Source organism: Juglans regia, chromosome 12, assembly GCF_001411555.2.
Source record: "Juglans regia cultivar Chandler chromosome 12, Walnut 2.0, whole genome shotgun sequence".
In the NCBI taxonomy this organism is placed as follows: domain Eukaryota; kingdom Viridiplantae; phylum Streptophyta; class Magnoliopsida; order Fagales; family Juglandaceae; genus Juglans; species Juglans regia.
In genome coordinates, this window is record NC_049912.1 from 2,033,919 (window position 1) to 2,178,097 (window position 144,179).

The window sequence follows — 144,179 nt, forward strand, 5'->3', positions numbered from 1 at the left end:
GTAAATCGGAAGGCTATTTCTGTCGATTTCTTGAACATTTCCGACAGACTAAAATTGCCGGAAATTGTCAGTTTTCTGACGATTTTTTCCAATCGCTGCAATTGATCAAAAATGGTTTTAGGATTGTGGCGAACCTGCAGCGATTTATAAATCGCTACAAATGATCAAATGTCGCGATTCTGAAGGGTATTTGTGGCGATTTTGAGCGCTGGAAAAGACCATTTTTCTTGTAGTGAAAATAAGGCCTGAATCATACATATATTGTTTAATTATAGATGAGGTTTACAAGTACTATGCACCATTATTGTGGATACGAAAAAAAAAAAAAAAAAAAGCAGAAAAGATTACAAAACCATTACATCCCAATGCATATTATATTAAATATTTCATCCCACCTTAACTCAAACACAACATAGCCCCATCCCACCATTTAGAATTGACCACATATATCCTAACAACATGATCTAAGACAACAAGAAAGAAGCATAAGCTAATTATAATATACTCATAGTATCAATTGGAACCTGCGCATAATAATATAAAATGACCAAGAAGGAATGTTTTCATTATGGACAAGTAAGCAGTTCCATAAGTACTGCATATAGAGTTCCATAAATTTAATAGAATATCCAATGCTTTAGACTACAAACCAGGGAGAATAAAGAAAAACTTTTGGACTGTAGAGGCAATTGTTCAAAATCTTACATTATTCATGCACGTCACTACAAGAAAAATGATATTTTACAGTACTTATTTTTGTCGCAGTTGTCCATAACACTTGGCTGCGTACATATAACCTCTCATTCAACACCACATGATTACAAAAGTTATTATATCGTAACCATGCTCATTTTTGATATCCTATGTGACCAAATTTATATATTAACGAAGTTTCCAGATCTATGAGTCATATACTAAGTTTATAGATTTTTGAGACTCTAATTGTTGCGATAAGTTGGGTGAGGTATGATTTTTGGAGATATACTATAGGTCAATAATTACTATGCACATGAGTTATGCTTATTTGTTACTGGAAACTAGGGATATCCCTCCCGGGTGAAAGTAGCATTTTTGTTAATTAAATATGGCTCAATGAGATGATCAACAAGCAGGGTGCAGAGAAGTATCAGTGCTAGCTGCTGTTAATTAATTTGTGGAGGTTGCATGCATGCATGCATTGTGATGATCATAATATGCAGTACTGATAATTACGTACGTACGTTACGATAATATGACAGTAGTGCTGCTGTAGATAGAGACGTACGTACAATTACTAGATAAAACAATAATGGGAAAATTAAGGAGATAGATCAAAATATCTGGATCTGAGATTTGATCTGTGACCTGATCTGTCAGTATTACTAGATCAGTTCCCTTAATTTTATTTTATTTTTTTCTGAAAAAAAACACAAACACAATATATTATATGACAATTAAGTACGTACTACAACAATCGGGTCGGGGTCAGTACTGATCATGCTCAATGAATAATAATGGTGGGTAGTTGCTACAGATGCATGCATGGGATCTAGCTGTGGTGTCAGTGATATATAATATATATATATATATATATATATATATATATATATCAGAGCAGAATTAAATCCTTAAGCTATGAGCTATTTTTGAATAAGGTCTTATTTCTTTTGTCAACGAATAAGTTTTGGAAATATCCTCCTATTGCTCCATTTAAACAAAAATAAAAATAATCTACTAAAATTTTCAAGCCTCACGATTAAAAAAAAAAAAAAAAGAGAAGAAATTGTGATATTTTTACAAAAAATCTTTTAATAGAAAACCTTTTTATAAGAAACATTATTTATTTGTTTTACATTAAATATTTTTTCGAAAAAAACATTCCAACTAAAGTTCGATCTATTCAAATGAATAGTAGACTTTATAATTTTATAAAAATGAAATCCATGATTTGCTTGCTAAGAAAATTATTAGGCAAAGTAAATCTCTCTGGTCTTGTGCTGCTTTTTGTGTCTAGGAAAATGCTGAGATTGAGAGAGGACCACCCATCCTAGTGATTAACTACAAGCCTTTGAATAAGGTCTTAGCAAGAGTGGTACCAGGATATTTCCAAAACTTATTTCTTTATCAAAGCTTTGATTATTTTACCGGACGATAGACCAAAACTTGATTTAAAAAACAATCAGACCAATACTCTTGATAAAATCAATCAAATGCTTGCAAATATTAAGAAAGAACAACTCTCTATTAGTGCTTTAAATAGTAAGGGCAAAGAAGTTGTTATTTTTTATCTCTTTATTGAAGAATCATCTGCCAGTGAATCTTCCACTCTTAAAGATCTTGATTTGCTAAAAAAAATTTTCAAAATATTAATTTAAAACCTGAGATCTCCAGATTTTATTCAAAAGGACCCAAGGCAATGAGTTTGACGAAGAATTGGTATCTCAGACCTATATCTCCTAATTTACTACCTTTTATTCAATAGATCTAATTGTTGTCCAATAACATGGAAAGTTTGGTTAACAAAATTATTTTGTTCAATAATCTTTTTTGTCTCCATTGTAGTAGCAACATTTATATCAGTATTGGGCATCTTAATGGGAGAGGCTTTTACCTCAGTTCCACTATGAGAAATAATAATTATCTCAAAATGAGGGTGACTAGATTTAACCACACTGTCTTGCCTTCTTCCTTGACAAAACTAGTTTTTACAACATTCAAATTATGTTTAGAAACATAATGGTTCTCAAGAAAATCAAAGAAAAGTATATGTTTTTGGAGGGCATACATTTTTTCTTTCCATTTTCTTTTAACATGTAATTTTTCAGAATTAGAAAAAGAAGCATGATAAGTTTTTCTCTTATCACGGTTTTCAGTAAAACTATATTATTTAAATAAAGAAACTAAATCAATTTCAAAAACTCAATTTATCACAGTAAGCTACCTGAGATGAATAGGCGCAACCATATCTGAAGTTGTAGGAGATAAAAAATGAAGCATCTCCTTCTTCTTTATCAGGCGTTTCTTCCTTTACGGTTTTACCTTTGAATGTTTCGGCATTCTTAGTAGTATAATAAGCAGAAGTAACCTAAGAGGAGGTAGAGACTCATTTCAATATATATATATATATATATATATATATGATAAATTATTATCATCAGCCGCTATTTACTATCCCATATATACTCTATACCTTATGAAAAAAAAAAAGTATAGGTGTTGGGTGTGAAAGTGAATAATGGTTGATTCATAAAATTTCTCATATATATATAACCTATCGATGTGTACGTAAGTACTCGTGCGTATGTGTTAAATCACATGATCATGAATTAATTGTTGATGCATGGAAGGAATGGTTTGATCCATCTTCTTAATTTACCTCATATATATATATGGCACCTAACTCATCATGTAATTAATATATATGATAATTACGTACTATATCTTAAAAAAATATTTATTAGTGATGTACAAATTAATAGTTAAAAATATAAATAAATTTCCGTGATGTTAATTTAAAAATATTTCTTATTATAAAATAAATCCTTTAGTTTGTTTTTTACCTTAAAGACATGTTAATTATAAACCATCTCATCTCATCTCATTTCATTTTATTTTATATAATCATTATAATATCTTTTAAACTTTCACATAAATTAGAATAAACAATTCAATTTTTTAAAATTTTAAATTAAAAATTATTTTCTAATAATATCTTATTTAAATTTTAAATTTTAATTTATTTTATCTCATCTTATCTGTATAATTAATTGAAATCTTAATATTAGAAAAAATTTCCATGCATAATGTTAGCCTGAATATGCAGCATGCAGAACGGCAGGCTGTTGATGTCGGTACGTAGTACCCTGAACTGGCTATATCTATAGAGCTTTGCTACACAATCTCTTCACACTCCACATTCTATATTTTTTAAAATTTTAATATTTTTTTTAATTTTTTTTTTTGAGTTTATTCTTTTTAAATTATTTTAAATTTTCTATTCATTATTTATATAATAAATATTTGATAAAAGAAAAAAAATAATAAAAATTAAAAATAATATAAAATGTGAAGTGTTAAGAGGTTGTGAAAATTTTTTGATATCTATAATATCGCCTGATCTAATTTCTTCTACTTCTCCCTGGCCCATTGACATTAATGCAAAATTAAGAAACGTACATGTATAGTTTCAGGCATGTGTGTCATGTGCATGCATGCTGGCCAACCTCTGATCTACATGAGTGGTCTACGTCTTAATTAATATTATTAGCTGATCAAGTTCAGTCAAAACTTATCAATATTCAAAGACAGCAAAATTAGTACTATATATATATATATATATATATATATATAAAATATATATTCAATCTGCCACCGAATTATTTCTTACAAAAATTAATTTAAAATATTCCCTAGCTAGATAGCTCATTAATTAATTTACAACGACTAAAATTATATATATATATATATATATGTATTATAACTTCTTTTTTGGCTTGATCGATCGATCGACTGAGAAATTTCAACTCGATCGATCGAGTTAATTGCTTGATGATTCTTTAGCTTAATTCGATGGTGAAGATCACCATTTAGCTAGCTATATAGGCTCATTAATATTACAAGTACTGATTATAAAGTTGCTTTATAAATAAATAAAAAAAATATGCCTACCTACCGCTCGATCTGTTTAATGTTCTGCTGGAAGCTGCCATTATCGATCGAGTTGAAGATCAAAGCATGAAATAAAATATTGTTACTAACAAAACTTTAAATTCGTCTTTTTGTTTTGTTTTTTTGGTTTTGCTACTCCAACATGATTAATGTTAGCTAGGACAGTGCATGAATCATTAATTGCCAAGTACAAGGAGCAGCTTGGACAAACTTTATAGCCACAAGACACAAACAAAACATCTTATTTATTTGTATGTTTTGGGCAGACGAGAGAATTTAATTCAGTCTGATCATTTAGTGCATGCAGGAACGCCATGTATACGGACAGACAGCAAGTCATCAATGTTTTTAACCTCTAATTTCATAAATTTCTGTGTTGGCCAGAAGACCGCGCCATGCATGCATCGTAAATATTATATTATATTATATTTATATGTCATTGTAATTAATTATGCTGAAAGGACCATGCAGTAGTACTAGTAATTTCTCATTTGAATTTATTTCATTTCCACCAACTTTTCCATTGTATATATGGTCTTGATCATGACTCTCCACGAATATTTATAATTTTATCAAAATTTTAGGCACTAGTATTTGTCCTGATCAATCAGGCCGTAATTGACATCTTTTTCAATTTAATCGAATTAATTAGATGTATAGTTTAGTACTGTAGAAAGCGATTATATATAGATCACACCAAATTATAATATGCTCATATATATATATATATATATATATATATATATATACGGAGTCCATACTATCCGGATAAAATACTATTAAAAATGTTTTAGCTACAAGTTAAGGGATTTCACGAAAGTAATTAATCTACAAACATATGAAATGATTTGATGTGGTGCGTTAGATTATAAAATTAGTTTTATTATAAATTAAGTAGATCTAATGTAACATATGTAATTATATCAATTTATAAATTTATTTTTGTGATTGCAACATTTCTTGCAAATGGTGTAAGACAGCTTACTAGCTACATACTAAGTCTATATTTTTTTTAAAAATATTGGATCATCTAATTCAATAAAACAACTAGCTAGAGAGAATCTCTGCTCATCTCTATTGAATATATATATATATATATATATATATATATATATTGCAACATCTGAAAAAATGCATGATATATATATATTTATAAGAATTGGAAAAAAGTTAATGGCAGGAGATCATGATGAGCATATATATATATAATTCAAAACTTGGACCATGTGCTTTTAATTCATGGGGAGCTTTAAATGAAGGGGAAGCCTTTATAAAAAGTTTATTATTAATCATGCATGGCTGGTCTTTAATGAACAATCACGTTAGAAAAGTAAGACAATCTTACCATATATATATATCAACATCAAGATCATATAATATAATATATATATATATATATATATATTGGCTTGAAAAGTCTGAAATTCCTTAAAACTTTATCTTATACATAATACATATAATTAAATTGCATAAGAAATTTGTACTTTGACGGGTAAAAACGAGAAACGATCAATAATTAGGGGGGGAAAAAAAAGAAAGTAAGAAGCTGAAAGATCCACATGAAGGGGAGGGGGAAAAGAAAAGAGTGGGTAAAAGTGAGTGATCCAACCGGAAAATTGATGTACGTACGAGGAGGCGTCAACGCCAATTTCTAACTGTCTCTTTTGCCAAATAGAGAGGTCATTGAAAAGGAAATTAATGATTTAAAGCGAAAGGTCGAGACGTCAGACAAAAAAAATGGTAGACTGAGCATCTCTCCGGCCATCACTCTGCCAGCCCCTACCACCTGCCTCTGATCACAGCCCTGATCTCTCTCTCTCTCTCTGATCTCATAAAACTGCGAGCTATTACACATGCATGCATGGTGATCGACATGACAGTAGTCCATTGAAAAACGATGGTCCCTGATCCCTCTGCTTTGTCCTTTACTATCACTCAAATTATTCTTTTCCTTTTCGGGATGCCCTCTCCCTTTTTTCTTCTCATCACTTTTGAACACGTACAGCACTACTTAATTAACATGATTGATTTACAAGGCATGATTGTTCTTGGGGTGACCACAACTTCATGATCACTACTTGATGCTTATAAATACATGATAACCTTTTCAGAATATTTTGACTGCTACTAATTTCAAACCATGAGTGATATGCCTGCATGCCGTTTAGACATTTTAAAATATGTCATATCAATATTCGGTATAATTAATTGAAAATTAATAAGAAATCTAAGACGAAAAATTAATCGATTCTCAGCTGATCTCACATGCACTACATATATACCTGCAAGCTGCTAGCCAATATATCTGATCTCTCATTTGTTGGTAAATTTTCTGGTTGTCAAACTAAGTAATTATTAATTAGATTTTATTATTTATTTTTTGTCTTATTTAATTCATGAGTGACAAATTAAGTCATGCACATGAATCAGAGCAGCAAATTAAAGCATGCATTTTTTTTCCATTACATGATCACTAGATATATATATACATGATATATATATATATATATATGAGTAATGCTACTCATTATTCTAATTTTTATCATCATCTCATCATCTTATGATGTAATATTAGATCATTAGAAATTATTTATTACATTTTACTTGTAAATTTATTATCTAATATCACATCATGAAATAATTAGAAGATGATAAAAATTAAAAATAAATAAATTTTTTCATATATATATATATATACACACACATAGCGTGCCATATAATGTCACATGGCACGCTATGTATGTATATGGCACGCTATGTGTGTGTATATATATATATATATATATATATATATATATATATATATATATATATATGTGTGTGTGTGTGTGTGTCACGTGTGTGAATCACATGACTGATGAGTACTTAATTTGAAGACAGGAACGTACCTATAGCTAGCTAGCTAAGAAGTCCAAAAACCTGGGCAGCTCTTGCATGCTGAGATGAAAAGGGCCTTAGCCTTACCCGTACGTATGTTTCATTGACTCAGAACTTCCGTGTATTATATATAGAAAGCTAAGAAGCATTATATCATTTATATATATATATATATATATATATATATATCCAAAAAAATATTAAAGGAGAGTTTTCAAATTAAATGTAAATATCAGAACTTTCATTTTGATTATTAATAATTAGTTATGTTTAAAGATCTATCAAACTTTATTATAAGCTTCTTTTTTTTATTCTTTACCCAGAGATCAATATTATTTGTATTGGTATCTTATCATAAATCTTCAACTAATGAACTTCAACTCCTTTAATTTTCTTGTATTTTGTAACGGATCATGTCAATATATTAGAATGTTCCACAAAATAAAAATTAATTTAGTACTAAATTAATTAAGTTGATTATATAGTGATTTTCAAATCTCATCTAATTAATTGGCTGGTCTTAACTTTTTGCATGCATATATATATATATATATATATATATATTAAAATGTATAATCATATTAATTTTGCGTTTAAAACTTTTGCGTTTCCAACCTAGCTAATTTAATTAAAATGTATAATCATATTAATTTGAAATTAATTGTAGCCTAAGTACTATATATATATCGAAATTATCCAAGTATCTCTATAATGCAGCAAAAATATCTACTAATTCACTCAACAAATTGACTAGTCGTTAAGCATGCTATCAATTTATTAATTAAGCAATAACATAAGATAAACGAAGTGAGTAACATCAAGATTGATATCGAAGAAAAACTCTTTAAAGAACTCTTTAAAGATAAAATCCTACGAGGCAACCAAACCCAGAAAGTCAATTTTATTATTTGAAAATCAATTACAACTAAAGTTCAATTACAAAACCTTTGTCAATTGATACTCTTATTTGACCAGAAAAATGACACATTTGTCTTCTACCACAGTAGTAGCCAGAACCTCTGAAGATCTTCAAACATTGACTTTTCTCCTAGAACTCCAGTGATTGAAACTCGACCAATCAATTCTCCAGCATAAAGTATGCACGCACTCAAAAAGAGAGATAAAACACAAAATAATTTTCTCACACTCAAGTACCACTCTCTGAGAGAAACAATATGAAAATCTTTTAAGGAATTTTCTCACCAAAATCTGCATTGGAAAATGCTCTAGAAAACATGCAGATCTTAATCAATAGGATCCCTTAAATAAACAATCTAAAAATCAATTCCAATTGCAGTAGGATTCTGCTGACGAAAAAAATCTGATTAGAGTTTGATCTGCAGTATGACTCTGCTGACGAAATGAGTCTGGTAGGAATTTAATTTGCAGTAGGACTCTGCTGACGGTCGCGAAGTCGTCACCTGACGAAATGCTGACATTTCGCGATAATTGTTCACTACAATAACAGATTTCAGATCAACCTCTTCTTTGGATAAGTGCAAATTCATTGGGACTCGATTTTTCCACTTTGATTTATCTAAACAACCTCCAATACATTCTAGATAAACTTAATATTGTTATAGATAAAGTCAATAAATAATTTACATTCATCCAAAATTACCAACTTAATGATAGGATAAATTTTATCATTTTAGTCACCTAATCCTATCAAAACTTATCAACTTAGTCACCTAGTCATAACCAATTAGCTTTTACATCTACAATCTCCCACATTGACGGATTGGTGACAAAGTCAACTTGAACAATGTCTTGCATCTACATAAATATATATATATATATATACACACACACACACACACCCTTGGTCACATATAAAATCAGCAAATAATAAATTATTAGGTAAGCCTTACCTAACGATGTTAAGCCCTAACTAACCATGATTTTGATCTCTTGATTAATCATGAGCTGGTTTATATCTTGATTGTCTCTAGCTAGATGCATGCTGTGTATATATATATGAGATCGATGCTTATAATAATTAGGAATCAAGAAAACATTGCAGCCTATTTTTTTGCTTAAAAATGAAGCCTCGTGACTCTCTCGTACCACCAAACCCTAGTATTTTAGTTGATTAAGTTTCTTAATTCTTTCATAATTGGTCCAAAAAGTTGAAATCTGTCCAGCAGGCTGATCAGCCTTCTATATATAATATTTTGACAAAATCATTAGAATAGCGTACATCATCAAATATATATATATATATATATAGTTTCATATTAAAATGTCATGCACGTCCCCACATGATGAAGATCCGTACTACGCATTCAAGATTTTGTGTTTGTTTTATATCAGGAAATTAAAATCAAACAATTAGTACTATATATATTAGGGAAATTACAAGCAAACAACATAGAAAATGCTCTTATAATATTCAACGTGGGGCCAAGTGTAAATTAAACATATTCGTCACCTTTTATAGCCCAAGAAGTTTTCTGATCATGTATAGCAAAATATAACACATCTAATTACTTTATTTTTTTAATCTTTAATCATTAATTGTGATATAACCCAATAGAATTGAAGAAGTGGGGCAGGATTTAGCTAGCTTGAACATCAATATATATATATATATATATATATATATATATATAAAGAATGATCTAGTGCAAAAGGCCAAAAAGCACTCCTGATCTTGATTGTTGACAATAATATCTTACAATTTACAAACTAGCTAGGATTAGATAAATTAATCCGAAAATTAGAGCCATAATGGCCGAATCTCAATCCAAGGCAGCTGGGTTGCTCTTCTTGGGACTTGAGAAGGAAACAGCCATGTCCTTCTCAAGTGGGTCACTTTCCTCTGAGATGATTACATTAAGTAAGGGACCAACATTCTCATGGTATGGCTCCACCCTTTTCGAGAGGCATTTACTTTCTCCTTCATATAATTTTACTTTACCCTTTTTTTTTTTTTTTCCAATTTCTCCTTTAAGAAAAGATTAAAAAAAAAAAACAAAAATGAAATAACATATGCCAGAACAAAAAGAAAAACAAAAAATTAATAGCAAAGGAAGAGCATTAAAAATTATGGGTGCAACAGTCTCGGGTTGGGAGCCCTTTTCGGTCTGGCCCCATGGAGAAAACGACCAGAAATTATTGAAAGCCATAGCACTTCTGAAACAAAATTTGGGGTGTGTGTCCTGTCACATAAGGTGGTCCTGATCTATTCCTTATATAAGGGGTTCCACGTGGCATTGCCGGCAAGGGGTGGCCATGGCCACGTGGGAGAAGTGGTCCAAAGTGGATCGAATGGTGTTGGGCATTTGAGCTTGTGTCAACAAAAGAGAGGTGCCAGGCTGTTGAGCAAGAGCTATATAGCATGGGTGAGAGAGAGAGAGAGAGTAGTGATCAGGGTTTCTGATGTGTGTAAAAGTGGGTTGGCTGAGGCTCTTACTTATTTACAGCCATGCGAGGTGGGTCTTGTTTTGGGTCGTCAAAGAACAAAGAGAATACAAAACCACTTTTTGAGTTTTTGGATGGACCATTTGGGGTTGGGTTTGTTGTCCTACTTGATGAAAGCTTGAAAGGCTCCATTATCAAAGCAGCTCTTTTCTTTTTCTTTTTCTTTTTTTCTTTTTTCCAACAGTCAATTCGTGGGCATTTCTCAATCACTGAAAATTGTCTCAAGTTTAATTGGTTGTGGATATTTTCAAAACTTAAGTCAGAAATCTTTACTCCCAAAAAGTTTTTTTGGTGTGCCAAAAGTGTTGCGCTTTGTATGATTTCGGTCTTGCTGTGAAGGCGCTCTTTCAAGCGTGAAAATTGACAAGACAAGATCAGCTTGCACTTATGATAATTACATTCGACAATATCATGATGATCATGTTCTCATATTCATACTCCAGAGTGAAAAAACTAAGAAACAGAGAAAACTACAGTGCCAAGTACGTACGTACGTACGTAGCTGCTATTCCAACCATTTTGATTGATGTCTTTGTAAAGTTTGAAATCACAATCTCTGCAAACAGAAGGCTGCATTTGATGTCAATAAGATCATATTGGTGATTTCAACTGAGTTTGGAGCTGAAAATAAATATCAAATGATATCATATTAATATTTCATGCATGTCTATTATTCTGACTTGCAGACACTAACTAGATTGAAGTTTTGGGTCCAGCTTTAGGGATCAGATCATTTCACCTTTCAGTAAACTTACAACAAAGCACCTCGTACGAAGTCTTTGATTTGAAAATCATATATATAACTGGAAACTGCTCAGGCTTTTCTTTATATATATATATATATATTTAAATTCTCTTTGATCGTAAGCTTCTGATGCTTGCTTTTCTTCTCCTCCCTCGTGCATGTGTTTCTTCTTTCTTTAGTGAGAAGTTTGTCATTATTAGTTAGGCCCATCTCAAATTTATATAATCACACAGGAAACATCTGCAGAGGTGGGTCAAAACCATATCAATATCAATATTGGAGTTCAACATGATGACTGAAGGCCCAGCCTTACTCAGTCCAAATTAAAGTCATCTTGATTCTTGACTATGCGTAGAAAAAGGATATCTTGACTGCACATTCACATACCCATATTAATAATTACAGGCCTGAGCTGGGGTTCATCTTTCTACGAGCCCAATAGGGATAATGGAAGTTCCTATGCTATATATTACAATCTCATTCCAATCAGTCTAACACGGTGACCACATTATCTACCAATTTTTGAGTTTATTTACGAGAGAATGAGTGTTATATCCACAAAATAATTTTAAAAAGATAAACTCATAAATTTGCTTGACAAGATATGTTAGATTTATTTTATAAAAAAATTAATTTTTATAATATCTAACGTACTAAATTATACTATATCAATTTGTGAGTTTATTTTTATGATATTTATTTATAAATGAAACCTCGGACGAAGCAAGCCCCCCCTCCCAAAAAAGTTCCAAAAAAAAAAATTATTGGATTGGCAGAACTTAAAAACTTGATAAAAGTTGGCCCCTCCAAATTTGAGTGTTAGTGAGAAGGCAATTACTAAAAAAAAACTTGATAAAGTTAGGGGGCAGTGACCTTCTTTGTACCAAAAAAAAGAAAAAAAAAACTAGAAATAACAAAAGTTGCCACTAGAAAATTCTATTATATATATATATATATACCATATATATCTTTCTGGACTATGTGTGAGAACAATGCTCCATGACAGTACCGCGCGCACAAAATCTTTAAAATGGTAAATTATCTCGAAAATTTCTTATTTATTGTTAACTATTTCATATGAAAATGATTATTTTTTATTAAAATAAGTATATTCTCATCATAAATAGTCATTTTCATCGTAAATAACTCGTCATAAATATTTATTTTTCTTGTAATGTTATTTTAAAATTACAGATAACATTATATTCTCAATATATCATAATGTACCATGCAATTAAAATTATTTATATAAACTCAATTATAATTAACATGATATATAGGATAAGATAGGAGTAGTACTCCTATGTATTGCTATTCCTAAAGTACCGAATATATATAATATTACTCTCTCATCTTTTTTCAGACATAATAATATCTGCTACACTTACAGATCAGAATCCTCACCGAAAGGCAAAAGTTTTTTTTTTGGCTTTTTTTCAATCATTTTTTTAAACAATTTAATATTTTTAAAAAAATATAAAAAAAATTATAAATTCATTTAAAAACACTTTCTTAATTATTAAGTAAAAAAAATAAAATATAATTTCGATAAAAATTTTTAGTAAAAACTTTACGTGGAATTAGTATTTTCCTAATAATATTGGGTCAAAACTTCAAGAAAGAGCTTTAAATTAAGCCTTGGTAATCAGAAGAGGCCATGCAGTAGGCCGAGTACCATCAAACGAGGTCCTAATAATTAATATTACAATCAATGACCAAACTACGTACCAATTATATATCAAAGCTAGCGAAAGCAAATTCGTGAGGTTTTACTAGCTATAGGAATTAAGCAATTATCTGCCCCTTCTTCTTACTGATTATGATCATCACAGGCCAACGTCTAACGTCGCCACACAGAAAAGCAAGACATTAAAGACGCCTCCAAGAAAAGAATTACAGGATCGCCATTAATGCTACCATGAGATAATTTGTTCTTAGACTTGGTGCTCTTTACCAGTACGGCCTTCTGCTTCTCCTTCAACCATCTCTTTGTTTTCTCCGTCAATGTCTCTTTCTTGCTGAAAGTATAGCTTCTGAGATACCTCTGCCTCGAAGCAAAGCTCTCATGGTAGACATATGCTCCAGTGTTGAAAGGAGAATGACGACGAAGACCCGTCGTCTCTGATGATGTCTTCTCGTACTTCATGCTTAAGTTTCTTAAGAACTCTGCGTCTGCTTCAGGCCATTTGTAAAGTCTCACAAAGCTCACTTTTACTGGGTCTTGGGCGTCTAAACAACCCCCAACGCAGCTTGAGTTCATCATCATCATCTTTGCACCTTATCTCTATGCCTTGATCACAGTAGTACTACTACTCCACATTGAAAACCAATAAATGGTACGAACTAAGAATCCAAGAAGTTATAAGTAACTAGCCAGCGCATGCCTGCCATGAAGTTTAAATATTGTTTGTTTTTTCATGGAGGTCAAACTTGTGAACTAGAAAAGGAGATGCTCTTTTTTTTTTTCGGACTGCAGAAATTCAAGAATTTTATATGGAGTTAGACCAATTGGTTTTTCAAAGTCTTTTTAGAGCCAAAGAGATTCTTTTACTAAAATTTGTTTGAAATAAGTTGATTTTTATATTTGTTTTTTGGGACTTGGGAGACATATAGATGCCCTAGCATCCATGCATGTGGCTCCGCGTGCCACGGACAGACATTCCGACGAAACACGAAATATATATGGCTTTTCTCTTTGGATTCTTGCAAATTATATATTTCTTTAGTTATTTGTCTAGCTAGCTTCTTGATTGTCTTGTCCAATTCCTTGGTTTGGTATTTCCTCAATCTTTGTGTGGAGTGTATTTTTTCAACTGGTTCTTAGCTTTGTCTTTACATAACATCGAGATATATAATAAACCAAGCTAAAACATACACAGCCATCAATGCGAGCATTCTTCTCTCCCGTGTATTATATATGCACCAAACTTTTAACTCTTATGTTCAAATTCAAGATCCCGATCTTGCATGTATATCATGAACTGAAAGAATTTGATAGAAAATGGTTTGGTTTTTCCACACCAAGCTAGTATATGCTTCAATTTAGTTTATACAACAATGCAACATACACTTGGTATGGAAATATACAAATGATCAAAGTAAAGAAAATTGCAGCATATATATCATGTACAACTAAACACAATTACATAGTCTCATTGCAAGAAATTATGCTTTTTACTCCGATTTTAAGGTCCACACAACGCCGCAAAAGGTTGTTACCGTTCATTCCTCATTGACGCTAGGTGGACGGTATGTACCACTGCGTCTCAAACAGTTTTTCACGTCGAATTTAAATACCATCATAAATATGCAAATGATTTCGAGCATCATCTGTCGCTGCTAAAGTTGGATAGGATAGACGCAAATGACGTTGAATATGATAGGAAAAACTCAATAATTACGATGAGGTGATGGTGTCGTAAAAACTAAATATTGCCTCAAAAGAATTCTCACTTTTTCCAACACATGTATGTCATCACAAAAGAAATTTGTTGCCACAATGGGGCAATCTTTTGCGACACTCTAGGACCCTAAGTTCTCACAATTATAAGGAAATTCACATAAAAATATGTATTTATTTGCGTCGATAGCTTTTACGTCAGAAATGCTTTAGACGATAGTTAAACGGTCCATGCTATGCCTTTCCAGCAATCACCAAAATTGACGTAAATAGTAAGGACTTGCCTCAAATTTCAAGTTTATATATATTATATGAAAATGTTAATTTCTTTTGATGGATTCATGAGAAGAATATCTTAATTAGAAAAATTCTTTTAGCATAACTAATATCTTGATTTTTATATATTATATTATATGTCAGTTCATATATGGATTGTTTTGAAAGTGACACTCATACAAATTTAAGAGATAATGAGACTGCTACTCATTTGGAAAACTGATCACAAATAGCTTTAAATACTAACTTATCTAGTGACACAAAGGAGGGCAAATAAGGACCTCTCAGCAGTGTAAGACCATTTCACTAAAATAGATGAATGTCCTTTAAATGACCCAAAAGTGAAGTATAATTATTGTCACAAGATTTATTATTGTTATCTCAAAAGACATGGTAAATTAAGTATGCTGCAACATCTTAGCACTTGTAAGCAACATCCTCATAGAATCAGACTTACAAATTAACATACTATGAGTCGTGAGGGGGCTCTTGAGGGAATTAGAGATAGTGATGTCAATAACTCAGCAAATGCACATAAGTTGGATTAAGAAAATGCACGAATGTCAATTGTTGAAATGATAATTTGTGATGAGCTTCTATTTAAGATAGTAGAAGCCCATGGATTTAGGAAGGTATGTAGATCACTTGAACCAAGGTTTCAAGTGCCATCTCAAACTACTACAACAAGAGGTTGTATTAAACTATTTAAAATGGAGATGGAGAAGGAGAAGGAGAAGTTAAGGAAAATATTTAAGACGATTAGGCGGGTTAGTTTAATCATTGACACGTGGGTGTTGATTCAAAACTTAAATTATATGTGTCTTACTGTACACTGTATCGACATTAAATGGAAACTACACAAAAGAATTCTAAACTTTTGTATGATCCCTAATTACAAAAGAGAAACTATTAGAAAGTATATAGATTCATGTCTACAAGATTGAGGTATTGACAATATCTTTATTGTTACAGTTGAAAATGCTTCTTCAAATGATGTTGCCATTGAGTATTTGAGGAAGTTCGTAAGAGGTCATTTGTTAGAAGAGAAATATATTCACATCAGGTGTTGTGTCCATATTATAAATCTCATTATGAATGATGGGCTAAAAGATTGTGATGATTCAATTACAAGGATGCACAATGCATTTAGGTGTGTTAGATAATCTCTTGCAAGAATGGATAAATTCAAAAAGTGTATAGAGAATGAGAAAATTGGTTATACAAAATTGGTATGCCTTGATGTTTTCACAAGATGAAATTCAACTTATCTAATGCTAGAAGTTGCAAAAATATTTAAAAAACTATTTCTGCGATTGGAGAAGGATGATGATTCTTTTCTTCGTTATTGTCGTAGTGTAAACTTGAGCCCCCCAAACTCTAGTGATTGGAAGAGAGTTCGAATATTGATAAAGTTTTTAAAAAAAAATTATGATGTTATTGTGAGACTGTTTGGCTCTTTGTAGGTCACATCTAATGTATATTTTCAAGAGTTTTGTGGCATCTAATCACATTTGTTAAAAATGAGTCAAAATAATGATGCAGTGTTGAAATGTATGGCGATGAATATGAAGATTAAGTACGACAAATATTGCGATCAATCGAAAAGACTAACTTGATATTTTTTGCTGTTGTTCTTTATCCAAGATGCAAATTTAGTTTTTGCATTTTTTGTTAAAAAAATATATATGGTGGTAATTTAGTCGAATAAATGATTACAAAAGTGAAACAATTGATGATTGATATTTATGGAGAGTATAGTGTTGTGTATGGGATTTTAAGTGGAGTTTCCTATTCTGAGCCTCCTTCCTCAGTTGATCCTAATATGATTAATTCTGATTCTTAACAGAGTTTTAAGGTTGAGTATGAGCAACAAATTATTGAATCTAATTTGATGAACAAATCGGAGATCGATCAGTACTTGGAACATGGTTGTGAGGCACGATTTTCAAGTTTTGATATCTTAGATTGGTGGAATATCAATGAAGTAAAGTATCATATTTTGGCAAGAGTTGCACGTGATGTGGTAATGAAGTAAAGTATCATATTTTGGCAAGAGTTGGATAATATTGAAAGTTTTGAGGTGAAATTGAGTAATGAACTTATTTCTTATTTACATATTTATTAAATTTTTTCGTAATGCTTATTTTTATATCATTTAATAATCATGTGTTTTTTTAGAATTTGATCCAAAAGCAAGCTTTTTATGTTGATGAGGAGTAACTCAAGTCTTATGGTCTACATGATGGTATGCTTTTCATTTTCACTCATTTGTTAGAGAAATTAAACCACTTTGTGTTGACTTGAATTATTTGATGTGCTATTATTGATTTGGTATTGACTTTTTCACAATAGCAGATATGAAGGAAGAGATGGAAAACTGCTATAATTTGGTCATTGGATGCTCCTTAGACCTCTATCAGTTGATATTTATATTTTGTAATTTAAATAATTTTTGTAATAGATGGCTTTTGTATAATTTTTTTTATTTCTTTTTGTACAAATTTAAACTGTATTATTTTGAAAAAAAGACCAATAGCAATTATTTCCCCCACTATGGCATGTAGCAGGCAAAAAAAAAAAAAAAAAAGGGACCCGACCCATACTGGTCGGGCTGGGTTGGCGCCCAAATAGGGTCGGACCAGGTCTTCTTTCCCATCGGATTGCAGGCCTAAATATAAGTATTCCGAAGATTGATGGTGCGTGAGACACACCCCACCCTTTGTAATAACGAGCCGTTTATTGGAATGAGCAGCACTACACTTCCCGAATAGTTATCTCGAATGGTTGTCCCGAACAACACATTTCATTTTTTTTTAATTTTTCTTTTACTTTTTTCATGTATTTTTTTAATCATTATAAACATTTTTTAAAAAATAAAAAAATTCACAACATCATTAAAAAATACTTCCTTAATCACTAAGTTAAAAAAAAAAAAAAGGGGATTCGGTACACATTTTCGGGACACCAATTCAGGACATTTAACATTTCTCTATTGGAATTTATAGATTGGTGTCCTAGGATTTTGCTGGTACGGTGTGTGTAACCTAGAGATGACCAGAAGGTGGTAGATCGGTCATTGTTCATCATAGAAAATGAAAACTACAAAAGAAATACCACTAAAATGGATATGGATATGGATATGGATATGGATATGGACAGAAGGAAATGAGGGTGTGGAGGATACAGAAATGGGATTTAGGTATTTGGGTGTGTGGAGATAGCTAAGAGATAGAGAGAGATTCTCTTATTAGCATTTTGGGTTCAGAAAGAAAGATTTCATTGGGAGTTCCATCTCTGTTCGATCAATGATTCAATCACCAGGAATAAACCAAGTGAAAAAAAGATGCATTCTGAGATCGGTCATAGGCTTTGATCTGGAGCAGTGAAATTGATCAGCATGGGGCTAAAACCTCTTGGTATATATAGTAATAGAAACTGGCCTAGCATTTGAGCCCATGACGTTCATGTCTTGGAATCCAATGGCCGGGCCTTACATGGAAAACAGGCAGTTCCCAAACTTGTACCGGTTAGCTTCGACTACTACATGAACCTCTTAACCATACATCAATAGATTAGATTATCGGCCCATGGAAACAAAGACGTTCGACCTTGACTTGGGATGAAATGCTAGCGTTATTGCTTAACACACGTGACATCATGTAAGCCAGACGCTCCCAATGTGGAAGGAGTACTTTCAAGCTGGATGCATGGGAGGGGTAATTAAACCTAACCCAATGCAATTAAAGCTTTAGCCATCTTTTACCCTTACTCTCTCCATGATTCTCACCCCCTCGTCCAAAAAGGCATGCATGCATCTAGCTAGCTCTAAATTAGGGCCTAGAATTCCCATTTTACGTCGACTGATGTGGGGTGGACCAAAACCCAAAACTCATAATGAACCGAAAAACTCGGTTTAATAGCTTGGTCCTGCTAGTTTAAACCTAGCTCAAAGAAAGCATGCATGAGTTTAATTTGAAAATGCATTGTCATTTTACAAGTTAAACTTAATTAAACAGTACCCAAACAAACCAATAAATAAAAGAAACAGAAGGACCGAGCGATCGAGCAGTACCACAACAAACAAAAAGACATGAGAAGTGCATGGGTTGAATGTACACTACTTCGATCTATTTTTGTTTTAATTTGTCTAATATTTTATATTAATACTAAATTAATGGAACTACTTTTACATACAAAACAGGAGCTAGTGATCTAATTATGATCAGGATGATCAGCATCATTAATTATGATTGTTTGATCTAATTAAGACGACAACAGCTTGTTTGTTTTGTTTGTAGTTTTGTAGAGAATTATAAGGAGCGCCTGATGACAGAGCGTTAGGTGAATGGTTAATTATATAAATGATTTCTGTAGACCCTACCACTACAAGAAAAATGGACTTTTACGATCAATTTATTGCGACTAAAAGACTTTTCGCAACTAATTTTAGTTACAAATAATCATTTCGTTGGAATTAACTAGTCGTAAATAAGTAATTTTCTTGTAGTGCACGTAGCTGCAAGCATTAATTTGTTAATTAATTGTATTCATAAAATTGCTTATTTTTTATCAATTATTTTTTTATAAAAATAATTATTTTTAGTTAAAATAAATCTATTTTCATAATAAATAGTTATTCCCGTCACAAATAATCCATTACAAATTTTTGTTTTCCTTATAGTGATTTATGGTAGCAAGTACCCTTACTTTATGTGGTTAATTAAACCGCAAGGGATTGAAAGAAGACATATATAATCGTTGGGGAGTACTGATTATTTATAATGCCATGGGAGTTTTGAGTGAGTAAACTTCAACTTTTGAGTAAAATGACACCACCAACGAGTTAGATATACTTTTTTCAAAAAAGTTTCATATTTTTTGGCCTTAAAAATATATTATCTTAAATTTTATGGAAAATTGATGTAGAAATTAATACTATATATGCATTGTTACAAAGGAAAACTTTGAGATCACACAACAAATCTGAAAAACTCATGATTATGGGAAACTAATTATATATATATATATATATATATTTTTTTTTTTTGAGGATCTAATTAATTAAATTCTCTTTTCTACTTTTCATGTATAATGATTTCCATAGCCCAATTATAAGCCTTTGATAATGAATTGCTGATCATGAATGGTACTACGCACTTTGTTACGTATTAATAAGGGAATTAAAACTTATCATCATGACTGGCTTTGAATTATTTGATTAATGGTGTATATATATATATATATATATATATATATATATATATGAGATAAGCTTGAATATAATTTCGGACACCATTTTAGTTTGAATATAATTTTTTTTTTATTTTTTTTAATAAATCATGTGGCACTACATAATTTTTAAAAAAAAACCCACATAATTTTTTAAAAAAAAGACCATCTGAACGGTAAATTTTTTATGACCTAGTAGCTGTACTAGTCTTTAAATTGTATCATGTATATTCATTTGCTAATTTATATGTATGTATCTACAGTACTCTGATTGGAATTCATTCACCTTAACGATGATCGATCTGTGTCTTAACTCCGAAGGTAAAGCTTTATTATAAAGTGGAGTACTTACAAAGTTTAGAAACAGTTCTATATATGCAATTATAATAAACTTTGAAAAATGATGAACGAACCAGCTGAAAGCAGGCGCCACTGGCCGGCCGTAATGTGACTGCTGCAGATTATATTCCTCCAAGACATTATTATTATTATTATTATTATTTTTTTTTTTACAGGTCTCCAAGACATTAACTAGCGAGGGGTTTCCTTTAATTTGAAAGCTTTTCAAGAAAAAGAAATTTATGAAAAGCAAGACGACGAAGAGAGATGTATATAGACTCGAACCCAACCATTTGATCTTCGTTGCGCCAACCACAATAGTAGACATCGCCATCAGATATATACACATTCGGCCTTTTGTGTTTTGAATAACATGGAGAGGAAGAGAGAAGAGAGGTGGGACAGTGACATACGATGCAAGGGAAGGATAATGGCGGCTTTTAAGGAAAAAAAAAAAAAAAAAAAAACAAAATGGTCGGCAGAGAGTGGTTTGCTTTCTAATGGAAAAGTGATTCCATCGCATCGATCTGAAGGGATAGCTGGCTAGCAAGCTATACATCATCATCTACCCACATCCACGGCTAATCAAATCACTTAACTTACATCGCACATTTTTCTAGTTAATTTGTCCTCAACTTGCATCATTGCATACGTAGTAATCTGTTCCAAATGCACATTGCAAGGTGACCAAGTCATATATATATATATATATATATATATATATGTACCCTACTAGAGTTATGTGCTAGAGCAGCACATATATATGCTACATTAATGGTATTTTTATACTTACACTTATATGACATACTTATATATTAGGATTCTGAATAGTACTTTTACTCAAAACACTTTCTATAATTTAAAAAAAACATGCATAATTTGTCGAGAAAATAAACATAACTTGTAGACTCCAATCCATTAAAGTCCCGTTTAAATATAGAAATTATTTCTTCTCATCTCATGGTTACAATTTTTTTAAATTCTCTTACAAAATATAATAAACAATTCATTTTTTTTAAATCTCAAAATAATAATAATATTAAAAAAATAATATTTTATTTAACTTTTAACTTTTATCTAAAACCATCTCATCTCATCTCAGTATCTAAATGAAGCCAAAATGTAAGGTAAAAAAATTGTAAGGAATCTTGACATGATATTTGTTTAATTATTTACAATGACTCATTTTACAATAAACTAATGTGATTGCAACAACACTTGATAAAAATACCCTTTTTTTTTTTTTTGCAGTTTTAAGTTTTGCATAAATTTGATACCCTTTATCTAAAATACTCAATAATTAATTATGGTAAGTATACCAATTTCTCACAATCGAGATGTCATTGCGTGGATATATGCCGATTGAGTAAAGGGACAGATTAACTTTTAAGAGAGAAATTATATTAGAATTGAAACAAGGGTTGGTTTGGTTTGGTTATACAAAATCAAAATATCGTATTTCATCTCATCTTATAAGTATTATAATTTTTTTTAAATTCTCACATAAAATATAATAAATAATTTAATTTTCTTAAATTCTAAAATAAAAATTATATTATAATAATATTTTATTTAAATTTCAACAAAACATCTCATTTCATCTCATCTGAACTGCGTAACCAAACGAAACTTATTTACAACTTCCAAAACTTAAACCATTAAAGATAGGATAACATAAGTGCATCACTTGGACTAGGACACGGAGGAAGTTCATAAATGTGCTATCTTTAGGTAATATTTTACCGAAATTATATATAATTAATCATAGATCATGGATGAGGGAGAGAGATCATGACGTTGGATGGAAGTAACATAGTGGTTAGGACGCATGTGATGGGGTTTTAAAGTTGTCTCTTGACACATCAGATCTAACTGCTTTGAATTAAAAATAGGGTGATGCTACGGCCCCGCTGGGGGTTGTAGAATTATTTTATATATTTTTTATTTAAATAATTTTTATATAAATTTTTTAACATTTTTTAATATTTTAAAAAATAATAAATTTAAAATATTATTAAGAAAATATTTTTTTAATCAGAAAGTAAAAAAAAATATATTTTCTTAATTACGAAGTAAAATAAAAAATATTTTTTTATAATTTTTTATTTTACTTCATGATTAAGAAAGTATTTTTAATAATATTATGATTTTTTTAAATATTTAAAATAGACATGCTACAGTTTCGCTAGGGTTCTTGTTGGGCTTAATATGTACTCTTTTATGTGTATTTTTTTAATTTATTTTTTATATAAATTTTTTTTACACTTTTAAAAAATAAAATAAATTTAAAATATCATTAAAAAACACTTTCTTAATCAGAAAGTAAAAAAAAATTATTAAAAAATACTTTCTTAATCACGAAGTAAAATAAATATTATTTTTTATTCTATTTCTTGATTAAAAAAATATTTTTTAATAATATTATAATTTTTATTTTATTTTTTAAAATATTTAAAATTATTAATAATATTTATATTAAAAAAACTAAAATAAATAGATAAAAAAATGTTACATGCCCAGCTGGAGCTCCCAGCGGGAGCCCCCAGCGGGGCATGTAGCATTTTCCTTAAAAATATATTGGGACTATTACCGCATTGCATCACCAGCCAATTTTATAACCATATATTATTGGACATGATTTGTTTGCATGCTGCATGCATGAATCATTTATACGTGAAAAAAAAAACAGTATTATTAATAAAAAGAGAAATACAATATTGTTTGTAAAAAAAAAAAAAAAATTGTAGGCCGTTAATTTGGCCACGTGGCAAAATCATGTTGTGGTGTTAACATTGGGTCCCTCTGGAACTGAACAACACCACTTGGAGATGGAGCTACTGGTAACGCAAAGGAAAACAGAGTCGCGGTTCACTGTTGAAGTAAACAACTGAATGGAAGATCCCAAAAAATCAACCCTTTTTTCTCTTGGTGATGACGCTTTTGTCAACCAGAAAGAGAGAGATTCAATGGGGTATTTGACATTTAGTGGAAGTGTGGTGGAGAAAGGGGTAGAGGATAGAGGACCCACAAGCGAGAAAAGACGGTAGTGTTAGAATCAACACAACTCTCCCCACAGCATCTAGATTCAGCAGTCGTGTTGGCTTTTCGTTTTTACCGTTTATTTTTCTCCTTTTATGCGTAGGATCCAAGTCGTCTTCCACTCCCATCTACTCTTTGGTCGCACCCTTTTATTTTTATATTTATTTCCTCGGTTTCTCTTTCTAAGGTGTTTGGAAGGGTCACTGCTTCGCAAGGCCAAAGGCAAATAATGTTATGAAAGATAACATCTTTTGGTGTCTCTAATTCTTCTTTGGTGACTTTGCATTCATGGGTGTTCAGGATTTTATCTGATCGAGATTCATCAGATTCTATTGTCTCTGCAGATTCTTAATTTATCTGGAGTGAGTTTCTGGAACTTGGTATTTATCTTTTGACTTCATTTCATTTTTACCTGTTATATTATTCATTATATGAACAGTATCAATCTGGGAGATTATACTTGCTTCATAATCAATAATTGGTTGGGGTTGTATAAATAGAGGGTCTTCGATGCTATTTGGCTGATTTCTCAGTTTTTTTTTATTTAGGCCGTTGTTTCCGTATCATATTTGAAAATTGAGGAATCGAAGCGTTGTCGGCAAATTTGAATCTGTGGTGGGTGATTCAGTGTGTTCTTTGATTACCTTTTTTCCCCAATATGTATAGTGATCTTCCTCAACTTCTTCCCCAAATAATTAGAGTTCTTTTATTACTTGCTCTGAATTTTTTTTATTGGTGAGGGATAGAGTCATTTTGTTTAGATTGGATAAATATATATAGCTGGGTGGACATGAGAAGAATTCTAGTTCAGAAGGATTAGTCTCTTTGATATTTTCCAAATCTTTTGTAGACCTTAGCTATGGTTGCTGTTTCAGGCCAGTGAACTCTGAGAGAATGACGATTTTGGTATTTCCCGCTAATATCCCTTTTTCGTTATAGTTTCTTTAAATTTCAACTTAACTCCTTTTAATTCCTCAGTTGCTCAATAGAACTACTGCCTCAATTTCTAGACTGTGTCCCATATTAAGACAAATCATATTATTATGCATAGTTTTGGTTTATGTTCCTCAATCTCACTGCGAATTTGGTTACTCGTTCTTAGATTGCTATTACGACCTTCCACTTTATTTTTTATTTTTTTTTCACCTTTATATTGGAGATGCCTGTTCAAGAGTATGCTTTACGATAGAACTTCAATTGAACGCAGAAACCTCTTCCGTATATTAAACTTTACCAAACAGTAACAGTAATTCTAGATTTTCATCCTCTTTGTTGGCATCTATATGAACTTCTCAAACAATTGTATACATAAATCTAGGGTTTTACAAGTCATCTGCAATGGTCAGAGAGGTTCTATGTACCTATCAAATTTCTTTTCAGTGGTCAAAGTATGCTGCTCTAAATCAAATGAACAACTTTGGTGCAGGGAAAAGCTTGCCAAGCTACTGGCAAATAACATTTGATGTTATGGGTTGGCTGACCAAGATTCTTAAAGGTTCTAGCTATAAAGGGCAATATCATGGGAAATATCATGAAGAAAGAAATTGGGATGAAGCTCGTAATTCAGTGGTAATCATGGATTCTGCTTCTTATGGATACCTCAATGGTCCTGCACATCCATAATATTTTTAAGCGAGCCTATTCTTTAACAGTTGGTGATTTGTTGTATAAAATTCACATATTACAAGTTCAAATTTATGCTGGTTCTCAATTTTTTTATCGATTAAAAAAAAAACAACATTTGTAAACCTGCATAAATTTGAAGTGTTTACATTAAATTATATGGAGCCTGTTTATCTTATTGTGGAAGACTTGAATGCAGGATGAACTGACAGATATCGAGAAAGAAGAAATTGATTGTGCTATTGCACTTTCCCTTGCAGAAGAAGACCATAAAGGAAAAAAAGTGATTGGTAAGTTGCACGGTTTGTCTGTGTTGACCTCTTGCATGTTTCAAATTGTCTGGGTAGGTTTGTTCATGACTTCTATTAAATAAGAGTGGTAACTCAGCGATATAATTACCTTACAATATCACATTGAAAGATGTTTGCTATGAAGTGCAATGTAATACCTCAATTTCTTGCATCGTGAATTGTTTATATATGCCCATATGTTGGATCTTTATTTTCTATCAGATGGTTATATTCATTCTTGTTAAATCATATGTTATTTCTGTATTTTGTTTTTCTGACAAAACTGGTCATAAATTTTTTTATCATTAATCTGCATGAATGGAATAAGAGAGTACCTTTTATGATGTATTTGATAAAATTTGCACTCTTTTGCTCGCCACTGCCTCATGCTTCCTCCTCTACAGGTCAGGTTTCCCTCTCAATTGCTTAACATATGTTGCTTGCCAGATTGCTCCAAGTGTGAAAATGCTGTTGATAGTCATTCCATGGGAATAAATGAATGTTTAAATGGATGCACACAAGCCATAATGAATAGTGACAGTCTTCTTAAACAGTATTACATAATTCTTCCAGGAGTTATCTTCTGATGCAGAACTTACATATATGGAAATAAATGGTATCCTTGACTCCCATCTTTTACATTCTTTTCTTAGATGATGACTCCCAATCGGAGGAAGATGAACATCTTGCTAGAGCTCAACCCGAGGAAGATGAACATCTTGCTCAACCCGAGGAAGATGAACATGTCGCTAAAGTTCAATTGGAGGAAGATGAACAACTTGCGAAAGCTCTTCAGGAAAGTATGAATGTGGAGTCCCCTCCTCGATATGATAGCAGAAATATATTTCAACCTTATCCATTCTTCTCGTCAGGTGGATACAGGTATATGCTGTCATTATGCCATCTCTGGTACACTATTATCTATATGCTAGTTGCTCTAATCCTTAGTTTGCTACGATTTCAACAAGTTCAATTTAGCAGCTTCAAAATGAAGAGAAAGCTAGCAAGAAAGTAGTATTGTTTGGACTGATAACTGCCCAGTAAATGTCGATGGCTGAGAATTTGGGACAAGGTTGAGAAATTATTGGGAAAAGATGTTGCATGTGTAAGAATTGTGTTAAGAGGATTTTTAGGTTGCAATATGTACAGAGAATCATGGTCATTGGAGTTAAACTTTACTTGGATTGCAGTGATGGGACTGTGATAGATTTCTTTTTTTTTTTTTGCATATTGGAAAGGGAAACTTGTCATAAGAAATGTGGTTATGCTTGGGGCAATGAAAAGGCCAGTGCCTCTTCACATTATGTGTAACATTTGGTGAGAGAGAAATGTTTGTACTTTTAACGAGATAGAGCTGTATAGGAACTCCCTTAAAAGCACTCTTTTACCTTAGTTTTTTTGACGGACTGGCTGTGTGGCGATTATTTTTGGATTTTGTTACTCTTGAATTTTAGATTCTATTTGCTAAACGAGTTCATAGAAATGATCATATATATTTAATCTTGTAAAATTTTCATAAAATCTTTATTAATTATCGTTAAAGACCAACAAAAAGAAAAAAACAGAGAAGATAATAAAATACTCAGGATTGCATTTCCTGGCAGTGAGCTAGGCTAACTTACCTAGGGAATCATGGTTAAGAAGACGAACTCAAGGCTTATAAGCATCATTCTCTAAAATGTTTTCACTTTTTCCTTCATCTCATGTTCCAGCCATTTTATCAATTATCGCATTGCTCAGTAGCCATTTCTTTACAAATACTGTCGATATTAGCTGGTGACTTAATTATTTAATTGAAAAACATATGATTTCCAGTTTTCTGAATGTTTGACATTGTACAAGGATTCTAAAGAACATACAACTGTTGGAGTATCAGAAACACATGAGCATATGAAGATGTGCAAATTTATCATATTGGAAAAACTTAGCTAAGAAACAGAAGCTTTGTTATTTTATCTTGTAAAATTTGGGAATACCCCTGTAGTAACAGGAGATCACCTTCATTGAAAATACCTTAGGAGTTGTTTCACTGTGACCCTGAAAAGTTGGGTTTGGAACGTGTCATATAACTTCATGAATTTGCATGTGAAGATGTACTTATAGCAACACCTCTTGAAACTTGTTTGTTGGACAGAGAAAGGAAGCCTGACCTGTTTGTTGGACAAAACTATTTGCAGGATCTGTGCTGGCTGCAACACTGAGATTGGCCATGGACGGTTTTTGAGTTGCATGGGTGCTGTTTGGCATCCAGAATGTTTTCGGTGTCGTGCTTGCAATCAACCTATTACTGATTATGAGGTGCTACTAATTCAAGTGAATTGAAAATCTAGCTTGGAACTAGATAACAAAATGCTTGTATTCTTGTCGGATTTCCTTTCCATTTTGGTGGTTCAATGATTATTACTGAGTGGGAAATCTCCATAATGACAGTATTCTATGTCTGGCAATCACCCTTATCACAAATCGTGCTTTAAGGAGCAGAATCACCCAAGATGTGATGTTTGCAAGAACTTTGTAAGTCTTTTTAATGTTCTGTTATTCCATCAAGTATATTTTGTTTAAAATCCAAAATACCCAGATTTATTGTTCTCATTCCATCTTGTTTACTTGTGATCAAACATTATGTAAATCGAATCTGGACTATGATAATCTCAACAAATTAACATCTGAAAAATAACTTAGAAGGTTGGGATTGGTAATAAATTTTTCTCTAATAAAATGCCTGTGCAAATTTTTTAGGCTTCAATTATTCAGAAGACATGCAGAGTCATTCATTAAAATTATTTCATAAATATATAAAAAGATAAAATCTCTGAATGGTGCCTTATTAGTTTTAGTGTGAACTTTTGGAAGAAATTGGGATGTTTCTTTCTAAGAGTTTGGTCAAGCGTGTTTAAATATGAGATTAGCAGACCTACTTCTGGATATGCTAAATTGTCTAAAGGTTCTTAGCTTTCACGGGATAAATAATTCTTTATGGCCAACATCACACCAAGTATTTGCTGCCCTTGATTGACGTGGCATGGGTGATTTTCTCTCTCGACCTTGAGGTGATCTAGGGTTATCGTGCATGGCACTAGGCGCCGGCCCTGTGCCTCCGCTGGCTGGAAAAGAGATTGAAGAGGAGGGTTTGATTCGCAATTCAAAGAAGAGGGTGTCTACTAGTGAGGGTAACGATTTGAAGGATATATCAGGGAGGCGTTTTGCAGATGTGGTGGGATCCAATCCTTAGTTGTTGCCAAACGTAAATATACCTCATCGTGATCCAAAATTTCAAGATGGTGAAATGTTCTTTGTTTTCTCAAAGGCCAAAGTGCAGTTATCTGCTGAACCGTTTCGTTTCTTGGTAGTTTTGAAATTCCTACGTCGACGACCTTCACTTGATCATGTTCGGAGATTTATCAATATTCGTGGGGTTTGAAGACAATACCAGTTATTGGTCAATTGAAGAATCCACATAATGTGTTGGTTCGAATGGCTAAGGAAGAGGATTTTATCTTGGTGATGGCGAGAGGGAATTCTGAAATCCTTGGAGTTGCTTTTTGAGTTTTTCACTGGACTCTGGATTATGTGGAAGATGAGGATTCACCATGGCTTCTTGTGTGGATGACTTTGCCAGGTCTACCTTCGAATTATTTTCTGGAGTCAATGTTGCGTAGTATTGGAGATGGTTTTGGTAAATATTTGAAGAGAGATAACGCCGCGGCTTGTGTTACTCAGCCTAAGGCGGCTCAGATTTGTGTTGAGTTAGATATCTCTTCGCCTTTGAGGCATTCATTCTGGCTGGGTCCTCCTCATGGGGCTTCTAGTCATTTTCAGGAAATTTTCTATGAAGCGGTGCCGAGTTATTGTGGATCTTGTCGCAAACAGGGACATATGGAATTCAATTGTAAACGAGGTCGTTTGAATGCCGAGATCAAACAGAAAAATGTTGAAGTGGCAGGAGATGTTAATAAGAAGCTGGTAAATCAAGTTTGGAAGGAGGTGGATAATAAGGAGGAGTAGGAGCATAGGCCAATTGTGCAGGTAGTGATTGGTGAAGCTTCGAAGTCTAGGCATGATGAAATTCTGGAGATCATACAGTCTCGTAGAAATTCAAAACCTGGTAGATCGGAACAAATTTTATTTGTTTCAAAGTTGGGAGTGGTGCATGAGAATTGTGAGGATGTCATTAGCTAAGTGGAACTGGATTTGTCGAAGAAGGATCTTCCTGAGTTGCGAAAATCTGATGAGTGCAGTTCTAGCACTCCTATGATTCACCTGCATCAACAGATTGTGCAGGCTGGATTGCTGGAAAATTTCCCATCTACCCAGGCACATGTAGAAAATTCAGGAAAGTGGTGTGATATGGCTGATGAGGTTTCGGATGAAGAGGTACAGCAGATTGAGGTTCAGTTTGGTCCCAGGAGTTCGCTGAGGGTGGTTGATGAGGCACTGAGTTAGGTGGGTTGGGAGAAAAAGAATTTTTTGCAGTCAAGGATTTGATTGAGGAGGATGTTCTTTGCCGGACAGTATCTAATGGGGAACAAGAGGGTGCGTTGAATGAATTGACTGCAAAATTTTTTGATTCTGATCCAGAAATGCATGTTTTTTTGAAAAAGGTAAAGGTGGTTAGAAAAGAGAAATCTATCGTTGTTCTGGAGTGTCGTACGCATTCTAAAAAATTCATTTGATTTTTTTATGAATATACTGATCTGGAAAATTAGGGGAATTCTTTCGTTGAAAAATAGGCTTCGACGTATTTTAAATAAAAGTCGACTGTTGGTGGTGGCTATTTTAGAACCTTTTCTAAATGCTAATAAATGTAGTAGATGGGCTAGATGGTTGCATTTACGGTCTTTTATGAATAATGTGGAAGTGGGTGGTAAAATTTGGTTGTTTTGGGCGGAAGAATTTGAGTTTGAGTTGATTTCGGTTTCAGACCAAGCTATTTCGGGATGGTTTTCTTATGGTAATTGTCGTGTTAACATCTTTTTTGTATGCCTGTTGCTTCCATGATAAAAGATTGGAATTATGGGAATATCTTAGATTGCAAGACTCTCAGGGTTGCCATGGCTCATTGGGTGGGATTTTAATATTATTCGGAATGAGAGCGAAAAAGTTGGGGGTTTGTTACAGGCATCTTGGGCTAAAGCTGATTTTAATGGGTGCATTCATGATTGTGCTTTACTTGATCTTCCTTTCAAAGGTAATCGTTTATCTTGGTGCAATGGTAGACTTGGAGGAAGGCGAATTTGGGCTCGATCGGATAGAGTTTTGGTTAATATGCAATTCTTGAATTTATTTGGGGATGCGAATATTAGTTATCTCCCTAAAACTTCGTCAGACCACTCTCCGATGTTGATGCAGTTATTCAGCTATAGAGAGGTTTGTGCTTGGCCTTTCAGATTTCTACTTATGTGGGGTTCTCATGATGGATTTCTTCCGTTGGTGAGGCAGGTTTGGGAGGCTAATGTTGAAGGTTGTGCCATGGTTCAGATCAGTAAAAAATTAAAGAGGTTAAAAGGTGTTTTGTTGGAATGGAATAGAGAAGTATTTGGCCGCGTTGAAGTTGAAATCAAAAGGTTGGAAGATAGGATTATTTGGCTGGAAGAAGAAGTGAGCAGGAATTTTTCTGTTCAGTCCGAAAATGAGTTAATGCATTGTAAACAAGAACACTTGAAGTGGGTTCACAGGGAGGAAATCTTGGCTTGTCAGAAGTCCAGGATTAAATCGCTTACGGAAGGGGATTCTAATACAAGTATTTTTCATGATGTTATGAGAGTGAAGAAAAAAATAAAAAAATAGAAAAAATGTCTCTTGATGATGGAAGAGTCTTGGAATCAGCTGATGTAGTGCATGATGAAGCTGTGGGTTTTTTTCAGCATTTGTTTTTAACAACAAATGTTAATTTAGGTGTGCCGGAACTTGAGTTGCTGGTTTCTTCAGTGACAATGAAAGAAAATGTCTCTTTGTGTAAGACGCCGTCGATTGAAGAGGTAAAAAATGCTCTTTGGTCTATCCCTCTTGATAGCAGCCCAGGTCTTGATGGGTTTTCAGCTTGATTCTTTATTATGGCTTGGGATATTGTTAAAGATGACCTTGTTGAGATGGCTAAGGATGTTTTTGCTGGACAACCTATTTCTACTTTTTTTGGGGCTACAAATCTGGTCTTGATTCCTAAGGTGGAGGAACCTATTGGATTTGGACAATTTTGGCCTATTAGCCTTTGCTCGGTTGTGTATAAAATTATGACGAAGATTATGGTTGCTAGATTGGCACCTATACTTGAAAGAATTATTGAGCCGGAGCAAGCAACGTTTATTCCAGGTAGGAGCATTTTTTATAATGTCTTTGGGTCAGGAATTGTCTCAAAGCATTAATCGAAAGGTGCGAGGTCGTAATGTGATGTTGAAAATTGATATGGCAAAGACGTATGACCGTGTTAATTGGAGGTTCCTTTTGGAAGTTTTACATAGATTTGGTTTCTCTGATAATTGGAGAAATCTAGTTTACAATGCTATTTCTTCCCCTTATTACTCGGTGATATTGAATGGCTACACTAAGGGTTTTTTTTAGGCGTCACGTGGACTTCGGCAAGGTGATCCATTATTGCCTTACCTATTTATTCTATCTTAGGAAATTCTATCTCGTATGCTGCATCAACAATTTAGTTTGGGTCGTATAAAACCTTTTCATCCTAGTGGGGGTACCCGTATTTCTCATTTGCTGTATGCGGATGATATTCTAATTTTTGCAAATGGTGGAAAGGCGTCCATTATGAATCTCATGACAACATTGCATCGGTATGAAGATATGTCTGGTCAGTTGATTAGTCCGAGTAAGTCTACTATTTTTTTCTCCTCTTCCATTTCTATGGAACAAAAAAGTAGTCTCAAATTGATATCCGGTTTTGAAGATGGTACATGGCCTTGTATGTATTTGGGAATTCCTCTTTATGTGGGGCGGTTGAAGGTTAGCATATTTGATTTTTTCTGGCTAGAATTGAGAAAACATTAGCGGGGTGGAAGAGCAAGATTTTATCCTTTGGGGGGAAGATCATTCTCATGAACAGTATGCCAATCCATATGTTATCAGTTTTGAAAATGCCGAAAACAGTGTTTGCAGAAAAGGATTTTTTCTAATTTCCTTTGGGGTTCTTTGATGGAGATTAGAAAGCGCAAGTGGATTTCATGGAAGATTATTTGTAAACCAGGGGATGAGGGTGGTCTTGGCATTAAAAATTTGATAAAGGTGCAAGTCTTTGCTTATGAAATTTGGTTGGAAATTGATAAAGGGGGAATCTATGTGGGTGGATTTTTTCAGAAAGAAGTATCTTGGCCGTGATCATACTTATAATGTGATGCAAGTGAACAAAGGCTCCTGGTTTTGGAAGGGTGTAATATCTTTAATGCCTAGAGTGATTTTGAACTCTAAGTGGATTGTTCGGAATGGTCAGTTAAATTTTTGGATGGATAGTTCGGTGGGATGTGGTCCTTTGAAGGATCTCATTCCAGTGGTCGGAAGTAGTCAGTTGTCTGTTGCTGAGGTAATTGATGAAAGAGGTCCGAAAGTTGAAATTATTCGGGACATGGTCACACTTGATTTGTTGAAACAAAGTTGTGAGTCAGGTGTTCGGCTTCGGCAGGGGCGGGATACTTTTGTGTGGAAACATTCTTTGGATGGAGAATTCACCACTAAATCTGCTTGGGATATTTCTAGGCAACGTGGACAAATATGTGAATGGAGGAAGTGGCTTTGGCATGCGTCTATTCCCAAGAAAATGTCTTTTTTTTTTCTGTTGGAGGGCTAAGAAAGGAGCAGTGCCGACTGATGATATTATTAAACACCTGGGCATTCCGTTGGCCTCTAAATGCCATTGTTGTGCCATGCCTCAAGTGGAAACTTTGCATCATATTTTATGTGAGGGGACAAGTGCTCAAAAGGTGTGGAATTTTTTTGCAAACCTTTGCCAGATAAGGTTGCCACTAATCCGAAATTGGGAGTTTATGGTGTCTTTTTGGTGGCAGCGAGCGATGTTCCACTCTCAAGTAGGTTGGATACGTGGTGCTCTTCCTATTATTATTTCTTGGGTTTTATGGAAATCTCGATGTGCGTTTAGAATGAAAGGTATGTCTGTTAAGATAGAAGATATTATTCGAAATGTGAAGTTTTTAATTAAAGATGTTTCTTGCAATCTGAAAATATTCTAGCATATGGGAAATAATGATAGTTTGGTGATGGAAAGTTTAAATATTCTGATTGTTCCTTTTCATAAGAAAGGATCGGTTTTTATTAAATGGATATTGCCGGATATAGGAAGGATGAAATTGAATGTTGATGGTGGTGCTTGTGATAATCTGGGAGAGTAGGGGGTGGAGGTATTATTCGAGATTCCAATGGTGGTGTTATAGCAAGTTTTGCGCACTCCTATGACTATGCAACTAATGCTATTGCAGAATGTAGAGCATTGCTTGATGGCCTTCGGTTATGCAGAAGATTGAGATTGCGGGATGTTTTAGTGGAATCGGATTCATCGGTTGTCATGAATTGGCTTGCATCAAGAATTTGTCGACTTTGGTTTCTTTTGAATTTTTGGGTGGAGATCAAAGATGCTCATGAGATCAATGCTTGTTTTAGGCACATTTTTCGTGAAGCAAATATGGTAGCGGATTTTTTGGCGAAAGAAAGTTCTCATGGAATTAATTCAGAGTTTGATGGTTTGGAAGTTTTACAAAACCGTTTGCGAGGTTTGATTCGTATGGATAGTTTGGGTATGCCTTATATTAGAGAGAAATGAGCTTTATTTGTTTAGAGGTCTTTTTGAGATTTTTTCTGGAGGGCTTGGTCTGACTATTTATTTTAGCATCGTTTTCTCTTTGGTTGTATAACACCTTGGTTTTGGGTGTTATTGTTTTATTTAGTAAACTTAGGTGCTTAAGATTTGTTATCACGGTTTTCCTCTGTCGTAAGTGAGGACTTTTTAATAAACTTGGGATAGGGGGCCACTCTTGGACATGGGGCCCTCACTCTTTAAAAAAAATAAAAAAAATTGCTGCCCTTGATTGCCTTTAGTTTACTTGATTCTTTTTTTATACAGATCCCAACAAATTCAGCAGGTCTTATTGAGTATAGGGCACATCCTTTCTGGCTACAAAAGTACTGCCCCTCACATGAACGCGATAGGACTCCTCGTTGTTGTAGCTGTGAAAGAATGGAGGTCAGTTCTGCAAAACATAACAACCTTCTCCCCCCCCCTTTCTTTTCTTTCCTCCTCCTCTGGAAATTACTAAACCTTCAAAAAAGCAGAAAGATGTAAGGACCTCTTCCACTACCTGGAAAACATCTTTCAGAAACACCTACGAGTATCTGTTTCAATCATTGCCATTCATAATGCTAACCTTCCAATCCATGCAGCCAAGGGACACAAGATATCTGTTGCTTGATGATGGTCGGAAGCTATGTCTGGAGTGTCTAGACTCAGCCATTATGGATACTCATGAATGTCAACCTCTTTACCTTGAAATACAAGAATTTTATGAAGGTTTAAATATGAAAGTGGAGCAGCAAGTCCCAATGCTCTTGGTTGAGAGACAAGCACTAAATGAGGCAATGGAGGGAGAAAAGAATGTAAAGGCTGATGCATTTAGTTTTTCATAGATCAAATCTGCATTTTAATTTCTTTTGAGGGTGTTAATCTTGATTTTTATGTTATTTAATTATCTTATATTTTTTACCTTGCTAGGGTCATCATCACTTACCTGAGACCAGAGGACTTTGTTTGTCGGAAGAACAGACCGTTACGACTGTAAGAGCCTCTTTCTGAGTGTTGAATACAAGCTTTCTTTCCTTGTAATGGATCAGACTCCATAATTAGTTTCATTAAATTACCAGATCCTAAGGCGGCCAAGGATTGGGGCAGGCTACCGGATCATAGACATGATAACTGAGCCTTATAGGCTGAGTCGTCGATGCGAAGTGACAGCAATTCTTGTTTTATATGGCCTCCCAAGGTACTTTTTCTCTTATTTGCACCTAGACACATTTACTGTTGCAAACGATGATAATTGCTTAAGATTTTTGCACATGACCAACGACTTCAACACATTCAGGTTATTGACGGGTTCAATCCTGGCTCACGAGATGATGCATGCGTGGCTCAGGCTTAAAGGTGTTTGCCTGTCCTCTCATCATTTTTCCCATGGACAATAATTTGTGTTTCAGATGTGTTTAGCATTGAACTTACCAATAGAAATCTTTGACAGGTTACCCCAATCTGAGTCCAGAGGTTGAAGAAGGTATCTGCCAGGTCTTAGCTCATATGTGGTTGGACTCTGAGATATATTCAGTATCTGGAAGTGATGTTGCCTCTTCATCATCTTCATCACCATCTTCCTCATCCTCATCATCCTCTAATACATCATCAAAAAAGGGTAAAAGATCCGACTTTGAGAAGAAACTAGGTGAGTTTTTTAAACACCAGATCGAGTCCGATACATCATCAGCTTATGGAGATGGATTCAGGTTAGGTAACCAGGCGGTGCTCAAATACGGTCTGAAGAGAACTCTTGACCATATTCGAATGACAGGAAGCTTTCCATAGATTATACAGTGATATTATCCTAGTTTTTTTTCCTCCCACATGAATCAATGTATTGTCTTAGCTGTCCTATGTCATGTAGTTCAATAGGACCCAAACCCATATGAATTCAGGAATAAACGAGACAACTCTCCTATATATGTGCAATTCTTGTAATCTCCTCCTGGCCCCATAATGAGGCTACCTTGTACTCCTATATATATATAGGAACACTGAATTCAACGAATATATACACGTTCTTCTTTACTTATCAAAATATATATATATATACACACACTCACACACACGTTTCTTCTCTTGTCTAGTCAAAACTTACTCAACTAAAGATTCATCTCATCAGACTAGAATGTGGGTGATTGCATTGTACTCAAATACTAACAGGACTTATTCTACTGGATCGATCTATTTAATTTTTAATTATAGTACTTTTTAAGGTGATCTATCGGCTGGATATGGCTAAATCTCAATCATGTATTTCAAAATAAATGGAATGACTTCCGTCACATTAGCATTTTATCACTTTGAAACTCTAATTCAATATGTTAAATTGTAACACACTCTAATTCAATATGTTAAATTGTAACACACTCTAATTCAATATGTTAAATTGTAACACACACCTGATAGTAGGTGTTTGGTTGACTAGAAAATATAAGAGAAATACAAGGAAATTGGTCACATTTAAGATTGACCTAGCCTCCAAGAGAGGAGAGAGAAAATAGAATAGGAAAATATTTTCATTAAGGTTCTAGATGATTCTTCAAAGCCAAGTTACTCATTACATATAACTCACGTATTGGGCCTGGGCTAAAGTAAACACAAGACAATAAGACTAAAATCTGCATGCAACTAGTTAATGCTAAAGGCCTAAGCCCACTACCTATTACAATCCAAAGGCTCATAAAATAATCTAAAGCCAAAACACAAGTAGAAAGAAGTAGAGTAAAAAGTAAGGGTAGCCAATGGGCTTGAGCCGAGTCCAAGTTAGTTAGGCTTGTTACAATGTTGTCCCTTCAAAGAACTTTGTCCTTAAGGTTGAGAACACCCCAGCAACATTGTTTTCATGTACATCCATTTCATAGCTACCAGCTCCAACCTAAAAAACATGGTAAAAATTCGTTAAGATTATCTCACTTTGTGAGTCAGCCCAAGCTTGCCTAAGAATTAGTTGTTGACCCTTGTTGTTTAGGAAAACACAAATGCTCTTGGCCCAAGAAAACACAAATGCAACAGTGAGGTACATCACCGATAGTAGCTTCCCCATAGAAATCACTGCCTGCAAAAAGCCATTATTTGGTTCCAGCCTTTGATGAAAGTAACTCACTGCATGTGACCTAGTGTCTGGGTTCATCTTGTTATTATGCATCATCACAGTCATTATAACTAACTTTTCAAGACATGTTTATGCAATTTCAACATTTGGTAGATTGACAAGCATGGGTTCAAAACTACTGCTAAGTATAGCATCTCTCATTTTTTCAGTAATTCCCACTGCCTTCATCTTTGGATGGACATTGAATGTAATCCTGAAATCCTTGTTTGTTAACGATGTTAGAAAAACCTCAACAGGCAATAAGCACAATATCAAACCAGAGTCTATTGTAGATAGCAACATCTAACCACATCCCTTTCTCCACTATATAACCCAAATAATTTCTCTCTTGCACTACAGTATGTGCCATTGAAAATTCGTTGGGCTCTTCCAGTAGCTCAATGGTGTCCTGGCCATTACAATTCATTTCCAAATGATTTCTTTCTTTTCCTCTATCAAAAGGTTTGAAAACAACTTTAAGTGACAAAAAATCAAGCAGTTGATGGGCAATTTTTGTATCTCCTAAAACTTGCAAACACAAGAGTATTTTTCCTCCACCATAGCTTACAATGCCCCCCATCGGCAATACATCAAACAAAAAAAAAAAAGAGCAAAAAACTTCTTACCTCATGATGGATCTTGATGCAAATTGCAACCAACTTTATCAAGAAAGGAGCTATTAGTGAAAGGAAATTAAAAAAGACTGGCAACAAACTTCACTATAATAATTCGTTCAACTGCATCATCCATCCCGGTAATCGGTATATTGCCTGATTCAACCAAAATTATCAAGTCTTCCATGAACCGTTTGTATCTTAAAGGTACCTTCACCAAACTTATTCCTTCTAACATTTCTGTAAGGAGAAAACGACGACCCTGACGCTTGTGCCCATTCTAGCTAGAAAGGGTGCCATCACCGTGGAAACTCCCTGAGAAATACAGTCCAGATAAGGTGCCATATGGATCCTCTTGGGGTTGTGGTTGGTGAGATGGTCGTGGAGGACAAGGACAAGAGACCTCCATCGGGTGCAGTCATCTTCAACTGTTGTGAATCCATCCCATAAACACCTGATAGTAGGTGTTTGGGTGACTAGAAAATATATAGAAATTGGTCACATTCGAAGTTGACCTAGCCTCCAAGATAGGAGAGAGAAAGCAGAATAAGAAAATATTTTCATTAAGATTTTGGATGATTCTTCAGAGCCAAGTTGCTCATTACATATAACCCACATATTGGGCCTGGGCTAAAGTAAACACAAGACAATAAGAAGAAAATCTACATGCAACTAGTTTGGCCATAAACTAAGCCCACTACCTACTACAATCCAAAGACCCATAAAATAATCTAAAGCCAAAACACGGGTAGAAAGTAGTAGAGTAAAAAGTAAGGGTGGTCCATGGGCTTGAGCTGAGTCCAAGTTAGTTAGGCTTGTTACATAGATGTTGTACACATTAAAATGACAAATACTTCAATTTGAAGTCGAAAACAATTGAATACCAAAGCAATAGTTGGGAATTAAAGAAATCAATCATGATGTAGCTTACTATAGGATAACTTATAAGGGTTTTTATCTATTTTAAAATCAAATTATCGAGATTTCATAATAGTCATCATTTATTACTTTTATACTAAAAATGGTCAATGCCAACGTCAATAAATGTGTGGTACTATTTAGTAGATCAAATAGTTGCGATTTATAAAATCATTATCATTTAATTTGAAAAATGGTTAGAATTTAAAAATCTATACATAAAATACTCTAAGGATGTGCTTGGTTTGTGAAATAAATCTAATATTTTTTTTCTGTTTATTAAATGATATTTTATATTTTCCTTTTTTATACGTTGCATCCAATTATCGGTATTGACATAATATTTTAACAATATACTAATACAATGATAAAAAAAAAAAAATACTAGAACAGTCCTAGGTTAGTAAGTATCGTGCAGTCTCTTTGAAAAAAAAATTGAGTCCAACATCAAAAGTTGAGTTTTTTCATCTGGATCTTAATAGGCTCCATTTTTAAAGGGATTATGTGGAACTTGCTTACTCTAAAACTTTACAAATTATTTTCTTTGGATAATGACCATTATATCAAGGTCAACAAAAATTTTTTATGGAAAAAAAGGTGAATGAAATATTGAAGCTAAGCGTAAGGAGGATGATGCCAAAGTACACATACTGCTGAAAAAATTTGATATTTATATTTGAACAGAGATCGTAGTTCTTGATAGAAAAATGCTAGTGTTATACTCTCAAATTTGTGATGTAATTTAACAGAGTTCTTTCCTGATGGATGTCTGTAATAGTGATCTCCTTAGGGAGTACCTCCAGAAAGTATAAAGAGAGAAGAGAGAAAGGATAACAACTTTCATTAAAATTTCAACATAAACCTTGTGCACATGACGTCCCCCCTCTAGAAAAGTGCTATAGTGTTATAGTCTCAAATTCTAGAACATTCATCCTCTAACAGAATTACTGAAATTAAAAAACATGACTGAAATAAGAACACTAGGCCCTCAGCCCATTGGGCTCTCTAACAATACTGGATGCCTACTTATTATACCAACTAAGGCCCGTGACAGCCCACAAGCTATACCTACACACCAAATACAAAAACCCAGCCCAGCCCACGGCCCGTCAACCTTTATCCCTTCAGTCCTTCGAATCCTTTCGTTCACCCCCATTTCGAACCCTAATTCCATCGGGAGTGTGATAGAGCCTCTCCATTCACAATACCTTGCCCATAAGGTGCGAGAAGGTGGCCTTCAATTGTTCCCATGCTTCCAACGTAGCATCGTCGACAGGTTATCCTTACCATTGAACTAAGAGCTCAGTGAGAGGTTGATTTTTGAACTTTTGAACACAGGAGCTAAGACTTGCTCCGGTTCTGGTTTGAGGACCCCAACGGCGTCTGTGAGAGGTAGTGTGGGTAAGTATACGTTTCGATGGCCAAGCCTCTTCTTCAACTGGGATACATGGAACATTGGATGGATGGTGGCCGTCGATGGTAGTTGGAGCTTGTAAGCCACCATGCCAACCCTCTAGATGATAGGAAATTGTCCATAGAATCGAGGAGCCAGCTTTGCATTTCTTCGATGGCCCACTATAAGTTGTCGATATGGCTAGAGACGAAGGTAAACTTGATCCCTAACCTGTAAAGTTTGCTATTTTCTCTTTAAGAGCCGGTTTGGATTGAGAGATGAGTTGATATCATCTCACTACTATTCACAAATTTTAACTCACAAATCTTATTACTATTCACAAACTATCTCAACTCATCTCACCTCAGAATCTAAACGGGGCAAATCTGCAAAACGTTTCATTCTGTTCTGTGCTTTATGGAGATTGTGTTTGAGTATTTCAAGCATGTGATCCCTTGTCTGCAATATTTCTTGCACGACCTCTACTCATGAAAGGTCTAGTACATAACTCATCAGTTTGTGGGGCGGGGGGAGGGTAGCCATACAAAGCTTGGAAGGGGGTAAATCGTGTAGATGAGTGCTGAGTAGTGTTGTACCACCACTCAGCCAGAGGTACCCACTGTGACCAATCCCTAGGTCTGTCCCCAGCAAAACACCTCAAGAAATTCTCCGCACACTTGTTCATAGCCTCTTATTGTCCATCAGACTGTGGGTGATAGGCTGTACTAAAGGCCAGGTGCACTCCCTGAGTCTTAAACAACTCCTGCCAAAAAATACTAGTAAAGGTTTTGTCCCTGTCAAATACTATTGAATTAGGCAGTCCATGCAACTTCCAGATATGTTGAGTAAACAGTTGGGCTATAGTCTCGGCAGTGTAGGGGTGAGATATAGGAATGAAGTGCATGTACTTTGTTAACCTATCCATAAACCACAAACTGTTATAACCATAGGAAGGGGTAGGCCTTCAATAAAGTTCATAGAGATTTCAGTCCAAGGCAAGGATGGAATATGAAGTGGTTGTAGTAGTCCACTAGGCCTTGTTTGGTCAGCTTTAACACCTTGACACACCTCACAATCCCAAATGAACTATTTCACCTCAACCTTGATTCCTTGCCAATAAAAGTCCTTTCTAAGCCTTTGGAGGGTTTTGTCATACCCTAAGTATCCCCCTATAGCACTTGTGTGTAGTAAGTGCAGCATTTTCTGCCTAAACTCACTGCCATTAGCCACCAATAACCTTTGCTTGTAGAACATAAGCCCATCCCTTATACTATAAGTTGGGGGTAACTCCCCCTTTCTTGAATTCTCAAATTGCTCCTGCACCTTAGGATTCTGGCTATATCCTTCCTTTATTTCTTCCATCCACTCTAAGGTGGGTAGTGAAATACTGCTAACATAGCCTTACTTTTCTGATCTTCCACTTCACTCTTTATAGACAAGGCATCTGCAACCTTGTTCTCAGGCCCCCTTTTGTATTCCACCAGCATATCATAACCAAGTAGCTTTGAAGTCCACTTCTATTGCATAGGAGTTCCTGCCTTTTGTTCCAATAGGTATTCCGCACTTTAATGGTCAGTTTTGACCACAAAGGGGTGGCCCAGTAGGTAGGGCCTCCATTTTTGCACTGCCATCACCAAGGCATGCAGCTCCTTCTCATAGGTAGATAAGTTTAAAATTTTGTCCTTCAATGCCTGGCTGTAATATGCTATTGGCTTATTCCTTTACATCAGCACAGCTCCAATTGCCCCTCCCAAAGCATCACACTCTATCACAAAAGAAAGGGTAAAATCTGGTAAGACTAGAACAGGGGGTTTAGTCGCTGCATCTTTTAGTTTTTGAAAGGCCTCTTTGGCTTCCTCACCCCAATGGAACTAGGTCTTCTTTAACAGTTGAGTGAAGGGTACTGCAATACTCACATACCCCTTAATGAAACATCTATAATAGCCTGTTAAGCCCAGAAAACCCCTCAAATATCTCAAGGTAGTTGGTAAAGGCCACTCTCTCATTGCTGCCAACTTTTCTGGATCAACCTTCACACCCTCACTAGTGATCAAATGGCCTAGATAAGCTACTTCCTGAGCTGCAAACCTGCAATTAGACAATTTAGCCAATAGATTGTGTTGCTTCAATAACTCTAAGGTTACCTTCAAGTGCTTCTGGTGATCCTCCAAACTGGTGTTGTAGACCAGTATATTAAAAAAAAAAAAAACCAGCATGAACTTCCTAAGATAAGGCCTAAAGATTTCATTTATCAAATTTTGAAAAGTAAATGGTACATTAGTAAGCCCAAAGGGCATCACTAGGAACTCACAGTGCTCGTCATGAGTCCTAAAAGCTGTTTTATGCACATCCTCAAGCTTCATTCTTATTTGGTGGTATCCTGGACGTAGATCAAACTTAGAGAAAAATCTGGACCCACTTAATTCATCCAGCAACTCTTCCACCACTGGAATGGGAAACTTGTCATTCATAGTCACATTATTTAAGGCCCTATAATCCACACAAACCCTCCATGTCCCATCTGGCTTCCTTATTAACAATATGGGAGAGGAATAAGGGTTGTTGCTAGGTCTGATTACTCTTAAACTCAACAACTCATTTACTATTTTTTCAGTCTCTTCTCTTTGGAAGTAGGGATAGCGGTATGGTCTTACTGAAGTTTGTTGAGTGTTTGGTTGTAAGGTGATGACATGGTGACCTTTCAGGGGTAGCCTTTTGGGATCTCCAAAAATCGAGGAGTACTAGTCAAGAATTTTTTTTATGGTAAGGGGTATTTCTGTGGGGGTAGAGTCTTTCTTTACTTCCACCATTTGTAACAATAGGCCCATTTTTTCCAGCTTATTGTTCTTATTGACATTCCATTCTTCAATCTACCTAGCTGGACACAACTCTCTCAGTTCCACAAACTGATTATTATACTGGAATTGCAAGAATAGCTACCTGAAATTCCATACAATTGATCCCAGTTCATGTAACTATTGCACCCCCAACAACATATCACAACCTGCCAACACCAAAACAAATGCATCCATGGTAAAAACAGTCCCCTGTAACTTCACTCTCAAACCTGCACAATTTCCTTCACTTTCCACTTGGTCACGATTTGCTACTCTCACCCTCAACTTTTCCTCTTCAATCACTGGGAATTCTCCATTTTTGACCACTAAAGGGTCCAAAAAATTATGAATGCTTCCCGATCTATTAATACAATGACCTCCTAACCTCCTACCCTTCCTTTCACCCTTATTGTTTTGGGGCTCAAGGACCCAATGGGTGCATGCAAAGATATCTCGGGTTGGTCAGCACTAGTGACAAAATCCAAAACTTCTCCACCCTCAACCACTTCCTCTAATTTTACAGATTCAGTGGGTTCTTCTTCTATCTCCTCAATCAGAAATAACTTGGGTTGTTGGCACCTATGGCCAAGATTCCACTTGGAATCACAGTAGTAATAGAGACCCTTGTCCCTCATATCCTTCATTTGTTATGGTTTTATCTTTTGGACTAGAATAATAGCCTTGGCATGGTGGTGTGAATTGTTGGTGAAGTTTACTGGAGGGTGCTTTAGAGTTCTAGGTTCATGAGGCTGGTACTAACCCCTCGTATTCTTCCTACAGACTCCCACATTCTCTTCTTGGATCTTTGCCAAACTGTAGGTTGCCAATAAATTCTTGGGATTAAACATGTGCACAGATAGTCTTATCTCATCTCTCAACCCACTTAAAAAGTAGCTGAGTTTATACCCTTCTGAGAGGCTTCTCAACCTATTAGACAACCCCTCAAAACTGGACCTATACTTTTCTATTGAACCAGTTTGTTTCATCCTGGTTAGAGATTCCATTGGATCATCATAAGATGATGGCCCAAATCTGACTAGTAAGGCTTGGCTAAATCCCTCCCAATCAAGGATGGTTCCAGATTCCTCCAAATCTTGGAACCACGCTAAGGCCAGACCCTCCATGTGAAATGATGCCAACCTCAGCTTATGTTGGGCCAAAGTGTTGTGACATGCAAAGTAGTGATTGGTCTTATACAACCAACCACTTGGGTCCTCACCATGAAAAGTAGGGAAATCAATGGGGCTCCAACCCTTGCTCTCCATGTGCAAACCGATGGCCTTGATTGTTAGAGGAAGATTCCCCATGTGAGCTGCTGTTGTTGTTCTTTTTCTGTAACTCAATCGTGATAGTAGCCAGTTGTTGCATTACTGAATCTGATTGCCTTTTTAAAGCTAACATTTCTATTTCCAGGTTCTTGAGCTGTGAGTCAGTGGACTTCTTCAAGGAAGATAGCCCATCCTGAAGTTGATTGAGACATGTACCCCCTGCCATTATACTAAGCTGAAGGTTGAAGAAGACGATTGACAAAGAGATGGTCACTATGGATCACTCTCTGATACCAACGGTTACACTCTCAAATTCGTGATGTAAGTTAACAAATTTCTTTCCTGATGGATGACTGTAATAGTGAGCTCCTTAGAGGGGAGTACCTCCAGAAAGTATAGAGAGAGAAGAGGGAATGGATAACAACTTTCATTAAAAATTTAGTATAAACCTTGTGCACAGGACGTCCCCCTTCTAGTAGGGTTTGACACCATCGAATAACAAACTAGATTTTCTTCTAGAACATTCATCCTGTAACAGAATTACTAAAATAAGAAAATATGATTGAAATAAGAACACTAGGCCCTCAGCCCATTGGACTCTCTAACAATACTGGATGCCAACTTATTATACCAACTAAGGCCTGTGATAGCCCATAAGCCATACCCACACACCAAATACAAAAACCCAGCCCAGCCAACGGCCCATCAACACTTTATCCCCTTCAATCCTTCGAATCCTTTCGTTCACCCTTATTTCAATCCCTAATTCCATCGGGCGTGTGACATACAGTCACAAAGAGATTATACAAAAATAAATTCATAAATTGATATAACTTCATATGAAACGTTAGATCTAGTTTACAATAAAAGTAATTTTATAGTCTAACATACTGCATCATAATGTGTCAATTTGTAAGTTTACTTTTATAGAATTTGTTTGTGACTAGACCTAGTTTGGATGTTGAAAGCCTCTCATCTCATCTCATCTTATTTCAATATCCAAACGACAATTCAATTTTTTCAAATCTCAAAACAAAAATAATATTAAAAATTTATATTCTAATAATATTTTAACGTTATAATATTTTTACTCAACTTTTTATTTCTCCTTTTCCAAAATCTCATAAAACATCTCAACTCAAATTATTTCAATACTAGTCACAAACTATTTTACTACTATTCACAGATCATCTCATCTCATCTCATCTCACTATCTAAAATCTTAATAATTTTCAAAATCTTAACTTCATACGGGAAAGATCAATACTTGAATCATGCTTATGTCACATTGAATAAAAAAGACCAAAATATCTTTAGGGTGCTAAAATATTGTAATGCTACATACAGTTATGGGTTGTGCAAACATTGCATTCCTTTTGAAAATGAGTGGGGTCCATCATTAAAAAATTAATATTTTTATGTGGATTCTATATATACTCACTTTTTTTTCAAAAGGATGCTCAACGATTGCACACTCCATAACAGTAAATATAATTTCTTGCTTAAATATTGCTGCAATTAGTACTTAGGGTGTTCAGTTTAATTTGTCTACATTTATGGACTTAACCAAGGGAGATATTCGATTTGCTAATGTTGCTCCTCACTCTGGTGTTGCTCACGGCCTGAATAGAAAACTAAAGAATATTCAGTAAGAATCCAAGACCTGCAATGATAAGTATCTCCAACAAGCCAAATCCCGGGCAGATCAACTTGTAGCATCCATCTTCGAACATAAAAAATGTTTCAACAACAATCCTCGACCTTTGCAAAACACTCTTCTGAACTCTGCAAACAGTTTTACCACACTAGAGCATGATGTCAAATCCATGGAAAATTGAATCATAAGACATTGGATTGTTATCATTGCATGTACTACTAATACTAGGGGTGGGCACCATGCACCCGCTCAATTTGCAACCATGCCCGAGTGTAAGTGGTGTTCTAGAAAGGGAAGTCTGGGTTGGTTTTATGAAGAAAGAGAACAGTAACAGTATTAATAGAAGGGTGAAACGTTAAGTTACGGCTTTAGAAAAGCAGTGTGTTTTGCAAAGGAATGAAGGATAATAGCAGTGGTGCAAAACGGTGCGATGTAGCTTTGGTTATGTGGTGCATTTTGTTAAGGTTGAAGAGCAGTAGTTGGGCTTAAATGAAATGATGCGTATTGATTAGTTTTGTAATAAAACATTACATTCTACTTAGTAGTAGTTTGAGAAGAGTATAAATTTTAGAATCATGTGAATGGAGATTAATTCTGATGTATGTTGAAACTAAGTGGAGTTTGGAGGTTACTCAAAAATCTCTTCCAAAAAATGACAATTACGTTCTTGGATTTTCTTCTTGAGTTCTTATTTTCTTGCATTTTCTTGTTCTAGTCCTGTTTGGTTAGTGAAAGGAAGTAAGCCCGTGACAAATGGTATCAGAGAGGCCGATCCTCTCATGCAGAAGGCACGTGTGCAGTAGCTTTGAAGTTACACCAAGAAGGCTCACAGTGGCAATAAGAAGTAATTCAGAAGAAGTTGGATGATCATCATCATGCCACCTATTAAATTACCAACATGTTAGACCAACTCACTGATATGATTAGAATATTAGTTAAAATTCACTAAGTAAATCCTTTTGAGGAGGGGTCTCATGGGCCCAAAGTGATGAATAATGATGAGAGAGGATTCTTCCCAAGGGGAGTTAGGCTTGAATTTCCCCATGTTGATGGAAATAATCATGCTGGGTGGATTTTCAAAGTCACCCAATACTTTAAATTCCATCAAACATCAAAGAGTCAAAAGCTTTTGATGGCTCCTTACCATATGGAGGGTGAGGCTTTGGTGTGGTATCAAGATGCTGTCAATTGTGAAATTTTCATAGGGTGGGACTCATTTGTGAAGGCCTTGCATATGAGGTTTGGGCCCATAGCTTATGATGATCCTATGGAGGCTTTAACTCGCTTAAAGCAAATCTCTCTGAGACTTCCTACAAGGCCCAATTTGAAGGATTATCCAGCAAACTAAAGGGTCTGTCAGAAAGGCATAAACTAAGTTGTTTCTTGAGTGGATTGAATGATGTGATTCGTTTGCATGTACAAATGCTCAATCCATTCAATTTAATGCAGAATTTGGTTTAGCAAAAAGTCAAGAGGAATATTTGATGACTTCAAGGAAGTCTTGGAGGAATGTTGGAATGAATATTGATAAAGGGCAATCTAAGACAGCGGGGGAAAGAAGTGAAGTGTAGAGAAGTAGTGTTCTAGTTAGAAAGATTTTTTCTTCACAGATGGATGAGGAGAAGAAAGTAGCTTTGTTATCACTGTGAAGAAAAATGGAATGCAACACATGTATGAAAAAATCCAAAGCTGTATCTTTTACGAGTGGAGGATTCTGTAATAGAAAATGCAGAAAGTATAAATGACAGTGAAGGAGTGATCAACTCAGAGGAGGGATAAAGGGGTGAGGAAGAAAACTTGAAAATATCTATCCATGCCATCTCAGGTGTTCTATTAATAATGCCATGATATTTTTTGGGAGGATTAAGGCATGTTCAGTGGAGATTCTAGTGGATTCAGAAAGCACTCATAATTTCTTGGATCCACTAGTGGCTCAAGAAGCTAAATTGAGAATTCAAAAGGATTCAAACTTACAAGTTATAAAGTGTCTAATGGCGATAAAGGGTTGAGCAAAGGAAGTGTGAAGAGTTTATTAAAATACAAGGCTAAAAGTTTTCAGTTCCTTTTTATGTGCTAATCTTGGGGGGCAATTGTACTTGGGGTGCAGTGGCTGAAAACCTAGGGGCCCATCAATTGAGACTTTACCAGAATGTCTATGAGTTTCACTACAGAAAAGACAAATGTGGTTTTGCAAGGGATTAGCTCTAGCAATTTGGAGGTGCAAGCTGAGGGTAAGTGTCTGAAAGTCATCTTTTGTGAGAAGACAAGGTTGGTTTTTGTAGTTAATAGTTGTGGATCAGAAGGAACAGTCTGAGAGCTCTCATAAAGAAGTAGCTAAGACTATTGATGAGTTTAAAAATGTCTTTGCAAAACCAGTGGGGTTACCACCTGTAAGAACTTTTGACCATCCCATTATCTTGAAAGAGGGAACTTCTCCTGTGTCAATTAGGCCATATAGATACCCTCACTACCATAAAACAAAAATTGAAAAAAATAGTTCAGGACTCATTGAAGTCTAGGGTGGTGAGACCTAGCCAAAATCCTTTCTTTTCACCTATTTTATTGGTGAAAAAGGCAAATGGAAGCTGGAGGATGTGTGTAGATTATCGTACATTGAATCAAGAAACCATCAAGGACAAGTTTCCCATACCTGTCATTGATGAATTACTTGATAAATTATTTGGAGCAAGCGTATTTTTTGACTTGGACTTGAGGTCAGGCTATCGCCAAATCAGAGTTAAGGAAGAGGATATCTAAAAGATAATATTTCGAACTCATGAGGGTCACTATGAGTTCTTGGTCATGCATTTTGGCCTTACAAATGCCCCAGCTACATTCCAAGGGGTTGATGAATAATGTCTTCATACCCTTCCTAAGGAGACCTTTTTCAATGACATATTGGTTTGTATCAGGACTGTTTCTGACCATTTGATGCATCTCAAGTCTGTTTTGGAAGTGTTGAGGCAGCATAGCTTGTATGCCAAAATGCAAGTTTAGGGTGGTTGAGATTGAGTATTTGGGCCATATCATTTCATGCAGTGGAGTTAAGGCTGACCTTTCAAGACAACTTCAATGGTGGAATGGGCTATACCATCATATTTAAATTCATTGAGGGGATTCTTGAGCCTCACAGGTTACTGTAGAAAATTCATAAACAATTTTTTATCTATAGCAGCCCCATTAACTGTTTTACTGAAGAAAAAAAAAACTCATTTATTTGGACTGATGAAGCTACCATAGCATTTCTCTTGTTTAAACAAGTTGACAACCAGTCTCTTGCTTTGATGTTACCAGAATTTTCAAAGAAATTTATTATTGAGTGTGATGCTTCTGGGTTAGTTTAGGTGTTGTGCTTATGCAAGAAGGCCAGCCTATTGCATTTTATAGCAAGACTTTGAATGGTAAAGCTTTATTACTTTCTACTTATGAGAATAAGTTGTTAGCTATAGTGTTTGCAGTTAGCAAATAGGGACCATACTTATTGGGGCAAACCTTTAAGGTCAAAACTAATCAACATGCTTTGGAAAACTTGTTGGAACAAAAAGTGGGAATCGAGGCTCAATAAAAATGAATATCAAAATTGATGGGGGTATGATTTCACAATTGACTCTAAAGGAGGCAAGGAAAATCATGTGGTTGTTGAACTTTCTAGAAGAGTTGAGGAGGAGACAACCACTATGACCTTAATTTCTTTTCCAACTCCACTTTGGATAGAGGAACTTAAGCAAAACTATTTTTTATGTCCAAGACTGAGTGAGATTCATTCTAAGTTGCAGCAAGGGCTAGAAGGCCCAAAGTATTACTCAGTGCAACATGGCTTATTGCTAAGGAAAGGGAAGTTAGTGGTGGTTCCTTCTTCACCATTTAAGGCCAGGATATTGCAACATATATACCATAGCCCACTAGTAGGACATGTGGGTTACCATAAGACACTACATAAGTCAAGAATGGATTTCTATTCGGAGGGCATGCACAAGGATATTAAAAAAACGGTTAGGGGATGTGATGTGTGCCAAGCTAACAAGTATGAAACACTCCATCCACCTGGGTTATTGCACCCACTATCGGCGCCTAACTCTCCATAGTTGGGACTTCCATGGACTTCATTGAAGGCCTTCCTCTCTCAAATGAATCAAGTGTGGTATTCACTGTGGTAGACAGACTCACAAAATTTGCCCATTTTTTCCTCTTTCACACCTCTATACAACAAGTAAAGTGGCTTAGGTGTTCTTTTCTAATGTTTTCAAACTCCATGGATTACTAAGTCCCATGTCTTGGATAGGGACCCAGTCTTTACCAACTACTTTTCGAATGAGCTATTTCACTTACAAGGAACATCATTGAATTTTAGTTCAGCATATCACCCTCAATCTGATGGCCAAACTAGAGCATTGAACAAGTGTTTAGAGGGTTAATTGGGATGCTACAATAGTGACAAACTAAAGGAGTGGAACATGTGGATTCCTATGCAAGAATGATGTTACAACAACACATGTCGCACTTTCATTGGAATCACACTTTATGGGTACCCTCCACCCAAGCTGCTAGCTTACATTCTAGGGACAACTCCTAATGCTGTAGTGGATTAGCTATTGAGGTCAAGGGGGCAACTCCTGTCACTATTAACAAAGAACGTGCATAAGACTCAGCAGAGAATGAAAATGTTTGCTAATAGAAAGAGGAGATTAAGAAGTTTTTAGGTGGGAAAGTGGGTCTTTTTTAGGCTCCAACCTTACAGGCAAAAGACAGTTTCCATATGCCATAACATGAAGTTAGCTCCAAGATTCTATGGTGTCTTTCAAGTAATGGCAAGAATAGAGATAGTGGCCTATAAATTGAATTTACATCCACCTCCAAAATACACCCAATTTTTCATGTGTCTTGTTTGAAGAAAAAGTTAGGACAGAACATCACTCCATTACCTACATTTCCTCCACTTGATCCATAGGGATAGATTCAACTTAAGCCAAAGTTGATTTTAGAAAGAAGGATGAGAAAATTTGGAAATCTACGTCTACTGAGGAGCTTGTCAAATGGGTGGGGGCAATAGTTGGGAGTCTTTGTGGAAGCTGAAAAATCCTTACCCACAACTTGTGGGCAATGTCCTTTAGTGGGGGGGAGTTGTAAAGGCCTTGAGGCCAAGGGCCTTAAAGGGGAAAGGAATATAAGATGTGTTCTGGAAAGAAGTCTGGGTTGGTTTTATGAAGAGAGGGAAGGGTAACGGTATAAACAAAACGAAGGGTGAAAATGGTGCATTGTGGATTTAGTGAAGCAGTGCGTTCTGTTAAGGTTGAACAACATTAGTTGGGCTTAACTGAAATGATGCATATTGAGTAGTTTTGTAATAAAGCGTTGCAATTTACTTAGCAGTAGTTTGAGAAGAGTATAAAGCTTAGAATCATGTGAATGGAGATTCATTCTAATGTATGTTGAAACTAAGTGAAGTTTAGAGATTACTCGAAAATCTCTTCCAAGAAATGGCACTTATGTTCTTGGATTTTCTTTCTTGAGTTCTTGTTTTCTTGCATTTTCTTGCTCCAGTCTTGTTTGGTTACTGAAAGAAAGTAAGCTCGTGACATTGAAGATGGCAAACCAACGTAACACTGCAAACTTGGAGAACGTGCAAATTTAACAACCCTACTTTAATGGAGATGAAGGTGGTGATGTGGGATTGGCTTTGCTCTGCAGATTTCAAAAGGCTTGCTGGGGGGGCTGGGCGGGGTAGTTGGCAAACTACCCATTTGTTTTTATATGCAGGAGTGGGGACCGGGTTAGTACTCCACCCGCGTACCTAGTTCATTTTATAAAATAAAAATGCCCTAAGTTTCAAAACAACAACCGTCATTCAACACAAATTCTTTCTCTCCTTCATGCTCGTCGCCCAATACCAATTCTGCTTCTTCTCCTCCTCCTCTTCTTCTCCTCACAAACCCCATATCCACGACAGTCTGTAGCCGGCACACCTTCGTCTTCCTCATATTTATCCTCATATTTATCTTCTTTCTCTTCTCCTCTCCTTCTTCCTCTTCTCTTATTCTCTGTGCAAACCCTTGGCTAGTCATGGACGTGGTTTTTTGTGTAAATCCATGGGCCATGGCGTGGTTGTGGTTCATAGCCCAGACCTATGGAGCGACCATGGTTCTTTGTGCATCTCTTTGGCTTAATATGTTTTTTGGTTCAATCAATGAATTTGGGATTTAACTTATAGATTTGGAGGTTGGATCTATCGATTTGTTGGTTGAAAACATGTTTGGTTCTTTCCGCAGTCCATGGGCCTTGGCGTGGTCATGGTTCATAGCCCAGACCTATGGAGCGACCATGGTTCTTTGTGCATCTCTTTGACTTAATATAATTTTTTGTTGGATCAGTGAATTTGGGGTTTAATTTATAGATTTGAAGGTTGGATCTATTGATTTGGTGGTTGAAAATAGGCTTAGTTATTGTTTAGCAAATTTTGAATAGTTTGAGAGGTCATCTGCCCTCCCGTTGATCAGATGGGAGTACTCGTATATGAGGGATGTTGCTAGTTAGCAAGTGTCTTCCTGCCCATGCAGGTGAGAGAGCAAGATTAGGCAGCATAGGGCGAGCGACTGCCCTAGATTGCAATATGGCCTATACAACTATATAGCTCAATAACATGCCTATATTTTCTGTAAGCTAGCTAGGACATTTTACAATAAAAACTAGCTTAAAAGAAAGCATAGGCATGTTGTCGAGACTAGCTTGGCTCTACTCTGTACAACATTACCCAAATAATGTTCTATATGAAATGTCACGTGTCACATTTAGTATCCATAAAAAATATGCATGTGAAATGTAAGAATCATGAATTAATCATGAGATTAAGGGATGGTTTGGAAAGTGAGATGATATAATAATTCTGTAAATAGTTGTGAAATAATTTACGAATAATAGTGAAATGATTTGAGTTAAGATATTTTATTTTTATTTTTGAAAGAAAATATAATTTCATTACTTCAAATCAAGCAAGTACATGGCTTCTCAAGCAAAGTGACTGACAAAACTTCCAGGGGACCCTCCTCTATCCACACTGATTCACTATCTAAATACATGCCTAACTTTGCTGCAATATGAGCAGCTTTATTTCCAGTTCTCTTAGTAAAAATCAGGTTCCAATCTGCATGTCCCTTTATTAAGAATTGTATGTCATCAATCAAAAGCCCTTGCCAGGAATGGCTGTTGTTATAACCATTAACACTATCCACTATTGCCTTAGCATCTCCCTCGAACACCACCTGGTATAAGCACAGCTCTTGGCACAACTTGATGCTTCTTAGAAGTGCATAGCATTTTGCAGAAAATGCAGAACAAATATGACTTTTGGGAGCAGAAACCACAACTAGCACTTCACCTCTGCTATTCCTTACCACTATGCCAATACCCATCAGCCTCTTCTCAGAGTCAAAGGCAGCATCAAAATTTAACTTATAGAAGGGATCTGTTGGAGGCCTCCATTCCACTTCAGTGATCTGTTGAGGTAGGCTAGCTGCATCATAAGTTAATCTCAAATGAGATTCATGAAAAACTTCTACATCATTCAATGCTGATTTAACTAAAACAAGTGGACTATTAAAAATGTTTTTAAAGACAAAACAATTCCTTCTTGTCCAGATCTTGTAAAGAATAACAGCCATTTGATCTAACTGCACAACATCCTACCTGTTAACCATGTCCAACCATAACAATCTGAAATCCTTATAATTAGAAATCCATTTGTTGAGAGGGCTATCTCTCTCTCCCCAAACATCCATAGTAGCAAAACAATTCCAAAGAACATGAATAACGTTCTCCTCATTTCCTTGATAGATAGGACACAAGCCATCTTCCACAATTCATTTTTTCAGTAACACCTGTTTTGTAGGTAGAATGTCAATAAGTGCCTTCCATAGAAAGTGTTTGATCTTCCCTGGAACATGTAACTGCCATAGATTCCTCCATAGCTCTTCTACAACCACTCCATTCGAAGCTTCACCAACAGACTGTTTTGTCATAAGGCAATCCAGGAAATAAGCACTCTTCACAAAGAAAACACCATTTGCATTTCTGACCTATATCATTTTGTCACTGTCATGCCTCAAACTGATTGGAATACTACAGATTAGTTGTGCCTCATCTGAATTAAACATTGCTTCTACTAAATCAGCCTTCCATTGTCGAGTATCAGCATCAATCAGCTCAGCAATTGTCGAGTTTGTAGATAGTCTATTGATGGGAGTTTGAATTTTATATGTAATAGGCTGTGGTAGCCATCTGTCATGCCATACTCGAATGCTATGTCCATTCCCTACCCGCCACACTGCCCCTTCTTTGACCAATTTAATAGAAGACCAAATGCTTCTCCATATGTAAAAAGGAGAATAACCTGGTTTAGAATCCAAAATATTACAATTTTGAAAATATTTCCCTTTGTAGACTTGTGCCACCAAGGAATTTGGTTCTTGAAGTAATCTCCAAACTTGTTTAGCCAATAGGGCACTATTAAAACTGGTTAAATTCCTGAATCCAATGCCTCCTTTGTTTTTAACTTCCCCAAGTCTTTTCCAACTCTTCCAATGAATACCCTTACCTGTTTTCTTGTGACTCCACCATAATCGAGAAAACATAACTTCTATTTCTTTTAACAAGGCAGATATTTTATTGAGTTTTGGAAGAATAGAGAGAAAAAGTTATAATAAAAATATTATAAAGTTAAAATATTGTTAAATGATATTTTTTAATATTATTTTTTTAAAATATTTTGGAAAAGTAATATATATTTTTTTCTATATTTTATTTAGAAGTTTGAGAAATTTGTATTAATTAGGTAATGATTAGATAAAAAAATTTGAAAATTTGAAATTAAAAAATGTTTGTATTTGAATAAATGTTTGAGAAAGAAATTATAAAAAATCTTGAGATGAGATGAGAGGATCACTTCACTTCTTAGACAAGTCTAAAGTGTCACATTTAATATCCATTATAAAATAAAAAATAATTATTCTAATAATTCGACCCAAAACATTTGAACACGCCACCACCCGTAAAGCAGGCTTCGTATTTCACGAGTAGAATAAGATATTCATGACAATGTGGTTGCCGTGAAGTCTTTAATTATTGGTTTAATTAGACTTACATCATATCTTGTTAAAAGTTAAGTGGACACATGAAGATCTCAATAATGGAGAGATAAATTAATATTTTCGCTGGAATCAACCTTAACCATTCGTTTTCAACACAGCTTTTCGTTTATTTTTTAACATGATGCATGCAAGACAAATTAATCCTTAATTATTAAGTTTAGAGGAAAAACTAACAAGTTTCGTAGGGACATTTCTATCTAGCTAGCTATAATTTTATGAGAACTCCCGATTCCTCTTGTACTCAAAAGAAGACGAAAAGATATCGAACTAACTTCGGGATAGTTATTATTAGATATGTTGATAGAAATTTACTATATATATACATTCATCATCCTTTTAATTATAAATTTGTATAATCTTTTTGTATGATATTTGTTGATATTTTTTAATAAATAATATTTAATAGAAGAGGTTTGGATAATCAGTAGAGATAAAAGTTAAAAATTAAATAATAAAATATTATTTAAATATTATTTTTTAATATTATTATTATTTTAAAATTTGAAAAAGTTGAAATGAGTTCAGATGAATTGGAGGGACTTTTGCATCCAAACCGGCCTAAATAACGTACTTTTTTAATATCATTACCTTTGCTTATACATTTTTTTTTTCCCTCTCTTGTTTTAATCCCTTAAATTTTTACGGGCTCATCTCTACATTTTATCCCTTAATTTGCTTATACATGCATGTGTTAATTGTTCAAGCTCTCGGAAGCATTAATTTATTTTAATTTGATTGCTTTTATTATGTTTATTGCCCATTGATCGTTTTGTAAAAAAAAAAAAGAAAACGCATGCGGGCCGGAGAAAGAGGAAGCCCCAACCTCTCAAGCTATCTCGGTTTGATTTTAGGAAAAATTTTCTTCCAAGTTAGTTTGCGCACTAAACTGTGTATTGATATAAACATATATATAACACATCTGTTTAATAAAATGGTACAAATTAAAGATAGAAATAATTTTTGTAAGATATGACATTCATCTTCTTTCAAAATTCATTTTATTTTATTAATAAAAAAAATTATATCAATTTCAGTACGCGATTGATATGTAATTTAATACGCCAAATCGCTTGTACCATTTTATAGTGCAATTATTTTGAATTTCATGGGATATAACCGTAGAAAAGAAATCTCGAATGTTCTGTTTTTAAAAAAGTTCTGTATGAGCGTTATACCGTAGGGAAGCTCTAGCCTCTATGTTCAGTTAGAAAAAATAAATAGCCTTGATGACTGAACTATAGTTTCTAACTTTGCCGAATTTTCTTACATACAAGAAGAGATATTTTATAAAAGATTAAAACAAAAAAAGTGTCATGTAGATATTTTTTAGAAATTTTCAGACAAGAGATATGTGTTTTTATTAGTAGAGCTTTGAGCTTAACTATTTATGTAAAATTGATTCAAGTTATACGATGATCAGTTGGATAGTTATATCCTAAAACAGAATATAAGTTAAGAGGAGGTATGTTGCTCCAGTTCTTTTGAAACTTTATACACCGCAAATAGCTTAAATCTCCTTAAAGAGATCAAGATTTTCGTGCCTTAATCCAAACGGATTTTGTTTGAATGTTAATTTCATTGTGATTTTTATTATATTATTATGTATTTCACTAACAATATCATTTATAATTAAAAAGTTATTGTACCACGTAAAGGGATAATAGTAATTAGAAAGATCTTTTTATTATTATTAATATTATTATTTTACAAAAAGACTATCTTTATTGATTCTCATTAAGGCAAAGAATTAATACAATGAGGATAATCTTATAATTAAATGTTTAGGTTGTTTTGGGTAGTGAGATGATCTCAAATATTTTGTTAAAAAAAAGTCTTCTTGCAAGTGATTTCGCGCACCAAACCGCGTATCGATATTAAATGTAAGGCATCCATTTAATAAAACAATATGAATTGGAGACGAAAATAATTCTCATGAGACAAAGAGCTTTTTTCTATGAAAAAAAAATATTTTCAATAAAAAAAACTATGTGAGTGTTGGTATGCGATTTGGTGCTCCAAATCACTTATACCTAGCAAGCCCCTTCTGTTAATAGTAGTGAAAAAATAATAATAAAATATTAAATATTAGTAGAATTTCCTCATAATACTCTAATGTATGAGCCACAATATTAACATTTCTAGGAACATGCCCTACTCACCAATGATTCACTCTTCTTAAAATTTTCTTGGCATCTCTGATAATCAACCCCATTGAGCTCCATCTCTCCTCAGATCCATTAAAAGCATTTACCATTGCTAATGCCTTCCCTTCCAAAATGACTTTATGTAATCTCATTTCAGTGCATAAAATAGTAGCTTTGAGCATTGCAATGGCTTCACCTAGAAGGGGATTAGGATATAACTGCCGAGAGGATCTTTATCAGGATATAACTACTGAGAGGATCCCCACCTTCCAGTTGCTCATTTGACTTTTAATCTTTCCCAGAATTGAGTTGAAAGCTTTAAAATTTTGTCTACCTACATAGGAAGGTAGACCCAAATATTTCTCATAGGAAGTAGATGCTTTAATACCTGCAGTAGCCAAAATTATATTTTGAACCTCTTTACTGGTATTGCAGTTGAAGTATATTGATGTTTTCTCCAGGTTTAATATTTGGCCTAATGCTTGGTCATATGCTTCAAGAAGTCTGAAAAGTCTAAAACGTAGGGGTGCTACCCGCCCCCTACGGGGTGAGGGAACCCCTTCCCCGCACCTCACCTTGCATGGGACGGGAGATGAGGTTTTCACCCCCTTTCCCTGCCCCCGGGATGCGAGGCAGATTCCCAATCCGCCCCACCTCCTTTTACTTAAAAAAAAATAATATATTTTATTTTATTTAAAAATTATTTCTAAGTGCAAAAGTAATTAAAAATATATTTTTAGACCCAAATTATAAATTTACATTTTGTAAATATGACTATAATTTAAAAACTATATAATTTTTAAATTTGCTAGTACATATTTTGTGTAAATTATAGTGAATTAGTTTTTAAATTTTGTAGTTTTTAAATTTGCCAATACATATTTTGTGAACAAGTCTAACAAATTGTAATATATATTTATATATACACAATTTATAAAATATAAATATAAGCGGGGGCGGGGTTAGGCCCTCCCTGCCACCCGCCCCCGCTAGGGGCCTCCCGCCCCGCCATGCGGGGGCAGAGCAGAAGTAAGGCAGGGCCTACTAAAAAGTCTACTCCATTCCAATGAATTGGCCTTGCAAAAGAGTAAGCTGTCATATGTAAATATATATATATATATATATATATATATATATATATATATATATAAGGTGGTTAATGTGTAATGAGCGTTGAGCAAGTGGAATCCTCAAGATAAATCCTTGCTACTCAGATAAAGAGATTGGGAGATAGTGTATCCCCTTGTCAAATTCCTATAGATGGCTTGAACTCTTCTTGTGGGATCCCATTAATAAGAATAGAGTAGCTAACAATACTCACACACATCAAAATTAATTCAATCCATCTCCTGTCAAACCCCATTTTCTGCATTACGACTTCCAAGAAACTCCACTCCACCCTATCATATGCTTTGCTCATGTCTAACTTGAGGGCTATGTAACCTTCTTTTCTTCCTCTTATTTTGTTATGCATGGTATGCAAAGCTTCATAGGCCATTGTTGATGCTCTAGAAATCGCACAACAGGCCGAAAACGGAGAAAGAGTCATTCACAACCCACTGGGGTGACTTAGGCCTCGTTCGGTGTTGTTTGGAGCCCCCTAACTGTGCGGTGGCGATAAGTACAACCATAGCGGAGAATGGAAAACATAAGTGCAGAGAAATAAAAGAGATGAACACATGAGTTTACGTGGTTCAACATAATGCCTACATCCACGGGCGTTTGGGGAAGAAAAACTTACTATAATATTCTTATTTATAGTCTCTCATTTCTCACTGTACAATAGTGATTTCGGATATATTTACTGGAGGAAAATAGATCGCTAGAGCTCCCTATTCTCAGGTTGGAGGAGAGGTTGAAGAGGAAGAAGGAGAGCTGAAGAAGAAGCCCCCGTTGGTCATTTGGCTGAAGACCTTTTATCTACCTATGTTGTGTGTGTCAGCCAGCTTTGAGGGGACTGGACCTCTTGCGTGTGTCAGTCTGCCTTTCCCTCTAACTTGAAGCCCTGCTACACGTCTCTCATTGTTCCCCACTCATAGCCTTTTTGTCTTGTCTCTATGTGGCCTGGTGGTGTATTTGAGCTTCACACTTTTACCTCCTCACAGCCACAATAACAATATCATATATCAATCTCACAAGTACAAATGCACTCTATGTTGGGGAAACGATGTCTAGCAGAATAATTTTCAGTCTATTAGCTAAAAGCTTTGCAATTATTTTGTAGGAAACATTGCAGAGACTGATGGACGCCCTTGCATGATTCTATGTTTCTCTTCTTCCCCTTGAAACTTGATTATGAATCTGCTCCACTCCACTTCTTTGAATACTGAATGCCCTTCAACTCTCCATATTTTCGCCATTGTGGATTTGAAGGCTCCTCTTTTCACCACCTTGTCTGGTACAACGAGTGCTACTAGACATCTTCTTCATTTCTCAGCAGAAATCTTAACATCTTCCTCTAATACAGAAACCTCTTGTTGCTCTTCTTCAATCAAATTGAGACCCTCGTAAAGAGAATAAATCTCTTCTTCCATATTTTCAAGAAGAAGAAGAAATATTTGCTCTGGAACAAAGAGAAAAACACCCCATCCTTTGAAGGAGACTACTCCAACTAGAAAGATAATTATGAGTAACTTTTTTCATTTTAGTATTATATCATTATGTAAAGCAAAACATTCCCCTAAAACCAACAGTTGCTAATAATTGAAGAGTCTTACACATGATGTTTATGAATTATCGGTTTGAGCATTTTATAAAAAGAAACAAAATTTTGATCTAGAACATGAGGTCACTTAGATGGGAATTACTTGAATTTAGGCGAACCAAAACTCAAGATGTATTGTAATCTTCGAGGTCCTCACATGTTACTGATCTCAAGATGAACATTATCTATATGGATTTATCCAGAATTGTTCCAAGAAAGGCCGGGGAAGTAAAGATTAGACACCTCATGCTCAAATTTCTCTTATTTTTAAAGCTAATATAATTAGTTTTGTCCCCACTTCCCTTTAGTACTTCGGCCCCGGCCAGATATAACTTTTGCTTTAACACATGAAGAGCATGATGGCTACAATTAGCTAGGATGATGATAATGCATATGATTCTTCCTTAAATCCAATGGTACTGAAATAATTGAAGTACATATTCCATCTTATGAACAAACAAATATTAATTGAAGTACATATTCCATCTTATGAACAAACAAAATGACAAATTGCAAGCATCAAACCCAATCCAAAAGCGTGCTTTATTCATGCATGTACTACTCCCAAGCTTACAAATTATGGTTGCCACAAGCCAGTACTGATACATTTGTTCCCAAGTACTTGAGCTCAAACTCTACAAGAGGAGGCCAGCATGGATTAATCATGTGCTCATCATGCATCACTTTTAATTTTGAAACCATGATCAAGCAACATTATGCAGTAGTACTACTGGAGTTTTAATATTTCAGTAATTAGTTAAGCCATCATCATTTGGTGGAACTCGTTAAAATCAAGCTCTCCATTGCCATCTGTGTCATAGACTCGAATCATGGCTTCGCACTCATCCTGTGACTTTGCGTCTCCAAGGCGCTGCAACATCCTCTGCAAGCTTCTGGGGGTTATGCTCCCTGACCCTTTCTCCATTTCGAACATCTCAAATGCCTTCCTCAAGTCCTCATCACCCCCAGTAGTACCATCCCTCTTCATCAGCCTCAGAAAGTCTTGGAAGTCCAAAAGATTGTCCCCGTCCGAGTCAAGATCTTCGATTACCGCCTGAGCCTCTTCATGCGGCATGTGCTCTCCAATCGACCCAAAGTATGCTCTGAGCTCTGGGGCAGAGATTTTTCCATCGCCATCCCCATCGAAATAACGAAAAACTTCTCTCAGCTCCTCTTCTCTTGTGATGCACTTTGGGGCTTCTGCTGATGTCGGAGATCTAGGAGAGCTTAATGAACCTGAGCCAGACTTCGATCCCCGACGATGAAGGCTTACCCTAAGAGTTTTGTTAGAGAACCATTTTGAGGGTTTTTTAGGAACTCTGTCGGTCTCCATTGGATGTGATATTTGTATAATGTCCTTCAATGCAAGAGAACACAGAACATGTAACAACTTATATTGTAGAGATCAGAACATGATATGTTCGACTTTTTAAGGATTTAATTTTATCGGTTGGGATATATCTTGCAATGAAAGTTCGAGGATGAAGGAGTATGTGCTTACGTAAACTCTATTGGAGGCGAGGAGGAAATTGCATGGCAGCTTCCTGAGGGGACCCAAGAATTGATGGAGCATTTTTTGTTGGAATATCTAATAACCATATACGATCCTTTATAAATGCAGGACAGAAGGTTTTCTTGGATAAAATTTGTTTGGAAATTGGAGGCTCTAGGCCTCTAGCGTAGTCGTTATCCGGCCTTAAATTAATTAATTATTGTTTTTAAAGGAAGGACGGTGCGGCATCGATGCCATAGTTATTTATTTTCACTTTTAACGGAAGAATACATGATTTTTCGAAAAAAAAAAAAATGTCTTGGGAGTTACGCGCGACAAAACAAATTCTGAAACCAAAACTCAAACAAATTAAATCTAGCAATCTTAGAAAGATAAGAGAAACCTAATACTTTCCTATTCTTTTTACCTATATATATGATCTAAATCTTGGCAAAGAAACAAAATCTGTTATAAACTCACTAAGAGCGTTCTCATTGGATTAGCTAAAAGTTAAATCCATTAAAGATTTAACTATTAAACTATAAAATGTGATCACATTAGAATAGTTAAATTTCAAATAATTTAAGGCCAGATAACGACTACACTAGCTCCTCCGATTTCCAAACAAATTTTATCCAAGAAAACGGCCTTCTATCACATTGAATAATTTAGCTATTCAATTGTCACATTGGAATAGTTAGTCATTTCTAAAATTATTTATAAATTTGAAAGGAATTATTCATTCATCAAATACATTTTATATTAATTATTTTTCTCCCTTTTATATCAATTTTTTTTTCTCTTCATTTTTAATGACAATTGAAAAAATATAATTAGAATATGATTACTAATTAATATATAATATTATGAATAGTAAAATATGATAAAATAAAATAAATTCATAATTAAAAAAATTAAAATATTTGTGAAATTATTAATTACTTATTACAATATAATGAATAAATGGATAATCAAATGTAAAGATTTGATGTGAATAGTCAAAATCAAATTCATCTTATATTATTTTATTGTCATATAATAAAAAATAACTATTTTAATGTGAAGACTTATGTAAATGGAATAGTTAAAAGTTAAATTCATGTTATATTCATAAAAAATATATTTTAATTTTAACTAATTCAATGAGATTGCTAAGAGACCAATTTTAGGTAACATATTAAAGAAATTAATTAAAATGCCCCCAATTAGCTCCAACATGTTTTGCAAGAGTACTGTCTACAACAGAGGCATTTAAAACTCTAAAAAGTTGTAATATTTCCTCGTTCCCAGGGGCGACTAGGCTGTAGAGCAATGTCCAAGCAGGTGGGCACGGGGAGTAGTAGGATTTATTACAAATGTATTGAATAAGCATTTGGCCGACCGGGCATGCATTAGATTCCATGATCACAACGTCATTCGAGATATCCATTGATCTGCAACAATGTTACAGTACTAAAGCTTGATGTAATTAGGTTGAAAATCTCAGCATAAGTATTAATTAATTGAGCCATTTCCGAGACATGGGATGGATCGAGAAAGCAGGCCAAAAACCCGGCCTTCCCTAACCAGCTGATTAATTTCTCAGTACTAGCATATAGTGCCGGCCAGTACCACAGCCGACCTTTCCCTGATTTTTCAAAGAAGATCGATCGATCTATCTATGTTCATGAATTTCAAATAGCTAGCTAGACTGCATTAGCTAGCAGGAGTACTACTACATGAGCAAACTAACAAAATTGAACTGACGTACAGTACTAGTAGATCGAGGCAGTCTGAATAATTCTAAATTACCTGATGATCTGGAACCAGATGATAATTTTATACCAAAATTATCGCTGATCTTGATCATATATATGTGAAATGTTTTTCTTTTTTTGTCCACATCTTAATACGTACGCAATGGTCAGATTATCTGTATAGAAAATCATGATATTGTAAGTCGTTATAACTTTCTAAGACCGCCGCTTGAGAGTACGTACAGTGTCTAAAACGTGGTATTACATTGAGAGGGACCACAATTTAGAGGTGAAAAATTAAATTTCTACCGTAAATAAGTGTTGAAATAATGAAATTAAGCTAGCATGTAAGAATTCGTTCACTCTAATAGTTTGATAAGCTAGCTAGCTAGGGAATCCAATTAATTCTATACAATATTAGACAGCTCCTTACCTAACCTAATATATATATATATATATATATATATATATATATATATATATATAATAAAGGGAGGTTGAGTCGCGTGGTTTATACTTAATTTATATGCTAAGTGACCTTGTTTGGTTATACGAAAGTTGAAAATTAAATAAAATATAATTTTTTAATATAATTTTTATTTTAAAATTTAAAAAAATTGAATTGTAATTTATTATATTTTGTGTAAGAGTTCGAAAAAATTGTAATAATTAAATAAGATGAGATAGTTTGTAAAAACAAATAAGGATGACATATTATAAGTCTCTTAATGTGAGAAAAATATCTCTTCAGATTCGATGAGATTATATAAAAGTAAATTCACAAACTGACGTCGATTGATACAATACGTTAGATTGTAAAGTTACTTGTAATATAAAGTAGATCTAACAGATTACATGAAATTACATAAGTTTATGGGTTTATTTGTGTATACTCTCTTTATGTATGTAGTACTTCTCTTATATTTATAATCTGGGTTTAAGTAAGTTTGTTTTTCATTTGCATTATATAAATTGGTAAACTCGAATTAGGGTTTCACATGCATGCATTAATTTTGTGTGTGGCCAGGAAGGAATTGCAGTACTTCCGCGCGCGCGGCTTGGAAATGGGTGGGGAGCTATTGCCGGCGTGGTGCATGCCATGCGGCGTATTATAATTAAGAGACTACTCATGCACCGCCCTTGATAACTTAGTAAATTAGGCATGCAGTATCACTTTAATTTCTTGTGTATGCATGCCAAAAACACGAGGGAAAGAGACAAGCTAGAGATGATCATATCATGCATGGCGTGGTGCAGCATGCATGCTGCTTGCAGCCTTAAATTAAAGATCAGAAATCCTTGATAATTACTTCACAAGCTATTCCTTTTCTTCTGCCAAGAATGCGTTAAGTCTTCAAGATATTCTTAAATTTTTACTAGGGTTTGCTAACTTCAAATGAAAGAGAAAATGACAATAAAGAGGGTCTTACAGTATTTATTAAGCATTTAATATTATCAGAAAAATCATACGAGAAAAAATAAATATTATATGACCAAACTTATATGCATGTTAGCTATCTCTAATTCACATAAGACCCTCAAGTTGATCAAATAAGAATTGTAGTTAAAGTATTTCTCTTAATATAATATGCAACAAGAAAGCTACGTGTACTTTTGCAGGATATATAGTATTTATAATTACCATTTATTTCAAAACATGGTACTACTGTATTTTGTTCGTTTAGCTAGCTAGCTTATATATGATCATCAATCTAATATTTTTAAGAAATATAAATGATCAATATATATTACTCGTTTAATTGAATTGAGAAGACCCTTATCCACTTTATAACCCATGCACCAATATATGGCAACAATAATGTGCATGCCTACTTTTTTTTTTCTTTTTTTTTTTTTTTCCTTTTTTGCTAGATTTCATGCCTAACTTTGCCAGGCGCGCGCGATCATCTTTTTCTCTTTTATTGCATTGTGTTTTCATCAGGTTGGCATGATAGTATAAGTACCAATTAGAGAACTAATTGGTTTTTGAAATAATAAGTACTCAAGTAGCCTTTTTTTCCTTATTGGTCGGAATCGTCGAACAAATTACATGTAATGATATTGTAATATGTATGTCAATACATTTATCTGTTGCCGTTTATTTACTAATGTGTTTTATTCTTATGTGAATAAATGGATCTGAAGTGGCACAATCTGGACCCTTGAAGTAAATAAGGCTGAGCTGCTTGATCACGTGAGAGGTCCGTGACTGCATCTAAGGAATAAATTGTTGAGCTGATGGATTGCTACATGTGTTGGCATCTGTTGTACCATATATATTTATTGTTATACGTTGTAAGCCCTAATTGATTCATTCTTTTTACATTTCGGTTTTTTGTGAGGCAAAGAGATAGAGAGAGCAGAGATGGGGCGATTCTTAGGGTTTTCTAGGATTTTTTTCTTAAAGGAGAAATCTATGCGATTTCTAGTAAAAAAGAGAGGGATTTGTAACTCTAAGGTGTACTGAGGCTTCTCTGTGAAGTATTGATCATCAATAAAGATCTCTGAGGCCATTCCTACAGTGTACGTAGACTGTTATTGTTAAACCACGTATATCGGTTGTGTTCTTTCTTTATTTCCTTATTTCCTTTACAGTTCATATTTTCTTGTTTCTTTTGATAACTGTTTTATATTCTTGTTGATTTGTGTTCCATTTTGTTCTATATTTGTGTTCTGGCTATTTTCTATGATACTGTTGGTTTTCTAGCTGTGATTGGTATCAAACCGAGATTCTTGTGATTCTTGAGTTTCTGTTTTCTAAAAGAAACTTACAGATTCTATAAAAATTGGTATCAGAGCGAGGTTTATGGGGACCATGAGGTTTGATATAGAGAAGTTCACTGGAGATACAATTCTGGCTTATGGAGGATCAAGATGAGGGCACTGCGAGTCCAACATGGACTGCAGGATGCCCTCCTTGGTCAGAAACAGAAGGGCTTTTCCTCGAAAGAGTAAGAAAATGGGGTTGTCCATAAGGACATCCTCTAGAAGGCCCATAGTGCCCTAATCCTCTATCTTGGGGATAAAGTCCTGAGAGAGGTGGCTAGTGAGGATACTGCTGCGGGTATATGGCTAAAATTAGAGAATCTATACATAACCAAATCCCTAACTGACAAAATATACAAGAAAACTAAACTTTATACTTTCAAGATGACCCCTGGGACTCCAATAGGGCAGCATCTTGATGAGTTCAATAAAATTATACTAGACCTAACAAATATAGACATTAAGGTGGAGGATGAGGATCAGGCCATCCTCTTGATGAGTTCTTTGGATTCATTATACCTAAGCCTAAAAGAAACCATGATGTGTGGTAGAGACTCTCTGACACTAGATGAAGTACAATCTGTACTACACACTAGGGAATTATAGAACAGAGTAGATACCAAACAAAATCATGGGGTAGGCTTGTCTGTTAGGGGTAGAACAAAAAAGAGAGAGAAGAGGGGCAAGAATGAAAACAAGAAATTCAGGTCTAAGTCAAAGAGAAAATAGTTTAAATGTTTTCACTGTCACAAGGAATGGCACTTTAAGAAAGATTGCCTTGATAGAAAAACAAACCTTAGGAATAAGCCTAAAGAGGCAGGGGATGTTTATGTGGTTTTAGAGGGGTATGAGAGTGCTGAGGTACTTACAGTGAGTGAGGTTGATTCAAAAACAGAGTGGATAATGGACTCTGGTTGCTCTTTTCAAATGTGTCCAATTAGAGATTGGTTTGAGACATTCTCTGAGTTAGATGGGGGACATGTAATTCTAAGAAACAATAAGTCCTGTAAAATCATGGGAATAGGGTCAGTTAGACTTAAAATGAATGATGGAATTGAAAGAATTTTGAGGAAGGTTTGGTTCATACCTGAATTAAAGAGAAATTTAACTTATCTTGGTATGCTAGATTTGTCACGCTACACCTTCATATCTGAGGTCGGGGTTCTTAGAGTTATTAAATGCTCCTTAGTTATTATGAAGAGAGGGGTAATTAAAATTGAATTGTATGCATTACTTGGGAAAATATAGTTAAGGAAGCATCCTCAACTCATAACATAGTAAAAAATAAAGTTGTATAGAAGGCTTGGGCATGTAAGTCAAGGGGGCCTTCTAGAACTACAAAAACAAGGGTTGCTGAGTGACCAAAACCTAGGGAACTTACCTTTCTGTGAAGATTGTATATATGGAAACGCAAAGGGGGTAAGTTTTAAGTCAGCAACTGATCACAACACTAAACAAACCCTAGATTATGTCCATTCTGACCTATGGGGACCTGCAAGAGTGAATTCACATAGTCGAAGGAATTATTTCCTCTCCTTAGTGGATGATTACATTAGGAAGGTCTGGATATACATCTTTAAAAATAAGAGTGACACCTTTGAAAAATTCAAGGAGTGGAAGTCTCTAGTGGAAAACTAAGTAGGTACAAAACTCAAGACCCTAAGGACTGACAATGGTCTAGAGTTCCTGTCCAATGAGTTTAATATGTACTGTCAAAAAGAATGAATTCTTAGGCATAAGACAGTGAGGGAAACCTTTCAACAGAATGGCTTAGCTGAAAGAATGAACAACACCATCTTAGAAAGGGTAAGGTGCATGTTGTCCAATTCAAGGCTGCCCAAAACCTTCTGGGCAGAAGCTACCACTACTGATGTTCACCTTATAAATAAATGTTCATCATCTGCTATACAGTTTAAAACTCCACATGAGTTATGGTCTGGGAAACCTTCCAACTATGACTACCTAAGAGTTTTTGGGTGTGTTGCCTATCCATATTCAAAAACTGACCAACTGGAACCTCGAGCACTCAAGTGCATTTTTATAGAGTATCTTGAAGGAGTTCAGGGTTACAAACTTTGGGTAGATGGACCTAGAAGGTATAAGTGCATTGTGAGCAGAGATATGACCTTTAATGAGTCACAAATGGCTCGGGTACATGAAGAAAAAATAGACCAAGAAATTGATAAGTCTCCAAGTGGATCTCAGATTGAGGTGGAGCAGGTTAATACCCAATCTGAACCTGAAATTGGGGAAAGTAGTAACCCTAATGAAGAATACTCAGGGGACACTGATCAAGGTAGAGTTAACCCCTATAATTTGGTTAAAGATAGGCAAAAGAGAGTTATCAAACCACTTATAAAATATGGGTAAGCTGAACTCACAATGTTTGCCCTAACAGTAGCTGATGAGGTTGTTTACTAGGAACCTAAAACTTATAAAGAGGCAGTAACTAGCAATAATTCATCTAAATGGATTCTTGCCATGCATGAAGAAATTGAATCTCTTAATAAGAATAAGACCTGGGTTTTAGTGCCTAAACCTAAAGGAATAAAACTTGCTGGATCCAAGTAGATCTATAAGAAAAAAGAAAGCATACCAAGGGTAGAAGGGACCAGGCATAAGGCTAGACTTATAGCCAAAGGGTTTACACAGAGAGAATGAATTGACTTTAATGAAATCTTCTCCCCTGTAGTTAAACATAGCTCAATTAGGTTACTGATAGCTTATACAGCCTCTGAAAACCTGCATCTGGAACAATTAGATGTTAAAATTGCTTTTCTGCATGGAGAACTTGAAGAAGAAATTTATATGCAGCCTCCTGAAGGTTTTACTAATAAAATTAAAATTAATCAAGTGTGTCTTCTTAAAAAATTCTTATATGGTCTTAAACAATCACCTAGACAATGGTATAAAAGATTTGACACACATATGATTAGTAACAATTTTAAAAGAAACTACTATGATAGTTGTGTCTATTACAAGAATGAAAAATGAATATTTGTTTATCTCCTTTTGTATGTTGATAACATGTTGGTAGCCTGTAAAGACATTGGTTTAATTAAACAAGTTAAATGCATGCTGAAATCAGAATTTGAAATAAAGGAACTAGGCTCTGCTAAGAAAATTTTAGGAATGTAAATTAAAAGGGACAGAAGTGCTGGAATGCTATACTTGTCTCAGAAAAATTACATTTATAAAATTCTCAAGAGATTTGGTATGAAACACGTGAAACCTGTTAACACATCCCTAGGTCAGCATTTCAAATTGTCTATAGACCAGGCTCCTAAAATAGTACCAGATATTAGTTTTATGCAACAAATCCCTTATGCTAACATGGTGAGGAGTATAATGTATGCAATGATTTGTTCTAGGTTTGACCTAACCTATGTTGTGAGTGTAGTTAGTAGATTTATGGAGAACCCAGGAAAACCCCATTGGCAGGCCATTAAATGGGTATTAAGGTATCTTGCTAGCACTACTAACTTAGGTCTTAGGTTAGGGAATAAAGTTGAAAAGGGTTGTGAATTGACTGGTTTTGTGAACTCTGACTTTGTAGGGACTGTAAACACTAGGAAATCCTTAACTGGTTATGTGTTTAATACTTTTGGGAGAGCTATTAGCTGAAAATCACACTTACAATTTGTGGTGGCTTTGTCCACCATAGAAGCTGAATATATAGCATTGACAGAAGCCATTAAGAGGCCATATGGTTAAAAAGTATTGCAAGTGAGTTCAACATTTTCAATGGCAACATCACAGTACACTGTGATAATCAAAGCACACTGCACTTAACTAAAAACCAAGTTTTTCATGAAAGGTCCAAGCATATTGACATAAGGCTTCACTTTGTTAGGGATGCTATAGAGTCTAAGGTAGTAGGTGTGGAAAATGTCTCAACTGAGAATAACACCTCATATAGGATGACTAAGTCTATCCCTTGATCTAAGTTTAGACACTGTTGGTATGGAGTCTAGAGTCAGTCCCCATTAGGGGAACAATGTACAAATGAGCCAATGATGAGGATTAAATGAACATTTGGCAAATAAATGTTTTGCCAAGGTGGAGAATTGTAATATGTATGTCAATACATTTACCTGTTTCCGTTTATTTACTAATGTGTTTTATTCTTATGTGAATAAATGGATCTGAAGTGGCACAATCTAAACCCTTGAAGTAAATAAGGTTGAGTTGCTTGATCACGTGAGAGGTTTGTGACTATATCTGAGGAATAAATTGTTGAGCCGCGAGATTGCTACACGTGTTAGCATTTGTTGTACCATATATATTTATTGATATACGTTCTAAACCCTAATCGATTCATTCTTTGTACATTTCGGTTGTTTGTGAGGCAGAGAGATAGAGAGAGTAAAGAGGGGGCGATTCTTTAGGATTTTCTAGGGTTTTTTTCTTAAAGGAGAAATCTGTACGATTTCTAGTAGAAAAGAGAGAGGGCTTTATAACTCTAAGGTGTACTGAGGCTTCTCTGTGAAGTGTTGATCATCAATAAAGATCTCTAAGGCCATTCCTATCATATACGTAGACCATTAGGGTTAAACCACGTACATCGGTTGTGTTCTTTCTTTATTTCCTTTACAATTCATATTTTCTTGTTTCTTTTTATAAGTGTTTTATATTCTTGTTGATTCGTGTTCCATTTTGTTCTATATTATTCTATATTTGTACTCTAGTTATTTTTTGTGATATTGTTGGTTTTCTGACTGTGGTTGGTATCAAACCGAGATTCTTGTGATTCTTGAGTTTCTGTTTTCTAAAAGAAACTTAAAGATTCTATAATAGATATATATTAGCATTGAGGCAGAAAATATATATATATAGCTATTTTATGTATTTTTTAATCCACAGTTTTAATCCCTCTGTTATCCAAAGAGATATATATATTATAACAATTAATATAAGATTAACCTTAATTAATTAAATTTCATTTATTTTTGTCTCTTAATTAACCAATTCATGGCTTTTATTAGTAAGATCAAGACAGTACTAGTACTACTAGACATGATTTTCGTTCCAAATTTTGCATAATTTCCTATTCATAATAAGTTTTAATATAGTTTCTTGACGTACATGATTTCCAAGAGATCGAATTAATGAGGTAATAAATGGCACTTGTATATATATCATGCCTCTCTACGAAATGAAAAATGAAAAGTCTTCATTGTATTCATATTGATAAATGGCTGACTACTCTCGTACTTGAATCCAAGTATAAGTAATTGTACGTATAATTAGAAAGATCAGGAAAATCTAAACTCAAGGATTTGACAAAGATATCTGTTACGGACGTTACATATTTCCAGCAAGTAGTCCTTACAAACAACCTGCAATCAGATATTGGAAAATGGCTCGGGGTGGTGAGAAATACCTCCGATGCCTAAGTGATAGTAACTCGAATATTTTATGTATTCTGAAAGTACTCTTTTGATGCATACCTTAATCCATATTTATATGGATCGGTTGCTCTCATACGGTAAGGCTTATCCTCTGGTTTGGCTCTCTCCCAATTCTTTATTGGAATGCTGGCCTTTTAGGGTCATAATCTTGCTAGTGTGGGGGCGAATATCTTGCTTAGCGTTATTAATTTTTCACGTTGTCCATTTTATTATTAAACCCCTATTAATATCGGTAGAGTTGGAATTCCACGCTCATGTCTTTTAATTTAACAATACTGGTCTTGTCCTGCTCACTTTCTCTTGGGACAGTTATTAATCCTAATGATCACTGGGTCGGCCCATGGGCCCCAAAGCCCATAGAAAAATCCAGATAATTATAATACTATACATGTGATAACATGACTTGACGATTGTACAAGATCAAATTTATTTACATGAATACAAAATTCAAAAAGTGATTTCATATGTATGGATAGATATCTGATCCCTTGAGCTTCTGGTAGTTTATCCTCATCGATCGTGTGTTGTTGTTGCCGGTGTTTGAAGATTTTCTGCAACCTATTTTGAATTGTTCTCCTTATCGGTTGGTTGTTTTGAATTATTTTTTTATAATTAATTATGTATCTCATGTATCTACTTAATTATCCAGATTTGTCTCAACAATGATGATCACTTTATGATCAATGGAGGCAAACTTGATGTTAAGGACAAGGATTGTTCATTGATTATAGAAACGAGTTTTATAGGTAACTTCCATTTAAAACGTCCTTAAAAATTTTTGATCTTCTTGCAAGCGAGGTCGCGCACCAAATTGTGCACCGATATTGATATGTAAGGCATTTATTTAATGAAACAGTGTGAATTGAAAATGAAAATGATTTTTATAAGACATATGACATTTTCTTCTCTCAAATTTTTTATTTTTTATTTATTTTTTCAATAAAAAAAAAATCATGTAAGTGTTAGTACACGATTTGGTATTCCAAATCGCTTATACCTAACAAGGCTATCAAACGAGCTAGCTAGAGTACTAGAGCAAGGAAGGCAAGGGGTTCAACTAATTAAAACACTCATGAGCACGCACATGCAACAACATATATATGTGTGTGTATATATATATATATATATATATATAGAAAAAGTTCTTAAAAAGATGGAAAACGTAGGTACGTTATCGTTCAGTAGAAAAATAGAAAACGTTAATATGAGGAAACCCCCGAGCATAGTATGTATAAGCTGCATGGAACTAATCTAGTACTAATACAAGAAAAATTATTTTTATGGACCAAAATTTTAGCGACAATATATATCTTGTAGCTAAATTTTTATTTTCAGTGAAAAAAATTTTAAATTCGTCGCTAACATCAATCAATACTTTTAACAACTAAAATTGTTACTGTCATTAATATTAGTCGCAAATACATATGAAGATAATTTTCATACCAAATGAAAAAGTAATTGTGACGACATCATAATCATCGCTAATAATCTTATTGCAGTAAAGTATTGCCAAAGAATTGCATATTATCATAAATAGTAAGTTTTGATGAAATTATAATTATTTGTTTGTTATAATCTAATAATTGACTTTTTGCGGTCCACTTTATCTTCACAAAAGGTAAACATTTATTGATAATGTTAAACTTGTTGCTAAAAGTTATATTTAGTGAAGAAGATTGTAAACTTGTCACTAATATTATTTTTAACGACTAAGACTTCAGGCCACCATCGTTTACATATATTGATTACAAATAAAAAGGTGGGAAAATTTTTCAAGAAAGTAATCGCGACAACAATTCTATAATTAGTAAAAATTGTAATCATCGCTAATAGTCTTATTGCGGTAGAGTATTAGCAATGAGTTGTGCTTTGTGATAAATAGTAATATTTAGCAAGTTGGTTATAATTGTTTATTGTCTAATAATGAACTTTTTGCGACCAAATTTATCTTCACAAAAGGTAAAAACTTATCAAAAAAGATTATAAATCCATTGCTAATATCACTTTAGCAATCATAATTATTATGGTTGTCCATTTTGGTCACATATACGTAGTTGTGAATTTTTCCAACAACATGAGAACGTAACCGTGACGATGACGACGATTTTTATTGTTGCAAAGGTACTCTTAATGTGGTAGAGTATTGATAATAGCTTAAATGTGCATAATTTTACTAGTTTAAATAAAGCATATTGCTAATCCTTATGGGACATAGGAGTATTGAAAATATTTTGAGTGACCTTAATGATCATATATCGAATAATGATTTGCCCTTTTGGCAATTTTAAATGAAACATATATATTTTTTTAATATTTATAAAGCATGTTCTTAGGGTACTTACATATATTCATGAATGAACTCAGTTTATACAAAGAGAAATTAGGAAAGTTTTAATTGTAAACGATTTTATATACTAATAAATATATACATTCAATATGATTGATCAAAAAATAGATTTTATTAAAAATAATATTAATTTAAATTTAAAATATAAAGATAATAATATTAATATATAAATCGATACACAAATTTATTTGTACATAATAAAATTAAAAAAATTATAGAAGTCTATGATCAACACTTTGGCCCACATGAGTTTGAAATTCAAAGACAATTGTATAGGTAATGGGGCCGGGCTAGAATTCAAATTGAATCACGTCTCTTTGTAATTATTAATGGAGGGTGAGTTTGTAATTTTTCCCCCACACACACATATATATACACACGTGCACTTAACCTAATTACTTTCTCCTTTCTTCTTTCTTCTCGTTCAGCTTTTCCTTTCACCTATTGAATGCCTCGGCCACCAACTTTAACACCTCTATGTTGCTTTTCCCACGCATGAATTGAATGAATCTTAATGCCCACCAACAAGCGACAAAAACATTGCATGTAAGTGTGATAGTAAATTTATTTAGATCTAAATATGCCACTTATCCCAGCTCTGAGCTCTCTCTATCTCTCTCTCTCTCATGTGCTGGTCTTAATAGTTATATTTATAAATAAATTTGAAGTTATGTACGTTGCAATATTCTATGTTGAGCGCAGATCGATGCTCGATCGGAATATATATATATATATATATATATATATATATATATATATATAGACACTCACAGACACACATATACACGTACATGACACACTTTACAAGACAAATATTATTAATAACAAAAGAGATTCATGTAATCCTAGCACATGACAGTACATATATAATATTCTACCTAAAAAGTTTTCTGTTTTTATGTGGAAGGCGTGGAATGGAGCTCTAGCTGTTGATGATAATATTAGGAGGATTGGTATTCCATTAGCATCGAAATGTAATTGTTGTAAGAATGGGCAGTATGAAAATATAAATCATGTGTTATTTGAAGGAGAGGTTGCAGCTGGAATTTGGAAGAAGTGTGGAGCTCTGTTTGGGATTCGGGTTGGGAGATTATGGCGTGAAACATGTATTAACTGGTTTCGGAGAGCCTCAAATTCATCTCAAGTTGGTGTTATACTTGGTTTATTACCTACTATAATTTCGTGGAGATTGTGGAGAAGAAGATGTTCTGCTCGAATGGAGAATAAATTGGAAACAAGTCAGGTGATTTGGCTTTCTATCAAGCACTGGGTAGGCGTTCTTGGTCAAGGAATGACTAGGTTTAAAAAATTTAATCAGCAGGATGATTACATTCTTGGGTGTCTAAATGTTAATCCTATCCCTATTCAACAACATCCAATTCATCTCATTACTTGGTCTAAACCACTACTTGGTAGAGTCAAGTTAAATACGGATGGGAGCAGCCTGGGAAACCCAGGTATTTCAGGTGCGGGAGGGGTTATTTGAAATATGCAGGGGCTGTTTTATTGGCTTTTTCAATGAATTTGGGATATGGTGATAGTACCAAAGCAGAATTACGGGCTTTACTGGAAGGGATAAAACGATGTAAAGAATTAAATTTAGCTGCTCTGGATATTGAAGTGGATTCACAGGTGGTTCTGTCATGGCTGAAGAAAAATAGGTGCGGAATCTGGTATTTGGAGGACTACTGGGAGGAGTTGCAGGAGCTGATTAAGGATATGGATTACAAAGTTTCTCATATATTTAGGGAAGGGAATGCTGTTGCTGATTGGCTTGCTCGGTGGGGGGCAAGAGTGGGTGATGCGGAATGGAGGAATACGTCGGATGTTCCTGCGATGCTGCGGGGTTTAATTAGGATGGACAAATGGGGCATTGCTTCCATTCGGTGCAAGTCGCATGAGGTTAGGTATTAATTCTCTACAGGATGCTGTGTGTATTGAAGACGTCTTTTTTGTGTAGTGTCTAGCTGGGAAGGGGGTAGCAGAACTCTCCTTCTCGTCATATGAGCGACAAGTTATTTGTTGATTGGGTAGTAATTTTTGTGTTATTCATTAGGCCTGTTTAGATGGTTTTTCTTGGTTATTTGGTTAATTGTTCTGTAATTATTGGTTGGGCTTGTAAGTTCTTTTGGTAATTGTAAACACGGTTTTCCTCCGCCACAAGTGAGGGATCATTAATAAATTCGGGCAGGGGTCACTCTTGGACATGTGATTCCTTCTCTTAAAAAAAAAAAAAAAACTAGCTAGCAAAAGGAAAAAAAAGGTTATAAATTCATGATCGATGCAATTGGGAATTTCAGGTACCTCTGATATATTATTTGAGATTTTTTTTATTGCGTCTCATCCATTATATATATATATATATATATGGTTAATGGATTGTATTCTTGATCATTCCAATAGTTTATTATTATTTTTTATTAGGCAACCCGCAACTCAAACTCTCTCTCTCTCTCTCTCTCTCTCTCTCTCTCTCTCTAAATTTAAAGTTTGAGCCTAACATAATAACATTTTAATTGTTGGTATATATTTTTTCCTTTCTCAGCTACTCATAGTACTCAATGATTGGCTCGTCTACCCTCCACCACCTCTGATCCCATGATGAATTGGTATGAATTTCAATGGTTATATATAATGATTATTATGATTTGATGTTTATGCATGCATGGTAATTCTGAGACTTTGGGAATAATCTAATTGGTTGTGATAGGTTTGGGACTTTCGTATATTTATTTTCTTCGTTGGGTACGTTGCAAATTATCTCTTTATATATATATCCAACACTTTATTGGTGACATTTTTAGATCTTAATGTAGCTCGATTGATATTTTTTCTTGCTACGAGCAGTGATCGATGCTTCTATTTTCGGTTGTGGTCATCAGGTTCTTTGACTTGGTTAGTAATTAATGGAACTATGATCAGTTCTGAATTTATTTTATGTTGTAGCGCCTATATATCTTTGGTTGGTTCGGCCATGAATTAGTAATTAAGTAATGATCAGATCTCATGAAGTAGCATTGATACTTCTACCATCTACAAGAGAACCATGAACTTTGTTATGCGGTTCTTGATCTCTTCCCATTGAACTGTCCAAAGTCTTGACAATTTTCTAAAATAGTCATAGATTTGAAATTGAGAGGAAATGAATATATATATATATATATATATATATGTGCTAAAATATATTTCATATATCTACAAATGATTGTCTTGATAGATCATATAAATGATTATTGTAATCCTGCTTTGGATCTTAGTAATATATACTTTTCAACAATGGTTTTAGTTTTAGTTGAACAAGATGTACAAAATTAATTAAATGCATCTTACTAATAGATTTTCTACAACATTATTAATTAGAAAGGGGTAAACTAGTTTATTAGTATTGCACGTGCTTATACAGACAAGCTTAGTAGGATTAGGTGTAAATGTGTTAAGCGTAAGAATGAGTATTATATAACTAAATGTGGTAGAGGATCATCTATTCATTAAAGGAGTTAATAAGAATTATACACGATGGATATTTTATGTAGAAGAAGAAACATAGAATGAAAATGAGATATTTCGTGATAATGTTAATGAGAATGTCTGAGTAAAAATGAGGGTAAAGCCCATTTTCACACGTGTGCGGGAGAAAACCACTTGCCTAGAAAATGGGGGTATACACCTAGCTTTTAGGAAAACAAAATGAGGGGTTGACCAGGGAGGTTAACTCAAGGTTAAGGGGTCAAAAAAAAGATGCATGGTCCATTAATCGTCCATTTTCTCTAAATTTCCTACCAATTCTTCACTCTCATGTTTGTATATATGCATGCATTTTCTTTGTATTCCTAGATCTCTTCGTCTAGTTCCCTCCATCTTGGATACCTAGACTTTGCAACTTTCTCATTTTTCAAGTAAATTTTTTCAGATTTTTACAGCTTATATCTCCATATTTTAGGTAACTAGTTCAAAGAAATACTAAGATTTCTACGCATGCATACAAAATAAGCATTTTCTATGCATCCTAAAATATGGAGATTTAAGTAAAAATCTGCATAAATTTACTTGAAAAACGAGAAAGTGGCGGAGTTGCATGTTACAAAATGAATTAAAACCCATCAATATTGCTGAATGGATTAAAATTACCATATGTTGACAATAAGCCAACCATACTGATAACAAATATTCTAAATTTGTTATAAAACCAAATGGTGCTACGTACGTACCCATTACTAAACGTATATTCAATAACGTTTTCAATATATTATTAATATTTGTTGATAACTAAAAAAGGTTAATTGTTTAATATTCAGTCATCTAAAATTTCTTCAACATCATCAACATTTTCTACCCAGTACTAAGTCTCATTAGTATTGTCACCATCCAGCTTATTTCCGTTCCATGTTTCCTCTTCTTCATGAAATATCTACCGTGTGTAATTCTTATCAATTCTTTTATTGAATAGATGATCCTCCCCCATATTTAAAGTCCTATATATAATACTCATTGATCTTATACTTGACACATGAACACGGCCTAATCCTATTAAACTTGTCTGCATGACCATGCACATGAAATCCTAATAAACTGGTTTACCCTTTCTATATATATATGTTGTAAAAAATCTATTAGTAAGATATATCCATCTTTTATCTATCTTGTTGTGCCTTTCAAAAGCTTAACTAACAAATTGAGCTCAATTAAAACTAAAAGCATCGTTGAAAAAAAGTATATTATATTACTAATTAAGATGCAAAGCAAGATTACAATTATCATTTATATCTATCACCACAATCATCCGTATATGAAATATATTTTAGCACATCTATTCATTTCCTCTCAAGTTCAAATCTACAATTCTTTTAGAAAATTCTCATAAGGTGGAAAATATTCCCGCCTTTGTATTTGAAATCAATATAAATTACGGTAAACGTTTTGGTCGTTAAAAATAATATTAGTGATGAGTTTACAATCTTCTTCACTAAAGTTAAACTCGTAGCTACGAGTTTTACATTGTCGATAAAGGTTTAGCTTTTGCGAAGATAAATTTGACATCAAAAAGTTAATTATTAGACTATGACAGTCAAACAATACTTACTATTTATGGTAATGTGCAACTTGTTGGCGTGCAATACTCTACTACAATGAGATTTTTAGCAATGATTACAATCCTTGCTGATTCTAGATAGAATTGTCGTCACAATTACTTTTTTATTTGGTGTGAAATTTTTTTGCTTATATATTTATGATCAATATAAATGACGGTAAAATCTCTAGTCATTAAAAGTGATATTAGGAATGAATTTAAAACTTTCGTCGGTAAAAATGATAAGCCTTTAGCTATGAGATTTATATGGTGATCTCTAATATTGTCTTGGTCAATAAAAATAATTTTTCTTGTAGTCAAGTCAATGATCATCGATTTAATCAGGTCTACCAAGCTTGAATAGAAAGTAGATTAGAATATAAATTAGAGAGAATATTGATGATTGTAGGATTGTATCTAAGATTTATATGGTGATCTCTAATGTCCTGGCCACGTTAAGGCCGCTAGCCACTATTATATGATCACTAATATTGCGGGTTGGCAGACTCTCTTAATGAACATTTGTAAATGTCGCTATATCTTTTAAGAGAAATGTTACTTGTCATCTTTATATCACACACAAATATGTGATTTGTCATTTTTTTTTCTTCTATTTAAACACACATATTGGTGTATGGTATAGAAAATGATAAGTAGAATTTTTCTATCTTAGTAAACAAAAATGCTTGGCATATGGGTATTCATGCACATAGACCCATCATTTATTTAAATGCATGGTAGCACTCATTTCGTAAATTAAGAACAATTCTACTCATTATTCTCACACCATACATCACATTTAATTTTTAATTTTTTTTAATTTTTTTCTTATTATTAAATATGTAAAATATAGATGATGAGTAGAAGAAATTAATTAATTTAAGAATAATAAAACTAAAAGAAATTAAAAACTAATAAAAAATAATAAGAATAAGTATAATATGTGTGGTATGAGTTTCGTAAATGAGGCAATTGATGACGTGTCAAGTAAGTGAAAATTCATCGTCTTTGTTTCCTGCTTGGGATTCAATGCATGTGCTTGATAAGTTTACGTGGTGTGAGCGAATGATGAATAAAATTTTTATTTGGCATTACCCCATCAGAAAATGATCACAGCTTATTAATTAATGCCTAATTTATAGCTAGGTAGTAGTACTTGGAGCGATTCTTTTATATTCTGCATGTACTAATAATACCATGAAGGCCTTCATTAATGCTTCCTTCAATTTAGGGTATATATGAAGCGTGAACCTGGAGGCCGATCATTGAAAAGTCAAGGTTCAACTGACTATATATTGGGTTTAATTATAGAGTAATTTAGATATGAGAAATTATATTTGTAATTATGAAGTACATAATCGTTACATAATTTTTTTAAAAAAATTAGTGAGTAAATATGATATTTACATAAAAAAATAATTTTTAAATATAAAATACTTCACACTTTTTTAAAATGATTACGTAATACTTACGTACTCTCTACTATTGTATATATGTAGCATTGCTTTTTAGATATATTTATAGGTTGCGAAGCGTTGTGCATTCTTTCTAAAAAAAAAAGAGTGGCCGGATGATCTACTATTTAAAAATAAATTTTTTCACATAAATTTTATATTTATTCATTTTTTTCAAATATCATTTCGATTAATTATATGGCTCCAAGTATGCATGGCATCGTGTTCACTGGCAATTCAAACTAGTCACGTTTTACACTATTAGAAGATGTAGTACGTACTTACGTACTAGTACTATATGATCAGCTTGTAGGGAAAAAGAGGAATCGAAAGAAGTTGTGCATGGAACATGATTATGCCATGGGCGCGCTTAGCTAGAAAATAATATTGTTGAGCTAATTATGAATTAATATCTCGTACCGATCCGGACATTGAGAAGTTCATGAGAAGCTTCGGGCACTGATTTACAATAATGCTTTTCTTAAACTAAATGAGGATTTGGTAATTACATGCTTATATTCAACATCCTTTACAAAATAATACTGACAATGACAAATCCTGATCTTATGACAGTTGATGATAAGTTTCGTCAAACGAACACTCCATGCATGCAGGGAGACAGATCACACGCATGCACATTTCTTAAATTATTAATTTCCATATCTATTTCTCCCATGCGTGCGCATATATATATATATATATTATATATAAATATATATAATTTTATACATAATTTTATCATCTTATTAAATATGATATGATATGTTTATCATTATTAAATAATTATTTATTACATATTTTTTTATCATTTAATAATAATAAATATATCATATATATTACTTAATATAATTAAAATAAGATAAAAGTATAATATATAACTCATATATATATATATTTATATATTCAAGTAATTAAAGCTTGCACAAGCAGCAAAGAAAAACAAAACGTAAGTAAAATATTATTTTTTACATGAAATGACACATGCACGATTGCTGCAAAAGGAGAATCACAGAAGAGTAATGTTAGAGAAGTCATTATAGTAGTGTATATATTATATTCATTGTATAACTACTTCTAATTAATTATTTCTAACACTCACTTGAAGAGATGTGTGATTTAGATAATACTATATCATGTGTATAAAATGAATATTCTTAATAATAATTTTTATCTATATTTATTCACCACAAAAAGGTGAGATTGGAAATATCAAAAGGCTACAGTACTCAATGCATGGAAAAATCAAACCATTGATCTGGATTTTGCAAAAAAAGCAGTAATTCTGTATATGTTACATCATGTCAAGACAGGTACTCATTTTTTGTAGGTAAACTAGATCTCATGCTTAAAGCATTGCTACTAGCTTATACATCTTTATATTTATTTTTATATTTACATAATATCTCTTTAAATTGATCTATATCAAATTATATATTTTTAAAATTTTGCATAGTTATAAATAATATTTTTTCAAATTATTTTAAAAAAATAATATTAACTTTCTAAATATTATTTTAGTATATTTTCTCTCTCCTACCCTTTCTCTCTCTCAACAGCAACGCAACCAAAGAAATCAAAAAGGATCAAACGAGATTAATAATTGCTTATTTGAAGCATATCAAGAAAAAATAATTTTAAAAAAAAAATAAAAAAATAATATTATTATATTATTATTTAATTTAAAAATACATAATTTAACGTGAGAATTTTTCTTAAAATTTAAAATCAATCTCTAAAAAAATATGATCTTACAGAGACTAATATCGGTGCTCTAAGTTTCGAGAACACAGTCACTTCATGTTATCTATGAAGATCGACATTAAAGAAATAAAATAATTATATATGTTTTCTGAAAATGTCGTCATGTTCTCGACACCTTGTTCCCATTTTCCTTTTGTTACTCCTTTTTCCGACTGATCTCCACCGTCAATTTGGGTTGGCCAGGAAGCATCATCATGATCAATAAGAATATGCGTCCAAGTGTACCACAGATGCTGAAAATTTTGTGCTTCATTGCCTCTAGCACAGAGACACAGATGTTCAGAGCATCGGCAGAAAAAAAAACAGCATATGCCTACCGACATTATTGCTCTGTGTTTACTTTAAGGTACGTATTTACATCTAACCCATAAAAGGACAAGAGTAGATAAAATTACTGGTCCTAGCCTTCTACTACTTTAAAATCATCGCCAACCTTCGCACCACAACACCCACGGCGAGATAGAGCTAGAGCCGAGAGAGAATAATGCAGTTCTCTTACTGTGTAAAGGAGCAGAAGCCCTGTGTGCGCTGGATTGAGAAATATTTTAAAGACTGCCTTTGCAACCTAAGACATGATTTGTCCTTCGGTTTTGGGTTTATTAGTCTAGTCTGTTGGGGAGTGGCTGAAATCCCACAAATCATCACCAATTTCCAGACGAAGTCCGGCCATGGAGTTTCTCTTGCTTTTCTGCTCACTTGGGTTGTTGGGTATATTCTCTTAATTCCCCGGCCGAGTGACAAAAATGTGTCCATGCAAGCATGCACAGAAGCACACACAGCTAGCTTTTCTGCTCTTCACTATTTTTATTTCTTCAGTCCTCACTACTATGATTCACTATCAACTAGTTTTCCTCTTTAATTTTCTTAACGCAGTGATGTTTTTAATCTGGTGGGTTGCGTTCTGGAACCAGCAACGGTGAGTACGAACGCCTGAGAAACTTAAGACTCATTGTTTTCGATCTGTTGTTTGGTAGTTTCGACGTGGTCCAGGGAACGGCCAGAGTTTGGGTGGTTCTGGTTGTGACCCTATCTGTAATTACATCAAAATGCAGTATTCCATCAACTTGTGCACTATTTTGGTCCTTACAAGCAGTTTCTTCCGTTACTTTCTTTCCTTTTTTTCCCCATAAAGATCAAAACAAATTAATCGTCTGAATTTGTTTTGCTTTTGATGCAGCTGCCTACACAGTACTACACGGCTCTGGTAATAGTAGTACCGTTGGTTTTGGAATGTATATATGTCCATGAACACTGCATTTCTCATAATCTCACTTTCTTCTGCAATTAATGGTACCATCATGAGTAAGCCTGACTGCATTGCAATAAGTTAAGGTAGCAACTGGGGTAGGTCCTGATGGATCATTTCAAGAAGCCTAAAGAAGCCGACACAAAGGTTTAGATGATCAGTGGTCCCCCTCAATCCAAATGACATTAGTTAAAAAAATATCACAATACCAAATTTATAAATCAATATGATTTGATGCGATATTATAAATTAATTTAACGTGTGAAATTATATTAATTTATAAATTTATTTTTATTATATAAATTTAGTATAACAGTACTTCTCATCATAATATTCTCCTACAATTGTGGCAGAATCTTTTTTATAATATTAGACCATTTTATGGTTTGGGTACTGGTGCTAGTGGCTAGGAAAACTGTAGACAAAAGGGTCAGATACTAAACGACATCCTATATATATCCGACAAAAGTTGCTACCAATCAGCGTTCCTTTCCAAGCCTAACCCAAGCTTAACGTCTGGACTAATGCCAAGAGCCAACCCACACTCGCTGATGATCAGTGATTGGCTTGAGATTAGGTTCTGCCTGTCTCCCGGCTGTTTGCAATTTAAAACTTTTGTACTGTTGCATATATATTATATACATACATACCCAGTTTAGATCGAAGGATGTCTTGTTCACAAGCTTGTTATCTTTTTCTTTAATATATATAATACCATCTTTTGTATTTTCTTGCAGCTTTACACAACCAGTACTATAGTCTTGGTGTTGCAGAGCGTGTACTATGAGCACATCCGCAGATGGTTCAAGTGTCGACAGATCAATGTTAACCAAGCTGTACGTACAGTTTAATTTCCTTCAACTTGATCAGTTAATATATCTTCTAAAAACATAGAAATAAATGGACCATAAGAGTTCAATTCTTCCGTTATTTTAGGCTGAAGAAGAGGAAAAACCATTCAGATCTAAATCAGATGATCCAGGCCGTATTCAAATACCTAGATCAGCTACACCAAAAGGCAGTACTCCGCGAAGAGATCAGTACCACTACTACATGTACGTACATATCATTTTCCTTGTCTGTTACACGTTTTTATGTAATATATTGCATATTTATAGTTTGTTTATTAATATATATGCATGATTAACAAATAAATATATATGTTCTTGAGTTTTTCAGGTCACCCAGATCTTTGGCTGGCAGCGGTACCCCTCCCTTTCGGAGCTATCTCAGGGCGGCCAAGAGCGGTCCTTCAGCCATGGAAGCACTTCACAACGATTCATCGTCTGAGGATGAGGCAGCTCCAATTCCGTCTAACAAGTCCGTTAGCCGGCCTAGGCCAATACCAAGATCTGTGAGTAGAGTCTTCCAACTAATTAATTTACCAAATCCTCCAGCAGCTATCTAGCAGGAGTGGTAGCTAGATAGCAATGACTAATTTGCTCTTTTTCTACTTAATTATTATACAAACAAACATGCCTTTCAGGACAAAATGACCGAGCTTTATGTTCTTTTTAGCAATGTTATATCGATTTTGTCATTTTCACACCATTAATAGACGTGGAATATTATAAGTGGGCCATATATACAAGTCAATTCAGAATGAAGAATGTAATGTCTCTACATTTTTGTCGGTCATAGTCATTATGCCATCATTTCATCTAGGTTTTTTTTATCTTCCCCTTTAAAATATATTATCAAATTTCATTTTTTTTATTTTACATATTAATTTTTATAATATATTATACATCAATTTATCTATTTTTTCTTCATATAATTTAAATGATATCTTTTTAATATTTTTAAAAATTTCCTTTCTACAAATAAATCTATAATATCGTATCCATATACTTTTTTATATTTATAATATATTATTATATAAAATGTAATATAATTCAGTACTCCTATACACAAAATAAAAATATATAAGCCAAATAAAAATTAAAAATAAAATCAAAATATGAAAAATTGGATAAATAATATTTCCAATATATTTTTTAGAAAAAAATAAAATAGAGGTGTTTTAAATGCTGAACAATAAAAAAGAATTTGTATTGAAATGTAAAAGTAAAAGTAAATGAGAGAGTAAATGAAATATAAATAATAAAAAACTTGTTTGAATGATGAACAGTACTTGTTATATGAAGCAGGTTACTGTAGCAATTTGTATTTTACATGTTCTTTTATATAATTGGACGGAACTCATTTTATGAACAATTCTTTAAATAATTAACATTTTTTGTATTATATATGTAAGGCATTGAGAATGCTCTTAAGTTTGCCTTAAACTCACCTTTCTTGCACGTTGGTTCACCATGCATGGCATGGACATTTAACAGGCAGCAGGTTATGGAACATTTCTAGCTGCATCAGTCAACTTGCCGCTACAAACTAAGGGTTTGACAGAAGCATATGTGGGACTCACTGGGAGGAATCTCTTCCATGTATGATTAGTACTGGTAGTACTTCACATTAACTATATCAAGACCTTCAAATGCTATTTCATGATTTCTTACTTTAGGAACTTTATATATATAACAGGAACGAGGGGGAGAGAATGTTTATGGGCAATGGCTGGGATGGCTGATGGCTGCTATTTACATGGGCGGTCGACTCCCTCAGATATGGTTAAATGTAATTAATTAGCACTATCATTTTTAATCTTTGAAAGAACTGTTTCATAACCTGCATACTTATATATATATATATATATATATATATATATTTCGTCTACTTTTTTAATTCTATGAAACTGTCTCTAACAAAGTTATTGAACGTATTAATTGGACAGATTAAAAGGGGGAGTGTAGAGGTGAGACATATATATATATGGTCTTACCACTCTCTTGCTTTTAGATTATTATATCTTGCAGTGATCATTGTTCAACAATCTAAGACCTTTTTGCCTTGTTATTTTTTAGGGCTTGAATCCTCTCATGTTCATTTTTGCACTGGTCGCCAATGCTACTTACGTGGCAAGGTCTCTCTCTCTCTCTCTCTCTCTCTCAAGTTAATTCTTTGTTTATTTGTTCCCTGATCATCATGTTCAACTTTGATACCACTACTTGGCAGTATTCTCGTAAGGACTACTGAATGGAAAAAAATCAAAGCTAATATGCCTTGGTTGCTGGATGCTATAGTATGCGTGGCGCTTGACTTATTTGTATCCTTAATTTGCTAATTCTTTATTTTCGATTGCCCCAAATTAATATCATTATTACTGTCGTCATGATCATGATCATCATCTTCATCCCTCTCGTTGTCGAGTGCGAGTGCTAGTACTATATATATACATAAACCTTAACAGAACCGAACATTACAGATCATACTACAGTATGTCTATTACAAAAACTTCGGGAGGACAAGAAGTACTATTAATGGAGATAATTGTGGAGACTATGTGGAAGCTAAAGCTGCTGTTTCTTAAATATTGGGCATTATTCATCGTGTACTCCATTGATATCTGCAAAGCCATCTTGATGAACCATATTAATCTAATTTATGATCCTTACTTGCATGCAATTAGGTAGATGTGCTTGTATTATATATCCGTGTTTTAATTTATATATAATAATTATATAGCTCTTAAGTCAAGAGTTATAGTTCCCCGTTGATTTCTTTAATGATTATATATATATGGATTTTACCAAGTGCAAACATATATTGTGTTTTCTTTTATATTTTTCTAGGTGATTTGAGTTATATTTTATGAAATTGAAATAAAATTATTATTAAGAGGTGGGGATATTTGGGTCTTGGTAATTACAAAACAGTCACAATAATAAGAATTAATTCACTTCAAGAAAACTGATTATTTGTTTATATTTATTTCCAATTAAAATGAGTATATTCTCGTCATAAATTGTTATTTTTATGGCAAATAACTCATCATAAATATTCATTTTTCTTGTGGTGTGAACTAAAATAAATTTTTCTTTTTTAGTATGCATCAAAGGTTCCAAGCCCTCTTTCACAAGCTCAAAGGTCCAATCACGGGTCCTCCACCTTTAAGGATAATGGCCAACCCCTTCAAGTAACACTACTCCGACCTCCTCCTTAACCCCCAAATTTCAATTTCAAGTTCACAATTTAAAAATAAACAATGGGATCCAACGAGGGATCCATCCCAACCCAATCACAAAGATTCAAGTTATCGCGTTGTTTACCTCTTGGAGAAATAGTGAGAACTTGAATTTCTTTATGATAACGAGAGTGCATGCATGTAGATCAGTAATCAAGAAAAATCTGGACGCAGATAGATAACATGGATTTCTTTATGATCAGTGATCATGCAATATTAGAGAGAATATGATGTTCTTACATCATAAGTTTTATTATTTGAGTCACACGTACGTATTTGTAAAACATTTTACAACCAGTACTTAAAAGGACGACCATGCAATTACTTAAAATATGTTACATAAACATATAAAAGTATATAACTAAAGAGTAATAAAAACTAAGATGATGAAGAGTACGTCCGTAGCATTATCCTTATAATTATTATCTTTAATCCCTTTATCTCTGGTGGATCTTTTAAGGTCCATCATTGCATCATCACATAGGAAAATTATAATGGCCCAATAATAAAAGGCAAGGAAAAGGCCCAAAATTCTAATGGTTTTATATATGGATTTGTTGGGCTTACAGGAGAATAACCACGTTTTATATTATGACATGTGAGCTTGGGGGAGGGTCTTTCACAAATGAGCTTTGAGTATTTACTCTGTTCAGGCATGCAAAGACCCATTTTAAAAAATAGTAATAAAAATAAAAATAATAAAATAAAATAAAAGAGTCATTTTTTTTATAGTAGATTATGCTATTTTTTAAACTTTTTCACAAGCTATTTTATTTTTGACAAATTAAGTTATTAATGCTTTATCTTATAACTTTATCTGCAAATCTTCATAAATAAACTCTCAGTTCTTGTTTATATCAATAATTATATCTATAAGGATTCGTACAAGAGGCATAATATTATTTTATAAATATGATTTCCTCTATATTTTAAAAGCGTGATGCTACCGTGCCCTCTAATTTATACCACTCACTTTACTCCCTTGATGTGACATGCGACTTAAAAAAATTAAAAACACAAATATAAAAGGGTAGAGAGAATTTAGAGTTTTAGCTAGTAGCCTTCCTCTTTTTGTGTTTTCGGGGGTTATTTGTATTGAATATATATTTTTAAAATTTTTTAATAAGTCACGTGGCACGTCAAGGAGACAAAGTGAGTGATATAAATTAGGGGACATAGTAGCATTTTCCATTTTTAAATACTCAAGATATTTTCATTATAATGCTAGCTGTTCACTAGAGTAAATACGTACAATCGATCATTAAGTGTTTAATAAATTAACCAAGCCGAACTTTAGTATGATACGATCAATGAAACTCGAATGATTTATCCAATAATTTTATTTCCTTACAGCCCTATATATACCGCAAAGAAACACTACTGATGATGAAAAAGGTTCTAATTGGTTATGTAAAGCTGTTGATTTGTTCCAAACAGCTTGGCTATATAAATGGTTATGCATTGGTACGCCCTGTTTTTATTAAAGTTGATGTAATTTTCATAATTACTACTATACATGTTCTATTTAATATTTTGTATATTTAGTTTGTTATATTAAATTTACACGTTTAGGGACTCATATTCCTATTTAATGCCTCGTGTGTATCCGTGTAACTAAATAGTCTAACCAAGAAATTTAAAGGATAAGGAATTTATAGAATCGATCCTACATATTAGAGGATTAAGTTTTCCCTTCATTTTTATCTTTTTTTTTTTTTTTTTTACTATTCATTTTCATTTTAACTCCAACAATTGGCATCAGAGCTTGGTTCGATCTAAAAAATGGCGATATGGCAACACCTAGTTCTTCTCCTACTGTTCCAATATTCAGTGGAGAAAACTCTGACTATTGGAGTATCAAAATGAAGACTCTTCATGTCACTAGATCTGTGGGATGTGGTAGAAAATGGAGTCACTGTTATTGCAGGAGGAACCTCTGAAACAAACCAAAACAAGAAAGATAGACAAAGAGATGCTAAAGCTTTGTTTACTCTACAGCAAGCTACCAGTTAAGCTATCTTTCCAAGATTGATGAGGGACAAGACTTCAAAGCAAGCCTGGGAGATCTTGTAACAAGAGTTCAAGGTAATCTCAAAGTTAAAACCATTAAGCTTCAAAGTTTAAGAAGAGAACTCGAGAATTTGAAAATGAAAGAGTCTAAAAATGTAAAAGACTATTGTTCTAAGCTTATTGAGATCATAAATTAGATGAGAGTTTATGGAGAAGAAATAACAAATGCAAGAATAGTTCAAAAAATTCTTGTTAGTCTCACATAGAAATATGACCATATGGTTGCTGCTATTGAAGAGACTAGAGACCTTTCTACTCTTTTTGTTACTAAATTAATGGGATCCTTATATGCCCATGAACAAAGAATTGATAAAAGAGGTGAAGGTTCCTTAGAGAATGCATTTTAGTCTAAGGTTAACTTGAAAAATCAGAAACCAAGAGATTTTTAAAAGAAGTACAAAAGTGGAACAAAATGAGGAAAAAGTTCTCAAAGAAAAAGAAACTCGAAAGGAGATTTTCCTCCTTGTGGTATTTGTAAAAAGAACAATCATCTTAAAAAGAATTGTTATCATCAAGGGAAGCCTTAATGAACTAATTTCAAGATGTTTGACCATGTTGAAAAAGATTGTAGATTCAAGAATAAAAATCAGCAAGCCAAGTACACATAAGAAAATGAGGAGCAATTGTTCTATGCATGTCAAGCCATTATTCACCAGAAAAGTGAAGAATGGTTCCTTGATAGTGGTTGCAACAATTACATGACTCCAAATGAATGTATGTTTACAAAGATTGATAGATCTGTCAAAGTAAAAGTGAAGCTTGGAAATGGGACTTCCAAAAAGATTTTGGGCAGAGGCTGTTAACACATCAATCTATTTGCTCAATAGATGTCCAACAAAGGTTGTGCCAAATCAAACTCCAATAGAAGCTTGGAGTGGTCAAACACCTGCTGCAGGTCACTTAAAGATTTTTGGGTGTATGTATTATATTCATGTACCACCACAGAAGAGGCACAAGCTTGAAGAGAAATCTGAAAAATGAGTCTTTCTGGTTTACAGTTCTCAGTCCAATGGATATAGAATCTATAATTTGGATTCAAAGCAACTTGTAACTAGTCGAGATGTTGAATTCAATGAAAATGCTAGCTAGAATTGGATGAAGAAAATATAAATACTGAATCTATTTCTATACCAGAAGTGTTGGAAACAATACCATTAAATTATGAAAATCAGAATGGAAGAAGATAAGCAATAGAAGATGAAGGAAATGTCAATTCTGGTATCACCAAGAGCTGAACCAGTATCTCTTTTAATTGCAATGTCCTCACCTGAATCCCCACCAAGAAGGTTAAGACTTTTGGCTGAAATTTATGAATCATGCAACTTTGTTTCAGTTGAGCCTCAAAGTTTTGATGAATCTATGAAAGACAAAGTATGGATTGATGCAATGGAAGAGGAGATTAGAATGATTGAAAAGAACAAAACATAGGAGTTGGTGGATTGTCCTAACAAAAAAGACATCATTGGGGTTAAGTGGATCTACAAAAAGAAGCTTAACTCTGGTGATTCTTTGAAGAAATGCAAGGCAAGACTTGTGGGTAAAGCCTATTCACAGCAGCTTGGTATTGACTATAATGAGACCTTTGCACCAGTTGCAAGGTTGGATACCATTCGAACCATTTGTGCACTTGCAGCTCAAAATAGTTGGAAGATTTTTCAACTTGATGTCAAATCAGCCTTATTGAATGGAGTTTTAGAAAAAGAAATATATGTTGATCAGCTAGAGGGTTTCATAAAAGAAAAAGGCAAAGTGCTTCGATTAAAGAAAGCTCTATATGGGCTTAAACAAGCTCCAAGGGCTTGGTATGGCAGAATTGACAGTTTTTTCAATGAAAAAGAATTCAACAAAAGTAAGAGTGAGCCTACACTCTATGTCAAAGCCAAAAGTGGAGGTATTTTGTCTCTCTATATGTTGATGATTTAATTTTTACTGAAAACAATATAGAGATGATGGAAGAATTCAAAAGAGATATGATGAGAACTTTTGAGATGAGTAACCTGGGACTTATGCACTATTTTCTTGGAATGGAAGTTCATCAAGAAGGTGGGATTTTTATTTCACAGAAAAAATATTCTGAAGATATGTTGAAAAAGTTTCAAATGTTTGAATGCAAAGTTGTGGCTACACCTCTTATTACTAATGAGAAACTCAAAAAGGAATATGGAGCAAAGAAGGTTGATGCAAGCACTTATAGAAGTCTAATTGGCAATTTGTTGTATCTAACTGCTACTCAACCAGATTTGATGTTTGCTTCTAGTTTGCCGTCCAGGTTTATGCAAAGTCCAAGTCAAATTTATCTTGGAGCAGCTAAGAGGGTTCTTAGATATGTGCAAGGAACCATGGACTTGGGAATTTGGTACAAGCCATGCTCACAACCCAAGTTAACAGGTTTTACAAATAGTGATTGGGCAGGATCACTTGATGACATGAGAAACACCTCAGACTTTTGTTTCAATCTGGGAACAGGAGTTTTTTCATGGGATTTAAGGAAGCAACCAACAGTTGCTCAATCAACAGCTGAAGCTGAGTATGTGGCTGCTGCAAGGGCTGTTAGTCAAGCTATTTGGCTAAGAAAAATTCTGGAGGACATGGGTGAGAAACAACCAGGACTAGTTGATGTATTTTGTGACAACAAGTCAACCATAACTATGATTAAGAATCTTGTTTATCATAGTAGAACAAAGCACATTTCAATCAAGTATTATTTTTTTAGGGAAGCTGAAGCAAACGGTGAAGTTAATTTGAAATACTGTACCAGTGAAGAACAGATGATTGATATATTTACTAAAGTACTTCATATAGTCAAGTTTCAATTTCTTCGAATGATGCTTGGTGTTTCTTAAACATACATCAAGGATGAGTATTAAAGTTGATATAATTTTCATAATTACTACTATGCATGTTATGTTTAATGCTTTGCTATATTTAGTTTGTTATATTTAATTTACATGTATCGGAACTCATATTCCCATTTAATGCCTTGTGTGTATCCGTGTGACTAAATAGTTTGTAACCAATAAGTTTAAAGGACAAGGAATTTATAGAATTGATACTACAGATTAGAAGATTAAGTTTCTCCTTCATTTTTCTCTTTTTTTTTTTTTTCTCTTCATTTTTATTTTAACTCCAACCGTTTTATCATTTTCAAACTGGTTCGTTTCATGTGTCACGATTCAATGAGATGGTCAAGAGAAGAAAACTTAATTTAATAGTAAAATAAAGCGCAATCACGTTGATGTCGATTCTCGCATGAGTTTTGAATGTACGCTCATGCATGCATGTGAGCTACCCATAATTAGGCGTCGTCTGTCATAAATGAATCGTCATGAACCCTGTGGGGAAGTGAACTTCAGGAGAGAGAGAGAGAGAGAGAGAGAGAGAGAGAGAGAGAGAGAGAGAGAGCTCATTTCTGTCTAGATGAATGGGCTACTTGAATTTCTATCTTTTTTGCATAGTGAAAGAAACCCACAAAAAAAAAAAGAATGAAAGTAATATATATTTACTAGAAAGCTTCATTTGATCTACTCACTCCCTATTTCAGGCGAAAATTATCTAATTTCATATCCTAGCTAACATATATGATTTAGATGTCTCGTTTGGATTGAGAAATCATTTCAATTCAGTTCATCTTAGATCATCTCATTTTATCATTATATTTTTTTTAAATTCTCACACAAAATATAATAAACAATTCAATTTTTTTGAATCTCAATTCAATTTTTTTCAAATCTAAAAAAAAATTAAGAAATAATATTCTAATAATATTTTATTCTACTTTTAACTTTTATTTAAAATTAATATCTCATTTCATTTCACTATCTAAACAGGTGCGTAATGTTATATTGCATGCATGTTCCACAAGCCACATAGAGGTGTGTGTGAGAGAGAGACAGAGAGAGATCAGCACCAAGCTGTCCAAACTCCCCATGTTCTGGTTGGAGGTTGGACCATCAACTATTAATAATTAACAACTAATACTATTGAAAGCCATATTTGACCCACTGCATTAAATTAAGGTAGATAAGCCATTATATATAATCCATACTTAATTCCAATGTCACATTTTCCTATATATATAATTATATCATGATCATGTGTAAAAGCTTCGACGACTACGAGTATCATGCATTGATGCATATATACACGTAGTCTCATGCTCGATCGACACTTACAGATCTCCAATTCTCCATTAATATTGCAACAGAGATTATATATCTCTCATGCACTCACATTTACCGGATTGTCAGTCAGCTAAGACTTTAATCCCACGGGAAACCTCATGATCAGATGATTTCTCGATCCTAGGTTTAATAAAGTGGACCAAATAAAAAAAAAAAAAAAATTGACAATACAATATTCATGGGTTTCTTCAAAATAAAATCAAAATTTTCCAATTTCATCTTATTATAAGGTATACATGATCGATTTAATGCATCATCAGCTAAGACTTTTATGGAATTTCTTTATTATTGTAGTACTTCTCGTTTCTTTTATAATATTACAATGACGAGCTATTTCTCTTTAAAAAAAATAAAAATAAAATAAAAGAACGGATTTGGAAACATATTTTGTGGATGTAGTAGATGCATGGAAGTTGATCAGAAATGGGGTAGTAGTCATGAAAGGTACAGAAAGCTTGGAAATGGGAAATGTCTCTAAAGTATGGACAAATTAAAAGAAAGTCATATCCTCCCACTTTAATAATTAAGGAGACTAGCTAGCTAGCTTGCATAATTTCATTGGGTATCCACATGATGACTTGACTATCACATGGGATTCTTAAGATATATATATATATATATATAGCCTTCGTATTAATTTAACAGAGTCGAATGCGTACATGCATGGCCAAAGCCATTATAGCATGCAGATTAAAGTTTATCATCATTTTATAATTGTCTATTCATATAATTAATATAATCAGATTAATAATCAAAAGTTAAAATGATGATTAATTAGCTATTTTCTCTTTCATAATACTCAAAATTAGTTATATATCCAAAAAAAAAAATAAGAATTTATATATACATATACTCAAATAATATCGATCTTCCAAAGTAAGTAATCTAGGTGATTGTTTAAAAAAAAAAAAAAAGTAGTCTAGGTGATTGTGGATGCTGGTCAAGAAAAACGGCTAGCTTATGACTGGCTTCTCAGCTCAGCTCATATGTAGTTCCCTATGTTGGGGTTCTACGTCTTGTTAACAGAGATTCTCTTTCCCATGGAAATACGTTATTTCTTGCAGGTATATAGATGTTGAGAAATGCTTTGAAATGCTTTAAAAAAAAAATTAATAATATTGTGAATTTTTATTTTTTTTAAATATTTATAATAATTAAAAATATATATAAAAAAAAGTATACTATTCGAAACATTTTTCGAATCCCAAAATCGAAATCCGTAGCAGCAGTACTCATATGTATTTGGAGCCTGTCGCAAGATTGGAACATAATTGTCTTTAACCCCGAGCTGCTAGCAACCTAAACTACTTGATGAATGATGCAGATGCTGATGCATTTTTGGCGTTTGCATATTTTTCATGAATCTCTCTCCCAGAAGACGTACGTTTCCTTCAACGTGGTTAACTTGAAGCATTAATTGAATCAATAAAAACAAAAACAAAAAAATTGAATGTAGATCTAGGAGATTATCAAAATGGAAGAATTATATACATCAATGTTTCAAAATATATATATATATATATATATATATATACATCAATCATTATTTACTTTCATATCTTATATTTATAGTTTTTTTTTCATATGGTGTTGAAGTATTTTTTATAAGGTATGGGGTGTGAGATAGTGAATAGTAATTGATGTATAGAATTTTTCCATCAAAATGTATATGAAAATTCTTCTCATCATCCTACACTCCTGATCCTATAAATAAAACCCTTCATACCTTATGAAAATACTTTCACACCTTATGAAAAAGTTATAGGTGTGAGGTGTGAAAATGAATAATGTCTTATGCATAATAAATCTCAATATATATACACACATATATATATCACTATAAGAAAACTGTTTATTTACGACTAGTTATTTTCAATAAAATGATTATTTTCAGCTAAAATGAATTTATTTTCATCGCAAAAAAAATCACCGATACCCTTTTTTTCTTGTAGTGTGTGTGTCATTTGTATGTCTAGGTTCAACTAAAAGCTAACATTATGTAGGTATTACATATGAGTACTAGTGTTGGGCTGCCGCTCAGCAATCCCACCTAGCACAAATTTATCTTTTTATTTTTTTATTTTTTTATTTTTTTTTTACATATTTAAATATTTTTAAAAAATAAGAAAAATATACAAATACACTATAAGTCATTTTCTTAATTACTAAGTAAAAAATAAAAATAAAAAATAAAATACATAATCGGTTAAAAGGAGGAGGCAAATTCATGCGCCATACTGATATTTCTCATTACAGGTATGTAACGATCGATCGATCATCCATAGGCATGTATATATGAACATCATGCGATCTCTGATCGATGTAATTAATTGTCGTTTTCATCTGGCCAGGTAAATAAATATGTCATGTGATGTCATGCACTTTGATTATATATATAAGATTACCAAAAGTTCTTCCAAATATATTTCGTCCAATAAAAAAAAAAAAAAACTATTTATTTGATGAAAAGAGCATGCAGTAGTAGTACTAAAGTACATGCAGGTGACTTTTATGACCACACAAGGAAAATATAAATTAGAACGAACTTGCAAATTACAATAAAGAGAGCATATTTATATTAATTTACAAAATTACTTAGGTTGTACTGAGAAATATTGAAATCTCATGTAATGGTAGACAAATTAGCCAAAAAAGCAACAGTTACTAATATTAATTATAGATCGTAAAACTTTAATTATCAATTATATCGGACCAATTTATATATGTACTGGCACTTTGTTGCTAAGAATAATTAAGAAGGTTAATCATTAATTCGTGATTCCGCTAAAGTAATGTTTGGCTTTGGCCAGACCATACACACAGAATGAACTTCCAAAGCTAGGCAAAGAGATCATGTAAGATATTGTAAGAATTCAAGACCAAAAAGAACCATCTTTGCATTGTATTCGAATTAAAGTTGGAAAAAGACTGGACATGAAGGCCTGCCGCTGATGAGTGCAATCAATTACTTTCATATATAATTAATTGCCTAATTCGATTTCACATTACATCAACATAAAACATTGTTGCTTATTTGAGAGCATGATTTTAGATGCATGGACTTGATCATCACAGTCTGTTTATAACAAGTGTATATCATGTTTGTAAATAGATTTCAAAATGATTACGCGATGCTTATAAACTTCATAGTTGTATATTGAATTACTTTGTTCCATTCTTTTCTTCTTAGCAACAGAGGTAGTGGAAAAACAAAAAGCTTGATCATTCTGTAAGATATATTGTTAATACACTGTATAATTAAATGTACAAAAACGTCGAACTTCACTCACTGATATGTATATCATGTATATGTATCAATCTGCAAACGAGGCTCAGAGTGAAAAAGAGATCTGTTTTAAGATTTCTATTCACCTGATATTAGACTAAACCATTGCCTAATTCCTCTCGTGAAAGTCTCAAAAGTAAAAATAGAAAAAGCCTTATTAAGTGAAGATTGATATACAATATATATAATTTCTAAGACTCGAGAGCAAACTGTGTCTTTAAGAGATCGTACGGAGCCCACAACGCGTCCAACGGGCATGGCCGGTTTGCGTCTAGCCGATCCCACGGCTTTCCCTTCCCGCTCCAATGCAACAGACTTACCGGACCGGGATGCAAATCCCGGCACAGCCCACGAAAGTTGTCTCCACCAAGACCGTGCTGGTTCCATTTGTGATCGACCGGAGCTATATTACCGGCGAAAACCAACAAAAATGGTGGCAGCGAGCCCAGCTCGTAGATCCGCATTCGTTTCTGGAGCTCCATCCAATCCACTATCTTAGTCGTGTAGTCTCCGGCTCGCCACCGCTGCAAGTCAATGACCATCACGCCGGTGTTGAAGTAACACGCGTCGCGACCCGCGAAGGTCATGGACAGAGACGGGTTGGACCAAAACGTAGGTGTGAAGTATGAAGTGAAGTTCGCGTTGCAGTACTCGGGTGCGGCGAGGACAACTCGGTCACCTAGCGGGGTCGCAGCGAGCTTGGCAACGTCGTCGACGAGGACCAAGTCAGAATCGAGATAGACGACACGCCTGACACTTGGAGGGAGGATATTGGCCAAGTAGTTTCGGGCGTAGTTGAGAGGACAGTCCAAGGCGGCTCGGATCGAGGTGGAGATGAGTCCCGACACGGCCGAGTAGTCGAAGGCGTAGACCCGCAACTTCAAGTATGGGAAGGAGTTGGAGATGGTGGTGCTGAGAAGGTTAGAGGAAGAGGAGGAGGAGGAGACGAAGTGGAAAATGATGTTCTCAGGGCAGGAAGAGTGTTGGAGGACGGAGAGAATGGCGGCCATTGAGCCACGGAGGTAAGCGGCGTCGAGGGTCATTGCGACGTGAACAGCCTCATCGGAGCTCTGGTCGGCGGTAGCAGGAATAGAAGGACAGGAAAGGGAATTGTAGAACTTGGGGGCTTCACGGAATTGTTGAGTAGCGGTGGCATTGAAGCAGAGGAGGAAGAGGATCAGGAGGAGTGAGAGGTGGTGGTGGTGGTGCTTTGTTGGTTGCGGTATTGACATGTTATGAGTGGTCATGTTGAGAGTGAAAGTCACGAAAGCTCTTTATAGTATATATATCTCTCTGTTCCTCTCCCCACAACAAAATTGGAAAAAAAAAAAATGTAAGCTGCAAATATAATCAATCTCTTAGTAGCTCTACATTTAATTCCTCGTTTTCCTCGGTTTGATTTAAAATGTTTTATTGAGTTTTAAAAAAAATATATTACAAAGTTAATTAACAAATTGTTTTTTTATGTTTTATTTAAAAATTTAGAAAAAAGTTATAATGGTTATATAATGATTAGATGAAAAAATTGAAAAGTTGAAATCAGAAATATTTTATGTTTAAGTGATATTTAAAAAAAAAAAAATATCTGATCATACTTAAAAATATCTAAAAATACTTAAAATTATTTTAGTATCTAAACGGATCCTAAATGTTTGATTCATTAAGATTTAAAGTATGATACATAAAACAGTTTAATCGGAGATGACAAAATTCTAAAAACAATAATAGTAGTCTACAATAAACAATTAGCATACGATGTAATGATTTATGTATTATTTTGAAAGAAGTAATATTTACATATTTAAATATTATTATTCTCGTATCATCGTTTAATGTGACGTCAAATTAATGGAAAACTATTTATCATTCTCTGCTTTTATCTTTCAATCACTTGATGTCAAATAAGTAATGATGTGAGTGATGATAGAAAATAGCAAATTTTCTTAATTTTAGCACATTTGCAAAGGTAATATGCAATAGACAATGTCATAACATTAAGAAAACTATTAGACATGGTATGCCCTTCATGAAATTGGGATGCTAATAGCATATCATAACATTCAGTTTACTTATCTATGAAACATAACAATAAAAGTTGAGATGAGTATGGAGCGAAGTGGAAAACATCTAACAGAGCACAACACTCGCATTTTTTCTCTGTTTTCTCCTAGAGTTTTTTCTCTCACCATCACGGCATTGCCGTCCAAGGGGTGGAGCTTTGTCTCCTTCCCCTCTCTGCTCGTCCAGTCTTTATTATTAGATTTATTTTCAGTATTCTCTATAAATTTTCTGGTGATAGCAAAAAGTTGTTTCGATTTGCTGATTGCCGACAATATCAGACCTCCATGCACCCCTCCAATAGTCTCCCCAGCCATCGATTTGTCGAATAGAGGAGGAAATATGTCCAAGTGAGTGACGTGTGTGGCTCAGTGCGGCTTACAATGTGTGTTGGCCTATAGTGTCGCCACACTAGAGGGGGTTTCCTGCCACCACAAGCAGCATCATCATGGCTAGCAGCTTCGGATCTTTTAGATCTGGGTGCCCCTTTTTCTCTTAGTGTGGCACTTGTCTTGCACGCACCACCACCATCAATGGTGGTCTTTCGCCAGTGTATCGAGTCATCTTGTAGTTGCTATTCTCCTATTACTTTTCCTAACCAGCGATCAAGACGATGTAGTTGTGATAGTCTCTTACAGTTGGACTAGATCAACAAAATGCAGCGCACCCCTCTCGACTGTTGCGTTTAGTCGTAAAATTATAGTCTATTTATTAAACTACGTTAAAACCGCTTTTAAGCAGCCTCCCCTCGTGAGATTGGGTTAGAGTCAAGTTTTTTACTTATCTCGCTCTTTTATTTTTATTTTCAATGCTGCTTTTGTTTGTTTTAGAATGATTATCGGGAACTCCCACCCTACTGTATCTTGTATTCTTGTAATCGCTTAGTTTATCTATTCAATACTTAACTTGTTGAGGAAAAAAAAAAAGTGGGCTGAATAGAGTTTTAATTAATTATTACCTTTTGATCCGTCATTGTGGTTAGTTTGAAGATATTAGTTGATTTCAGGAGTTGGTACTCGACATGAAAAGTCCCAATCCAAAATTAAATAATATAGGAAAATACTACTTTATTTTCTCATCTTGACTATTTATGTATTTAATTTTTTTTTTACTTAATGATCAAGAAAGTAATTTTTAATATATTAATATATTTTTTTTTATTTTTCAAAAATATAAATAAAATAAAAACAAACATTTGAACTACCGGTCACATTGAATGGACTACAGTCGTTGAGCCATATCTTACTCTTACTCTCTCGTTGAGCCATCCACGTTTGGAAACGCCCCGACTGACTCATCCTCTCACCTTTTTGTTTTTATTCAAACAATTTTAGGGTCGACAGTCATTGCCGATGATACAAAGGAGTGGAGACCCTAAAAGGAGTGGAATTGAGAAACCAACTAAATGGATCCCATCACTTGCTTTCTTTGACTACGAGATTACCATTTTGATCACGAAATGGAGTTTTGATAAGAAAGTTGTGTGTAGTATTAAATCAGAAGTAAGAGAGACGATATAAAAGATAAGTGGCGTGTGAAACTCATTTATGAAAAGATGTACATAACTTGTACGTCGGCGAGCAAGATGATAGAGATGAGGATGGAGATAAAACAAGAGGCACTAGGTAGAGAAATCACTGACGTGGTGCATGTGAACTAGAGGGTAGTGAATGAATAAGAATAAATAATCTTACGTCAAAGACGTGTGATCTGATTGATATAATTCTTAATCTTTAAAATGAAAGTCTAGAGTTCGAAACCTTCATTTTTCAAGACAACTCAAAAAAAAAAAATTAAATAAATAAACTAACATTAATTGTAAAAACTTTATAAACTAAGAACGAATGTGTCTAGAAAATATGCTAATTTGGGAACATTTTCTCGTTGCTCCGGATATTATCTATCAATTGTAAAAACTTTATAAAATTAAAGAAAATGAGCATCCTTGGACAGGGCAGTCAAGTAATTTGGTTACCCGACATTTGTGCACCAAAATCCGGCGACATCATCTGAGTGTGTTTCATGTACACCTCACCCTAAACTACAGGGAATTGGCTTGGAGGGATAGACGTACATACAATGGGAGAGCTGCCACGTAGTGCACAAGTGGGACCCATATGATGCCTCCTGGGCAAATTATCTTTAATGAAGGAAGAAAAGCGGGGCTCCTTGTTCTTTTAAGATGGAAAGAGACAGACAGCCAACTTCCTTTCCTTTCCATCATACTCTTGACCTAAACACTTCCATTCATTGCCGACTACAAGTTATCCAAACTAAGGTGGGATTTGAAAAATGTCTCGTCTCATCTCAATTTATTTTATTTTATTATTATAATTATTTTTAAATTTTTATATAAAATATAATAAATTTTTTAAATTTTAATTTAATTTTTTTAAATTTTAAAATAATAATAATATTTTTTTAACTTTCATCTTTGATTTAAAACTATCTCATTTTATCTCTGAATCTAAAACATCCCAAAAGTACAAGTGAAAAGCAAAAAAAAAAAAATGAGAAGAATTTGGCTTATGTTCAGTTAAAAATTTGAATACATCATGTTAAAATTAAAAATTAATAGACAAGATTATGCTAAGGTAAAAAATAAATAGATTTTTATGTTAATTTTTTAATCTTATCTCTTCATTTTTCAAGAAAATGTATCTAGTAAGATTCTAACAGAATGTAAGTGAATCTCAATAAATAATATAGTATGGAGTTTCGATTGATTTAACGGTGACTTTTTTTTTTTCTCTCTTTTTTCTTTCAATTATAATTTCCTTCATCTAATGTTGATAAGGATTATTTATTTTAGAATTATGAAACAAAAATACCAAATATTAGCATTTGTAAATGATGAAGTGAGTGGCCAATCAAGACAATTTCCCAATTAAGTTTAGTTCACTCCATCGATCAACATTATAAAATTTGAAATAAAAATTAAAAAAAAAAAAGAATAATCAGAAAACTATACCATATTACCAAAACAAACTGAACACTTATAGTCCTAATATAAGAAATTCATGGATAGAGTTCGATTGTATATATGGAAATTAAGGTATGGTTTGGATATTTAGGTATTCGATCATACTATTATTTATTATTTTATTATTATTTTTTTCATAATACTTAAAAATATATCACTATCTAAACACAACCCAAGTCTTCAATTAATGGATTCGATAGGGTAGACTGTACAGTTGATCTTAAACGTTTAATTAATTGCTAAAGTACAAACTCAACTATAATATATCATTGAATTGCATGTGCACATCACATGGCATGCCCATCAATCAGTATTTTGATATTTGTTGAGACAGAAAAGGTGGCCGTGAATACATCGATCCTTTATTATATATGGGTTCATTGATGTATGTGTGTATTACTTCAATAATAGTTCGACGGCAAAACTGGTTAGCTAGTTCTGTTCTTTTGGATCATCATGAGGTATTCTTGGAAATCTATATATATATATATATATATATATATATATATATATATAGTAAAATAGGAAAATAATTTGTGTAGTCCGGTGATACGCAAATTTCGTACAGTCTATTTAAAAATAAATAAAATACATGAAATTTTCAAAAAAAAAATATTTTTTAATAATAGACTCTAGTTATACACGAGACTTACACATTATATCATGACTAAATAAAATATCTAGTTACTCATATGTATGTATATTACTGTTCATACATATATATAATAAAAGATTTTAACTAGTTTGGTTACATAAAATCAAACTATCTTTTCTCACTTCATTTTATATAATAATTATAATTTTTCTAAATTTCTACATAAAATATAATAAACAATTCAACTTTTTCAAATCTCAAAATAAAAATAATATTAAAAATTTATATTATAACAATATTTTATTTAACTTTTAACGTATAAAACAACTTATCTCATATCATCTGAACTGCGTAATCAAACGATATTGATCAATACTCATCCATGCTAGCATATAAATAGAAATATTATACAATTTTAAATTTGAGAAACATGGAACACTTAAAAAAAATTATTTTAAATTTTTATTTTATGCCTTTTATCCTCAAAAAGTTTATTAAAATATTTGAATATTTTTATTACTTCGAATTATCCTAGAGTCTTCATTATTTTTTAAGGGTTTTTAATGATCTTAGTTTATAAATATAGACTAGTTGCTCAATAATCCACATGCAAACAATAATCAATGAAATACCAAATGATCTTGTAATTAATTCTATATTAATATTTTTTAGGTGTGTCAGTGTCACTCCAAAGCTTCATGATCCATGCACTTAATTTGACTATGTATCAGATCAACTGTACCATGGGCTTAGCACGACAAACGCCCTCGAATTGTTAATTAATAAGGACGTTGCTACGTCACACAGAATTTCTACCAACGAACACTCTTAACTCTTTTTTTTATTTTTTTTTCACCATTTTTTTAAAGTATTTAGATATTTTTTAAAAATAAAAAAAATCACTTATTCATTTAAAAACATTTACTTAACCATTAAGTAAAAAATAAAAATAATTTTGGTAGAAGATTTCGGTAGAAATCTTATGTGGGTATAGTGTTTTCCAATTAATAATTAGGGTGACTTTTCAATCTCAATAACTTTTTTTTTCCCACTCTTCTTTGTGATCTTTTGTTTTGTTTTTCAATCTTTTTCTAGAAATAAATAGCAACCTGCTGAACTCTAACGAACTTGCTAGTCTAATTGAAAATGATTAATTAATATTATAATTAATTTAAAAAAATTAATTATTAAAAAAAAAACTCATTTTATAATTTACGATATATAATATCATTAATTTGTACCATAAGGGAAGCTCGGGTCGACATACTATACTTAGGGCAGGTTTGGGGGGTGAGATGAGAATTTTATATTTTGTTTTAGTGTTTAAAATATTATATTTTGGTATTATTATTGTATTGAGATTTGAAAAAGTTGAATTGAGATTTGAAAAAGTTAAATTGTTTATTATATTTTGTATGAGAATTTGAAAAATGTGTAATGATGAGATGAGATGAGATGAGATAAGAATTTTGTATCTCATCCCACCCCCAAACCTGCCCTAAAATCTCTCGAAATTCATTATGATTACAACCGTTGTAATCATAATTTTTTTCTATTATAAATAAAGACTATTAATAAAATTAGATATTCGTCCTTTCTTTTTTGTAAAAAAAAAAAAAAACAATTACTGCATGAGATCATCTAGCTAGCTTTTATCTTGATGATTGTGATCAGCGATTATTACGCCCAACGTCTCACTCGCCGACACTAATGGTGGGTCATGAAGAATGGACGAAAAGGTCAACCAAACATGGCGGGCTCACCTCTTTCATTTAAGTTCTTAATCTTTGTCCGTTTGCAAAACTTCAAGGCACAAAGAAATAAATAAAGAATAAAATGTACCATATTATATTCGGCAAGTCATGACTCGATATATACATCATGAAAATGATATTGATCGATCATATCTATCTCTACGTACAAAAATATGTTCAGATTTCAATATGACTTCTGCTTCTCTGTAGTACTTTCTGTACATACAGCCTTACATTAGATTTGGAAATCTTCTTACATGAAAATGAGTTATATCACTTGTCTTACTTGAAATTAATAGAAAATGATATATCGGCTTCATCGTAGTGGGCGGCGGTCGCAGAGGCCATTGCTTCTTGCGGAAGGTGCACAGGTGAAGGAGGTGCAGGAGGAAAGTAAATAGGAGATAATAAAAGGAAAATAAGAAAATGGTTGGGGGCGGCGACTGAAAGCAAAGATATGAAACTCTGGTTGCCATCCCACTATTTGCAAACAGGCTAGGTTTTTTTTGTTTGGAATGGCCCACGTGTTTCTTCAACCCATGTGTTAGGACTCTGTCAATCCGTTTTAGTGTTTTTTTTTTTTTGTTTTTTTTTCTTCCTTTCATTTTGACCCGAGTGAGGCGTTTGAGTTACTAGATTGGATGTAATCTGGGACAAGAGCTGGTCGAGCATTGCGGGCGATGTCATGGCCGGAGGTCGTACGGTCAGACTTTGTGATCCGTGCGAGAGCTGGGTGCTCATGCCGTCTAGGTTCATGCCAATGCTTGTGGTTCTGTTGGTTTAGTTGTGTTTTGTCTTGTAATGTTTTTGTTGTTGTTTAGTTATTAATAAAGATGAAATAGGCTATTGGACCTAGTGTCCGTAGCAGCAGTGTTCCATACTCCTCCTCCTTGGGAGGATGGAGAGGATTTTCCAGCTTTGTTTTACAGAACAATATCTCTTTTAAGAGAGAGTTATTGAGAAGTTAAGACAATGTCTACCATAATGTGTGCGGGGATGCCCCAGAACAGATGAATTAGTTGGCTTATAATCTGAATTTTCCTGTATTGATAAGTCACAGTTGTAACTTCAGTTTATTGAATGAAATGAAGTTTGTTTCCATAAAAAAAATGCTATATATTGATGTTTATATATAATAATGTTGGAAATTGATGGAATTGAAAGCTGGACACGATGTTTTTTGCTCCCACCAACTTGGAATAAAGCAAAATAATCGTTGAACATGTTTACATTATGTTTTAAAGCAATATATAGCACCAATTAAGCATAAAAGCGTATGGGACTTCTTTCCAAATACATAAAACGACCAATTAATTATTATTTTATATACACGTACAAAATATTAATATGAAAGTTTTTCATATCATTAAATATAAAAAATATTAGTATTTTGACTTTTTTATATATAACTATATATAATTAGATTTATTAAGAAAATTTTACATACTACATGACTATCATCCCACTCTTATCTTAATATAATAAGGTACTAGTATATATTGCCCAACAATCTTTAATTTTTTTAAAAAAATAAGAGATCCATGATATAAAATGATGACGAAAAATGTCGCACTTATATAGTGGAATAAATATGGTGTAGTATATAATGTTACTAATTTTATTAATAATTCTCACTTATACAGACCGGAGTATATATGTACCTTGTCCATATTATATATAGAAATCTTAAAAAATAACTATGGTGTGAAAAACTAATTAAGCACACCTTAATTCTATACCGTCGGCCTTGTATGTCGACATATCAGAAGAAGTAAAGGTGATGATTTATATCGTAAAAGCAGTAAATCAGCCCCAATAAAATAGAATTATAAGTAAACGTGATCTAAAAATCGAAATACAGATTATGGAAATTAACATATAAAGCCGCGACGAGCAAAACATGCATATTTGGTTGAGTAGTGGGAGCAATGTTTTAAATTTCGTATCGGATGTTGTAACGGTCAAGATACTAAGACGAAATATTTCGATATTGATATTGTTTCGTATATCATTTTGAAATAATCGATATATGAATAAATTTGAGTCGATATAAAATATATATAATATTTATACCGGCTCAATGACCAATGCGATAAATATCGGCTGGTATAGTAAGAGATTAAAGTAAATGAGTGGAAGTCAAATTAAAAAAAAAGAAGTATGACATGCATACAATTTTTATTACAACTCAATTCTTTTATTAATAATAGTTATGTAAAGTGAAAAGTCAACTTCAACGAAAAATTAATGAAAATTTAATAATAGTAGTAATTTTACGTACAAAATTTATTTTATTATTTTTTTTTTAAATGTATTAATAGTTGACACGTGGAGATCTTCACGCGTAATTTTTTTTTTATAATTTTTGTTTTAAATATAACTGGCATTTTTCATTTAACAAATGCATACAAAAAATTGAAAAATACAACGGTAGGGCAGAGGGCAAGAAAAAATAAAGAAAGCTACGAATTCAATGAGCGTGAAAAACGTTCCCCGAAAGTTGCAGACAAATGAAGTCGCCGGCATACACGTCTGGAATGCCAGAACTTGGACCCACTGTCTCTTCATTTATATGGAGTTTCACCAAGCTGGTGATATCACCCATATCAGTGCAAAGCTTATCCCAGATTTGAAGGCTTTCTTTATTTTCTCTTTTGTTTTTCAAAGTTTATTTCTTTAATCATATATAGTTTAACTATACCTGAGCCTGGAATCACGGCACCTGATGATCATGATGAGTATGAACTATAAAGGGAGCCACTCTCTTGTAAATTTACAGAACCTTCAGAGCCCAATTACAGCCATGCCAGAGCCGACATGGATTTCTTTTCCATGTTAGAACAGTCTTTAATCTTTAAAAATTTCTTAATTCTCAGTACCATAATAATGTTCAGGGACCTCCCGGAAGATCAAAACAGTCCAGACTGGACTAATGCAAAACCTCCACCTTTTATTTGAGGGGAGTCTACTTTTAGAGGTGTAATTGGTCTGGTTTGATTCAATTTTGGATAAAATTTAGGACCGAATCGATATATACCGATTTTGTATTTTAAAAAAGTGATTCCGCACTGGTTACTCCCTTAAACCAGTACTTCTGATTTTATTGATTCGGTTCGGTTTTTCGATTTTAATATACTATATTATATAATATATAGTAATATAATATTAATATAACTATTAATACAATAGACTATAGTGATATAAGATTTTAAAATTTAATATTATATTAATTAGTAATTTATCATATAATACAAAATTATTTTATATATAATTATATATTATATATATAAATAATAAACAATATAAAAAATTATAATATATATAAGTCCTGTTTGGTCCGATCCGATTTTAGAAAAAGAAAAACCAGAACTGGACCGATTTTGATCGGTTTTACAAAAAAATAAAACTGGTATCGAACCGAACCAAACTCGGTCTAGTTTAGTCCGGTTTACCAGGTTACTGATTTTTTTTTACACCCCTAGCTACTTTCACCAAAGTTTAATTAATCCATTTGGATGTTGAGATAATTTCAAATCGATTATCTAAGTTGATCTGTGAATAATAATATTTTATGAATCCTATTAAAATGTGTTTGAATGAAAATATGTTTATATATATATTTAAATATATAAAATAAGTTGAGATGGGTTTAACATTTTTATAAGAAGTCGAACAATGATAGAGGAAGATCATGCCATTTGTTTAGCATACTGACAATCCCCCCCATCTGCATTTGCATGTGCTGATGTGCTTGTTCATTACAAACAGAAGGACAGATAATTGCAAATAATTTAAAAAAAATATATAAGTTGGATTTGGGCACATGGCTATGTTGTACGTTCTTTTCAAGGTACTCTTTTCATCCCTCCATAAATTTCTTCTGCTAATATAATTATCCGAAGTTACTTCTCAATTGAAATAACAGTCACTAACCCTTCACCTCTGTTAACCTCGTTAGAAATACTATCAAATCAAATTCTTAGTTTAACATTATTTTAATTTTGAGAAATAATATTTGCAGTCATTAAGTGCGCAAGTACTGCGTAATTATTTTTAAAAAAAGTGAGTAAATATGAGATCCACATGAAAAAATTAATTTTTTAATAATAGATCCCACATTTTTTTTAAAATAAATGCGTAATACTTACACAATCCATAATTATATATAACATTACTCCCGACATCTATTTGGGTACCAATTGTTGTCTTGTTAAGTCTCTAAATCTAAATATGTTATTGGGCTTTTAGTTCATTTGTGAATTGGCACAAGTATTTTGTGCCCACGATGGGATGGGCCAATCTGTTCATACATTGAGGAGATTCAACTATTTCTGCCCTATATATGAGTGACAGCTGACCCATTAAGCTGAATTTGTCACTCCTTTGAAAATCAAAAGGGAAGAAGTAGTTCAATCATTTCTCTCCAACATTTCCTAACCTTTGTTGCAACCTTGCAGAAACAGAAAAAATGAACATTGACTTCGAGCTTGAAAACAAATCCAATGTGCTTTCTTCTCCAATTGCTATAAGTATGTCTCAATCCTGATTTTATTCAATAGTTTTATATGAGATCTTGATTTTAGGATTCTTCAAAATCCAACGCGGGACAGATGAGAAGTGAAAGCTCTAGTTTGATAAAGAATTTCAGTGACAATAAGGCAAACTAAACCGATTTAGGCCATGCATACAATTAGAAAAAAATGACAACAATAAGGATTTTCAATTTCAAGCAATCTTTTGAATACCGTACCGGATGCTGTACCAGTCAAGATATTGGAACGAAATATTTTGATATCAGTATTATTTCGGAATAGTCGATATATGAATAAATTATATATATAAATTATATTCCAAAATAATAGTTTATATATAAATAAATTATATATAAATATATATAAATTATAAATAGTCTAGTCTGAATTGGAAGTAAAAAAATGAGCTTGTAGTTTGAAAAAAAAAAAAAATTAAAAGCCAAAATATTGGCCGGTACAAGTCGAAATACAGGCCGGTACGAAATATATATAATACATATACTGGACCAGTGGCCGGTACGACATATTTTGGCCGTACCAGCCAGTATGTTATGGTATTTAAAACAATATTTTCAAGACTTCAAGCTTGTTAAAACCTCGCTGCCTGGATAAGTTTCAAAGGGAAACCAACATTGATAGATCTAAAACCTCAACTTTACATACAACTTTTCACAAGAGAGTATGATATATAAATCCTTCACCGTATGATCTAAAGTGTTATTCTGACCTATGACTTGCAAAAGAAATGATAGAACAAAATCAATAATGAAGACAAACAAAACATGAGACTATGAAAATCAACAACGATGGATCACCCTTCTCTCTCATAATCTTGATTTATGTCGAGGAATAATGATATCAGTTACATAGTTTTAGGTCTCGTTTGTTTTCGTAAATGACATGAGTTGAGTTGAGTTAACATAAAATTAAAAGTTGAATAAAATATTATTAGAATATATATATATATATATATATATATATATATATATATATATGGCTATGCCATTCTTGATTCGTTTGCTTTACTTTATTCCAAAAGCATTTTTCAATAAAGTTATCTATCTGCTACAAGAAGTTGGGCATATGAAATAAAGACCAACATCTTTGTGCTTGATGCTTTCCTCATGTAGAAGCGTGCTTTCCTCGTGTAGAAGCGTGTCCATAGTATAATAGGGAAGAGAACATTCCAAAGCCCAAATCACAACATTCTTTTCAATTTACATTTAAAGCTATAAAAATTATCAATTTACATATCAAACTTCCACATTTTTGTAATTTATACCCTCAATTACGATTTAATTCTCTAGATTGTGCCATATGTACTTATTTTTTTACATTGATGATAAGGGTCAAATCTAAACCAAGAGTGCAAATCACACTGATCTGAATCACAATCCTTGAGATGAAGAAGAATTAGAGAGAAGTTTGCATTTCATTTAAATTCCATTTTTCAGATTTCAGAAAGGGTGAAATGAATATTACAAAATGAAATCAGCACGCAGCTAGTGCATATAGAGACATAACATCACCAGTGTAGAAACTCATGATCAGCTTTAAGTATAAGAAGCAAACACAAATTACCAACAAAGAAGAGCAATGATCACAAATATGCTAATCAGCATAAAAATGTTCCTCAAAACATTATCAGCCTGCTGTACTCGACTTGTTTGCTGATGGAACCTGTGATGAGCATGGCCCCCATGAAACGTATGAAACCCATAGGGAAAATTACCAGAAGTCTGCCCGTACACAGTGGCATCCGGGTAGCCTTGAAACTGAATATTGAATAATGATGGAATCAAACCACCAAAAGCAGTAGCCAGGGTGAAGTTACCAATCCTAGCTGTCATCATTGGCATAAAACCACCCATAAATCCAAACCCATGGCTGCTAAAGTTAAACCGAGTTGCATCAGGCGGAGGCGGGGTAGTTTGGGGCCTCGGCCCCACCGGGCGGCGAGGAATATCGATACCCGGATACGACTTTGATCTTGGGTCACTCTGTGTTTTGCCCCTTCCGTAGAGAGGAACCAATTTCTCCTCCTGTATTAAGGCCTTGCAGACCGGGCATTCCTGGCACTGAGAGTGATGATGGAGCCATCTGTATAGACATGGCCAACAGAAGAGATGGCCGCAAAGAGTAACAATTGGGTCCTGAGCTAATTCGAAACAGATATTGCATTCAAAATCTCCTGCATCATTCCCAATATTGCCCGAGCAAGACGAGTTTTGCCGTGGCACACTTGTTGATTCCCCAAATCCACTTGCCATCTCCCTAACCTCTAAAAGCTTAAAATTCAAACGCGCCTGCAAGAATGTTACCAATCCTGATTAGCAGAGGAGACAAATTGCTCAAAAGCTTTTTAAAGGCAAGAACAAAAGGATCGAACGTCATTGGACATCATATAAACGGAGATAACCAAGGATTACTAAAAAGAACTAAAAATATAGACTTGTGTCAAAATAACACAGACAAAGTTTGCTGTAGAAATGCCCGTTGTTGAATCCGGAATAAGAAGGAAATCAGGAACTTTTATAATAATCAAACCGAAACAATCAGATCAAAAGTGAATAAGCGATCGCCACATGTTGAACAGAGCAGAAAAGTCTCTACAATTCCAAATGTGAAACCCCAGATGAAATCAGGGAGATGAGAAACAATTAAGAAAAACAAACTCATTTTAATCAACGATATTCGGAGAGACTGAATAAAAAAAAGGAATTGGGCTGAGATTGGAATAACACAACACTGACCTTTTCCGATTAGTGTGTAACAACGTAGTGTCTGAGAAGTGAGCTAATCTCTGGGGGGAGGGGTAGGTGACAAGGTGTGAAGACGAGAAGAGAATTCTTGGAGTTTCTCATTTTTCTCATGCCAGCGGTCGAATTTTATTGTTTCAAGAAAAGGATCCGACGGTTGTGATCGTTTCAGAGTCTTGCTATATAATTATAGAATAAAGGCCATTTTTCCATCCATATAATACTAGTAGCGGGGTACAGTGAAGTTTGGCATTTAAACGTTTAATTGAGTTGAATTAAATTAAAATAAAAGTTAAAAATTTAATAAAATATTATTTTTTAATATTAAAATTATTTTAATATTTAAATAAATTAAATTATTTATTATATTTAATATTAAAATTTAAAAAAATTATAAAAATTAAATAAAATAAATTTAAATGAATTTAAAATTGAAATGTACCTCCTTGAAAGTTGTTTACTGTTTGGATAGTACATCATCCATACTTTTTACGTACTAATATTTTAATACTTAATTTATAAGATTTAAACTTTTAAATTCTTGTTGTAAATAAAGTCATACCTTACTCAAAAAAATAAAAAATAAATAAAGTCATACCATATTTTATAAATAGAGTTTTTTATATTAATTTATTTTCTCTTTAATCACCTTAACTCAAACTCAAATAATCACATGTTTTAAAATGAAATTATTTTTATAATATATTTTATAAAAACACCTTTCATTTTAAAATATAATTGTATAATATGTATTTATCATTTTCTTGCCAAATTGAACCTGTCAATTAGTTACATGCCATACTTTCATAATTAAGCTTTTATCGTCCGGTTCAATCACCCATCTCATCAAATCCCAACTCCAGCTATCCTTTGTTTCGAAGCAATGGGCATAATCTAACAGGAGAACGTGTGCAGTGAATTAATTGTTTCTGAATGAGATGATTTTAAATAAAAAATAAAAAATAAAATTTTTTTAATATTAATATTATTTTAAGATTTAAAAAAGTTAAATTATTTATTATATTTTATATAAAAATTTAAAAAAATTATAATAATAAAATAAAATAAAATAAAATATTTTTCGAATTCAAACCTACCCTAAATGTTTGTTTGTAGCTGAATGGGTTGAGAATTAATGCCGGTGAGCAGCAACAATATTAAGTAATAGGAGGTGGTGGATGGTTTAACATCATGACAACAAACACCATTGAACATGCCACAGTACTTTGTATGAACTTTGTGGATTAAACAACACGTCACTTTTGTATGGTTTTAATGCCATTTAAGCCTCAGCCTAATCAACGTCGTAAAGACAATTTTTTTTTAATAAACAAATTACTTTATTACTACTCATCTACTATTTAAATATATTTCAAGTTTTTTTTTATTTTTTATAATTTTTTTAAGTATTTTTTTAACATTTTTAATCATTAAAAAAAATAAAAAAAAAATTATATATAATTTTAATAATACTCACTTTCTTAATTATTAAATAAAAAAATTAAATATAAAAATAATAATAAATGAGTAGCTGTAAGATAATAACCTATCATTATTTGGTGGTAAATGGGCGACAATGCCTCAAGCCTACAAGCTGGTTTCACACATAGGGGAGTACGTCTATTTTGTGTTTTAGTGAATGAAAGTCGTATAACATGCGTGGCTTTTATGAGCCATGGAGATGGGCAGCAAGTGAGGTTGGGTGGTGCACAAGGCACACGCGTACATCATTTTGAAGCGCCGATTCTTTTACCTTATGTTGGTGGATTTAGAGAGAGTGGGGTTTAGACTATTGGTATTGGATTCATTAAATTTATTTTTAAAATTTAATAAAAAGTACATATTTTTTATATATTTAAAACTTCTTTATTTATAACTCTACATTGAATTAATTATTGGATTCATCAAAATAATAATATAATATTATTTTTTTAATAATATTCTTTTTTATTTTTTATAATATATTTTACAATTACACTGATATATGTTAATTAATAATTTAATTTGATACTTAAATTATTATTTTTAAATTAATTTTTTTTCTCAACCTAATTATCCAACAAACACATTTTGACAACCATTCTTCTACCCAATAATCATATATAGAATTTATCAACACATTTACAATTCTTTCATCTAAGAAACATATTACCAATATTTCTTCTACTCAATTGTCATATCTAAAATTTTTTAAACCAACAAACTCTTCCACAAACACTTATTCTCTATCTAAACATCACATCTACAAGAAAGTGAATGCATCAGGATGCTTTGGACTGGCTTCAGGTTTTGACTCAGATAACTTGGAAAACATAAGCAGAAACATTGTAAGCCAAGGCATCTGACCCAGTAGTGGAGGCATATATGGAAGGTGGCGAGGGTTTAGGGATCAATCTGAGTGCCTAGAGGGTAATAAATCAAAATATTTCAATTAAAATAAACACACCCATATAAAGGAGCAAAGATAGTGAAAATACTTAAAAACAAAGTTCAAGTATTTCCTTCGCTTGCAACATGTTATTCCACACCTGTATTACTTCAATAAGTCCTTTTTTTATAGTAACAAATCCTTATTGATATGCGCCAAACGCAAAACTCAAGTACCCAAGGAGCATACAAGATCTTCCTTCAATCAATCCTAAAAATCTTAAGGAGAAAGCTAGACCCTCCAAAGTCCAAATGCCACTTTTCACTGCCATTTCAGACACTTGATTGGCCAAACTCATTTTTAAGTAAAGTGACCTCAAAAACTCCAGTGTCACCTAATGAAGAAATTCGGAATGTCGAATACAACCATCCACTAAATAGGCATCGTCCCTAACCTTCATAGAACATAAAGAAGGACTCAAAACAATACTGTCCACAAAGGTCCAAGATTGGATGCATTGGCATCAACATGCACAATAGCAAAGCATTGCAAATTTACCTCTCTTCTGGTATGTTCATTAGCATCACCAAAAATTCCATAAATCTTTATCTAACAGTTCTTCTGTAGCTCACTAAACTACAAGCAACCAATACTATTTCAATCACAACTTTAAACAACCCTTCTCATACTACATGATCTTTCAGCTACCTTCACACTTCTAAAAAATTAAGTCCAAGATCAAAGAAAAGGAAAAAAAAAAAAAATTGCATCAATATTGAAACCTCGTATGAATAACCAACCAAATTCAAAATTAAGAAATATTTATAATAGAAAAATCCAGAAGTGAAAATTTCACAATCACCCATAAATTTTAAGGAGGAAGTAGCGCACCTGTTTGAGAATATTATCAGCGATTCGGTAGTAGTACCGGAGAGAAATCCGATTATCGACATTAAGTTTATGAGCGCTGGCGGCGAAGTTAATTCCATCAGAAGATGGCCTCATTTTCTTCTTCTCTTTCCTTTACTTTCTACCCAAAAAACATTATTTAGGGATCAAGAATTTTAGACTCCCTCTAAGTCTTTAATATGAGTGCGAGAGTTTAAGGTCGTCAATTCCGGATAGGACTCGGAGAACAAAGAGACAGAGAGAGAGAGAGAGAGCGAGGACGAGATCAGCGAAACGAGAAAAAAATAGGTCATTTAGCAGAATAGAAAGGGAAGAAAGAAATTTGAAAATTTCGAAAAAGGAGAGAAATCGAAAAGGAATTGGGATTTCGGAAAAGTGGAAGGAAGCATAATAGAGAGGGAATAAAGTAATTTGCGTGCGAAATTATATTTTCGTAATAAAATAATATAATAGATGTTAAACAATAGTTCATCAACTTTGGCGATAAACTAGAAATCACTGTAGTTGAAAATTTAACATTTACGTAAATAGTGAAGCCAATACTGTGTATTTTAAGTGAAATTCATCAAATTTTAAATATTAAACTCATTTGATGAGTCTAATGCCAATGCTCTTACAAAGGTAATTAAGATTTGAGATACACATATAGATCTTTTGAGTTTTGCTTTTTGGAAACGTGGTCTGTCGAGACATCACTTATTGTAGGATATTAAAACAAAATTAAAATTTATTTTCTTAACTATTAAGTAAAAAATAATTAATAAATAAATAAATAATGAGCTATCACAAAACTCATTGAAACTGCAACTTGGGCGAGGGACTTGACATTTGGCTGCTTTTTCACTTTTGGTAGACGTCACGGCTGTTGTCTGACTGGTCCTTACTCCTTCCCGATGAAGCAACAAGATGCAAACTTGTACACATCAAACGTACGTTGGGTTATACTTTCATATAAAAAAGACATGTTGCGTTATAATTACGTCCGTTATAACTCGTCTCTCTGGGTTAGTTTTAAATGTTCATAACTGTTCGCGTGATGCTTCCAAAAAAGATATTGTTAAATTGCTTGTTAGTCCTTTCAAATGCAACTATTTGGGCCCAAATTGGAATGGAGTTGATACCTGCAATGTTTTTCTTCTTTTGAAGAATTGATACCCATCTTTTGCTATCAGCAAATCTACTGTTTTGTTTTTCTAGATTCTATCAAAATAAATTTATAAATTGACGTGATTTCATATGAGACGTTAGATTTATTTTATAATAAAAATTATTTTACAACCACGTCAATTTGTATAGTATTTATTTGTGACTAAAGAATTTTTCAAACCGGAATGATATTAATGGCTTGGTAATTTCAAATATTAACCTACAATTAAAACTCACAAAGATTATGTTCATTGAAAGCCGTAGCTATATGTTAAACTATCGATTGAACATTGGAGCAGTACTACTTGAAGAAGCTGCTTGTTGTGAAGAATATGAATTGAGATAACATGCTCTCCGGAGCTCATTGTACCTTGCAATGTCAAAACCATGAAACCCCATGAGACGCTTCTGCTTTACTTCAAACCTGCCCTGATAGAACCCTTGGAAAGAAGGCTCTTTGGAGGTCCTGAGGAAGAAGGCATAGCCAGCCATGCAGTGCATTGACGTTGCGTAGAAGCAAACTGGCTCCATCACATCCCATGACAGCTCCCAAAATGTTAGCCTCATGCACCCAGCTGTCTGGACCACCAACAATCCCAGCCCGCACCAGAGTTCCCGGCGCACCAAGGCATCCGCCTCTTTGTCGATGGCCACCTTCTGCTTCTCCATCTCCTCCAGCTCCTTTTGTTGCCTGTGACCCATGTTGGCTCCCAATAGAGGAACAAGGCTTTGGATGGCTTTTGTTATCTGCAATCAATTAAGGTTTTGAAAATACATTAACTGGAAACCTTGATGAGAAAATATGGAATTTTTTTATAGCTTTAATTTTGAGAATCAGATATATCCTCCTTCTTGGCCTCTTCTCCCGTTCCCAAAATTCATCTACTCTATGGTTGATTAATTACACAAAATTAAACTATCTCATTTTATCTTATCTCATATCATATAATTATTATAATTTTTTTAAATTTTTACATAAAATATAAAAAATAATTTAATTTTTTTAAATCTTAAAATAAAATAATATTAAAAAATAATATTATAATTATATAGAATTGAATTTTCAACAATAAATCACATCTTATCTAAATAATCAAACCAAGCATGAATTAAGTTACAGCTGCTAAATTCTCCCTTTTCCCTCGATTCCCGAAATGAAGAAATGGAAAATTGGAAAAGAAAGCAGAAATTTTTACCTGATCAGGCCTTAGGAAGACAGCGTTTCCCGAGACGATTACGGTTCCGGACTCATCGAGCATCTTGGCCAAGGCGAGACCTTGATCAGGATCGGAGCAGACTTCTGTGCAGACCCGAATGAAATCCGAATAAGGTATCCAGTTTTTATGGATTTTTCTCAGCCTCTCCTTCACCTTTTCCAGCTGCGCCACCCTCAGCAACTTCCTCCCATCTTCAACCGTCAGGCCTTCCGAAGTACTCTCCGCCAGAGGCATCAGGCCGTCAAGTCGGATCCGGTTCTGGGTAACGCCTATGGACTTCAGCTTCTCCCCGAGAGGAAGCAGTCGTAGCTCCGGCTGAAAGGACGCTCTCTTGTGAAGGAAACGCCGGATAATGCCGTTGTGACAGGGGTCGGGAGCGATGGAGGCTTCGTTAGGATCGGGTGGGACCCTCCGGACCACAGAGGACAAAGAAACACGGGAATTGGCGAGGGTTTGGGCGGACGCCTTGGTTATATTGAAGAGACGCCGAGCTTTCCTGAACGCCATTGATCATACAGAAGTGAGGGAGAGTTGAAGTGTCGTCTGGCATACAGGGGAAACTGCTACTGAGGCTTCTTATAGGTGTAACGGGTTTTGGAGAAATTTTGGAACGAATCGATATATATCGGTTCTTAAATTTAAAAATTGATACGGATCGTTTAATTATCAAAATTAAAATTTTCAGATTTTTTTTAATTTCAGTCCGATTTTTAATTTATTATTTACACATGTGATTATATATATTTAATATTATAATTTTTTTAATATTAAATTTTTTTATAAAAAATTTTTAATGCTAAACTTAATTGTGAGAATTTTGTATTTACTATTAATAATTACTAATTCTTTATTATTTAATTATAATAGTATAATATAAGTAGTGTTTAACTTATTAATGAGATTAATAAATTTAAATAATAAGATTAAAATAGTATAATTAGTGTCTAATTATACTAATATATTAATTTTATATTATAAAATTAATAGACTTGAATAATAAAATTAAAATTTCTTGTTATATTAATTGAAAATGTAACATATAATATATATAATAATAATATAAAAATTATGTATAATATAAAAAATAAAAAAATAAATATGTACCGGTCATGTTCGGTTTAAATTATCAGTTCTCAAATTTTGAAAACCAGTATCTCGTCAGTTTAGGACCGATTTTCATTTTTAGAAATCGGTATCGTATCAGACCGGTTATAAATTGGACCAGACTTACTAATTCAGTTCGGTCTAATCCGATTCAACCAATTTTTTCATTTTTTCTTAAACCCCTAATTCAGCCTAAAAAAGTTATTGCATTTTCTATTGCAAGAACGCCTAGAAGTTTTCTTTTTCCTCTACAGATTAAATTAAAACATAGTTTTCCTCAATTCAATTTGGAAGAATTCTTCCCACTAAATTAAAAAGTTGTAATGCGTTTTTTTGAAGGTGTGATAAATATATATATATATATATAAATCTCTTTTAATAAAAAGATATAAGATAAATAATATGTAATTTATATTTATAATTTTACGTATATAATGATACGGACTGATATATGAGCTATTGAAATTGTGAAAACTTTAAAATCTAAAATTTAAAATTCAAAAATATTAATAAAATGAAATGAATATTCCGTATATATAATATTATGCATAAAGTTATAAGAACATATAAAAAAATTTAATTTAATTTTTTTAAAAAAAGGTGATTATCATATAATCAAAAGACACTTGTCATTTTTATAAATAAATTAAAATAATTTTCTTTCAACTCAATTTTAAAAAAATATCCATTAAATTATGTTTTGTCGATTCTGTTAAGTATATGTTATATGTGTAACTTATAAGTAAAAATAATATTCATAGTATGATTTTAAATAACAATATAATTTATACACATTTTGAATATGTAAATCATTTGAATAAAAAATGAGACTCATAAAATAAATTAATGAATTTTTAATTTGCTTTGTGCTTTAAATTTCTATCTAATTTTACACAATCCAAATCGTATTAGCTATATATCTTCCACACGTTGACTTTTAATAAAATTTTTAATCAGAAATGCTAAATCTATCAAAAAAGTGTTTCGAAATAATTTTTTTTATTTTTTATTTAGTAATTGAAGAAATATTTTTAATAATATTATAATATTTTTTAAAATAATATTTATAATAATTAAAAAAATATATAAAAATAAAACAAAATACATTCTCGAGACACTTTTCGATGGATGTAATGTTATTCTTTTTAATATTATTTAAAAAAAATGTGTTAATCACGGTGTGGCGCGCGCGACATGAAATATCAAAATCAAAATAATAACGGAATACGTGGATGGATGAGGTTTATAGACCGGTCTCCGTCGTTACAGAACCTGACACGAATAATTTCATGTTCCTTTTGATTTTTCCCTTTCTTTTTTTTAAACGCGAAAACGTGTCGCCTCAGGTGCCTTTTCACTGTCCATCACTATTACGCGCATCTGAATTTTTTTATTTATTTATATATTAAATATATTGGATTGAAATGATAAAATATTATTAAAATATTAATTTTTAATATTATTATTATTTTAAAATTAAAAAAATTAAATTATTTATTTTATTTTATATCAAAATTTAAAAAAATTAAAATAATAAATTAAAATAAATTAAGATAAATTTTTTAACCAAACAAAGCCTAAAAGACAAAGTAGTTGCCGTTTCACGAGGTTTCCTCACCGTCCAAATAAATTTGATGGAAAAAAGATTCTACTCGTCATTTCATACTTTACATACTTTTCCTTTTTTTTTTTTTTTTTTATAACAAATATGTACTCTAGATTAACTCAATTAATGTAATAAAAATAAACAATAATAATTTTTTAAAAAAATATATAAAATATATAAGATGAGATGATGAATAGCATAAATTTTATTAAAAATATATTATGACTTTTAAATGTATCTATTAAATATGTTCATTTATATTTTTTTAATAGTTAAAGAAGTGACTATTAATAAATTTTTTTTAAAAAAATTAAGGATATTTTAAAAATATTTAAAAAAAAGATGAAAAAATTATTTATTTTGGTGTGCATATTTAGAATGCACATTTGATATGCCCTAGCCTTGTCAAAATTTTATTTCTTATATATTTATGTATCACTAATAAAAAATAAAATAAAATGAAGTTACCAAGATTTAAATACTAAAATTCGTAATAAAATAAAACAAAAATTAATCGCATTTTTAAAGGAAGTGTGCAATGGTTACATTTCATTTCGGAATTAAATATCTACAAATAGAATTACAATCTTTTTGTACTATGACATTCATGCTATCAACCTCTAGCATTTTACATCAAAACTCAAACTTCAGTTATAATATGGCTTAGTTTTTTGTTTTTGCTTTTAGATGCCTGAAATGATCAAATTTTCAATATTAAAATAAAATAGTGATGACAATATCAGGCAAATGTAGGTAATTTAAAAAATGATAGTATGCGTACTAAATATATCCACCAAATGTCCCCTTTCATATATTTTTATTTTATTTTTTTATTTTTAATTTTTTTTAATGGTTAAGGATGTCTAAAAAATGATTAAAGAAAAATAAAATAAAAATAAAAAAACTCATTTGTTCTAGTGAAATTCAGCACTTACAACTGAGCACAATGTGAATTATCTGGCACCCTTTTGGATCTATATTTGAGGATAATAATAGGTTTACTACCTACCACCCATTTAGTATTCTTTTTATTTTTTTATTTAATGATTAAAAAAGTGACTATTAGTGAAGTTGTATAATTTTTTTAATGATTAAAGATGTTAAAAAATACTTAAAATAAAATAATAAAATAAAAATAAAAATTTCAAATGCAATATAGAGTAGTAAAAATATAATAGAAGGATAATAAAACTATCATTATCCTATATTCTAACAAAACTAATTAATGTTACAATTATAGCTACGTTATTATAAGCCACAAATATTTCTCCTTTTAAAAAGTAGAGAAATGCTTTGGATTCCAAATTTGAGATCCAAAAAGTATATTGAATGATTTTTTTTTATTTACTTATGATTAAAAAAATATTTTTTAATGATGTTATGAATTTTTTATTTTTTTAAAATATTTATAATAATTAAAAAAATATAATAAAAAAATATACTATTCAAAATCTTATTCAGGCTACTTCCCCAATAGTCGTACACTGCTCTAAAAAGTAATGCAGCATCTCATTCTATCACGTTTCCTATACCAAGTCCAAAATATAAGCAATCCTTCAAAGTATAATTGGAGCACGTGGCATTTATTAATGGCAATGCTAGGGATTCCGCGTTACAATTTTTTTTTTAATTTTTTTTTTGTAATGATTAAGAAAATATTATTTAATAATATTATAAATTTTATTTTTTTTAAAATATTAAAAAATGTTAAAAAATGATGTTTTCACATCATTTTTTTTACACTTTTAAATATTTTTAAAAAAAGAATAAAATTCACAATATTATTAAACAATATTTTCTTAATTACTATAATATATATATATATATATATATATATATTGTAACAGGAAAAATGAACGGGATCCCACAGCGGGATCCCTATCATTTTCCTTTATTAATATTGAGTTGGCATTTATTTTTTATGGGACATTAAGCAAGCATCCAACCAACACTACCATCTTGGTGAGCTGGCATAAGTTGGCGTAGTAACCATCCTTATCGTGTCTGCAACCTGCATATTCAGTTTCCTATATCTTATGATCATCTCTCTCTTACTCATGTAACCGGACCTTTGAGTTTTATTAATAATGATTTTATATAGTTTTTTTATATGATCTTGATTTTGGGGTTTTGTTGTGTAGGGCAAACTCCTTCAAAATATGCGGGCTCAATATATGAAATATTTAATTAATAAAATATAAGTGTAGAGATAGTATTCGAACTCAGGTCATCAGGTCCAGGTCCTCTACCATTCCGAATCACTCATTGATCTAAAAATCTAAACTAATGGAAAGAGATAGATTTAATTATTTAATATTAAATCATTATGTAGTAACCCCGAGCTCTTTCCTGTAAAAGATAAAAAATATCATTATCTTTCTAGCTAGGTGGAAGATTTGAGGTTCCTGCCATTATTTGTACTCCGAGCACAGATTAGGAGCAGAAGACGGAAGTGGGATGACAAGAAGCAAGCAAGCTAGTGAATGCAAGTGATTCATAACCTGCCATCAGTTCTGTTGAGAGTTTGAAGAGATGTTATGAAAACAGATGGTATATATGTTCAGGTGTCCAAGCTCTAATTTCCCCTATATATAATTCTAGTCCAAGTACCTCAATCTTGCTTGGTCCTCAAACTCAATCCATTCCAACTTCTTTTAAACTTTTAATCGATCTGACTCGATCCATATAAAATTTGATGCATACCCTTTTAACCCAACACTAGCCCCTAATAATCCAACCAACCTGCCCTTCCTCATGGCCTAGCCCTACGTTTTCTTCCAACAACCCATACGCACACTCAAACAACATTACCCTTCCTCAAACTAACTCACACCAACTTGGGCAAATCCCTCCTCCCTACAGACCACTTCACCCACTTTGGGCAAAACATGAGCCTAAACCCAAGCCACAAACTCAAACTTTCCTTCCCTTTGCAGTAGGGGGCTAGCACCCCCCACCTGGCCCCCGGCCCCACCTCGACTGGGAGGCAATTTTCCACCATGTCCCTGGCCCCGCACAATCACCTAACCACCCGCCCCCACTGGATGAACAGGCGGGTTCTCCACTCCCACAATCTGGCCTCCACATTCCAAACCCTAAAGAGGCCAAAACACCCTAAAGCTTAATATCCAAGCCCCATAAATACATATCCAAATGCAAAGGAAGAATCATGGGTCTGCACCCTGACAAAGAGGATGAGAAGAACTCTTACTAGGCTGCTCGCCCCCAACAATTGGTTGTGTAACAAACAACCAGACCCAGCAAACATTCAGACCCTATAAGTGAGTTTAATGGGGACATAAATTCTTTATATTCATGACCAAAAAGGGTGTAGAAGAGGAAGATGAGGAAAAGAAGTTGAAGGCATAGGTGAAGAGGGAGCCATGAAAATCCACTACGAAAATGACTAGAGCTCTGAGCCGTGAAGAAACAGCCAAGGAATAAATGAAACAATTCCCCTTTCATGGGTCAGGGCCCTTAAACATCAATCATAAAATACAGTCATGCGATCACAACTAATTCGATCCAAAGTTATAGTATCCAACTAAGTTGATCCAACTCTCAATCTCTATTGGGAAGCCTCTTTAAGTCCCAATGTGTTCTTGTTTGCTCTGCTTTCTACTACCTTTACAGGATTGAAATGCTTTTTAACTGCCCCAGAATGGAAAACTCAGTGGTGTTCTTTAGCGTTATAGTCAAGCGAAGTTGGGGCAGAGGAGAAGAATTAGGAGAAATTGAAACAAGCCAACACTTAATATAAAAAACAGTTAAGATAATTATGAAATTAAAAAGGCTAGTAGGAGAAAACCAACCAAAGCTATCAGTGATTTGCATCACTTATAACCAAAAGTTTCCCATTCTCTATGATTCCTGAACCATGGACCTCTACTTTTGTCATTTAAAGACAAAGGCAACAGGGAAGGTAGAGAGCCAGTTGGTTTTCCCATAACCAGCCCACAGAGAATCCTGCTTGTTTGTGCGTTGGATGTGAGAAGAATGTTATTTGGAAGTTAATCTAAGGACCCCTTTGGTATTTGGCCGTTAATCAATGCTGGAAGAATGTTACAGATCCACATCGATAGAGTAGCCACCTCTCGGGCTCGTTTAATAGATATAGTTTTGAGTAATTTACTTTCTTCAGTTTTTGTATGGTGGTTCTAGTCACTTAAGATAATCTATTATGACAATCTGATTGCTTCTCCTTTACCCTGTTACCATTATAAATGCAATTCTTCCAAAGAAAATGATGAAGAGCACACATTAATCTTGCTCCTGTGTCAATCTCGCAGTTTCCCATAAAATGTTGAAGATTGTAACTCCAATTGTAGTTGAAGTGATCTGTCTATTTTTCTCCAAATAATAATACTATCTTTTTAATCTATCATCAATTCAAATTCATAGTACAACAGTTAGCTTTAAGATTGCATAATTATGTTTTATATATTTGTATTAGCAAGTAGGTAACACAGAAATTAGTCGTACACATAGACATCTTACAAAGCCACCTCCCTCCCCCCTTTCCCCAAAAGAAAAGAAGAAAAAAGGAAAAGAAAAGCCTGCTCAGCAAGAAAAATTCTCTCTTTAGATTCTTTGAGACAACGTCAATCAATCCAGGTGTAGCTCAGCAATTATTTAACTGCTGTATGAAATTAGTATAAACACTAACATGGGAAGCTTTATCAGAACAACATACCAGAGGGCTTTTCAGTTGTCGGATGTCTTATTATCCGCTGCAAAATCACTGTCCTCGCCCTCCTTATATCCCGGCTACACTTATCAGCATGCATGCTTAAATTATCAATGGTATCCATAAACACTTCCAGCTTCTTCTTGATCTCATCCATTGCCAGGTTCACTGCCTCCTCTTCTCTGAGAGCAAAATCAGCATTCTGCAACATTGACTCAATCTCAATTTCCAGTTTGTTGACCATTACCCGAATGGTATCCAAGTCCTTCATGGTAATGTATGTGCCAACCTGCATTGAGCTGATTACCTCCCTTTGTCCTTTCACTGCATTTTCATAGCGCTTCCAAAGAGCGTTGCACCATTTTCCCACTGAACCTATGGGAACAGCCAATGCACCTGCCAAAGCGGTTACAACAGGAGGAGCTGCAATGGCAGCTGCTACCACCGAGAGAACCAACACCGAAACAAAAGCAGCCACAAAAAGGACATTGGACACTCTCCTCCAAGTCTTTAGATTTTTCAATTTCTTATCTAGCTTTCTCTTCCTAAGCTGCAACTTTTCCAACATTGACACATGGTGCTGATAAACTGATTGAAACAGTGCAAAAAACTCGTCCGTAAATGGGTCCCCAGCAGCCTTAAATTTCCTTAGTTCTTGCAATGTCTTTGCATACCTCACCCCATCAACCCCATCTTCTACTTCTTCAAAATGCTTAACAGCAACTTGAATTATCAACTGTTTATCACGTGTGCGCTTCAGGCAGTTCTCAAGGGCAGCACAGAAGTCCAATGTCTTGAGACTGTTCTCAAAAAAATCTTCCACCAATGAGAACAATTCTTGATTGTTCCATATATCTCTTTTACACTCTAGAATGACTTTGACAACTTCCTGGTTCATTTCAAGCAGACTATTGGTGACCTCTCTGAGTGAGTCAAAAGATAAGGACCGAACCTCAACCCCCGAAGCAAGCGAGCTGATGACCCGGCCGGTTCGTTCTTGGAGGGTGGCATCAAAGGACTGCAAATCTGGATCAAGCATACACGCCGCCTCATAGGAGCTCAGATCGGGCGTGAATTGGGTATTGTTTTGTATTTGGAGGGATTGGGCTGGTGGGACATCAACACCAGTATTTTTGCTAAATTTTCCTCCCATCACATGCAGCTTTTACAGCTAATAACGAGAAAAACGTCAGGAGAGCCAAAACTGTGCTTTCTATACAAATAATCACTTTATTGTAAACCGAAAAAAAGCAAATTCAGTTTTTTTTTTTCACTTCAATTAGATTGAAGCAATTTCAACTCTACGAAAAGCACAGTAATCCAGCTAACCAGATCACACTATCCAAAGAAATAATACACTAAAGTTTAACTAAATTCAGCAAAATCAGGTGTCGATTGCGCTTGGGGAAGAAGAAAATAGCTAAATTCTAACCCTTTGGATAAGAATTTGAGAACCCAAAAGCTTACTCTTAAGATAGCGACACAAGCTAGACCCAAACGAAAACAAATGCAAGGCTCCAAGATCAAAATGCCAAATTTCCGGGCAAATCTTACCTGCTTTCTGTTTATGGAGTGTTGGGTACCCGAACTTCAGCTGAAATCACAATAATTAGACGGGTTCTCTCACTTCTATCCTCCACCCCAGTAATAATTTTAAAAACTAAGATCTCTGTGAAGTAGTACACGATCTTCAAGAAATAATATTTATGAAATGAACAAACAATTACAGAAAGACGCCCGTAAATTAAAGAAATGGTTTGAAACAGGACAAAACCATCAAGAAAGAACAGGTTTTTATAAGCAATAACGACGAGGGTTATGCAGGCAAGAAAAACGGAAGAGCACAGAGGCGGCTTGTAGAGAGGGTTTTTCAGCACAGGGGAAAGGACGAGGAAAGAGAGGGTAGACAAATGTCGCCAACGGTGTATTCTCTACATAGTTTCAAGAAACTCCAGCGGTGCTACAATCGAGATATTCCGCTTCTGACTCGCAAATCAAGCCAAGCTACTCGAACTTGAGTAGTTATTGGAAAAAAAGAATACCGTTTTAGAAATTTCGAAGAAGTTTGTAAGTTTCAGAAATTTTAAGATTTCACGTTAAAAAAAATAAATCCGAATTAAGTATTTATAATTCCATATAAATGTTTAGAGAATATTATTATATATATTCAATAAATAGTGCAATACAAAACGCAAATTATAAAGTAGTCAACGAAAGTGGTCACTGCGGATACCTCGAAAACTGGTTTGACACAATGTGTTCGCCTGCATTCGATTCCCTTGCACTTTTGCGGCAAAGTCCTTAAAAGAATGGAGGAATGGATTTGAATATTGAAGTGACTTGAGTTGAGTTGAGTTGAGATGATAAAATATTATTATTTATTATTATTATTATTTTGAGATTTGAAAAAGTTGAATTATTTATTATATTTTATATTAAAATTTGAAAAAGTTATAATGATGAATTGAAATGAGTTGAGATGAACTCAACGAAGCCTAAATGTCACATTTTGAGTTTGGATGTGGTTATAGATATATATATATACTAGCAGTGTATGTACGTGCGATGCACGTTTGCCCTGTATTAGGTTATTCTAAAATATAAACATCTAGTGTAGAATAAGAGAATTTAATGATAAGGTCTATGAAGATAACATAATTAATTGTTTAAGTAAACTATAATTGTGTAAAGTCTCTGATAATAGATTTAGACAGACTATATGTTTAAGCAAGTCAAGAAAGTGAATATTACATAATTGTTTTTTTGGTTACTGAAAGTAGAGTCTAAAACGACTAAATATTACATAATTGTTTCTTTTGGTACTAAAAGTAAAGTCTGAAACAACTAAATATTACATAATGGATTCAAAGTGGTGTGTTCTCCTCATTCACAGCATTGTTCTTCTCATTCGCAGCATTTATGGAGAGAACGTTGAAGTTTTTGTGACGTTGTTTTTGGAGTTGATCTAAATCTGCACCCAATTGTATGATCCATTTTTTTGTTGAACATAATTTTGCAATATTTTGGATATACGGTAAATGTTCCTGTATGGTGAATAAATTTAATGTAAAATATATTTTTAATAACTTCCTATTTGAATATCTAAAATTAAATGTTTTTAAAATATAAATTGGAATTTGAATAAGTTAGTTACCTCTCCTATATGTTCCATTAGTTCGATTGCTGTGCAACCTAGAGCTTCTTCTGCGATTTTACCGAACATGACAGCTCCTAGTCGTCCATTACCATCGTCAACGTCGATGTAAGCTCGACAGCTATATAAACAAACTATATTTTTTAGTCTGAATGATTAAGCAATAATTTAAATATAATATAAAATTGATTAAAGGAACATTTACGACGTAAAATATGAATATAAGATGTATACCGTGGTTGTGCATTACTCATGTATTTGCAATGATAACATTGAAATTTTTCATTTTGTTCATATCCAGTCCCCTTTTTACATCCAATGCAGGACATGTAGAAGAATATTTGATGGAGATCAACCACACAAATAGTTGCTTTAATCCAAAATTTTGCTTTCTGCATTAATTTTGCAACAGATATATATTTTTAGTGGTTGTAAATAATATGTAGTCTTAAGATAAGGTTAGAAATGTACCGTCATTGGCTGTAATGATTTAAGAAAACCAGCAATATCATCAAGCTTAATTATGTCTTTCATGTCAACATTTGATGCCGATGCTGATGCTGATGCCGTTGTGTGATGTAGATTTTTTTCGACGATTTCTTCAAGCAGTGCATGGTTTAGCATTGTCCTAAATATTTTTAAAATAATTTAAAATGAATGAGAGAAATCATGGAGGAAAAGATATAGTAGGTACAAATTGTATATATATATAATAAAGTAAGAAAAAATTACCATTGACATAATGGAGTTGCAGCAGGGATGACAGGATTTAAGGTAAATACACTTGTTGGTTGAGACGAAAGAGAGAGACCTATATTATAAAGAAAAGATATTTGTTAGTAGATAATAACATTCTATTTTTAATAAATGTTGATATTATAAGTTATATAATATACCATTGTATGAACCAACTTTTATACGTGTTGCGAGTAGAGTTGGCTTAGCTTCAATAATATCAGAGATTGTTCGGCATTCACCATCCACAAATCGACTCCACATAGTCAACCATATGGGCATTAGGCTGTAAATTTTAGGAGAAAATATTTAAAAGTGTAGCATGATGAAATAATATTGAAAATAAGTTAATTAAAGAATTTATTAATATCACATATATAGTTGAGAAATCTTTTTTACCTCTGGTCGATAACATATATTTCTTGAATTTTTGTTGGCCCATGTATTGAGGTAATTTCTCTAGGAGGTTTCATGTATATTGCGATCGCCAGAATAGCTGTCCAATTATGTTAAAAAAAAAATTTGTGAAAACTGAATAAGAGTATCAAGATGTACGTTAAATATATCGATGTGATATTTACCTATTTCAGTTCCAGTGTCTTTGTACTCATGCAGATTGGTGAATGAGATAATATCATATTCTGGTGGTTGTAATTCCACTTCATCATCTGGAATGTTTTCGATGATTGTTCTTGAATTTAAGATCTACTGGTATTCACGCGCTTCAATTCTATGCCTGGGATCTAAAGGCTTAACATAAGCATTACTGATGTAGTAAGACCGGAAGATGTGCAACATGTCATTACGTAGGTCTATATCTTTGCCGAAAATTGTTGCTTGTAGTCGGTTGCCCTGCATAATATTGTATAAATGAATAGTTATTTCTATTCTATTGATTGTAAAATAATATTTATTAAATATATATAAGATTTAATCTGAGAATATAGTTAGAATGAATCTATGTTGTAAGGGGAAAACATATTTATTTTGGATATATCATGTGAAGGAATATAATATAAATATTAAGTATATTTTTGCAAGAATGATAATGATATCAATGTGTTACCTCAGGGTCTATCAATGTCAGATTTTGATATTTTGTCGGTGAATGTTGTGCAGTACGTTTGGGAGATTTGTCTGACACAATCATCTTGATGCTCCAATTTCTTGTACTTGGAGTAATGTCTTTGATTGATGTATAGATAGTCCGCATGTTGAAGCCTACTTATAAATGAAGAGAAAAAAAATATTAGTTTAAACAATTGAATTTAAATAAGACAATTTCAATAATAGAAAAACAGGAAGTTCTGAAAATTACATAATGGAAAAACAAATTGTATTTAATTGAGAGGTATATATTGAAATTTGATTACTTACAGAAGTTTATGATGGATATGCCAGTGTTAGTAATTCTTTATAAACAATATTATTTGTTTCAGCTTCTTCACAATCTTGAGTTGATACTGGTCTTATAAGAACTTTTACTGAAGCAGAAGTCTTGGCTCTTGATAGTGCTACATAGAGTTGGTCATGACAAAATACAGGTTGAGGCAAGTATACACCAACAAAATCTAATGTCTGTCCTTGTGCTTTATTTATTGTCATTGCAAAACTTAATCTGATAGGAAATTGTGTTCTTTTGAATGGAAAACCACTATTGTCAATTATAATTTTTTAATCATACCTCTTCTGCTATTATTTTACTACTAAACAATTTGTTTTCCTTTTACTATTTATATTTGAATTAAAAACTTCAGAATTTATTCTTATTGCAAAATATGAAATTAAATTAATTCAATCAATCAATATAATTATATAATTTAATTAAAAATAATTTTAATTTTATAAATTCATTCAATTTCAAAAAAAAATTTAAAAAATTGCTATAAAATTGCTCATAAAATTCTACTGACAAATTTAGTTCTATATGTAAATACTTACATTAATATTTACAGTTTTACCCATATAATTATACATAATCAATTAGTAAAATATTGAAATTTTAAAAAATCCAAAATTTAATTAAATAATTTGATAAAATAGAGTACACATTCAATAAAAATAATATTGTGCACAAACTTGTATTTCTCAAAGAACAAAATGAAATAAAAATTTTATGAATATTAATAATAAAGTTTGTAAATAATAGAGATGTACTTTCCGATTAAATAATTATTAGATTTCAAAAAATGAAAGTTTAGTAGTGGTATTAATGAAAGTTTTTATATATATAAACTTGAGACAAGAAATTCTACCGACAAATTTAGTTCTATACTTTTGATATTTTTATAAGCAGCTAGTTGTTGAGATATTTTGTTTCCAATTTCAATTTCATGGAACTTTATTTTACTGTTTAGAACTGTTTATTACTGTAATTGTTTATTATTGTTCATGAGTAATGTTCAGTACTGTTTATTATTGTATCACATACTGTAGCATTGTTAGTTACTATTTATACTGGTTAGTAGTATTTATTATAAAAAAATATTCACAACCTTCTAACATTCTACATTCCATATTATTTTTAATTTTTATTATTTTTTTATCAAATATTTATTATATGAATAATAAATAGAAAATTTGAAATAATTTAAAAAGAATAAACTCAAAATTATAATTTGAAACAGTTCAAAGTTCATACAGAATAAATATTGAATAAATGATATTAAATAAATGACTTAAAAAATTCTAAAATCAGAGAAGCAAAATAAATTAATTCAGTTATTAATTTACAGTATGAAATTAAAAAGTTAAAGGATCCATACTTTTGATAATTTTATGAGTGGCTAGTTGTTGGGATATATTGTTTCCACTTTCAACTTCACGGAGCTCAACCTATGTAAAAAATTCAACAATGTAATATTCAAGTAAGAACAAAAGTAAAGTTGTAAAGAAAAAAAAAATTACTATTATTTAACACCTATAAATAGGACAAATTAAAGAAAAATCTCAAATTCGTAAACTCTCTCTCTCTCTCCTAGGCGATTCGGGAGCACCGCTCCTTCTCCTCCAGCGCTGCCCGCCGCCGCCGAGCCCCGGCCATCGTCACCGCCAACACCGGCCTGTTCCCCTCACGCCGACGAGCATCCCTGGCACTACTACTCTTCCCCACGCGCAGCCATCGATGTCCTCCGTGGAAGGAGAACCGAAATGGGTTTCTCGGATTTTTGTGAGATTCCGCCGCCGTACGCGGCCGCCGAAGGTCACGACCACCACCGAGGAGTCCTCCTCAAGGCGGCGACCATCCCAGCCACCTTCGAAGTCGGCCACGCGCAGATCTCCGTCTCCCCCACGGAAACCGAACGGAAATAGGTGAAACCCATTTGTTTCACGTTACGCCGCCGTACGTGGCCACCGAAGCTCACGACCACCACCGACGAGTCCCCTTCAAGGCGCCGACCATCGCACCCACCTTCGGAATCCCCCACGCGCAGCCTCCGTGTCCCTCACCGAAACCCACACGGAGAAAGAAGAAAAAAATATGCGAGAAACAGAAAAAAAAAAAGAAAAAAGAAAAACAAAATGGAGAAGTTAGAGGTGAGATTAGAAGAGAAAATCGTACCAACGGGGGGAAGAAATTTGAAGAGCACGGGAAATTTTTTTCTTCCTTAGTTGAGTTTCAGAATTGTTCTGTAAATTTGGTGTTCTGTAAATTTGAGATGAAATGTGTAGATCAGATCTCTTATATGTAAAGATGAGATATTTATTTTACATTTATCTGTATGTAACGAATAGATATTTTGAGGGTGGAAATCGGAACTGGAAATCGGAACTGAACGAAGAAGAAGAACAAGATTAAAATTGGAACTGAGAAAAAGCAACTGAGAAAAAGCAACGAGAAAAAAAAAGGCTGCTACTATTCACTACTGTTCATGTATATACACGCTTTTAAGTTATTAGGGTGATATCCTATTCTGGGTTTGAAAAAAAATTATTATTATTATTTTTTATATAAATTCTATATTTTATTTTTTTTAAATCATTATGGGACAGTTATATAAATTATAATTTTAAATATCTTTTCTCTAATTTTTATCTCCATAGTTTCGTTTGGATGTTAAACTTGTGATAAGTCAATCCAGTCGTTAACAAGTTTCTACGAATTTGAACCGATTATCAATAATAATTGCTACATAATATCAATAATAACTTTAATTATTCATCTAAATTATAAAATACCATACATTTCATTTTTCCTCTCATTAATGTTATTTATTTTTCGTCATTCCTCTTTCGCTATGGATTTTCAATTACCACTAATCGCCTTTCCTATTTTATTCTCTTGATGCGTTTGAATCAAGCTATGACTTAGATCTCGTTTGGTTATATAGATAAATTAAAATTAAAAATTTATGAATAGTAATAAATTAATTTATTAATAATAGTAAAATAATTTAAGTTAAAATCTTTATATAGTTTTGACAAAGAAGGAAAAAATTAAAAAAAATTATAAAATTAAAATAGAATTATGATTTGCCTAGGCTATGATTTCAATTGTCTTATGAAAACATCTATATAAATCCTTTTTGTAAAGGTGACCCCATAGTTAAGTTGCTTGTAACAAAAAAAAAAAATGTTACAGGCACAAAAAGATTATATAAAAATAAACTCATAAACATGCGTGACTTTATGTGATCTATTAGATATACTTTATGATAAAAATAACTTTATAATTTAATGTATCATATCAAATTACGTCATTTTTTGTAACTAAAATATTTCTCATAATAAAATACCAAACTCTAATCTAATTGTACTCTCAAAAAAAAAAAAATGCCACTAATCTCAATTCTAAATTTCATTCTTGATTTTTCACTCTCACCTAAAAACCTTCCAACCTAGTGACATCCTATCTTCCCTCAAACCAATATTCAATGCTGATGGGACAAAAATAATTTCTATTTCCCGCCGGAGACAAAAAAAAGTATTAATTATTTTTATGACCTACAATTTCAACAAAGTCGTTGTAGTATAGTGGTAAGTATTCCCGCCTGTCACGCGGGTGACCCGGGTTCGATCCCCGGCAACGGCGCTTTTTTATTTTGACAATCTCTTTTTAGCTTAAAGATGCTTCAATATACGGCTATCGATCTGGATGCAACGTCTATATCGGAGATTCCTTTTCAAATCGTAATAAAAGCTTCTCAAAACTATATATGCAGAGTAGGAGATCGAGATCGATCAAGTAAAGGAAAGGAGTGTGAAAGAAATCATTGTGGGTCACTTTTGAAGATCGGCTTGGCTGACATTCCCGAGCGCAAAGAAACTGAGACTCAAGGGATCAGATTGCAAGGAGATGGTGGACAAGATCAGTAGAATGATGAAGTTCAGGTCAAGAATATCTTGAAAAAACTGCCTGATTGTGAGCCGGGATCTCACTATATATCTTCCTATTGCCGATAAGATGTACAATACACAAAGAATATAATCAGCTTTCAAGAACATTTGAATATGCTTTAAATATTTGAATACAGCCCATACAGATCACTATATATCTTGCAGATAGTAAGTTCCAAGAGCATGCAATATCTTGTGAGCAACTTTTTCATTCAATGCATGCAGAACGTACTCTCGCTTACCAGAATGATCATGATAGAGGGTACCACCATGTTTTCCAAAATAATGCATTCAAAATGCACATTACATGGGAAGAATTGTCAGAATAAGCCTATAGTGCAGAAACATCAGAGCATAATGCCTCAAGGAATGTGCACGTTTAGCAGCTTCATTGTTCCTTAACGAGCTAGCTAGGCTTTCTAGATGTAAATTCTCACTTGTCCATTTTAGTATGTTTGCATTGCTATATAAGTTATAACCGACCCCACTTGTGTAGGAGATGGTTCAAATTGAACAAACACTGGATGAGGTGTGTTTCTCATCAAAGCCAAGAAAGGATCATCCTTCAGGATTTCCTTCAATCCCAATTCTCGAGAAAAGTCCCCAAAATCTTGGAAATTTAAAAGGATTGCAGTAATATATATCTATTCTCATGAATTAGGACTTGGACAATGCCAAAGCCTCCCTTGCTGCAGAATCTGAAACTGGATCCACAGATTTTGAATCATATATAACCATATACTTCTACAAAAGAAGACCAACCAAGGGAGCAGCAAAAGAAGAGAATATCCTTCAGAAACACAATCAAACGCATAAATCAGGTCCGTCCCTGCTGTTACTGCTATTACTGCTTCTTCCATCTTTCATTTGTATTTCCCTTAGCCTAGATTACATCACAAGGTGTAGACTGTTAACATATACAGGATCTAACCAAGAAAAAAAAAAAAACTTCAGATATCAAAGAATCTTACATTCAGATTTGAAGAAAAAAAAAACTCCACCTTTTCCATGAAGAACAACTATGTTCTTTGTTGGCTGACCTAGGCTGCAGTTTTCTTCATTTTCTTTGAGACCAAACACGGGAAACTTCTGTAGAGAGGAGATTTGAGAGACACGGTTGAAGGATCGTGAGGACAGAGAGAGAAAGACCTCTAGTTTTCGACGAAAAATAGATTACAAAAGAGAGAGGTGTGAGAGAGTGAGTTTGAGGAGAGAGAGAGAGAGAGAGAGAGAGAGAGAGAGAGAGAGAGAGAGAGAGAGAGAGAGAGAGAGAGAGAGAGCAGAAAGTGAGTGGGGGTTTATGAGAAGTCAAGAGAGAGAGAGAGAGAGAGAGCAGAAAGTGAGTGGGGGTTTATGAGAAGTCAAGAGAGAGAGAGCGAGAGAGAGGCGTTGTGGCTAGGTCTCACGGCATCGATGGTTTGAGGGGTTGCGTCTGGCGACGCTGCTATTGTGGGTGGCTACGTTAGTGGCTGGAGGAGACACATGACGTCGCTAGCGGCTACCGAGAGTGAGAGAGAGTAGGTCTGAGTGTGTGAGGGTTAGAGAAGCAGATGGAGGTTGAGGGTTAGCGAGAATCGGCGAAAAATAGAGAGAGCTGAGAGAAAGTAGGTCTGAAGGGGGAGAATATACAGAGGATTGAGTGAGTACTCTCGACCCCGATCAGTTCGTAGAATTTTTAAGTACTCTCGACCCCGATCAGTTCGTAGAATTTTTAAATTCATTTCTTTCTAATTCTCAACCTTGGCTACAAAGCTCTTGAAGCAGCCTAGTGCTTCAAAACGATGGGAGATCAAATAGACATAACTGAAACGTGAGTAATCGTCTATAAATGTGAGAAAATAAGAGGCTCCATGGCGTGGCTTCACATTCATACGTCCACAAATGGACTAACTCTAAAGGATAAAATTCTCCAGGAGCCTTTCCAAAAGGCTTCCTATAGGCCTTACCAGCTAAACAAGGCTCACATACAGGTAGGCTTACATTAGCGGGAGACCCCAATAGACATTTTCTAGCTAGTCTAGTCATTCTATCTTTTCCTATGTGGCCTAGTCTAGTATGTCATTTCAATGAATTAGAAACATCATCATCATCATTTGAAGCCGTAAAAGAAAATGATGAATTATCTAAATCCAATATAAAAAAACCATTCGAAAGAAAATCATGTCCATAGAAAACCCTATCCAAATAAAAGTCTAGTTAAAGGCCATCAAAGTGAAAAGTAAAACCAAGTTCCACCATAGAAATAACTAAAAATATATTACATTGAACACCATGTGAATATAGCACATTATGAAGAAGTAACAAGCGCCCTAGACGCATCATCTTGAGTTGGTAGGCGCTAACTCCCAGCACTTCCTCCCTAGTTCTGTTACCAAATATAACGTATTTTCAATCAATTGGTAATCTTTATAATCTATGAACTTAACTCAATCTTGAGATACATGTTTAGTTGAATTTGTGTGTACAATCCATTTAGGGATTGAGTGAGCAACAAAAATATGTGCACAAACATAAGTACTGAGAGAGTTATATTTAGTGGATATATTCTTTGCCTCAGTGCACTCATGAGCAAAGTGTCCCACTTTTTCACAGTTATAGCACTTCAATTTGGACTTGTCCTTGCCAGCATACTTGCCTCTGTAGCCCTGTACTACTTTTTCATCCCTTGGCCCAAGACTATTTGCCACTCCAGCTAGGAGTGGGCTCCAACTCCGACAAAGTCGAAATGGGGGCTCCTGCTGGAGGCAGAGGTCAAAATGTCTTTTGATTGTGACTGGAGTCAGAGTTCAACTCTGATCGGAGTTCGAAGCTCCAATCAGGAGACGTTTGGATTCGAAGATGACTTGAGATGACTTGAGATGACTTGAGATGGATTGTGAATAGTAATGAGATGAGTTGTGAATAGTAGTGAGATTTGTGAGTTAAAGTTGTTGAATAGTAATGAATAGTAGTGAGATGAGTTGAAATGAATTGAGATGAGCTGAGATGACTTGCGAATCCAAACGTCTCCTCAGAGTTGGAGTTGGCTTTGCCCTACTCAGATTGGGCCTGGGCCAACGACCTAATCTAAAATTAACCTCTGTTTAAAATTCTTTAAAAAAAGATAAAATAATGTAAAAAGATAATTAAAAAATCTAAAATATTGTAAAAAATAAATTAAAAAGCTAAAATTTAAATACAATGATTAAATCACGTACAATACAAAAATAGATGATTTAATGTGTGCAAAGTGCAAACGATAAATTTAAATTCTCAACTAAAAATTCGCAATAAAGTTAAATTTACAACATCAAAATTATGGGTGTAAAAATTAACCAGAAAACCAGATTGGACCGGCCTGAAACGTTTGGGACCAGTTCTCTTAGTTCCAAAACCGGCCGATACCGGTCTGATTCTGGTTCTATGCTTTTTAGGACCGGATCGAATCGAACCGATTCACTATATCATATATTTTAAATTAATTTTTTTAATATTATATATAATATTTATTTATAATAATATAAATTATAATTATATATAAGATAATACTATTATAATTTATAACATAAGATTTTAATATTGACATGGAAATTTATTTGATCATACGCTTTAAACATAAAGTATATATATATATATATATATATATAAATAACATTTTATAGCTTAATAAATTCTCAACATATTCATTTTGATAAATACATAATACATTAGTAATATTAATATACATTAGTATATTAATTACATTTCGCTTTAATTAATTAATATACATTACTATACTAATGTATATTAGTATATTAATTACACTTTATGCCCTAATATTAATACTATTAAAACTGAAAAATCAAATCGGAATCGGTAAAACTGAAGGCACCGGTTTAGGAGGGTAACCGGTGCGTACTTGGTTTTCGGAAATGCAAAATTGATGCATACCGGTTAGGTCCTAAATGTTGTCCAAAACTGGACCGAACCGAACCGGTTACACCCTTAACAAAAATATAAATAATAATTAGGATTTGATTTAAATAGCCTAGTCCCGCATTAGTCCTAATAGTCCATACATTTGAGTCGATGACTCGATAGTGATCATTGATTTCCCACATGAAGTTTTACTAATTAGATGCACTATCTTTTCTGTAGTCATTTAACTATAAATGTCTAAACCACCAGTCAAGTGATACATGATATAAATAGAACACATTTACATTATGAACTCATCTTCACCTCTAACTCTGACGAGTTTTGCATAATGGTATTGAGTTTCTCACCAATAAAGGGATCACGGGGTTCTCCATCCAACGGTGCTTCCATCTCAGTCATCCACAATTAGTCTAGGATTTACAGTTAGGTTTACAAAGTCATATAAATTATAAATTAAATAATGAAAACATTAAAATTATGTAAATAATTATTTAAAATCATAAAGTTACCCGATTGAAGCCTATAGCTCTCAATATCAAAGGTATCTACTCCAATGGGCGTTGAATTTAACTAATTTTGTGTGCAAATGAGGAACTCAATGGTGGTCGGAGACAATGAACTCCGATAAATATCCAAGACATGGACCTCCAGTGCTAAACGCCGACTCAGAGGCAATCGTAGTGATAGGAATGGTTAGTACATCCTTGGCTATTGGGGAAAGTATTGGAAACTTGCCAGAATTCACCTTCCATCAAGTTAATATCTGGAATGTATCACTAGGTACCTCGAACTCTTTGATAAAGTAATGCTTAACCTCAGACTTAGACTGCATAATATTCTTCGATATACGGTTTTGATGAAACCGTCGTACCATTAAAATATCTGAACTATGTGCATGTGTGTCATCCCAGGAAAATGTCGAGCTGGTCGGGCGTGAGGATCTACCACCTTATGTTGCAGACTGACCATTGTTGTTTTAATGATTATATAAATCATCAATATCACATTTAAGCAATGTAATAAACTAATTAGCGTCCTCATCACCGAGGATGTCCCAAATTGAAAATTCTACAATCACCAACTTATATAGGGGTCAAGGATCGCAGTCATAAATAATAATCTATTTATCTTATTCACATCTCCCAATATTTATTATAGTTGTATTTAATCTTCACAGCCATTGCATTTAACAAACCCACACTGTTAACACAACTCCGTTGCAAGTGGTCATAAAGCCCCAAGAGCTCCTCGAAGTACATGTTCATGGTGGGATATTTTTTCCTAGATACCGGATAGTTATTTCATAAACTAACTTCAAAAATTAAACAAAATTCCTGATATTGACCCAATAAACTGTGTCCGGCGCACCGAGCCCCCTTCTCCCCCCAATTGACTCTAGCAAAGCATACATCATGCTCTCATCCTCAACCTCCATCTGCTCGAACGCTATTTAGTACTTCTCAGCTACATCCAACATCATGTATGTAGAGTTCTATCGAGTCGAAATATCCAGTTGCAACATACTAGAAAATGAGATCTCAAGTTGTTTGGCTATTGCCTTAAACTGATAGAGTCGTTGGGGTGAACCCCTCACATATCTCATTAGGTTCTGGGCTTTAATAATGAAATCATCAACCTCCTTCAACCCCTCAGAAACTATGAGGTTGATGATATGGGCACAACATCAAACATGGATAAACTGGTGCTCATGAATGATATCCTTTTTTACTATTATATTCCGTCTGAAGTAGTTTCATTCGCACTAGCATTATCAACAGTGATATAAAGCACTTTTCTGATCCCCCAATCATTTATACAATCATCCATCTCATTACCAATGAATGAACCCTTATGATCAATAATTTTTTTGAAATTGATAATCCGCTTCTGCAATATCTACTCACTGTAAAAAAAGTGAGTTGTGATACACATGTAGCCCACATTTTGTACGGAAGTCCATGAATCAATCGTAAATGACACTCTGACCAATGGCTACAAACATTTTCTTCATCGCTACCTTCTCTTTGGCATGCTTCTTCAAACAATCACGCATCACCGTATACCGTGAAGGGATGGAAAATCGTAGCTCTAAAGTGTGCACAAATTTACGTAAGCCTACCTTGTCAACCATGGTAAAAGGTATCTCATTAGTGATGATCATCTCTGCAAGAACATCCCTTAACATATTCTCACTGTATTAAGGGATTAAAAGTTTTTTAATCTGTGTGTCATCAATGGCCATAGAAGGCTCGTAATTCAGATTCGTCTAAGCAGTTGCCACCAACCCTTTGTGAATATTATACCGCTAGTAGCTCGTAAGATGTGCTATTAATACTAACGTGCCTTGCTTCTTTCAATGACAACCGTACAGTTGCCAACAATAGTGGCATCGAGCCTGCGGGTTCTCACAATCACTGTAAACTTTGGTGAAATGTTCTCATGTCCAAATCATTTTTTACTAGGTCGTGCTGGTCGATCGACCTCAACATTGATCACTCCTCCTCCCCGTTAAGCATATTAATATCTTTTAAATCTATTGGGACTCGACTACTTGCATAGAAGGTAGCTGCTCTACATAGAGATCAAGTACCTGTTAGTGACGCCAACGGCTATGCGTCATTCTCTCTTGGAGAATCGCGTCGAGATGGTGTAGCATCCATAATTTGCTATGAAAATAATCTGAAACAATTAACAAACATCTGTCATTTAAAATGTTATGAAAATTATTTACATATTAGAAGCACATTGAAAAGGAAAAACATATGTGTTTAGTCGTATTTGTGGTTTTAAAAATAAATAAAATACAAAAACTAAACGTTCACTTGAGCCACACTCAAGTGAAGGCTCGAGCGAGCAATCTGTGTGACGTTCGCTCAAGCCACACTTGAGCAAACAATCTGTGTGATGTTCGCTCAAGCCACAACCGAGCAGATGTTGTCTGAAGGGCACCATTTGATTTTTCTCAAACAAAATCCCATAAATCTCATAACTAAAACTCTAAAAATAGAAATATCCCCATTCAAACAATAAATCAACAACAAAAACAACAAATGTCAGAAATAATTTCAACAATTTTTGAACCCTAAATCATTGAATTAACAAACAATCAAAACCCTTATAACTAAATATAAGATGTAAGCCTTACAAAGAAAGAACGGCGGATGGAGTTTCCTCTACAGTGGCTAGCGACAGTGCAACCGATGGGGAGAGAAGATGTTGGAGAAGGAGAACCAAAGAGGAGAGAGAGTTCCAATGCAAGAAGGAGGGGGAGAAGTGAGAACGAAACAAAGGGGGTCCTGCGTTTTGGACCCTCTTGTAAATAAAACGATGTCGTTCCATTTAAACGGAATGACATAGTTTTAGTTAGGCAATTTTTTTTTTTAAAAACAGTGTCGAAGTTCATAGTAACTTCGACTCCGATTTTCGAAAAATCTAACTCCGTTGCAGTCAAAGTGCCATCGGATCTCGAATAGAGTTGGAGTGGTTGGAGCTTTTGCCCACCCCTAGCTCCTGTAGATCTCCCATGTTGTTTGTGCTTAGGCCTGAATGCCTTACACTTTCCGGTTTTGGCAACATGAAGAGTATTACGGTGCGTATTTATGCGCTTCACCTCTAGCTCCAAATGGTGAGATATATCAACAAAAGCTTTAATATTCTCAATGTGTGTCAAAATAAGCATCATTTGCCCCATGTTGACTATGACAAAGATCATATCACAACAGTAGGTTGTTGTTCATGAGTGAGATTATTGCCATCAGCCTTTAGATCACAAGTCAAGGCAAACATCGACCTCAAATACTCAGCATGGTATGTTTAGAGTCGATAGCATACTGCTCAAACTTTAAAGTAAGAGCACGAAACCTAGTAGTCAATGTCTCCTCATAGGCAATTTTCAGTTGATTCCACATATATTGGGAAGTTGAGTAGTTCTCAAACTCCCCAATAAGATCATTGTGCATGCTGCTAAGTATGCTAATGTGCGCACCGATCTTTCTTTGCCCAAGCCTGATAGGTTTTCATATTACAATAATGTTGGGAAGTATTCCCTTCCTCAGGTTGTATTATAAGATGAGACAGATTTTCAAAAACCTCTTGTTCATTAAGCAAATATTGGATTTTCTTATGCCACATGTCATAATTGGTTTTATCTAGTTTCTCTCCTTTAGTAAGATCAGCAACTAGGTTCTTAGTAGTCATTATCACTATATTCATTGCGCGAGATTGACATTAGCACATATTTACTTTTATTGCAAAATCTAACTAGACCATAGAATTCCTTCCTACATAGTGAGATCGAAAATTTTGTAAAAAACTATTAATCATCTCCTACTATATAAGTCCAAATACCATATCTATTTAATTTTGAATAAATTTTATAGAGGAGTTTTTTTAAATAAAAAAAAAAGTACTCAAAACTTTATACACATATAATCCATTCACCAAATATGAAAAATCCATAATTATTGCGCTAAATACATTGTGCATAGGCTCCCCAAAGCCTCATTGATAATTTGGTGCATCATGTTAATGTGATCTTAAAATATGTTGATAGACATGAAACACATCTCTTTACATGACCTCAATAATAAAATTACATTCTCAATATTAGATTTCCAAAGAAAACAATACTACAAATTTGTTTTACTACAGGGATGCCACGTCATCGATATACTTATAAGCTACACCTTATCCATTAAAATAAAAATAAATACATACATTACACATGAGCCTAACAAATTACCAATGCCAACTCTATCCATTTTAATAAAAATACCAATGAACTCAAACATTCAATCATAGTGGTATGCATGATGGTTCAATGGATAGAGAACCCACATTCTCAATTAATGAAAATGGTTTAATGGGTCATCAAATTTAGGGACACATATTCAATATGAACATGTATTTAACAATAATTCAATAGATGCATCCACAACTAATCTATATAAATATTCACATAACACACAAAAACTAGACTTGAGGAAGTATGAAAAGTGTCTGAAAAATAATTTTTTAGTATTATATATAAAAAAAATCTTTTAAAAATGATTTAAATTTTTTTTTAACTCTCTATGTCAACAAAAAAATATATGAATAAACTTTCGACACCAACACAAGAGTACACGTGCCATACATGTCAAAAATTGGACATAAGAAGACGTCCCACGTGCCCCCACACGCCTCCTACGCGTGTGGGCTTCGTTTTGGCTCTAGATTGCCTCTATTTCACCTGTCGCGGTGGAGTGTGTATATCACCTCTGCCTTTCACGGTATTTTCAGTCATCTTAATGTGTATATATATCGATAAAGTAAGCACAAATGCACACCAAGTGCAAGGGTGGATCACACTCTCCGTGGCCGAGGGTGAAATTGGGAAAAAAACACTGTTATGAGGCAATTTGATTTATTAAATTACTGAGAAAACTGAGTAATCCGAGCTTGCAATATTGGGAAGGGTGGTCCCCGCACCCACGAGTGTCTCCCCTGAGTCCCTTCCAAGCTGCCCATGCACATGTGTCAGGTATTGCTGCCTTTCATGGTTTCTCTAGTTGCCCAAACTTAGTTGGATGCGCACGTGCCCAATCCTCTATAATTTTTTTTATTGGTTGCCCGGTAACAATGTTTCGATTAATTTTAGGAATGTATATATCCTCAACAAGGAGTTTCTCACAAGTGCACATCGGATAATTCAAGGAAAAAACTTCTCAATCTAATGACCCATAGAGATTATTTGCATTCAATAAAATTTGAACCTTAGATATGGAGAGCATACCCTCAAAACTAGTCACTTTAACACTTGAGCCAACCTAAATCCCCTATAATTACTGTTAAGGACATGTTTCACATCACCAATCGTACGGATGACCTGCAATAGATGACATGGAAGCACGGGGTGCCTAGTCGAACTCTGATGCCTAAGTTAGAGAGAATTTATCTCAATATAAGTATATAAGTATATGAATGAATGAATGAACAATACGTTAC

The 144,179-nt window shown here is 33.5% G+C and overlaps 8 protein-coding genes and 1 non-coding gene across 15 annotated transcripts; 3 read left to right on the forward strand and 6 right to left on the reverse strand.

Annotated features, from left to right (window-relative positions):
- Positions 1–23,823: 23,823 nt before the first annotated feature.
- LOC108997551 (protein DA1-related 1) lies at positions 23,824–36,723 on the forward strand. 4 transcript variants are annotated; one of them, XM_018973878.2, is made up of 14 exons: positions 24,018–24,337; positions 24,524–24,590; positions 24,826–24,881; positions 25,402–25,544; positions 25,798–25,888; positions 26,542–26,770; positions 28,066–28,186; positions 28,319–28,402; positions 34,968–35,087; positions 35,285–35,497; positions 35,613–35,675; positions 35,762–35,880; positions 35,980–36,038; positions 36,133–36,723. In XM_018973878.2, the coding sequence occupies exons 4-14, from the start codon at positions 25,443–25,445 to the stop codon at positions 36,468–36,470; spliced, it is 1,539 nt and encodes a 512-aa protein (XP_018829423.1). In that variant the 5' UTR covers positions 24,018–24,337; positions 24,524–24,590; positions 24,826–24,881; positions 25,402–25,442; the 3' UTR covers positions 36,471–36,723. The 4 variants fall into 4 exon arrangements, with proteins under 4 accessions (XP_018829426.1, XP_018829427.1, XP_018829423.1 ...); XM_018973882.2 differs by lacking the exon at positions 24,826–24,881 and having other exon boundaries at positions 24,017–24,337; XM_018973879.2 differs by lacking the exon at positions 24,524–24,590.
- Positions 36,724–53,443: 16,720 nt separating this feature from the next.
- On the reverse strand, positions 53,444–54,121 carry LOC108997520. Its single transcript, XM_018973837.1, has one exon. The coding sequence runs from the start codon at positions 54,119–54,121 to the stop codon at positions 53,444–53,446; it is 678 nt and encodes a 225-aa protein (XP_018829382.1).
- Positions 54,122–60,957: 6,836 nt separating this feature from the next.
- LOC108997497 (probable calcium-binding protein CML41) lies at positions 60,958–61,903 on the reverse strand. The gene has a single exon (XM_018973814.2). It carries the CDS (start codon positions 61,785–61,787, stop codon positions 61,212–61,214), a length of 576 nt encoding a protein of 191 aa, XP_018829359.1. The 5' UTR covers positions 61,788–61,903; the 3' UTR covers positions 60,958–61,211.
- A 21,018-nt stretch (positions 61,904–82,921) lies between these two features.
- LOC108997502 (probable vacuolar amino acid transporter YPQ1) lies at positions 82,922–87,341 on the forward strand. Of its 3 annotated transcripts, XM_018973818.2 has the most exons (12): positions 82,922–83,197; positions 83,363–83,405; positions 83,667–83,693; positions 84,473–84,571; positions 84,672–84,790; positions 84,915–85,089; positions 86,075–86,179; positions 86,277–86,369; positions 86,527–86,547; positions 86,657–86,715; positions 86,808–86,898; positions 87,058–87,341. In XM_018973818.2, the coding sequence occupies exons 1-12, from the start codon at positions 82,974–82,976 to the stop codon at positions 87,160–87,162; spliced, it is 1,161 nt and encodes a 386-aa protein (XP_018829363.1). In that variant the 5' UTR covers positions 82,922–82,973; the 3' UTR covers positions 87,163–87,341. The 3 variants fall into 3 exon arrangements, with proteins under 3 accessions (XP_018829363.1, XP_018829364.1, XP_018829365.1); XM_018973819.2 differs by lacking the exon at positions 86,527–86,547; XM_018973820.2 differs by lacking the exon at positions 83,667–83,693.
- Positions 87,342–97,272: 9,931 nt separating this feature from the next.
- Positions 97,273–98,620, reverse strand: LOC108997503 (probable galacturonosyltransferase-like 1). The gene has a single exon (XM_018973821.2). It carries the CDS (start codon positions 98,598–98,600, stop codon positions 97,545–97,547), a length of 1,056 nt encoding a protein of 351 aa, XP_018829366.1. The 5' UTR covers positions 98,601–98,620; the 3' UTR covers positions 97,273–97,544.
- Positions 98,621–110,671: 12,051 nt separating this feature from the next.
- On the reverse strand, positions 110,672–112,149 carry LOC108997504 (E3 ubiquitin-protein ligase RNF185-like). Its single transcript, XM_018973822.2, has 2 exons — positions 112,029–112,149; positions 110,672–111,581 (listed from the first exon to the last, which is right to left on the reverse strand). The coding sequence occupies exon 2, from the start codon at positions 111,543–111,545 to the stop codon at positions 110,853–110,855; it is 693 nt and encodes a 230-aa protein (XP_018829367.1). The 5' UTR covers positions 111,546–111,581; positions 112,029–112,149; the 3' UTR covers positions 110,672–110,852.
- Positions 112,150–116,656: 4,507 nt separating this feature from the next.
- Positions 116,657–118,269, reverse strand: LOC108997498 (calcium uniporter protein 2, mitochondrial-like). Its single transcript, XM_018973815.2, has 2 exons — positions 117,654–118,269; positions 116,657–117,204 (listed from the first exon to the last, which is right to left on the reverse strand). Exons 1-2 carry the CDS (start codon positions 118,179–118,181, stop codon positions 116,734–116,736), a joined length of 999 nt encoding a protein of 332 aa, XP_018829360.1. The 5' UTR covers positions 118,182–118,269; the 3' UTR covers positions 116,657–116,733.
- Positions 118,270–124,798: 6,529 nt separating this feature from the next.
- Positions 124,799–127,135, reverse strand: LOC108997573 (UPF0496 protein At2g18630-like). 2 transcript variants are annotated; one of them, XM_018973912.2, is made up of 2 exons: positions 126,626–127,135; positions 124,799–126,242 (listed from the first exon to the last, which is right to left on the reverse strand). In XM_018973912.2, the coding sequence occupies exon 2, from the start codon at positions 126,222–126,224 to the stop codon at positions 125,064–125,066; it is 1,161 nt and encodes a 386-aa protein (XP_018829457.1). In that variant the 5' UTR covers positions 126,225–126,242; positions 126,626–127,135; the 3' UTR covers positions 124,799–125,063. The 2 variants fall into 2 exon arrangements, with proteins under 2 accessions (XP_018829457.1, XP_018829459.1); XM_018973914.2 differs by having other exon boundaries at positions 124,799–126,233; positions 126,626–127,125.
- Positions 127,136–133,920: 6,785 nt separating this feature from the next.
- TRNAD-GUC lies at positions 133,921–133,992 on the forward strand. Its single transcript has one exon. It is a non-coding gene; the product is annotated as a tRNA-Asp (tRNA).
- Positions 133,993–144,179: the final 10,187 nt, after the last annotated feature.

What these genes read in the sequence shown, in the direction of transcription:
- LOC108997551 (XM_018973881.2), top strand. Translation starts at nt 25,443, where the DNA reads ATGGGTTGGCTGACCAAGATTCTTAAAGGTTCTAGCTATAAAGGGCAA. An exon ending in CAATGGAGGGAGAAAAGAAT is followed by an intron (nt 35,498 to 35,612) that starts GTAAAGGCTGAT and finishes TTACCTTGCTAG; the next exon opens with GGTCATCATCACTTACCTGA. An exon ending in GTTTTATATGGCCTCCCAAG is followed by an intron (nt 35,881 to 35,979) that starts GTACTTTTTCTC and finishes CAACACATTCAG; the next exon opens with GTTATTGACGGGTTCAATCC.
- LOC108997520 (XM_018973837.1), bottom strand. Translation starts at nt 54,121, where the DNA reads ATGGCTGTTATTCTTTACAAGATCTGGACAAGAAGGAATTGTTTTGTC.
- LOC108997497 (XM_018973814.2), bottom strand. Translation starts at nt 61,787, where the DNA reads ATGGAGACCGACAGAGTTCCTAAAAAACCCTCAAAATGGTTCTCTAAC.
- LOC108997502 (XM_018973818.2), top strand. Translation starts at nt 82,974, where the DNA reads ATGCAGTTCTCTTACTGTGTAAAGGAGCAGAAGCCCTGTGTGCGCTGG. An exon ending in CTGGGAGGAATCTCTTCCAT is followed by an intron (nt 86,180 to 86,276) that starts GTATGATTAGTA and finishes TATATATAACAG; the next exon opens with GAACGAGGGGGAGAGAATGT. An exon ending in GCGTGGCGCTTGACTTATTT is followed by an intron (nt 86,899 to 87,057) that starts GTATCCTTAATT and finishes CGAACATTACAG; the next exon opens with ATCATACTACAGTATGTCTA.
- LOC108997503 (XM_018973821.2), bottom strand. Translation starts at nt 98,600, where the DNA reads ATGACCACTCATAACATGTCAATACCGCAACCAACAAAGCACCACCAC.
- LOC108997504 (XM_018973822.2), bottom strand. Translation starts at nt 111,545, where the DNA reads ATGGCAAGTGGATTTGGGGAATCAACAAGTGTGCCACGGCAAAACTCG.
- LOC108997498 (XM_018973815.2), bottom strand. Translation starts at nt 118,181, where the DNA reads ATGGCGTTCAGGAAAGCTCGGCGTCTCTTCAATATAACCAAGGCGTCC. An exon ending in TCTTCCTAAGGCCTGATCAG is followed by an intron (nt 117,205 to 117,653) that starts GTAAAAATTTCT and finishes AATTGATTGCAG; the next exon opens with ATAACAAAAGCCATCCAAAG.
- LOC108997573 (XM_018973912.2), bottom strand. Translation starts at nt 126,224, where the DNA reads ATGGGAGGAAAATTTAGCAAAAATACTGGTGTTGATGTCCCACCAGCC.